At 41.0% G+C, this 144,179-nt stretch overlaps 1 protein-coding gene across 1 annotated transcript; it reads left to right on the top strand.

Moving 5' to 3' along the window:
* Window positions 1–28,960: 28,960 nt before the first annotated feature.
* Window positions 28,961–102,282, top strand: valopa (vertebrate ancient long opsin a). The gene is made up of 5 exons (XM_062058782.1): window positions 28,961–29,513; window positions 42,279–42,489; window positions 64,122–64,239; window positions 87,807–88,040; window positions 95,334–102,282. The coding sequence occupies exons 1-5, from the start codon at window positions 29,150–29,152 to the stop codon at window positions 95,562–95,564; spliced, it is 1,158 nt and encodes a 385-aa protein (XP_061914766.1). The 5' UTR covers window positions 28,961–29,149; the 3' UTR covers window positions 95,565–102,282.
* The last annotated feature ends 41,897 nt before the right edge of the window (window positions 102,283–144,179 follow it).

Here is a 144,179-nt window from a genome sequence, read left to right as displayed (position 1 = left end):
GTTCTCCCCGTGACTGCGTGGGTTCCCTCCGGGTACTCCGGCTTCCTCCCACCTCCAAAGACATGCACCTGGGGATAAGTTGATTGGCAACACTAAAAAATTGGCCCTAGTGTGTGAATGTGAGTGTGAATGTTGTCTGTCTATCTGTGTTGGCCCTGCGATGAGGTGGCGACTTGTCCAGGGTGTACCCCGCCTTCCGCCCGATTGTAGCTGAGATAGGCTCCAGCGCCCCCCGCGACCCCGAAGGGAATAAGCGGTAGAAAATGGATGGATGAAAAACGTAATGTAAAACATTTGTATGCACGTACAACACATAAGACCTTCAGTATATCAGTATGTGGAATTAAATTATGGAATGGATTAAGCAAAGTAATCAAACAATGTACTAATATGATCCACTTCAAGAAACTCTTCAAACTTAAAGTGTTTACAAAGTACAAAGAAGAAGAACCATGACAAACATTCTCAATTTATTTCATCCATCCATTCATTCATTCTTAAAGTAATCTTACTTATCTCATCATATGAAATATGACTTACTTCACCAATTATTATTATTAAATTCTTACTATTATTTATTGATTTATTTTTATTGTGATTACTTATGGAGTTTATTGTGAATAAATTGTGAACAGGAAGTGAACAAAAAGTTTTAGCAACTGTTATGTAAAGAAAAGGGGTAGGATTAAATAAGCTCTGCTTCTTCCTACTCCTTTTCGAACATGTTGAAAAGAGAGACTGGAAATTGTGATGTTTTATGTTATATGCTTGCATGTTCGAAATAAACTCAAACTCAAACTCAAACTCAAACTCAAACTCAAATATACTGTAAATTACCCCAAAAACACCATACCGTTGTGAGACATGTTTTAAATGTTTATTTAAATGTGCTTTATTAAATTTAAAATACAGTGGGATTTCTAAGGTTGACCAACATATTTTTAAGGACACTGATTGACAAACCAAATTTATTAACATTTAAAGACATTTTACATAGAAAATAATGTAAATAAAAATAGTGCATAAGCACTGACTGATCAATGTTTGGTTAAAGTTTACAACAATTTTTGCAATATCTCTTCTTTTCCTTTGCTTTGTGAATGACTGTTGACCAGTCCAGTATGTTCTGTCCTGTGACACTGAAAAGGATGAACAATAGTTGCCTACCATTGTACAAAACAAGAAAAACAGTGCCCTCTGCTGAAACTGGCTTGCTCCCATCCATCCATCCATTTACTACCGCTTTTCCCTTACAGGGTCTTGGGGGTGCTGGAGCCTATCCCAGCTGCACACGGGCCGAAGGTCGCCACATCATCGCAGGGCCAACACAGATAGACAGACAAGATTCACACTCACACACTAGAGCCAATTTAGTGTTGCCAATCAACCCATCCCCAGGTGCATGTCTTTGGAGGTGGGAGGAAGCCAGAGTACCAGGAGGGAACCCACACAGTCACGGGGAGAACATGCAAACTCCACACAGAAAGATCCCAAGCCCAGGATCGGACCCAGGAACTTCGTATTGTGAGGCACATGTACTATCCCCTGTTCCACCGTCCTGCACTGGCTTGCTCCCAATTCCCTTAAAAGAAATTCAGGAAATGATTTTGAAACCCCTGTTAATGGCAAAAAAAACAACTTAATAATAAATGCACCAATAAATGTGTTTTGCCACTGAATGACAAGCCAGGTCCGCGTGCTCCTCAAGGCCCGCGACACCGCTTTCAGGTCAGGTGACAGTGCTCATACAGTGCTGCGCGTGCTGACCTGAAGAGAGGACTCAAGGAAGCCAAGATGGACTACAAAGAGAGGATCAAAGACCATCTCTCAAGCAACAACCCACTGCAGATGTGGCAGGGCATACAGCACATCACCAACTACAAAGACTGTGACGCAACAACTGGGGACTGGGATGTATCGCTGGCAGAGGAGCTGAACTGCTTCTTTGCTCGCTTTGAGACGTCACAAACAGTCACAACCACACCTCCCCCAGCCCTCCCAACCCCCCCAGGCCCCAGCACTCCCACACTCACTCTTGAGGAGCACGAGGTCAGGCGGGTGCTCAAGGGAGTGAACCCCAGGAAGGCGGCTGGTCCAGACGGTGTACCCGGGAAGGTGCTCAAAGCATGTGCTGACCAGCTCTCCTACATTATCACCGTCCTCTTCTACCTCTCCTTGGTACAGGCACTCATCCCACCCTGCCTTAAATCCGCCACAATTATCCCGGTACCCAAGAAAGCTGCCACAAACAACCTCAACGACTATCGCCCAGTAGCACTCACACCTGTCATCATGAAGTGCTTCGAGAGGCTAGTCCTACACCACATCCAAGCCTGCCTCCCCCCACCCTAGACCCACAGAAGTTTGCCTACCGGGGGAACAGATCCACAGACGACGCCATAACCATGGCTCTCCACTCTGCACTGAGCCACCTGGAACACCGGGGGAGCTATGTCAGGATGCTTTTCATCGACTACAGCTCCGCTTTCAACACCATCATTCCAGAAATCCTGGTCACCAAACTGCTGGACTTAGGCCTCCCCACACCCACCTGTCTTTGGATTAAGGACTTCCTGACCAACCGACCTCAGACAGCGAAACTCGGCCCCCATCTCTCCTCCTCCCGCACACTCAGCATCGGCTCTCCACAGGGCTGTGTGCTGAGCCCTTTGCTGTATTCCCTCTAAACCCATGACTGTAGTCCAGCCCACCCGGAGAACACCATCATCAAATTAGCAGATGACACAACGGTGGTGGGTCCCATTACAGGGGGGATGAGTCTGCATACAGAGATGAGGTCCTGAAGCTTTCAGCGTGGTGTTCAGTGATCAATCTGGCACTGAACACCACAAAAACCAAGGCACTCATCTTTGACTTCAGGAAAAACACTGCAGACCCCTCCCCCCTCTACATCAATGGCGAGGAGGTGGAGAAAGTCAGCTCCTTCAAGTTCCTCGGCACCCTCATATCTACTGACCTCTCCTGGACCCAAAATACAACTGCGGTCATCCGGAAGGCCCAGCGGAGACTCCACTTCCTGAGGGTGCTGGGGAAAAACAGATTGGAGAGGCAGCTGACGTACTGCATAACAGTGTGGTACGCCAGCTCCACTGAAGCAGACAAACAGGCGATTCAGAGGGTCATAAAGTCTGCACAAAAAATCATCGGCTGCCCCCTCCCCTCCCTGAAGGATTTACACAACTCCCGCTGCCTCAACAGTAGGCTGACCATACGTCCTCTTTTCCCCGGACATGTCCTCTTTTGCGGGTGTGTCCGGGGTGTCCGGGCGGGGTTTTTAAATGCCTCAAATGTCTGGCATTTTGATTTAGGATTGCGTGTATTTTCAATGTACGTTTTGGGCAGGGATCGGCAACCCCTAACAACTAAATTAAGGGCGTGCCGTGATGGCGCTGCATATATTATCCTCTATTACTTGCACAAACAGCGTGCCAGCCCGGCCTCATGTTGTATGAAGCTTTAACTTGCACACGTGGGAGACAGCAAGGCATACTTACTCAACAGCCACACAGCTTACACTGACGGTGGTCGTATATAACAACTTTAACACTGTTACGTTACAAATATGCGCCACACTGTGAACCCACACCAAAAAAGAATGACAAATACATTTCTGGAGAACCTCCGCACCGTAACAACATAAACACAACACAACAAATACCCAAAATCCCATGCAGCCCTAACTCTCTAACCTCAACCGACGCACGGAGGGAGGGGGTGGGGGGGTGATGTGTGGGGGGGTTTGGTGCTAGCGGGGCGTGTAGACTGGGAGAGTTAGGGCTGCATGGGATTCTGGTTATTTGTTGTTTTGTGTTTATATTGTGTTACGTGCGGATGTTCTCCAGAAATGTATTTGTCATTCTTTTTTGGTGTGGGTTCACAGTGTGGCGCATATTTGTAACGTAACAGTGTTAAAGTTGTTATTTACGGTCACCGTCAGTGTAAGCTGTGTGGCTGCTGATCAAGTAAGCTTTGCTGTCATATTCGATGGCAAGCAGAAGATTCATTCAACATGTGTCCGGGCAGGTAAGCTGTTTAATCAGACTGTAGAGGGCACTAAAGGCAGTGCCATCACGCCCAAATTTCGGGTGTGTCTCCTGGGAAAAGTGGGAGGATTGGCAACTATGACACTGATGAACGCTGTACATGTAAATCTCGTGGGCCGCACTAACTAAAGCTGTCATATTGAAGTGCGGGCTAGGGATGGGCGATACCACACATTTAGGATTCGATACGATACCGATACTTTTTCTTGCATTTTCATCGATACCGATACCAATAATTTCTTATTGGCAATTTTTTGTCAGTCAAAAATATTATTACTATTGTTATTATTTAAGACAAATCACAAGACAAATACAGACCATTTATACCACATTTATTATGGTCAATATATAATAGAAGTAAAATTAAAATAAATAACATAAATATGAAAAATGAATTAAATATTATATATAATAATAACTATATATTATATATAATAATAATTAAATATTAGGGCTTTCCAATTAACAGTCAAATCCGAATTGCAAGAAGCTGCAGTTATTTTTTTAAAGTTTTTGATATAATTAGCAATTAATGAAATATGAAATAGATAATGTTTTCGAAATGTAAGAAATCATGTTACAGATTAAAACCAAAATCACATTCAATCATATATTCAAGATTTTCTTCGAAAAAAATAAAACTGTAATGCAAAGATGAAGAATCTCCAAATTGTATCTCTTTCTTATCTTGTTTTAAATACTCAAGCAATTTTCAACTAACAGTAAATTCCCCTGTGTGGAAATTATTTGAATTTAGGATAATCATTTAAACAAAAATATTCAGTAAACATTACTAAAAAAAAAAAAAACAATGCCTGTTTTAAGTCAACAATTGGACAACACTGGATATGCCTGGCTGCATCGCTGTCGGCTGGCTGTGTGTGTGTTGCACGTTGACGACGCTCATTCGCTGTCTCCTGTCACGTGACTGGGCCAGCTCTATACTCTGCCAGGTACAGGGGTGTCTATGGCGTCACATTAGTACCAAAAATCCAAGCGCGTAAAAACTGTTATCGCGCGCTGATTCTCCACTTTGTGCGCGCGCGCGACACCCTTTTGCGCGCGCGTGGTGCCTTTGCGCGCGCGCGCTGTCTCGGTCTGTGCGCTGTCATATTTCATTTTGGTGCTTTGGGGGCGGGCATGCTTAGACCGCCCCTTCTTTCTGATTGGCTTTGAGCAATCAGAAGTATAGCAGGGCGGGTCATCGTCAATATGTCAATTAAAATACACATCAGGTAAAAGTCCAAAAATAATATGAAATAAGATAAGATATAATTAAACGTAAAAATAAACTACAATATGAAAAACTATAAAATAAAATAAAATACAATAAAAACTGAAATATAAATATAATAAGACCATATAAAAATAGGCTAAGATATGATAAAACATAAAAATAAGCTAAGATATGATAAAACATAAAAATAACTAATACTAATAGAATAATCCTGCACATTGGGCCTAATATTTGTGTAGTAAAGTGGTTTTTGAATTCGAGCAATGTAATCTGAAAGATGTTTAAAATATCAACAATTAATGTTAATATTTTTGAAACAATATACTTCTCATAACATGAGTATCTGTGTGCATGAGAGAGTGTAAAGAAAAGCATTGCTATAGTTTCACTTCATCTGCCTTTTTTTACAACCTACTTGAAGTTGTATTTTTCTTTTTTTTCTTCTTTTTTTTTTTCAAAGCCAATCAGAAAGAAGGGGCGGTCTAAGCATGCCCGCCCCCAAAGTACCAAAATGAAACATGACAGCGCACAGACCGAGACAGCGCGCACGCACAAAGGCACCGCGCGCACGCAAGAAGGCGCCGCGCGCACGCAAGAAGGCGCCGCGCGCGCGCACAAAGGCACCACGCGCGCGCAAAAGGGTGTCGCGCGCACGCACGAAGTGGAGAATCACCGCGCGATAACAGTTTTTACGCGCTTGGATTTTTGGTACTAATGTGACGCCATAGGTGTCCCAGCACATAGTAAGTTAAGTAAGTCATCAAAAACATCTGAAAGTGATGCTTGCACCCCCCACACGCCGTTTTTTGGTTTATATCGATACTTTTTTCAGAAAAGTGATGCCAAATGAGTAGCGTGGGAGTATCGATATATCGATACCACAGGATCGATACGCACATCCCTAGTGCGGGCCGGGGCGCGTGTCTGAGACCCCTGGTTTAAACATAGCACAAAGCAATAAAAAGCTTTGTGTACAGTGTTATTTCATTTTAAGTTTCAAAAGAGTTTTGAGGCTCCCATTGTTTTCTTTCATTTGTGAAACTCGTCAAAATGGCTCTTTGAGTGATAAAGGTTTCCGACTCTAGGGTTAAGTTAAGAAGGGGTTAAACAAAACAAGCTGTGAAGGTGCGCACGCAGAAACATTCGTGAGGGAGGGGCAGAGACACAGAGCGAGAGAGCTAGTGCGTGGAAACAGACATAAAAACAAGAAATGCCGAAAAGTAAATGCAACTTCACGGATGATTTGCGGAAAAAGTATTTGTGTTTTGGTCCTGGCCGTGACACATGGGAAGCAAAATGCACTGTGTGCAAAGCAGGAACGTGTATATCTGTGGCAAATAAAGATCTACAAGCCCATATTGACACTACAAAGCACAAAACAGCTGTGCAGGGCGAGAGCTCGTTTATGACAACCTTTTTCCAAAACACAACATAGAATGTGAGATATAACAGGATAATGCATACATTTGTCATTTGTTTTCAAAACGCTTACAAAAAAGTGGTACCCCAAAAATTTACTGTGGGACCCCATTTGTATGATTTGATGGGGTCCCTGCGACCCCATTTTGAAAATTCCTAGTGCCAACACTACTGTCAAAATAGGAGAAAAAATGCTTTATTTAAATAAATATATTACTTATGAAGCAAGTTCGAGTATCATTGGCAAATTTTCACCTAGTCCCGGCCTTGGCGTGCTGCCCGCCTTGGCACGCATATATGTGTCCTCTTTTTGGGATTTCAGAATATGGTCAGCCTACTCAACAGAGCATAAAGCATCACCAAGGACAGCACACACCCTGGCTTCCAGCTGTTCGACCTGCTACCATCGGGCAGGCGCTACAGGTGCATCAGAGCCAGAACAAACAGGCTCAGAGACAGCTTCTTTCCCAGAGCTGTCACCATCCTGAAGTCTGTATAGCTCGGTTGGTAGAGTGGCCGTGCCAGCAACTTGAGGGTTCCAGGTTCGATCCCCGCTTCCGCCATCCTAGTCACTGCCGTTGTGTCCTTGGGCAAGACACTTTACCCACCTGCTCCCAGTGCCACCCACACTGGTTTAAATGTAACTTAGATATTGGGTTTCACTATGTAAAGCGCTTTGAGTCACTAGAGAAAAGCGCTATATAAATATAATTCACTTCACTTCACTTCACTAACTTAAAACAATAATTCACCCCTATACAATATCCTACCCTAATACCCTACTGTGCAATATTACCCTTCGAGTGCAATAGATCCAACACTGATTATTATTTTTTTTCTTGTTCTGTATAATGTACAGTATTTTGTATTTCTATAGTGTTATGTATATTGTACAGGATTGCTTATTATTTTTATTGGATAGTAGTCTGTTTATTTAAATTGTTAGTTGTTTGTTTTCTTTATTACCTCTTGTGTAATTTATTTTTACCCCATATTTGTTCCCACTACCGCACCTTAAGTTGGAGTCCTTAATCTCGTTATATGCAAATATAATGACAATAAAGTCCATTCTATTCAATTCTATTGCCACAGCAAGGGGACTTCTTTATGTGTAGAAGTGCATGTTCTTCTAGGTGTTATTAGGACTGTGAGTGGTTTTGTGTTTGTGTCCAATCAACCAGCTAGCATCCCTCTCCTTTTTTTGGTGTCCAATTTAATACAACACAAGTTGTAATGTACTCTATACACAACAAATTGGCAACGGGAGTAAAAAGGGGTCATATCATGGGTTTTTTTCTACATTAAAAACACTTCCTTGTGGTCTACATAACATATAATGATGGTTCTTTGCATAACATTTTGCATACATATTGTTTTACAGACCTATTTTCAAGCCATTTTTTGCTCTCTTTTTAAAAAGAACGGCAGAAATATTTGGTAGTTCTTTAGCTTTCTTGCTTTTATTGTGCACAATAGACATTGTGAGGAGGTTCCCCCCCCCTGACCCCATGCATACTTGCCAACCTTGAGACCTCCGAATTTGGGAGATTGGGGGGTAGGCGGGGGTTTATTGGGCCGGGGGCGGGGTTAAGGGGGAAGAGTATATTTATAGCTAGAATTCACTGAAATTAAACGATATCTTATATATATATATATATATATATATATATATATATATATATATATATATATATATATATATATATATATATATACTGTCATATTAAAGTGCGGGCCGGGGCGCGTGTCTGAGACCATATATATATATATATATATATATATATATATATATATATATATATATATATATATATATGTGTGTGTGTGTGTGTGTGTGTGTGTATATATATATATATATATATATATATATATATATATATATATATATATATATATATATATATGTGTGTGTGTGTGTGTGTGTGTGTGTGTGTGTGTGTGTGTGTGTGTATATATATATATATATATATATATATATATATATATATATATATATATATATATATATATATATATATATATGTGTGTGTGTGTGTGTGTGTGTGTGTATATATATATATATATATATATATATATATATATATAGTACAGTAAACAGTAATGAAAACACAGTTGTTCTACTAACTGTACTGTACTTGCTGCTTACTTTAAAAAAAAATAACACTTACCTTTCACTATTTGAGTAGCTTTTGTTCTGCCATTTGAGTACTGGCGAGCAATCTCTGAATCCGGGAACATATCCTTCACGGATTTGTTGAAAACATCCGCAAATGAGAACGGGATGTTGCTTGCAAGGTGGCCCATAATAATGCGTTGCCGCCGACTTGTGCTTCTCTGACCGTTCATGAGGGCCTATATCCATTCGGCCACCGTGTTATGGGTCATAGATAAACTTATGGATAACGGAGACATATATAATAGTCTCCTTTTCAGGTGAGAGGACGCTAAACGCAGCGCCTTTAAGGCACGCCCCCAATATTGTTTGTCCGGCTGGAATATGCCGTAGTTTTGAAGCAATACATGATGGGAATCCGGATGTTGTGTGTCAGTGTATTTACGTGCCGGCTGGAATAAACACACGCTGAGAAATAGTTCCGTGTCTGCCTACTTTATGGGTTATAGATAAACCTATGGATAACGGAGTCATATATAATAGTCTCATTTTCAGGTGAGAGAAGTCGCTAAAGGCAGTGCCTTTAAGGCTTGCCCCTAATATAGTTGTCCGGCTGGAAATCGGGAGATTTTCGGGAGAATGGTTGTCCCTGGAGATTTTCGGGAGAGGCACTGAAATTCGGGAGTCTCCCGGAAAATTCGGGAGGGTTGGTAAGGATGACCCCATGTCTCAACAACCACCCCCTATTACCTCGCACGAAAACACACTTTAAAAATAAAACATGATTTCACTCAACAGAACAGCAACAATGCAAAAATATTAGCCATTTTTAAATTAATTGTGTTAATGAATACATCTACATTGCGACGGGCGCATGCCTGTCTGTACGACTGAAACGGAAGCCAGTAAACTTTAAGTACACCGCTGGCGATGCGGGAGACTGCCTGTGTTTTAGCTGAATGGTAGTACACTTGTCTCTCACACAGGTGATGTGGGTTCGATAGAGTACTCAATCACTCGACGAAGCTGAGCTGTTTGTGACTGACAACTATAAACACCAATCAATGTATTTTGTCGTCAATTGGCTGAGGCCCCTGGGCTTTAGCCCAGGTAAGCCGCTGCATTAAGGCAGTCTTGGTGATCGCCAGCAGACATCTGTTTTGAGTGAATTTCACCACAACACAACATCCCAGTTGATATAGCAAGCTCAGCGGCTTATCGTGGTTGGTTGCCGGCACTAAGGAAGAAGGCCATGCAGGTGGACGGGAGGGAGGATCGAAGCCCAGAATAAGTACACATTGGAACTATAGGCTGGCTTAGGTTAAACTTCTGTGCAGTCTGTAACTCGTATATTCTATATCATGTAAATAACTCCGCTGCATTGCTGCTTTGATTTGTACACAATGGAGGCTCAAGGCTATAAACTAAGCTAAGAGCTACAAGCGACATCGCGAACGAAAAAACGGGTTATATTACTTATTCGTCCATTGCCAAACACAGTGGGCACCAATCCAATTAAAAGTTAATTTTGGGGAAATTATTCTTTATTTTGCCGGTGGATGGTGATGCATCAGAAGGCTAAGCTAGCTCCACAACAACTCGAGCTAATATTGCTAACATATCATTCACAGATTTCTAACGCACTGTAATTAGTTACCGTTTAATTGTCTTCTCCACTGCCATAAATAGTAGTCAGCAAGCCCGCCATTAAAAGCAGTTTATTGAAAATCCATCTTCAAACTGACATAAGTTTCTCAAGCAGGACTCTTAGAAATACTTTGCACACATAAAGAGAGACTTCTTCCAAGTTGAAGGTGCATTGCCACATCTCAAAAAAGGTAAAATTACGCCACTTTTTTACATCAGATGAGGCTGAAAGTTTGTGTAGTGACTTGTGCTGCTTAAAGCAACCAACAACAGATAACTTTCTAAATTTGTGTTGTACGATGGGCATTGTCGTTTGGACTACAAATGCTCGAACATTACATAAAATGGCGGTCTCACGCAAAGACCTTTCAATAAGTCTTTACCATATATAGAGATATCCACTGACAAATTCCAAAATAAACCGTTTGGAGGAAGTAGAAAGGAAGGCTATATATTATTTTTAATATCTCTGCAATGCCTCTACGGTTTGATTTCAAATTTTCAGGACTTATGCAAAGACTCAATCAAGCAAACACAGCGGGAGCAGCAGCAGCAACAACCATAAAGCCATACAATTGTCAAGTGGAATGATATATTGGCGTGAGTAATGAACAAGTTATGTGTTCAAAAGAGAGCGAGAGGAAGAAAACAAAAGTTTTGTCCCGAGAGAAGCCAGCAAGTAAGACATTCAGGCAAATTGTGGACATTTTGCAACAGCATTTGAATCCAAGACCCCAGATCGTTGCTGAGAGGTTAAAAATCCATCTATCCATCCATCCATTTTCTACTGCTTATCCACAAAAGAAATCCTTGTAAAAGTGAAAGCATTGCTGAGTATTGGGCTGAATTGCACAAATTATTAGAGTGCCGTCAATTTGAAGCTAGTCTATCAGATGCCTTAAGGGACAAATTGGTGTGAGGCCTGCACAGTGAGACAGACCATACAGAAGAGACTCTTATGTGAAAAACACCTAACATACTGTATAAACCAGCTCTCAATATTGCCGTTTAAAAAAAAAACAGCGTCACATGATGCCGCAGAGATTCAACAAAAACATTGGAATATTCCATCCATTCATCCATCTTCTTCCGCTTATCCGAGGTCGGGTCGCGGGGGCAGCAGCTTAAGCAGGGAAGCCCAGACTTCCCTCTCCCCAGCCACTTCGTCCAGCTCCTCCCGGGGGATCCCGAGGCGTTCCCAGGCCAGCCGGGAGACATAGTCTTCCCAACGTGTCCTGGGTCTTCCCCGTGGCCTCCTACCGGTCGGACGTGCCCTAAACACCTCCCTAGGGAGGCGTTCGGGTGGCATCCTGACCAGATGCCCGAACCACTTCATCTGGCTCCTCTCGATGTTGGACAACATTGGAACATTCTACAAACAAAATGGCACTGAACAGGAAGGCAAGACATGTTACTGTTGTGGAAACATGTCACATGACTCTGCTGAATGTTGGTTTAAAGACAAAGAATGCCATAACTGCAGCAAACAGGGACACATAGGAAGATTGCGCAAAGCTGGTAAACAGCAGAAAATGGACAGAACTGAGAAAATGACAAAACGGAAAAATTAGAAAGCGTCCAAAGGAAAATATCATTGTTTTACCTTTTCGTGATCACTTGTTGAAAATGGTAAAGTTGTGGCAAATGCAAGAAACACAGCGTTGTTTCTTTGAGGTCTTTATTGTAAGACTGCCAACATAAGAATACACAATAAAACACAATATGCACTTTTATAGTGTGCCCAAGAAGGTACATAAAACCACACCCATTCTGCTGAGTGTGAGCATGGTCCTAGTGCCCGCCACACAGCCCCCCCCCGAACACCCAGACAGCAAGTTATGGGGAAAAAGAAAACCTGTCAGGGGGCCTCACTCGCCTGCCGTAACGGCTACAATGTCCATCCCGCGAAGCAGGTGTGCCTTGTGGAGCAGAACAAACATCAGGGTCCGGGAGAGGTGAAAGACATTCAACCCGAACAGATTTTGGGGGGCGACCTCGGCGGGGGACTTGGCCCGGCAGTATCTCTTTACCTGCAACACAATGCGCCGGTTTAAGTCTGTCCAGAGAAACGCATTCCCTGCGCCCGCCCATATCCAGCACAAAGTTTTTAGGACCGCGTTCCAGCACCCTAAATGGGCCATCGTAAGGCGGTTGGAGGGGCGAACGGTGGGCGTCGTGACGTACGAAGACAAAACGGGCAGATTTAAGCTCCGATGGCACAAACGACTAAGGGAAACAGTGGTGAATCGGGCCGGGAGCCAAGGACCCCCTCAACAAAAAGGGAAACGGTCGCGGGGTACAACCCTCAGGTAAAAATTCCCCCGGAACGCGTAGTGGCTGACCGAACACCAATTCAGCGGGGGCCGCTGCAAGATCCTCTTTAGGGGCTGAGCGCAACCCGAGCATAACCCAAGGTAAACGGTCAATCCAATTGCTATCAACGAGCGCCGCACGCAATGCCGCCTTAAGCGACCGGTGAAAACGTTCACATAAGCCGTTAGCTTGGGGATGGTAGGCTGTAGTACGGTGCACCTGAACACCCAAGGACTGGGCCAACGCTGACCAAAGCTCCGACACAAACTGGGATCCCCTGTCCGAGGTGATATCAGACGGCGTGCCAAAACGCGCAACCCAGGCTGACAGAAACGCGCGAGCAACGTCTACCGAGGCAGTGGAGGAAAGAGGAACTGCTTCCGGCCATCTGGTGGTACGATCTACCATCGTTAGCAAATGTGTATAACCCTACGACGGAGGGAGGGGGCCAACTAAGTCTACATGCACGTGGTCAAACCGCCTGACCGGAATCGGAAATGGTTCGAGGGCCGCCTTTGTGTGCCGGTGGACCTTGGCGTGCTGACATGCCACGCATGCGGCTGCCCACTGCCTAACATCCTTCCTAAGGCCAGGCCAAACAAACTTGGCACCAACCAATTTGACGGAAGCCCGAACGCCAGGGTGCGACAGGGAGTGTATTGCGTCAAAAACCCGGCGGCGCCAGTCTACCGGGACAACCGGCCGAGGGCGGCCAGTGGAAACATCGCAGAGGAGGGCGGGACCGCCATCCTGAACTACCACCTCCTCGAGCACTAGCGCTGTACCGTCAGTTTTGAGTGCACGGATGTCGGGGTCGTCGGGCTGGTCAGCGGCCATTTCCGAAAAATCTAAACCGAGCTGCACGGGACACACGAGTACGCGTGAGAGACAGTCAGCCACAGGGTTGGCCTTACCGGCCACATGCTGAATGTCCGTAGTGAACTCTGAGATGGCCGACAAGTGACGCTGCTGACGGGCTGACCAAGGCTCTGTGACCTTTGACATGGCAAACGTCAGGGGTTTGTGGTCAACAAAAGCCGTGAAGGACCGACCTTCCAACAGAAAACGAAAATGGCGTGTTGCAAGATACAGTGCCAACAACTCTCGGTCAAATACACTGTACTTATGCTCGTTATCTCGCAGTTTACGACTGAAGAACGCAAGGGGCTGCCATACATTCGCCACCCGCTGCTCCACCACAGCGCCCACGGCGACATCAGACGCATCCGTTGTCAAAGCCACGGGCGCCGCGGAAACAGGGTGGGCGAGGAGAGCAGCCTTTGCGAGCGCGGATTTAGCCCTATGAAAAGCTTGGACTCGCTGAGGAGACCATTCGAGGGAATCGCTTGCCTTTTTGTTCCGTAGGGCACCATAAAGAGGCTGCAGGAGGTGGGCAGCGCGAGGAAGGAACCGATTATAAAAATGAATCATGCCCAAAAATTCCTGCAGAGCTTTGACAGTGGAGGGGCGAGGAAAATCTGCCACCACTTGCACTTTTGAAGGCAAAGGGATCGCACCCAGCGACGAAATACGGTGACCTAAAAAATCAATCTCTGACAGCCCAAACTGACATTTAGAAGGATTGACGATCAGGCCGTGCTCGTCAAGACGTGTGAACACCTGTGTTAGGTGTGACTGGTGCTCCTCGGCTGAAGGACTCGTCACCAAAATGTCGTCCAGATAAACAAACACAAAATTGAGGCCGCGCAAAACTGAGTCCATTAATCTCTGAAAGGGTTGTGCTGCCCCCTTCAGGCCAAAAGGTATACGCAGGAACTCAAAAGGCCCAAACGGGGTTATTACTGCGGTCTTGGGCACGTCCTCGGCACGCACCGGCACCTGGTGATAACCACGAACTAAGTCTACCTTCGAGAAAGTGGCGGCGCCAGCCAGGCGCACCGAAAAGTCCTGGATGTGCGGAATAGGGTAGCGATCGTGCGTTGTGATGTTGTTAAGGCGGCGAAAATCCCAACAAGGCCGCCAGGAATCGTCTGACTTGGGCACCATGTGCAAGGGCGAGGCCCACGGGCTATTAGAACGCCTAACGATGCCTAAACGCTCCATAGTAGCAAACTCCTCTTTAGCAATGGTCGATTTAGCCGCGCCAAGACGGCGCGCGCGCGCAAAAACTGGCGGGCCCACCGTGGGAATGAAATGTTCGACACCGTGCTTAGTGTCCGCGGTGGAAAAAGCGGGAGTGATTAATGACGAAAAATCCGCCAGCAAACGCTGAAAAACGTCACCAGATACCAAATAATTAGCGTGTGTTAACGGTCCAAGTCCCCCCGACTTACATGTAAAAGTTGAAAAAGACACAGCATCAATCAATCGGCGGTTAGCAACATCAACAAGCAGTCCATTAGCACACAGAAAATCCGCGCCAATAATGGGAACCGTGATGGCGGCGATGATAAAGTCCCACTGGAATTTGCGTCCATGAAAGCACACAGTCACCAACCTGGAGCCGAAAGTGTCGATCGACGAGCCGTTGGCGGCATTCAGCAGCGGCCCGCAGCCACCTGTCGCCCTGTCCGCGTCCGTGGCAGGTAACAGGCTGACTTGCGAACCGGAGTCCACCAGGAAACGTCTCCTTGACGACGAGTCAGCGATGAAGAGCAGCTCGCTTGCTTCGCCGGCGCCCACAGCTGCTACTGAACGCTGGCGTTGGAGTTTCCCGGGGCCGTGAAGGAGCATGGAGGGACACACCGTCGAGCTTTGGCGCCAAAACGTTGATGGAAGAAGCACTGGCTCGCTTCGCGCCTTTTCCGGGTAGCGACTCCCGCCACTCCCGCGTTCTCCATCGTCTGCAGGGGGGGCGCTTCTACGCTCTGCACGGCAAACCGTCTGGAAGCCAGAAGCACCCGGTCAGCTTCTTCAGCCAAGCCCCGGTAGTCGCCGGAGGCCAGAGAAGCGGAGTTAGCCAACACCGCACGGGCCGCAGGTGGTAGCTGCCGCAAGAAAAGATGCGGGGAAATGAACCCGCCCTCCTCGGAGCCCAGCAGCGACAGCATACTGTCCATTAGATCCAAGGCGGTGCTATCGCCCAAACCGGGCAGGGAAAGAAGTCTATCTGCCCTCTCAGCGTCAGTTAGAGTAAATCTCCGAAGCAGAAGATTCTTGAGTGCAGCGTACTTGCCGCACTGTGGAGGCGTTCGCAACAGCTGCATGGCGCGGCAAGTGGTCGCCTGGTCGAGGGCTGTTACGACCAAGTAATACCGGGAGTCGTCGCCGGCGATTCCTCGCAGGTGGAAAAGTGCCTCGATGTGCTGGAACCATGATGCCGGGTCGCTCTGCCAGAACTCCGGAAGCTTTTTCCCCGCGGGGGATGCAGGTTGCTGGAGTTGGGGCGACATGGCCGATGAAGACACAGCTTCCTCTTCTGCGTGAAACATTGTCGGGGTCACCAATGTGGCAAATGCAAGAAACACAGCGTTGTTTCTTTGAGGTCTTTATTGTAAGACTGCCAACATAAGAATACACAATAAAACACAATATGCACTTTTATAGTGTGCCCAAGAAGGTACATAAAACCACACCCATTCTGCTGAGTGTGAGCATGGTCCTAGTGCCCGCCATACAGTATACATTCTAATGTATTTATTTTGTTCAGAGTTTAGGTAGAATTTTGGATTTGGATTTTGCTGCATAGATTTTCCGTGTGCTGAGGACACGGTAGCAGTGTGCAATTGCGCACCTTAGAGGGAACATTGGTGTGTACCAAATAATTTTTTTTTAAAAGGGGCCGAGAGGGTTATTGAAATCATTAAGATTAAAATATTGAATGACTCATGGCTTTTTTTTTTTTTGATTCATTCGTATGATTATATATTAATTCAGTGTATGCAGAATCATTTTGTCATAGAGGCTACTGGGGGTTGTGTGTGGGCCCTAGCAGCATGTGGGCTCTTAGAATTGTCATCACTTTTCCCCGCTATATGACGACTCTGAATGGCAGACTTCATGTGAGTCATCAATGACTACTTTGGGACAAACAATAATCCAGTACCTTATATTGTTTAGCCAGAATATATGAAGGATGTGCTACAAGTTTTAAAAGCTACATAATAAACAGATTTAGCAAGTGGCACTTTTACAAATTCGAGCCGTCAACTCTATCATACTTTTTACCGACCTGTGGTGTGTAGCTTCTTTTTTGTGAATTGCGCCTGCGAATTCCGTGATTTCTGGCCGAAGGAAATCCGACAAGCCAGGCCGCTCCATGCCTCGTGCGTCTCCGGATCCAGATACCAGGGAGGAGTTGGTCATCGACTCACACCTTTGTAAGTGAATAAGTCAGAAGATGGACGAAATATGAGCCGACATCCTCGACGATCTTAAAGGGGGAACTGTACTTTTTTATTTTATTTTGCCTACCATTCACAATCATTATGAGAGACAAGAAGACAAAAAGTTTTTCTTGTTTTTGCTTTCTAACATATACAAATTGGCTCATTCTAGGCGCCTAGCGATGCAGCTAATGGGAGCAATCAATTCTACCTTTTAATCACATTAAAAATGCGTTCAAAAACCGTCAACAATACTTTATTTACGTTCCGTAACCTGTGTAATAACCTAGCTGTAGCGACATTGGTAAAACAAAAACCAAGGAACTCTTTTTCTAGCGTACTAACACATTGACATGCTATTAGCCGTAAAAGCTAACTAAGGCAAGAGATAAACTAGCTTGTACAACAACACGGAGCACGTTTGGGTTTGTAATGCACAATACTGCGATATGACACCAATCTGTACTGACTGAAAAACATGAACAATCTTATTAGAGTATCTGTAAAGTATTAGCCCACATATTATATTTTGTACAGCTAGCCAGACAGCGTATATACTGTAGTTGTACTAACACGCATTGCATGCTGCGTGTATCATGATCGATATTAAAGTGACTCACTCGATGGACAGTTGTTCATCTGGTCCAGTTGGCCGGGGACATTTCCTGTTGATTTTGGGTAAGCAATCTATTTATGTCAAAATAGCTTGTCTCCAAGTTCCATATTTATAGCATAAACATTGCTTTCATCCACCTCTCCCGGCTTCTGCCTGCTCCAACGTCTCACCCTTCCTTCATGCTGGCTTCTATAAGCAGCAGTATTTTTAGCTTCAAAAGTATAACTTGGTTATAAATCGTCATTTGTCAAACAATAGTCATCTTCGTTGTCTGTTACCAACTCTGCCATGATTAGAAACACACTTGTGTTTGATTCCGGAAGTAGGAACACACATGTTGCTAGAAGTCAGTCGACGTGCACTGTTATGGAAACCAAAATCAATGCGCGGAAAAATTCAGTCCCGTAAATGATTAAAATGATCAAAATACGGTAAGTATTGAACATATTACATATTGTTATGAACATGTGTGTTACTACATTATGTATATATATATATATATATATATATATATATATATATATATATATATATATATATATATATATATATATATATATATATATATATATATATATATATATATATATATATATATATATATATATATAAATGCATACACTATATTGCCAAAAGTATTTGGCCACCTGCCTTTACTCACATGTAAACTTGAAGTGCCATCCCATGGAATTGTCCAAAATGTTTTGGTATCCTGGAGCATTCAAAGTTCCTTTCACTGGAACTAAGGGGCCAAGCCCAACTCCTGAAAAACCAACCCCACACAATAATTCCTCCTCCACCAAATTTCACACACGGCACAATGCAGTCCGAAATGTAGCGTTCTTCTGGCAACTTCCAAACCTAGACTGGTCCATCAGATTGCCAGATGAAAATGCGTGATTCATCACTCCAGAGAAGGCGTCGCCACTGCTCTAGAGTCAAGTGGCGATGTGCTTTACACCACTGCATCCCACAGTTAGATACAGCTACTCGGCCATGAAAACCCATTCCATGAAGCTCTCTGCGTACTGTATGTGGGCTAATTGGAAGGTCACTTGAATTTTGGAGCACAGTATCAACTGACTGTGAAGAAAGTCTTTGCACTATGCGCTTCAGCATCCGCTGACCCCTCTCTGTCAGTTTACGTGGCCTACCACTTGGTGGCTGACTTGCTGTTGTTCCCAAACTCTTCACTTTTCTTATAATAAAGTTGACTTTAGAATATTTAGGAGCAAGGAAATTTCAAGATATGGATTTGTTGCACAGGTGGCATCATATGACAGCTCCACGCTGGAATTCACTGAGAGCAGCCCATTCTTTCACAAATGTTTGTAGAAACAGTCTCCATGCCTGAGTGCTTGATTTTATACCATACTTGCCAACCTTGAGACCTCCGATACCGGGAGGTGGGGGGCGGGGGGGCGTGGTCGGGGGTGGGGTGGGGGCGGGCGGTGCTTTGTGGTTGGGGACGGGAGGCGTGGTTAAGGGCGTGGTTAAGAGGGGAGTATATTTACAGCTAGAATTCACCAACTCAAGTATTTCATATATATATATATATATATATATATATATATATATATATATATATATATATATATATATATATATATATATATATATATATATACATATATATATATAATGTATAAGATACTTGACTTTCAGTGAATTCTAGCTATATATATATATATATATATATATATATAAATATTTATTTTATTATATATATAATACATTTTGCGAAGTGGCCCATAATACTGGGCTGTGAACGGTGCTGCGCTGCCGCCGCCATGTGCTTCGCTCTCCGTTCATGAATGAGTATATCATTTCGGCCACCGTGTTCAATGGAGAAGTCTGTTCTACAAAATGTACAGGCAACATACCCCTTCCCCTTCGCATTTTGTTATGTTACAGCCTTATTCCAAAATGGAATAAATCCATTTTTGTCGTCAAAATTCTTTACACAATACCCCATAATGACATTTTTTTTTCCATTTAGCAAATGAATTAAAAAAAACAAACAAACAAAAAAAAACATGTACATGTATGTGAGTATTCACAGCCTCTGCTTAATACTTTGTTGATGCACCTTTAGCAGCAATTACAGCCTCAAGTATTTTTAAATACAATGCCACAAGCTTGGCACACCTATGTTTGGGCAGTTTCGCCCATTCCTCTCTGCAGCACTTCTCATGCTCCATCAGCTTGGATGGGAAGCATTAGTTTTCATCCAGTATGTCTGCCTTGTTTTTAATGAATATTTAAGCCTACCACGCTACTGTATTTTAATGTTGGTCATTATGGTGGTACATGGAGAGGCAAGTGTTTCCTGAAGTGGTACTTGATGGAAAAAGTTCGAGAACCTCTGGCCTATTCTATTTGTATTATGATGTACATACTATTGTTCTTATAGTACTCATTAGGCGATGTCTGGGACCTCAAATACGAAATGTTGTGCCTTCTCATGTGGGGTGTTATGACAATAAAGTCAATAAGAAACTTTCTATATTGACTAACTCTTTGGGCCCTGCGATGTGGTGGTGTCTTCTCCAGGGTGTACCCCACCTTCCGCCCGAATGCAGCTGAGATAGGCTCCAGCACCCCCCGCGACCCCAAAAGGGACAAGCGGTAGAAAATGGATGGATGGATGGACTACATCTTTGGACTACAACTGAATAAAAATGACGGACTTGTGCAATTTTGTACATTTATGGTGATATCCGCTGACGTAACTAAGGCAAAATAAGTGTCAAATTCCAAACGGCTCATTTAGCGCATGTTTGAAAGAAAGCAAGATTGTTTCATAAATCTCTCTCGCCATGCCTCCATGGTTCGATTTCAAATTTTTGGGACTTATGGAGATTCCAAGTACACAAACAAAAGTACCAACAGAAACGTTAGTTTGATGAAACATTCAAAACACTTTTCAGCAGTCACACGGCCGCATAGCTCTCATTCTCACATAGAGATTGTGGACAAAGACGGAAGACACAAAGAAGCAGGTGTCACAACAATTAATGCAGTAGTGGGGACTCAATGATACAAAAGTCCCACATATTATCATAACACAACAAACATCAGTTATCTGTAGGTAAAATACTTATTTTGTGTATTTATAACAATAATATAATAGCAATACATATAATATATTTACAAGACATAATTGACCTTCGTACAGTTGCACACGCACACGCACACACTCACACACACACTGTAAAAACTAAGCCACACACTTTAACTTTCATCACCTCATTATTCGGGTACGTTTATTTATTGATTATTAATTTACTTATATTAGGTTCATAGTAATGAACATATGCAACACATATATCTGTGATTACAATAATTATTTGTATATATATATATATATATATATATATATATATATATATATATATATATATATATATATATATATATATATATATATATATATATATATCAGTGACGTGCAGTCACTAGAGGCAGGTGAGGCATCATGGAAAGAAAAAAAATGTAAAAAGAAAAAAAAATAATTAAATTGTTATATGTATCCAGTGATTATACTATAAAGTTATTTTCCATTTAACTTCACCAGTTTTAGATTATTTTTATTCAAAATCGCTGAATTTTCACATTTGCCATTCAAATACTGAGAAGAGACGGTGCGGTGATCAGCGGCCAGTTGAGGCACGTCACGGCGTTGTGCCTCAACATGGATTGCGGACTCGGCTAACTGCTGGCTTGCTGTGCAGTGAGACCGTATTGCTATATGAATTATATTATACATTTCCATAGTTTAGTTAGCTGAGGTATATAATGTACAGTGTATTTTGTCAACAACTGTATGTGTGTAACGTATTTCTTGTGCTGAGCGATCATAAAACTGCTGCGAAGACACACTGGCTGAGGCTCGCCTCGCAGTAATCGGTGCACCCCCGCCGTAGAAAACGGGGGAGGGGTCGGGGGGTTGGGGGGGGGGGGGGGGGTTGGGGGTGCATGTTATATCAACTAAAGCCCACACTTAAACTTTCCACGTGCAAGATTGAATCTATTGTAACCTATTTTTATGGGCTTTCCTCTTTCTGATGTTAATTCCTGTTACACGCTGTTATACAGTATATGCCTTGCGCTCTTATTTTGAAGGCGCTAAGAGCGGAAGTTATGACACGTTGGAGTGGAGCGGAGGTTTTTGAAAGAAGGTAAATAAAGTGGTCCTCGTGTAAACTGGAGCCTCTGTGTTTATTATTTTGTAATTTCATACAGTATATGCGACATTTATAAACCCTCGGTTACACTATTTAAAAAAGTTATTTAATAAGAAACCAAAAAGTGCAAAACCAATAATGTTCATGTTGGAGGAGTTGTGAATGACCGCAGGGCCACAACATTAGGTACACCTGCAGACTGCTGCACGGATTTCATATTTCATTCATTCACAACTCCTCCAACACGAACATTATTGTTTTTGCACTTTTTGGCTTCTTATTAAATAACTTTTTTAATAATAATAATAATACCTGGGATTTATATAGCGCTTTTCTAAGTACCCAAAGTCGCATGACATGTTAAAAACCCATCATTCATTCACACCTGGTGGTGGTAAGCTACTTTCGTAGCCACAGCTGCCCTGGGGTAGACTGACGGTCTACCCCACGGTTTAAATAGATTCAATCTTGCACGTGGAAAGTTTAAGTGTGGGCTTTAGTTGATATAACCCTCCCGTCAGGGGGTGCATTCTACGACGGGAGTGCATTAATCCAGCACAACAGCGGGGCATGGACTTCATTTATAAGTAAAGGTAAGACCATAATATCGTTTTTTTTAAATTAATCATGCTTTTTTGTGTGCTACAGTTTGTATGTGTAAAGTTAAAGTTAAGTTAAAGTACCAATGATTGTCACATACACACTGGGTGTGGTGAAATGTTTCCTCTGCATTTGACCCATCCCCTTGTTCACCCCCTGGGAGGTGAGGGGAGCAGTGGGAAGCAGTGGGCAACAGCGGCGCCGCGCCCGGGAATCATTTTTGGTGATTTAACCCCCAATTCTAACCCTTGATGCTGAGTGCCAAGCAGGGAAGAATGCTGGTATGAACTTTTAAACATAATCCGTTAACTGCTGCCAATCAAATGGTGAATAAGATACTCTTTAGGGTTCATATGTTTGTAAATCTGACTGTGATGAAGTCAGTGCCTCACCAGCCATGAACCTCACCGCACGTCACTGATAAACCTGTATATATATGTATATGATATGATGACAATAGAGTAATACTAACAGAGTAGTACACTGTAACAACACAGGCACACAGGTACAAATAAACACAGAACATTAACATTGATTCTCAAACTGCGGTACGCGTATCACTAGTGGTACGCCAGCTAATTATGTATCATATGTGCAATTACTTTTATTTGATCTAATATTACAGTGCAGTGTTTTATTTTCCTATATTTAAACAGGGTTACTGTTCAAACTATGTGTAATGTTACAGTGGCCACCATAATAAATATAATTGTTAAATAAAACCTGTAACGGCGTGGTCGCATGGTTATGCGCGGGTCGTTATCCCAAGATGCAGTAGGAAACTCCCGAGGCAATGTGCAGGTGAGACAATGATTTATTTGCATAAATCATGCAGGAAATGCCGAAAAATAAAACAGGCGTGCGATAGCACGGGAGGCAAAGCTAAGGTAGATGCTAGCGCGGAATCAAGAATAAAAAATATGGCCGTCGTTAACTGTTGCGTAGTGCAAACAAGGAAGCCAGACAGATTGTGGCGAGAAACGGGAATAAGTAGCTCTCTGATTAGTGCCCAGGAGCAGGTGGGCGTTCCGAACACTAATCAGAGGCAGGTGAAACTAATCTACAGTCATGGCAACTGAAACACAAACCCAGGGGTGCTGAAAACAGAACTGAAGTAGTCAAAACAACAGAACAAAACATGATTTGGGCAAGGGATCATAACAAAACCTCTGCCTTGTTTTTAATTGATTGATTGATTGATTGATATTGATTGATATATTTTTATTTCAAATATGCATAAAAACAAGAGCAAGCCTGATCCAATACAGTGCTATAGCCTTAACAGCCATTATAACGAAATGAAAAACAATGGAGAATAAAAAACAAAAACAAATGAGCATTGGACTTTCTTTTTCTTTTCTTTTTTTTTTTCCCTCTTTTTTTTTTTTTTACATATTTGAAAAGGAGTGAGAAGAAGTTTACACTTATTTAATCCCACCCCTTTTCTTTAAATCATAAATTACTCTGAGCTAGAACTACCTGTTCACAATGTACAAACTCAAAGAACTTATATATACTGTACATACATCATATATATATACATACATATGCACACTACACACATACATAGCCACATCATTACCACTAGTGATCATGGAAATGGTATGATGCCACCACAACAACACCACTGCCTCAATGGGCCGCCCCACACTCTTCTGTAACACAAACAACCCAATATCAAAGCCCTTCTTCATCTCTGTACCTCTGGAATACCATGTACTTATACTTCTTTTTAAACTGGTTTATGTTTGGACATTGCTTTAACTCATCCTTCAAACCATTCCATAATTTCACTCCACAAATTGAAATACAAAAACTTTTAATGGTCGTTCTATAACTAAGCATTTTGAAATTTAAATTCCCCCTTAAATTATAACCGCCCTCTCGTGTGCTGAACAATTTTTGAATGCTTCCTGGGAGTTTATTTATTTTGGCTTTATACATTATTTGTGCAGTTTGATACAAAATAATATCATTAAATTTCAATATTTTTGACTGTAAGAATAGTGAGTGAGTATGGTCCAGATATCCAACCTTGTTGATGATCCGTACAGCTCTTTTCTGAAGTATAGTTATTGAATTTAATGAGCTTTTATAATTATTCCCCCAGACTTCCACACAGTAGGTTAAATATGGTAAAACTAATGAACAGTAAAGAATGTGGAGTGATTTGTGATCCAGAACCTGCTTTGCTTTATTTATTACTGAGATGCTTCTTGACAGCTTAGATTGTACATGTTTTATATGTGATTTCCAGTTCATTTGATCGTCAATTGTAATTCCAAGGAATTTTATTTCAAAAACCCTTTCAATATCCACTCCATCTATTTGTATCTGCACCCTTGTTTCACGTGTCCTCTTTCCAAACAGTATTAACTTAGTCTTAGTCAGGTTTAATGACAATTTATTATAGTCAAACCAAGTTTTTAGTTTACTCATTTCTTCCATAATGACTTCCTGCAACTGATTTAAGTCATCCCCTGAACAAAAAATATCAGTGTCATCAGCAAATAACACTAATTTCAATAATGTAGACACTTTACATATATCATTGATATACAGGATGAACAGTTTTGGCCCCAACACTGACCCCTGGGGGACACCACAAGCAATATCCAAACATGATGAACAGCAATCCCCCAACTTCACAAACTGTTGTCTCTTATTTAAGTAGCTTTTAAGCCAATCCAATACAACTCCCCTGATTCCATACTTTTCCATTTTATTGATTAATATATCATGGTTAATTGTGTCAAATGCTTTTTTTAGATCAATAAATATTCCCATTGCATATTGTTTCTTTTCTATGGCATTTGTGATTTCCTCTATTGTTTCAACTATTGCCATTGATGTAGATCTGTTTGATCTAAACCCATATTGACAGTCAGAGAGTAATTTATGCTTTTCTATAAATGTATCTAACCTGTTATTGAATAGTTTTTCTAATATTTTAGAGAATTGTGGAAGTAAAGAGACGGGTCTATAGTTTGTGAAGTGGTGTTTGCTCCCAGTTTTAAACAGAGGTATAAGTTTAGCTATTTTCATTTCATTTGGAAATGCGCCGGTTTGAAATGACAAATTACAGATATATGTTAATGGTTTTGATATCCCTGTAATGACCTTTTTCACCAATGCCATACTAATGTCATTGGAGTCAGTGGACATTTTGTTCTTACATTTGTTTACAATATCCAACACTTCTTCTTCACCCACTGCATTTAAAAACATAGAATTGGGATTTCTCTCCAACAATCCCTCCATATTTTTACCAGTTGTCTGTGGATCTGGGATTTTTTCTGCAAGTTCAGGTCCAATACTTACAAAGAATTTATTGAAGGCATTAGCCACATCTTCAATATTATCATTTTCTTTACCATCATTTGTGAAATACGTTGGATAGTTATTTGAAGAGGTACTGTTTCTTATAATACTGTTTAATAAATTCCATATTCCTTTGATATTGTTTTTATTATCATCTAGTAATTTCTTATAATAATCTCTCTTATTTGACCTTATAATATGAGTTAATTTGTTTTTATATTTTTTATATTTATTTTCTGCTTCTTTTGTTTTCAATCTTATAAATTCCCTGTAAAGAGTGTTTTTCTTTTTGCAAGCATTTTGCAATCCCTTTGTGATCCAAGGACAATTGGTATATTTTCTTCTACTGGTGCATTCTTTTATTGGGCAATTTTTATCATATAATGACCTAAATATTCTCAAGAATATATTGTAAGCACTATTAACATCACCATTTTCATAAATTACATCCCAATTCTGCTCCAGTAAATCATGTTTAAATGAACTAATGGATTCCTCTGATCTCGTTCTTCTGTATTGGGTTGGCTTTTCTAGTTTTTTTGTCCTGTAGTTTCCATTAAATATCAGAAAAACTGGGAGGTGGTCAGTGATATCTTTGATCAATAGCCCACTTACGGTCTTATTCTCAATATCATTAGTGAATATGTTGTCGATTAGAGTGGCAGAGTGAGACGTAATTCGACTGGGTCTGGTGATTTTGGGATATAGACTCATACTGTACATTGTGTCAATGAAATTATCTATATATTTAGTTTTACTGGGATTTAACATGTCAATATTAAAGTCTCCACAAATGAAGACAGCTTTACTAACGTTACTCTCCTTTGAAAACAGGCATTCCATCCAATCTGTAAAACGTTCTAAGCTTGTACCTGGCGATCTGTATACACAACTAATAATGACATTTCTACTTTTTTCCATACAAATTTCAATTGTTAGACATTCAAGTAGGTTATCAACCACAGTTGTCATATCATCCAGACGTTTGAATCTCAAGGTGTTATCCACATAGATTGCCACCCCTCCACCCCCCTTGTTTTGTCTATTCATATTAATAAAATCATAACCATCCAGTTCAAAATCTGTCACTTTTTCACTGTTAATCCAAGTTTCAGATACTGCAATTATGTTAAATGGTTGTGAAAAGGTGTGTAAATAGTCCTCGATGTCCTTGAAATTCCTGTTTAGGCTTCTACTATTGAAATGGATAATGGACACTTTGCCTTTAGTAATAATATTCTGGTTGTACTGTTCATTGGTGTAGTAGCAGCAGTTCTCATTGATATTGAGGAGGAAATTATTGTCCGGGTCTATATCATGTTCCAAGTCTTGTAGGTGGTGCTCAGTGTATTGAGATGCTTTCAACTGTACATTGTCATATTCACTTACCAACTGAATTATGTGGCTAGTGTCATCTTGCGTATTGTCAATGTGTGTCATGATTGTGTTTAATCGCTTTTACCTTACATTCCAGTTCATACGTCATATTCGTTCAGATCTTCGATGTTTCTAATCAGCAGCACTTTGGCGCTCTCCGGAGTGCCGTTGAGTTTGATGAATACTTTACAGTTCGCAGTCCAAGTTTGTAGAATTTTCTTCTCTCTCCTCATTTGGCGTGCTTTTCGGGCTATATCAGCATTTCGTTTGGTCAAATGGTCGTTCATGTATACGTTTGTTCCTTTTAGCTTCCTTCCCTGTTTTAGCAACGCGATCTTGTGCTTTCTATTGACAAATCTCAGAACTACGCTCGGCTTGTCGTTTGTTCCTCTCCTGGGCAAGAGGTGACATGCTTCGATGCTGTTACAGTCCAGTTGTATATCCTTGGACTGCATGAAGACCGCCACCTGTCGCTCCATCGAAATAACATCCAACTCCGCCGGCTCCCCTCCATTCGCTGGGGCTACTGCTCGTGCGTAAGACCGGGGTTTGATGCTAAGTCCGGTGATGATCACATCATTGATCCGTGTGTACTGCTCTATATCAGCAACTCTGTTCTCCAGAATTGCGATTTTCTTGTCTTTCTCCAAATTGTCAGCCCTCATCTGATCCAGCTGCACAACAAGGGACATGATGGTTTTCTGCTGCTCCTTGATCATAGCAACTTCCTCGATCAGAGTGTCGATTGACTTTTTAAGTTCGCTATAATCAGCCTTGGGCGCCATCTCGTCTTTGTAACAGCGCACCGGCTATTCACTCCAGACATTCACTTGTTAAATTAATTGCAAACTTTCTCCTTACATTATTAAACTTAAATGTTTGGAGTAAAATTCGCGAGCGCCGGTTCAGCTACCGATTTTTTAATGAATACTTTGGCCTACCATGCTACTGTATTTTAATGTTGGTCATAATGGTGGTACTTGGAGAGCCAAGTTTTTTTCTGAGCTGGAACTTGGTGAAAAAATGTTTGAGAACCACTGCATTAATACATTAAAAGAGACAGGCACGTCCAACCGGTAGGAGGCCACGGGGATGACCCAGGACACGTTCGATAGACTATGTCTCCCGGCTGGCCTGGGAACGCCTCAGGATCCCCTGGGAGGAGGTGGACGAAGTGGCTGGGGAGAGGAAAGTCTGGGCTTCCCTGCTTAGGCCCCCGCGACCCGACCTCGGATAAGCGGAAGAAGATGGATGGATGGAGACAGGCTAAATTATTCTATATCAAAATCTGTTTTTAAGGTTGCATATGTGCAAAATAGCCTTATAATTGGGGAATTGGGGAATTAAATGCGCAGAATTGTTGGAGTTGGGGGTTAAATCACCAAAACTGATTCCTGGGTGTGGCCACCGCTGCTGCTCACTGCTCCCCTCACCTACCAGGGGGTGAGGGGGATGGGTCAAATGCAGAGGATAATGTCACCACACCTAGTGTGTGCGACAATCATTGGTACTTTAACTTTTTAACTTTAGGCAGCGTTGTTGCAATATATAATGACTTTGACAGAGAGTTAAAGGTGCTTGGGTTGATGCCAGTAAGACGTTTTGAGCATTAAAGTGCGAAGTTGCCAGCATGACATCTTGGAGAGGCACGGAGGAGGATGGAGGATGGCGCAGGGGTCCAATGTGCTGTCCGGGAGGTTGGCAGAGCAGCAGCCTATAAAAGAGCAACAACTTGCCACCGGCCGCTCAGTCATGCTCTCGCAACCTGCAGGACGCGTGTGGGGCTTGCGCGCACTCCGCCACTGATCCTCTCCTCACTTTTTCCCCTGTTTCGCTGAAATGCACATTTCCCGCGTGGATCTCTGCGTGTGAACTTTATTACAAGACGGTCGGATGCAGTGAGCGCGTTTGACGCAAAGTTGACCCACCAAAGTGCGGGATTCGGTGCGCAGCATTGGGGTCATGGACTATGGAGGCTCTAAGTCTGACCGCCAACGCCGTGTCCTACACTGCGGTGGCCGAGCTGAGCCCGACTGACGACCCGTTCACCGGACCCATCCAGAACATCGCGCCATGGAACTTCACCATCTTGGCCGTGCTCATGTTTGTGGTCAGCTCGCTGTCGCTGAGCGAGAACTTCCTGGTCATGTTTGTCACGTACAAGTTTAAACAACTCAGACAGCCGCTCAACTACGTCATCGTCAACTTGGCCATCGCCGACTTCCTGGTTTCCCTCACCGGTGGACTCATAAGTTTCCTGACGAACGCCAGAGGTTATTTCTTCCTGGGCCGCTGGGCATGTGTGGCGGAAGGCTTTGCGGTCACTTTTTTCGGTAGGTGCTTGTCATTTCTGTCACTTTTGTCGTCTGTCTGCGTGTGTGTGAGCTTTCAGCTGCAGGTGTCAGTGTTGGAACGTTGTTTGAAACACTTGAATAATAGCGTATTATACGGCTCGTCTTCATCAATGCTGAGTTCACCGTCAATAGTATTTTTTACTTCAAATATTTCTTATTAAGAAAGACAGCATACACTATGGCATTAAGCCAGATTGTATTTAGCACATATGATTGCCAAATCCTATAAAGATGAACAAAGGAACACCTTGCTGTTGTCCTCATCCATACCTTCATCTGTGGCATTGGATTCAAAAAGTTAACCGTGAGCGTAAACGAGGGACTTTCTCAGCTAAACGTTTGCTCTAAGTTTGTCCAAATTTGGCTGTGATACTCCGAATGGAATGATTCTCTCGTAAAATAGTTGTTCATGTTCAATTTTAGACATAGACTTAGACAAACTTTAATGATCCACAAGGGAAATTGTTCCACACAGTAGCTCAGTTACAAAGGATTGAAAGTGCAAGGATGGAAAGGATAATGCAGGTATAAAGTAGACACAAAATGTACCGTAGTAGCAATAAGAAATATAACATATACATAATATTTACATAGTATATATACAGTATATGATATACACTGATATATTATATTATTATAATTATATTATATTTTTATATAATATAAAGAATATATAACAATGACCATGTACAATATTACAGTATATTCAATTTGATTTCCTTTATTTAACTAGGTAAAGACTCATTGAGATTAAAATCTCTTTTTCATGAGCGACCTGACAAACAGGGTGGCACAAACAAAGTTACAATAATAATTACAACAAGACAATACAACAGCAGTCATAGATCAAAAGGTCAAAAATAAATTTAAATGATGAACTAATAATTCAATTTAAAAGCAAGTACATTCCCCAAGAGAACTGGTTTCTCGATCTTTTAAAATGGACTTAAACTCTCCCAAAGGGATCAATTCTGGTAGCCTCAGATCTTTCTGGATGTCATTCCATGACCAGGGAGCAGCATAATTGAATGCTTTTTTTCCCCCCAAGTTCTGTGTTGGCTCTAGGAACCAACATGTGGATGACATCCTGTGAGTGTAGGCTATAATGACTGGAGTCTCTACACACAAAGGAACACAGATAGGTGGGGACAAGTCCAAGAAGACATTTATATATAAAAACTATCCATCGTGAGAAAGTCTTCGGGCAGTTAAAGACGGACAGTTTGCCTTTGCATGCACAGTGCAGTGGTGGACACGATTTCCACAACCAGTAATAAAACTGAAGGCACAGTGATATACAGTGTCTAGTTTTTTCAAGTAAGTGCCAGGTGCATTCACAAAATGCAAGTCTCCATAATCAAGTAAAGGAATAAAGGTGGATGAGATCAGATGTTTCTTAACTTTTAGGGAAAAACAAGACTTATTTCTAAGAAACCCAATTTTTATTTATGTAACAGCTGCAGTATAAAATGGAGAGTAGATCCAGCAGAAAATAGACATTATAAACAAAGAGAGGTAGCTAACATAGAAGCGGTCAGGTAATAGACAGATATCATCTATTGCTGTATGGGTAGTGATTAGGGATGTCCGATAATGGCTTTTTGCCGATATCCGATATTCCGATATTGTCCAACTCTTTAATTACCGATACCGATATCAACCGATACCGATATCAACCGATATATGCAGTCGTGGAATTAACACATTATTATGCCTAATTTGGACAACCAGGTATGGTGAAGATAAGGTACTTTTTAAAAAAATTAGTAAAATAAGATAAATAAATTAAAAACATTTACTTGAATAAAAAAGAAAGTACAACAATATAAAAACAGTTACATAGAAACTAGTAATGAATGAAAATTAGTAAAATTAACTGTTAAAGGTTAGTACTATTAGTGGACCAGCAGCACGCACAATCATGTGTGCTTACCGACTGTATCCCTTGCAGACTGTATTGATATATATTGATATATAATGTAGGAATCAGAATATTAATAACAGAAAGAAACAACCCTTTTGTGTGAATGAGTGTAAATGGGGGAGGGAGGTTTTTTGGGTTGGTGCACTAATTGTAAGTGTATCTTGTGTTTTTTATGTTGATTTAATTAAAAAACAAACAAAAAAAACCGATACCTATAATAAAAAAAACGATACCGATAATTTCCGATATTACATTTTAACGCATATATCGTCCGATAATATCGGCCTGCCGATATTATCGGACATCTCTAGTAGTGATTATACAGCTGGATGGAGTGCGGAATGAAGGAATTTTAATACGTCATTTAAAATTATTTTATATATCAACGATACACAGTAAAATAGAATATAAACCCTTTGTTGTCATTGTCATAGGAACAACGGAATTAAGTACTAATATTTTTAGCCCAGTTAAGTTGCACCAGGACGAAAACGTCTTTATGGCGTTAATAGTGTATACATCCTTTTTTTACTTTTTTGCATATACTTCAGTCCTAAACAAATGTAGCAAAATGTCATGTTTTTTTATGTTAACCATTTGTATGCCTATTTGACCTATTGTCAGTTTTTTATTTTCAAATAAAAAACATAAAATTAGCTATCACAGTGGTCTGCAACCCATGGCTCTGGAGCCCTATGTGGCTCTTCTGCCTCCTTGTTGTGGCTCCCTCAAATTTTCTTTAACCACGGAGTGAGAACATTTTTCATTTTTAAAGAAAATTTGTGTAATTTCCGACTGTCTATGAGGCAGTGAATGTGCACAAGTTGAGTTCTGAGGCTAAAGTAAAAAAGACTGAAAGCCAGTGTTTTCAGTTCAGCTTCTTGAGTGTAAAAGCCCTTGGAGAAAAAAGGAAAAAAGAGATTAATTTCACATGGACAGATTGCGTTTCCTGTAAAATAATTAAAAAACAATATGAAAACTTTCAGATGTTTATAAGTTGTTACGTTTTGCGGCTCAATACTATTTTTCTTTCGTTAACACAAATAACTGCTTTGCTGTGGGCTTTTGTAATCCATCCATCCATCCATTTTCTATTATGTATGCCACAGATGATTAGGTCAAATAATAGAATAAAATGAATGACTGCTTTCCGTTACAGCAAGACAATCACAAGATAATTTAGCTTAATGTTTATAGCGATATACTGTATTACCCTTCCTGATGTTTCCTGGTCGGGGATTGAATCCACACTGGCTTCCACAAACAGACAAAGCATGTTTCATTGCACCACCAGGGATTAATAAGAAATACATTAATTCTGCTATGATATTCTTAAATTTGTGACAGGGCATATTTGAAATGACTGGGAATAAGTTTTAACATAAAACACCTTGTCATTAAGTAATTGACACTTTTTAGAAAATATTTTTGATTCTCACAGCAATATGGCCAAAATGTGTCACTTTTAAACTCAATACGGTACACATATTTGTGTTTCTAAATACAGGATCATTCTGTTTTTTTAATGGACGGATGTTAACCCTATAAAATACACCTCACGCCAAAACCCAATACCATCCAATCCAAGAGTAATATGAAAAGATTTGCCTCTGGCACATTGTTTTGATATTTCTATTAAATATGGATTGGTTTTAGAACATGCAATTTCATTTTGGCATACATTGAATCATGATGACATTGACAGCTATTCTTTTTCAACTTCAAATTAAAAAGTTTGGTGACCTCTCTGCACTGCAGTTGTAGACTGCAGTGCAGAGAGTAATGTACGATAATTATGTATCGTACATTATGATACATAAACGTAGGCTGTAAAAACATATAAACATATAAAAACATGGGAACATCTCATTAAAAGTAAACATGTTTATCTACTTTAATGCAGGGGTGTGCCAACTTTTTGCACCCCTGGTCATATACAGAAAAACTGAAGAATGATGTCTTATTTTACTTATCGTATTTTCCGGACCGTAGGGCGCACCGGATTATACGGCACACTGCCGATGAGCGGATCTATTTTCATACAAAAGGCACACCGGATTATAAGGCGCATTAAAGGGGTCATATTATAAAACATTTTTTAATTTAAAACACTTCCTTGTGGTCTACATCTATGGTCAAAATGTTGCATAGATGATATTTTACAGACCATCTTCAAGTCGCTGTCTGACGGTCGCTTCAGGATGCGCCGTTTTGTGGGCGGTCTCATTTACGTGGCTCACCATGACAGCGTCTTCTCCTCGTCATATTTGTTATACCTGTGTAGTGTGCAAGGACTTTAGTCGAAGAAGTGTCAACAGATGGAACTGTTTTGATGAGCAGCATCTCCTCATCTGTGGCTCACTAGTGCAACAACAATGTGTCCCGTGAAAAAACGTCCGACTGGAACTCTCTAATAGCTAAAGTTCTGTGGGTGAATTATGTAAACCCACTACACTGGTAGTTTTTAGCGCTTTCATAGCGAGTTTACTGACACATACGAGTTAGAACTTTATGCTACTTCGTATTATAAATGGCAACAGCGGAGGATGTATGCTTCATAACAAGAAGATAGAGGAAAAGAAGAAGCTTATCGACTACGTCGTTGGCACAGACTACAATGGCGGTCGCGCGCAAATTTTCAGGACTTATGCAGATCTCAAATACACATCAGCAGGTACAAGAAGGTAAGAAAAGTTGGTTTTGCATAATATTGTAAAACATAACACCAGATAATATGTCTGCTAATAGGAGCCATTTTGCTGTCCTAATACTTGTATGTTGAATTACAGCACGTCTGACTACGGTAGCCGGAATGCGCCTACTCCATCAAGGACTGTGCGCCTTCATAGCTTACCAAAGTCGTACTAAAACATTTTCACAGATTTTTGAACGCCGTGTGTAATGTTTTATATTCTCAATGGGACATTTATAGTTTTGGTGTTCTTTACTGGCGTCATAATGCATCTACACATATCCCCTATGTGTGACTACCATCTACTGGTAACACTTATCATTACACTTTTTACCAAATATAATAGCTTTGAGGTAGGTAAGCACCACCAGAATTATTTTCGTGCGGAAAAAATCCATCAAGGAATTGCTCTTGACAAAGTAGTCTGTCCATGCATCATTCCACAAGCGTGATTGGCCAAACAAGGAATTCCATGCGTTGCTGACCCAGTTTGTCTTTTATGGAGAACGAGTGCAAAATACGCCACAATTTGGACAAAGAAAGTTGTGAATGCCAGCACTTTGAGAAGCTGAGAACAAATATTGAAAGCGTCTTCAATAAAAGGTAAAAGTGAGACGTTAAATGTGAATTTAATAATGTATTTTTATTTATTTATTTTATAATTTTATGTATTTTACATTGTTTTCTGCATATAATTATTTTCTATATAATGTGTTTTGTTTTTTTAATATTTTGAGAGGTCTGGTTAATTGAATGTATTTCTTATGAGAAAAACTGTATACATTTTTGTACGATTTGGTTTTTTTCTGACCCTTTGGAACGGATTAATAACGAAAATTGAGGGACACCCCTGTCTTAAAGGTATCATTTTAATTTAACTATTGTGATCGGGGCGGGATTATGCAGGTGTCGCGCCTTCAAATCCACATTGGAGTCAAATTTGAATGATATCCCAATGTTTTTATAGATGTTTGGAATGATGATACAAATCATTCGGTGCCAGCATTTAAAGGCCTACTGAAATGAAATTTTTTTATTTAAACGGGGATAGCAGATCCATTCTATGTGTCATACTTGATCATTTCGCGATATTGCCATATTGTTGCTGAAAGGATTTAGTAGAGAATATCGACGATAAAGTTGCAACTTTTGGTCACTGATAAAAAAAACCCTTGCCTGTACCGGAAGTAGCGTGACGTCAACAGTTGAAAGGCTCCTCACATTTTCCTATTGTTTTCAATGCAGCTAGAGCGATTCGGACCGAGAAAGCAACGATTACCCCATTAATTTGAGCGAGGATGAAAGATTCGTGGATGAGGAACGTTAGAGTGAAGGACTAGAATGCAGTGCAAGACATATCTTTTTTCGCTCTGACCGTAACTTAGGTACAAGCTGGCTCATTGGATTCCACACTCTCTCCTTGTATTTTAAACCACCTCGGATACTATATCCTCTTGAAAATGAGAGTCGAGAACACGAAATGGACATTCACAGTGACTTTTATCTCCACGACAATACATCGGCGAAGCTCTTTAGCTACTGAGCTAACGGGATAGCATCAGGCTCAAATGCAGATAGAAACAAAATAAATAAATCCCTGACTGAAAGGATAGACAGAAGATCAACAATACTATTAAACCATGGACATGTAAATACACGGTTAATGCTTTCCAGCCTGGCGAAGTTTAACAATGCTGTTGCTAACGACGCCATTGAAGCTAACTTAGCAACTGGACCTCACAGAGCTATGCTAAAAACATTAGCTATCCACCTACGCCAGCCAGCCCTCATCTGCTCATCAACACCCGTGCTCACCTGCGTTCCAGCGATCGACGGTGCGACGAAGGACTTCACCCGATCACAGATGCGGTCACAGATGCGGTCACAGATGCGGTCACAGATGCGGTCGGCGAGACGGAGGAAGTTAAGGTGAGTTCGGCGGCTAGCGCGTCTGCTATCCATCTCTGTCCTCCTGGTTATGTTGCTGTAGTCCGCCGCTAATACACCGATCCCACCTACAACTTTCTTCTTTGCAGTCTCCATTGTTCATTAAACAAATTGCTAAAGATTCACCAACACAGATGTCCAGAATACTGTGACATTTTGAGATGAAAACAGAGTTTTTTGTATAGGATTCAATGTGTCCGCATACTTCCCGTTTCAACGATTGACGTCACGCGCATACGTCATCATACAAAGACGTTTTCAACCGGAAGTTTAGCGGGAAATTTAAAATTGCACTTTATAAGTTAACCCGGCCGTATTGGCATGTGTTGCAATGTTAAAATTTCATCATTGATATATAAACTATCAGGCTGCGTGGTCGGTAGTAGTGGGTTTGTCGTAGAATTTCTGACCTTTTGACCTATATTTCTTGTCTATTAAGAATGTCTGCTCATTTTCAATTCTCTTCTATTTTGTGCCATTGAATGGACCAGTTGTGGGACAAAGGTGAATATGGAGTTATGCCAACCTGTCTACAGAATGTTTAGATTTTCCAAATATGACTAAGAGATACAAGGTTGGTTGTTGGAACAGACAAACCAAAACAAAAACAATCATGACGCACGAGATAAAAACAGTGACGCACGAGATAAAAAACAGTGACGCACAAGAGACATATAAAAAATGGCAGAAGACCGGAACTCAAATGAGATTTTGGCTTGTGTGTGTCTTGTTTGCTCTGGAGTACATGTGGTCTGTCTGCACAGCCAACTCAATTCAACCTGCACTTCTGATAATGGGTAAATAAATTTGTTGTACTAAACTACTTTTGTTGCCTGCTTAAGCTTCGGACAATCCACTACAGGTTTCAGTAGGCCTTTAATGCTATAAATATTAATAACTACAATGGCACACTTATGAGCAAAGTAATAACACCTTCTGCATATGATGAGATTAAATGTTTCACTTCAATAGTCTTAGTGTACAGTATACTATGTTATTTTGTGTGTCGACACTACTTGTTAAAATGCAAATTAATTTTTTTACCACAAGCCCATGATGTAATTTTAAATGAATGATCCTTATGCTCCCTTGTGATATGATTACAATTGAATACTGGATCTGCGACAAAGTCTTACCGTCAAACCCCTAAACAATTAATATCTTTCTCTCAGCAAATGTGAGCAGTCTCTCACTGCAGGTGCATGACTAATAATAATAATAAGTGGGTTAGCAGTGTTGTGAACACCAATAACATTTAACTAAGTCAGTTCGCCAAGGTCCCGAGACAGTTTGAGTGTTGATTTAGGCAAATGCTTCTAATTGGATTGGGTAATATCCCATCTTAACATGAATGGCTGAGTTTACAAATGAGTATGACACGGGACGTACTCATTACAGGACTTGTGATTGTTATTGTAGGTGTAAAAACACACAAATGCATCGCTACAGTAGTTTTAAGTTAATTTCATTATTACCAGCTAAAATCCTCCATATGTGTAAATGTCAAATTACATTTTGCTCACTTGCATATGTATAAACCCCAATGCTTTTGCCCCTAATGATGTTCAGAACTCCTCAAAGTACCGTATTAATTAATTTCAGTAAAAGATAAATAATCAGAATAGTTTACATGGATAAATTGTTTTTATGTTAAATTATCACCACCCAGTAGGGGTGGCATTGTGGTGATATATGACTGTTGAAACAAATAACTTCTGTAATGGTGACATAAAACACATTCTGTTGCAAGGATGACCGAAGAAACCATCTTGCATAATACATTATCCTCGTGGGAACTTCATGTAATATGTAATCAATGGTCGGCTGGAGAAAAAATCTCGTCTTGTACATGGAGCGCCTCTTCACTTCAGGGCGGGGTTTTAGTGGCCGACAGCTATGTCACTGATTCCAGTGATCTGTGTGGGTGTGTTTTAGTAAATTGGAAACTGATTAAGATGAGCAAGCTGTAGGTTCCTCCAATTTTGCTCAGGATGTCCATATTAAATAAATTAATATAATAAATGGAAACAGAATATTGTGCATTTGTGTATCAACACTCCCATCTTACAGTATTAAAACATGTGACACAAAAAGTGTCAGTTTCATTAGTGAATCTTTGTATCCGCTCATGTTTTCATGTATGAAACATAATTGAACATCCTGATTTCCACTACTCCCTTTATCCTCCACACTAAGCTGAGACATTGAGGGCCCGTGGCTGTGCGGACAAAGGTAATTACCCGCTTGGTGAGAGTGAGTTATTACCATAATTAAAGGCAGCTTTTTTTTAACCCATCAGGAGGTAGCCTAATTCAACGACCAGGTATCATTTAACTATTTCTAGCATCACTGCTGCTACTAATGCCTTTTTATGTTACAGAATATGGATCTGTTTTCAATCAAAAGAACATAGCTGCACTATAGGACTGGACAATTGTTAGAATTTTTAACTCGATCTCATTTTTGGCTTCTCATGATCATAAAAATATTATAATCGGAAAAAGTGGTTAATGAGCTGTACAACATACATGCAAATTCCTGAGCTTGTAAAAGTTAAACGGATGAGTGAGCGTATTAGTGAAAATAAGACCACATCTACTAGAAGTTTGGAATCTTAACATGGTTGCTACATTTTATTTGACAGAGAGCTAATATGCCTACTTAATAATCGCGTAACTCAACAAAAAAAGTGAAGTCATATAATTTCCGCGTTAAAATAACCGCAGACAGAATCACAGAATTTGCCAATAAAACGGAATCCGCTGTTAAATAGAAGAATATCACAGACAATTTACATACAAGTGAGGGTAATACTGTCATTGTGAGGAGAAGGAACATTAGTTTGGAGAGATAATGTGTCCAGGCCCCCTCATTTATCTCCGAAACACGCAACCTCTGCGTCCTGAACTAAACAATGTCAAGCCCGGCATTTGAAACACAGACTAAACTATGAAGCTAAAGCTAACAAGAACAATCCATACACCCATAACACATCTCCTCTACTTGTGTGGTTGTGAACGACATCAACGATGTAAGATCAATGTACAAATAGGCCAGGAGTCGTAACTTGAAAGGATCTCTTTTTTTTTTCTTCCAAACCGCCGCAAGTCATCTTCACACTTCAAACTCGGAACAACAGCACACTTCCCCCCTTCACAATAACAGCACTGTGCGCAACATCCGGTCTGACAGCGCTAACAAAATAAAGGTTTCAAGAAAGTACTTTGTACTCAATGCACTCAATGTACTCAAATACTGGTCAAAATTGCACCAATGAATGTGAGGATTTTTTTTTGCATTTACTTACTTACTTAATCCTCTTCTTCCCGGATGGGAAATGAGGCTTCGACGACTCGGCCGGGTTAACTTACGCCATTCATCTCGCTGCTGTGCTAGTCTCTGTGCCTCGCCCCATGTAAGCTTCATCTCTTAACATATATTCGTGACACAAAAGCACCCACTCTTTGATGGTAAAGTATACCGTATTTTTCGGACTATAAGTCGCTCCGGAGTATACGTCGCACCAACCGAAAATGCACAATAAAGAAGGAAAAAAACATATATACATCGCACTGGAGTATAAGTCGCATTTTTGGGGGAAATTTATTTGATAAAATCCAACAGGGCAGCACTGTGGGAGAGGGGTTAGTGCGTCTGCCTCACAATACGAAGGTCCTGAGTAGTCCTGGGTTCAATCCCGGGCTCGGGATCTTTCTTTGTGGAGTTTGCATGTTCTCCCCTTGACTGCGTGGGTTCCCTCCGGGTACTCCGGCTTCCTCCCACCTCCAAAGACATGCACTTGGGGATAGGTTGATTGGCAACACTAAAATTGGCCCTAGTGTGTGAATGTGAGTGTGAATGTTGTCTGTCTATCTGTGTTGACCCTGCGATGAGATGGCGACTTGTCCAGGGTGTACCCCGCCTTCCGCCCGATTGTAGCTGAGATAGGCTCCAGCGCCCCCGTGACCCCGAAGGGAATAAGCGGTAGAAAATGGATGGATGGAAAATCCAACACCAAGAATAGACATTTGAAAAGCAATTTAAAATAAATAAAGAATAGTGAACAACAGGCTGAATAAGTGTACGCCATATGACACATAAATAACCAACTGAGAACGTGCCTGGTATGTTAACGCAACACATCATGGCAAGAGTCATTCAAATAACTATAACATATAGAACATGCTATACATTTACTCACTCCCGATTGCTAAATCCGATGAAATCTTCCTCCAAGGTGTTGCCTCTGGTATGTCCTTTCTTTCTGCTGCTCGATCGCCGTTCTCTGCTGCATATTTCACTACGTCCAGCTTGTAATCTGCAGTATATGATTTCCTTTTCTGTGCCATTTTTGTTCAGTCCTTCTCAGTTTTTATAAGTTACCGCCAAATGTTGATGTGATCCATTTTAATAGCTACGGCAGTAGCATATAGCATATAGCAGTTAGCATCTCATGACCCACAATGCACTTCTGCCATGACCCTCCCCTGCCGAATTCTTATTGGTTGACGTGTGTGTGACGATTGCTGCCATTTGCTTCGTCTCTTACGCGAATTAGATAAATAATATTATTTGATATTTTACGGTAATGTGTTAATAATTTCACACATAAGTCGCTCCGGAGTATATGTCGCACCCACGGCCAAACTATGAAAAAAACTGCGATTTATAATCCAAAATATACGGTAAGTGTAAAAGCTAAAAAATGGAATTCAATAAATGTTTTGCAGAAAAAACACATTTTATTGTTTTCTCTTTTAGCTATTGTTATTGTGAAAATACTGTAAAGTAGTGGTTCTCAAACTTCCTCCATAGAATAGACAAACAGCTCTGATTATTTTTTTTATTATTTAAAAGAAATATGTTTTTGTTTAATATAATTCTACCCAAACATTTAATAAAGTCAAGTACTAATAAGGCAACAAGAGAAGTCTCCACAAGAGAAGTATCCAACACTTCTCTTTTCTAAAGTAAATCTCTACAGCAGATATGGGCATCTACATCAACTATATGATTTGCCTAAGTGGCTGGACAGGACAAATGTCAAAAAAAAATTAAGTTAGATTTTTTTTAATTGATTAAAAATTGTTACAAATAAGAATCAAAAATCAATACTAATTATCATTCTGTCGTCTTTTTTTTGTATTTATATATCCCACAGTTTTCATCGGATTGGAACCGTTCCAGTATCAAAACCTTTAGCTCGGTCGAGATACCTTTGCTTCCATTTTTAAATCTTCTTAAATAACCCAGATTACCATGAATTCCAGGTTTTCCAGGACAAATTTCCCTTTGGAAATTAATGCGCTAAATTTCAAACTTGCACAATTTCCACAAATTTTCATCGGATTGGCACCGCTGCACCATCCACACATTCCACTCACCCTAGACATTGATTTCCCGGTTTCAAAAATTACCGGTTTTCCAGGAATTACCAGGAACTTTTCCCCATTGAAAATAAAAAGGCAACATACAAACCTATCCATATCCCACATTTCTCATTCGATTCAATCCGTTCCACCATCCACACACTCCACTCATTCCGGTTCTGAAAATTTTCGGATTACTCGTAATTACCAGGAATTTTTGATGAATGAATGGGCAATATACAAACATCTAAATATCCCACATTTCTCAACGTATTGCAACGATTCCGAAGTCAAAATGCTCTTTGCACGTGTTAGTCAACTGTTAGCATGCTTTTAATGTATTGCTGTTACTGTTATTAATTGTTTACTTGTTGTTGTTTATTCCTTACTAATTCATATCCGGTTGTTCTTTTAAATAATATTTGAAGTTACGTTTTGGTGGTATAGTAAATCGTTATTTCAATATCAATCAAAATAATTGTGAATTATTACTTTTGCAATATTCATCCAACCCTACTGCACTACAGGAGAAGAAGTTGTACGCCATCCTGATGAAGTTCCAAAGGCTAATGTTTTTAACAGTAATGCCAATTTCAGTTGAAGGAGGGAAGTCATTTCAAAGAGATCAGCAGATGCAAAATCACAGCCATCACACCCTCTAATTATATAACATTTGGGAAAATGGCTATGTAATTTCATTACTGTGTTAGATACCACATGATAAACAATGTGCAGTCACTATCACAGATCTTGATGATGAACTTTTATCTGGGTCTGCTTATGTTTTCCTCATCGTTTGCTGTTTACGTCAGGAATCGTGGCCCTATGGTCTCTGGCCATTCTATCTTTCGAACGATTCTTTGTGATCTGCCGACCTCTGGGCAACATCCGACTGCAAGCCAAACACGCCATAATGGGTCTACTCTTCGTCTGGACCTTTTCCTTCATTTGGACCTTCCCTCCGGTGCTGGGCTGGAACAGATACACTATCAGCAAGATTGGAACAACCTGTGAGCCTGACTGGTGAGAAACTCCCAAGCTTTCATCTATTGGTGACCTTTGACCTTTAAAATAATGAGAAATGAGATATGTGGTCATTAATAAAACAGTAAACAATAAGACAAAAACAGGCATTAGCCATTCCATGAATTACTGTTCCATTGTATTTGGGGTTAAGAGAGGTAATGTTCTGCTAATAAGGGATGGCACGTTGTCTAGTGGAAGTAATAAAGTGTTTGTGTTCTAAAAAAGGCAAATAACTACATCATTACTAAAGTAATGCATCTAATACTGCTTTCCCCGACTCACTTATTTCACACACTACTTAGTCACCAGCGACCTGGGCCGATAACAAATTTTGCTGAAGGATATAGTCTACCACACATTATTGCCAATAAGCAATATTGTTTTGTATTATTTTGAGACCAAATTAAGCACACATCTAATCATAATATATTATAATTACATATAAATAAAGCTTTCAAACACAATAAACTTATTTCTCATTAATATTTTTACCATTGTAATGTTAAAGGTCATGGACTTTTAATTGACCTTAATAATAAAACAAACAATTAAGAAAATAAAATGAACTTTCAATCTCTGTTAGAAAAAATTTCACTTCAATAAATATTGAACATCTTGACGTGCAGTTTTTCCCCCATTCGAAAAACTATCGGTTGGTTTGTTTTGTTGTATTTTTTAACAGACTTGCAAAAGTATTAAAGGCCTACTGAAACCCACTACTACCGACCACGCAGTCTGATAGTTTATGTATCAATGATGAAATCTTAACATTGCAACACATGCCAATACGGCCGGGTTAACTTATAAAGTGCAATTTTAAATTTCCCGGGAAATATCAGGCTGAAACGTCTCGGTATGATGACGTATGCGCGTGACGTAGTCAGTTAAACGGAAGTATTGGTACCCCGTAGAATCCTATACAAAAAGCTCTGTTTTCATTTCATAATTCCACAGTATTCTGGACATCTGTGTTGGTGAATCTTTTGCAATGTGTTTAATGAACAATGAAGGCTGCAAAGAAGAAAGTTGTAGGTGGGATCGGTGTATTAGCGGCGGACTACAGCAACACAACCGGAGGACTTTGTTGGAGAGCAGACGCGTTAGCCGGCGACCTCACCTTGACTTCCTACGTCTCCGGGCCGCCAACCGCATCTGTGATCGGGTGAGGTCCTTCGTCGCACCGTCGATCGCTGGAGCGCAGGTGAGCACGGTGTTGATGAGCAGATGAGGGCTGGCTGGCGTAGGTGGAGAGCTAATGTTTTTAGCATAGCTCTGTGAGGTCCGGTTGCTAAGTTAGCTTCAATTGGGTCGTTAGCACAGCATTGTTAACCTTCGCCAGCCTGGAAAGCATTAACCGTGTATTTACATGTCCACGGTTTAATAGTATTGTTGATTTTCTATCTATCCTTCCAGTCAGGGGTTTATTTATTTTGTTTCTATATGCAGTTAAAGCCCGATGCTATCACGTTAGCTCGTAGCTAAAGTGTTTCACCGATGTATTGTCGTGGAGATAAAAGTCACTGTGAATGTCCATTTCGCGTTCTCGACTCTCATTTTCAAGAGGATATAGTATCCGAGGTGGTTTAAAATACATATCCGTGATCCACAATAGAAAAAGGAGAGAGTGTGGAATCCAATGAGCCAGCTTGTACCTAAGTTACGGTCAGAGCGAAAAAAGATATGTCTTTAACTGCACTCTAACGTTCCTCATCCACGAATCTTTCATCCTCGCTCAAATTAATGGGGAAATCGTCGCTTTCTCGGTCCGAATCGCTCTCACTTCTGGCCGCCATCACTGTAAACAATAGGGAACTTTGCGGAAATGTTCAGCTGACTACGTCACGCTCCTTCCGGTAGGGGCAAGGCTTTTTTTTGTCAGATACCAAAGGTTGCGCTCTTTATCGTCGTTGTTCTATACTAAATCCTTTCAGCAAAAATATGGCAATATCGCGAAATGATCAGGTATGACACATAGAATAGATCTGCTATCCCCGTTTAAATAAAACAAATTCATTTCAGTAGGCCTTTAAGTTCCTTTTCATTTATTGTTCAATTATTGATTCATCGGACTCCTACTAATACTAACAATTTGCCAAACAATAAGATGAGATTTAAAGTACTTCAACTGTCCTTAAAACAACAATCAGTCAGCCAGTTGTTTTTGTGTCCGGTCAACACAAAACTGTATTACAGAGTGAGGAGACCAATTACTGATACCTAGATTTTTCTGTCTTCAGAACACACATTAGTTTTTCTTTGACTGTTTATAACAGTGCCAGAAGCCACAACATTGAACAGCCTCTCCTTGAATTTTTGCAAAAGACAGTTTTCAAAAATTCAAGGTGGCAAGTGCAGGAGTTCTGTTCCTACCACTATAATGTAAGTTAAGTTTTGGGTTAAATTGGACCTGAATTACACCTAAAAAAACATCAAAGTCACTCTGATTGTACATACTGTATAATATACATTAATAAAGAGATTCAATCCAATAATTATATAGAAATTGGTTGTGGGCAGTACGGTGGAACAGGGGTTAGTGCGTGTGCCTCATGATAAGAAGGTCCTGGGTTCGATCTTTCTGTGTGGAGTTTGCATGTTCTTGCCAACTCACTTACTCATGTCACTTACCTCACATACTGCCATCGTTAAAGGAACACACAAACACATTCACTACTCTCACAACAGCTGCTTTAAAACACGGCATGCCCAGGGCTCGAATTTAACAACGGCAAACGCCGCGACCGCCCTTGTCTCTTGCTGTAATGCCCTAAAAAATGTACCTGCATCGGCGGCAAGAACATGCGGTTACCGTCCTTGAGTTTTCACTTGTTAAGGGACTAGGGATGTAATGGTTAACAGTATAAGGGGAATTTGCGATAAAATTCTGTCTATTTTTTTAATTACCGAAAAAACGTCATTTATTAATGCATTTTAGGCAACATGAAGTCAGGCGCATGCGCACTAGTGTCGTTTGACGGAAAAGCTACACAGACTTTGCTCCGGAGATTTCCCCTAAAACAAACAGAGCCAAGCGCTTGGTTTAACGTCATTTTCCCTCGCTTCTCGGCGTGCGTTGAAGAGTGCACTGCTGTTAGATGGCGACAGGTGTGGACAATATTGGAGACAGACGCACTTGTCCCCAAACTAAAAGTATACAACGAAGGATAAAACTATTTGATGTTGCTTTTATTTTCTCAATATAGCGTCCATCAGCTGCTGTGACTGAGAGTTACTGATGTGCGGAAACATGCAGCAGGCAATATGTTGTGAACGTTGTCACAACTTGTTTAATAAAGTCTTTAGTTCGTTTACTGGAATGCTCATTCCTCCTATATTTAACTGCAAACTGTATCGGTGTTCAAATAACATCAATACTGGCGAAAATGTTTTGTCATCTCATCGAACTGAACGATGTTGTGAAGATTGTGTATTCGGTGTGCGAGGTATCACTCCTCTTTATTTTTGTTGGCCAAATTGTTCTACTGAACCACTGAGAGGTGTTGGAGAACAACAAAGCGTGTTTATTAGACTTCATATTCATTAGCCAAACTGTGTTGTGTTTTATTTCGATATCAAAAAGTAAACTCCATGTTTTTTACATTACTTGTGTTTTTTTCATGTCACAAAGGTGTTACTTAAAAAACCATTCATGTGACACAGCATTTTGTTAATGTTTTATTGTGTATAGTTAATTCCTATATTACATATTTCTGCTCAAACTCTTAATGGATCTGTCCCGATACAGCATCTGCATGTACATATAAATGTTCATAACATAAAAAAATGAATAATAAAAACAATTGCCTCCCTCTATTAAAATGTAAAAATACAGATAAAGGCATCATGTGATGATAAAATGCTGACAAGTTGATATTATTAATGAATACAAAAAACTAATATTTGTCTTTAGATATATGGATAATGTTTATCTATAGCCTTTTTATTATACATGACAAATTACATGATGGTATTATGTTCACACCCCAACACTGTTTTACCTAATAATCAGTAATCATGATTTCAATATTGATAACAATAATCTTAATTATTACTTTGGCCATAATTGGCAGCCCTAAATCTCATACATGAACACAATTTTTATCTATATGGACAAAAAGTGCAGTTCCGTCTTATGTTCATCAGGTGCCATCTTTAAAAAAAAAAAAAAACATATATATATATATATATATATATATATATATATATATATATATATATATATATATATATATATATATATATATATACTCTGGAGCCCCTGTCTCGAAAGATAATAATGTTTGCCTTGGTTGAGCCTTCATTTAAGGCAACACTTGCCTTGACCTTAAAAAGTAAAAACTCGAGTCTTGCACGCCAAATGGTAAATGGTAAATGGGTCGTACTTGTATAGCGCTTTTCTACCTTCTTTTAAGGAACTCAAAGCGCTTTGACACTATTTTCCACATTCACCCATTCACACACCCACACACATTCACACACTGATGGCGGGAGCTGCCATGCACGGCGCTAACTAGGCCCATCAGGAGCAAGGGTGAAGTGTCTTGCTCAAGGACACAACGGATGTGATTAGGATGGTAGAAGGTGGGGATTGAACCAGTAACCCTCAGATTGCTGGCACGGCCACTCTCCCAAATTCGCCACGCCGCCCAAATGTGGTGATTAGTATTACCACCTTTGCTTTAAACATTTAAATAATAAGCATTCAGGGCTGCACAAGGATTTATAAAGACTGACAGGTAATAATGTAGTTATTACATCCGTGCTGCTGTTCGGCTTCAGTGCAGACCGTAGTCGAGGAGCACAGGGCAGACGTTTCCTCCAGGGTCGATGTTTTCGTCGGGGGTAACACCCTTCACTTTACTCGGCAATGGGTCTGCTAAGCTACGCTTTCCGGTCAGAATTCGAGGCCGCTGATTTGTGACATTCTGGTTGCTTTAGTATTAGTTTTGCAGGACACAACTGGACCCGTTCATCTCTCTACTGCGCAATGCACACGCTACCTCTCTGTCTCTTTGCGCGCCCACTCTCTCACTGACATCACTCAGCCAACACGTTGACATTCTCACAAACACACATGCTACTCTCATAAGTTAACCAGCTCCCCTGTTGTGCACATGTAGATACGTAGACGCACACACAGCTGTTTGGCTTGATGCCAAATATTAGCCGAGTTAAAACCGCCCATCTAACGTCAACTAATGCCTGCTACACACCGATGTCCGATCGCTTAAGAAGAAAATAGATGGGCAAAGTTTGTTTTGGTACAGGGAATCAAACGTGATGGCGTTCATAGAAACATGGCTCCGTAAATATATTTTTACCCCATGGAGACATTGTAATAATTGTAGGATCATTATCTGATGGCAGACTGAGTTTCAGCCACATCTAGCTCCAAAACCTGCATCAGCCTGGTGACATCAGCTACAGAAGACAGGAGGTAATTTCCGTATACTCTCATACTGCATTGAAAGGGCCTGATCTACTAAAGGTTTGCGTGTACTAAAACATGTGCAAACCTGATAGCACACGCAAAGCTGATCTACTAAACTTGTGCAGAGTGGATTGTGCCTGTTAAGTGAGCAAAATAAGGAGTGCAATCCATTTAGCGTCTCTGTTTTCATGACTATCCAGAATATATGCTTATCAGAATTCCCACAATACTGGGAGGAGAAGATTCAAATGTATTATACAGCACGTGCAGTGTGATTTATCAACACTGATTACCGTTTTTAGAGAACTATCTTGCGTTTATATCGCCACGTCTGAAAAGTACATGTTGACTGACACACATGGCTGTGAGGAGGTGGACAGAGAATCATCCGTCCTTCGCGTGTGTGTCAACTTATTTGGATTGTCAGAAAAAGAAAGTATATCATCTATTCAGGAATTTCCTTTTATCATTTTAAAGCTGCATGCTGGGTGACTTAGTGGCTGACTAAAACAAATGCAATAATGCGTTTAAGTGTCTGTTAGTGTTTTATTATAAATGTCATTGTTTTTTTAAATTTCAAAAATATATTATTATTATATATCTTCTATATTAAAATACGTCTTTCATTATGCATTTTCTTGCCATTCCAGACGCACAAATGCCCTTCGCATAGGCGCCGATCCCGTGGGTGCATAGGGGCCCGAGCACTCACGGACAATGCCGAGTACCCATGTGGGATTGATGGCAAATTCTTTCTCACCACCAAGCAAAAACCGCGCGCATGCTCAGAAAAGTAGCGTCAGATTTACCGCCCCTCCGAGCACCCACTGGCAGAAATGTAGATCGGCACCTATGGCCCTGCGGTGATGTGATTCACAGCCTCGCGACCAAAATGCACCATCAGCGTGCTAAAAAGGTTTCTGTTGTCTAGATTGCAATTCAGAAAAGGTGTTACAGATGATAGATGTATGCTGGGTTTCCTTTTATAGTTTTATAGCTGCATGTAGATTGACTTAAAGGGGAACTACACATTTTTGGGAATTTTGCCTATTTTTCGCAATCATTATGAAAGACATGTTTTAATGCATTATAAATATTAAATACATTCGATTAAAAGTCTGCTTGCAATGGAGCCTATTTCTGCATATAGAGCCCCTGAAAAAACATCCAAACACCTCCATTAGAGTTGTATATACTGTACATGCTATAAACATGTATGCAATGTAGTAACAGGCACATTTATAATAACATTTAATATTTACTTATGTTGATATTTTCAAGCACACTGTTAAATGAATACATTTTAAAAAACGCATCACAACGTTTGCTTTTTATTTTCACTGCAGACTTAATGACAGCCAACAAACATAATAAAAACATCACTTACTGTGCAAGGTCTACTGTCATTAGGATGCCGACTGCTAAGATGTTCATATACTGTATTCCCAATTAGATAAAAAATGTCTCATAATCCTCGGGAAGAAACGGGGTGGGGGCTGGGGGAACGCATATTGTGTCGTTCTCGCCAGTTCCAGGTCCTAAATGGTGGTCAAAGTGTCCCAACTTGTCGTATTACATTCTCAGCCATCTCCTTTCCAGGTGAGAGGCATGATTTATGATCTAGAAGAAACTTACATTGAGCAGGGATCCAAGGAAACAGCAGACCACTCGATGATGTAAACATAGGGACAAACGGAAGTGATGAAATGGCCGCTATAAATACCGTAATTTCCGGACTATAAGCCGCTACTTTTTCCCCTCGTTCTGGTCCCTGCGGCTTATACAACGGTGCGGCTTATTTACGGCCTGTTCTTCTCCGACACAGACGAAGAGGATTTCGGTGGTTTTAGTACGCAGGAGGAAGACGATGACACAATGATTAAAGACTGACTTTTCATATACCGGTAGGCTGGTTATTTTGATAACGTACAGGCGAGCACTTTTTATTACTTTGCACCGTTGTATTATTTGTACTCTGCACGAATGCTGTTCGCCATGTCAAAGATGTGAAAGTTTGATTGAATGATTGAAAGATTTATTGTTAATAAATGGGACGCTTTGCATTCCCAAACAGTCATCTCTGTCCCGACAATCCCCTCCGTGGTAGCAGGAACCCCTATATACTACGGTAATTACACATCAAAACCCTGCGGCTTATAGTCAGGTGTGGCTTATATATGGAGCAATCTGTATTTACCCCTAAATTTAGCTGGTGCGGCTTATAGTCAGGTGCGGCTTATAGTCCGGAAATTACGGTCGTTTGTCTGTGTTAGCCCTTACAATAACAATATCACTAATACTTGGTTAATATTCAAGTCATGAAATGTAAATTGAGTATTATATTGCAGTATTGTATTGCAGTCGCTCTCTTTTCCACCATTAACAAACTCCTGAACTACAGCAATAACACCTTGACCTCATTCATTGTCGACAAATGCAACTCCAACCTATCGTTCTTCCAATCAAAAATGTACTTCATCTACAGCTCCTTATTTGCACTGCCTCCTTCCAAGGTATCCTCTTCTCTCTCCATATTTGCACCCATGTCCAAAACCAAAATCATCCCTTTCATAAAATCCTCCACTTCCACATAGACCCCACCCAATCTTCCCTCGTTAAACACTGCCTCCCCACCATCTCACCAATTATCACTAGAATGGTAAACTTCTCTCTTCACTCCTCTTCTGTCCCTCCTCGTCTTTCAGACTGGCTTCCATTAACCCCATCCTCAAGAAACCTGGACTTAAGCCAGATGATCTCAATAATTTTTAACAGAATCTCTCTTTCCTTTCTAAGATTCGTAAACGTGCTGTTGCCACACAAATCAAGACCCATCTCACCAACAAATAACTCTACAAACAATTTCAAAATGGATAACGTACTCACTATCGATACTGCCCTATTCAAGGTCCTAAATGAGCGCATTCGCTCTTCTGACACAGGCCTACACTCAGACAATGAGCTCATATGGCTGATATTTTATCTTACAGACTGGAAAAAGTTGTTTTTTATATTAATAATAACTTCTCTTCCTCTACTTCCCCTGTGCCAAGACGTTCCTCAAGGTTATGTGCTTGGTCCTTCCCTCCTCTGCCTCCTTCCCCTTATTTAATTATCCATCACCACAATCTCCAATGATGATGTCCAACTTTACATATCCACAAAATCTATCAACCCTCAGACCCATTGTACCCTCTCAAACTGTCTTTCTAATATCAACTTATATTGGCAAACACATGTCTTCAAACTTAACTGTACCCAATCCAACATCGTCACAACTCCCTCACCTCAACAGCCAACTACTTCCACCTCTGCTTTGATAACTCACCCTCACTCCAAAACAGTAAACTCACCTTCTCCCATTACATTCAAGCAGTCACTAGAACAGCTTTTCACCACCTCAAAAACATTGCCCTCTTCACCTGGACCTGTTACCGAGACCACATCACCTCTGTTCTTCAGAACCTGTACTGGCTCCCTATCTACTTCGAAATCATTTTAAAATCTTCTTACTTAGTGCTTTAAGGGTTAAAGAACTGTGCAACCAATTCCCCTCTTACCTTGCTCCACCGCTAATCACCTTTCTGTACCCTACAGTCCTCAGATACAAACCTCCTGTCTGTCCCAAGGAACAAGCAACGGATATTCTGTGTCCTTATGGAGTTTCATTTGTGTCTTTAATACTAAAGCATTTTTGGACACTGAATTTGTGTAACTGAATGTTTTGCGTTAGCATTTTGTGAACTAAATTTGTTTGCATTAATTATACTGTAAATTTTATTGATAAAAAATTGTGTGCAAAATGCATGTGTTTTATATATAGTGTATAAAAAATCTGTGTTTAAAAATTTAGTGCAGCAAAAATTAGTGTATACAGGTCTTTAAAAGACGCATGTTATGCAGCACTACACATTACAGGCCATTTAATCTGCTGTAAGTGCTTGGATCCATTTTTATGAACACTTTTAACAGTGGAGGTTTCTGTGTATTAGTGAAAAAAGTCCACGATTCCGCAAAAAAGGATAAAAGCTGATCACACGATGGTATAAACACACAATAATGACTGATACTAAAACGTTGTAACAGACCATCTCAAAAATGGAATTACATTTTAGTTTTTTAATGACTAAGACACTCAAAATGTACATGAAAATACAACATTATATATGAACAATAAAACACTGAATATAGAAAATTTATGAAGGTTGATCCTTTACTTACCAGACCATCCACCTCCTTGATCGACATATTTTATAGTTGAGCAAGAGCAACAACGATTCAACAAACACGGCAAAACATTAAAAAATCCACTTGTTCGATATATCAGTTTTCTGCAGTTTTCTTTGTTGTAGAAATCTGCCTCCATTTGAGACTCGCGCTTCGGGCTTGTTGCTGTGTAAACAAGCCCCGCCCACTCTTTCCCACTCTGTCCGTGCCTGGTCGGCATTAGCAGAGCTTCCTATGGTAACTGTAGTAAAGTCACTCAAAAGTGCAGATTGTAACCATTGGAATCGCTTTAACGTTTTAAAATATCCAGCGGGCCGTATTGAAATGTTTATTACGTTGTATTATGCCCAAGTAGCCCAATAACTGCCTTTTTTATGCTTTCTCAGGGCATTCAATCGTTGCAACTGGACTGTTTGGTTCGTCTTAGAAGATGTTTTGCCTCTCATCCAAGTAGGCTTCATCAGTTCATGCCCAGAGACTTAGATTGGTCAGATGTAGTTTAGAAGCTGGTTTCAAAACTCCAAATATTTACACTCGTTATTAAGTTGGTAGAGTGGCTGTGCCAGCAATCGGAGGGTTGCTGTTACTGGGGTTCAATCCCCACCTTCTACCATCCTAGTCACGTCCGTTGTGTCCTTGGGCAAGACACTTCACCCTTGCTCCTGATGGCTGCTGGTTAGCGCCTTGCATGGCAGCTCCCGCCATCAGTGTGTGAATGTGTGTGTGAATGGGTGAATGTGGAAATACTGTCAAAGCGCTTTTAGTACCTTGAAGGTAGAAAAGCGCTACACAAGTATAACCCATTTATCATTTATACAACAATTGGGCTGGTAGTGGGTGATCCACAGCGATCGTTTTGCCACACAATAAATACCTCAATGCTGACGAGAGGAAATTACACTTCTACGACTGTTGTTGGCATTGACAGTAGGATTGCTCGTTTGCATCTCCATCCATCCATTTTCTACCGCTTATTCCCTTCGGGGTTGCGGGGGCGCTGGAGCCTATCTCCGCTACAATCGGGCGGAAGGCGGGGTACACCCTGGACAAGTCGCCACCTCATCGCAGGGCCAACACAGATAGACAGACAACATTCACACTCACATTCACACACTAGGGCCAATTTATCTCAACAGTTGTTTTTCTCACTACGATAGGGAGAACAGACCCTTGCCCAGACACACCCTCCTGGTGTTGGAGTATAAATATTTGGGGTTGTGGCACCAGCCGCTAGACTAGATATGACCAATCTACGTCAAAGACTAGATCTGACCAATCTAAGTCTATGGGCATGAACTGATTAATCCTACTTGGATGAGAGGCAGAACGTCTTCTAAGACAAACCAAACAGTTCAGTTGCGATCGATTGAATGCCCTGAGAATACAATGACCGAGATGAATGAGAACATTCATAGACTTTATGTATGCTATTTTGCAAGACCTGTGTCATGTGACTTCACTCTTGACACCTCACACCTCACCGCTGTTCTGTGGAGAGCATCCTCACATACTGCATCTGCGTATGGTTCTGCAGCTGCACAGCAGCAGAGAGGAAAGCTCTCCAGAGGGTCGTCAACTCGGCCCAAAAAATCATCGGGTGCCCCCTCCCCTCCCTGGAAGAACTGTATAACTCCCGCTGCTTGAAGAAGGCAGCCAACATACTCAAGGACCCATCCCACCCCGGCAACAGCCACTTCGATCGGCTGCCTTCCGGCAGACGTTTCAGAACCATGCGAACCCGCACAAATAGACTCAGGAACAGTTTCTACCCCCGGGCCATAACTGCACTAAACGCAGCTAAATCGTAAAAAAAAACAAAAAACAAAAACTCCCTCACGTGCAACATGAGGAAGCCACCAGTCAATCACGATCCGGGACTGTGCAATCAGCGATTACATGCCAACTGGACAATATTTATCATATTTATTCACACAATTAATCCACAATAAAAAGCCTGCACAGCATAGGAGGTAGGAAATGCTGACTCCCACCCCCTTAGCACACTGGGATTCAGCATTACTCCTCTCTAGTCACTTTATACTTTTTACTGTCTCGTTTTCTTTTACATTGCCTCCTATAGTGGTCTTAGGCCACATTGTATATTGCATATTGTGTATATTGTGTTGTTTTTGTATATTGTGTGGTTTCTTCTTTTTAAAAAAAATGCAAAGCACCTCAGGGAAGCAATCTAAATTTCGTTGGACCTGTACCTGTACATGCACAATGACAATAAAGATCATTCATTCATTCATTCATTAGCTGGTTCTGAGACAGAATCGATTGATCATCAGACATATCGTCTTAATTTACCTGAAGTGAGTCTTGCTTTTTGAAGCAGCACTGAATTTTTCAGCACTGATTATTTTTGCTCTGCATTGTAATACACTGAATTTTTTTATACACTGCATTTTTAAACACTGAATTTTTGTTCTTGTAAAGCGTCCATGTATTTAAAAAAAATAAAAATTAATTAAACTAATTATTCTAATTAATATATATATTTATTAGGGGTAGCACTTACTGTAATTACTGGAACCTTGTTTTTCGGTTGAAGAAATGACAAATGTACATTATTGTCACAGACAATTGTAGAATGCCCTGTTTGAATTTAGTCTCTTATATCCCACAAAAACTGTAATGAAAGCTACTTAATACTGAAAAGCTAAAACAAGGTGATTCACCCCACTTTTGACCAAACAAAATAAAAGATACGGATCATTTGCCAGGCTTCAGGCTTCATTGCTTGTTCATCTGCATGAATGTGTCTCAAGGTAAAAGTCCAGAAGAAGTCAGCAAGGACCCTAGCCCAGAGGTGTCCAAATTTTTTCCACTGAGGGCCGCACACAGAAAAATTAAAGCATGCGGGGGCCATTTTGATATTTTTAATTTTCAAACCATAACAAAATATATGGATTTTGTTTGTTTTTTTACCTTTAGGGCTCCCAGGGACCATAAAGGGTCTAAGTCATTAAAATGTTAAAATCTAATCAAATTATTTTTTATCTATTTATATAACGCTTACAGTAAATCTGTACAGTATATCAACTTCAGGTTGATATAAAATTTAAAAAAACAAAAAGGTTTTATGCCTTTTCTGTCAAAAAACAACTTTGTTTTTTATAATAAAACTGAAATATGCAGTATTTCCCCCACTGCCCAAAACATTCAGAAAGCAATGTTTGATGTGAAGTAATTAGAGCCTTAAAAATATCAATAATGCAGGACACCATTGATTTTAATTCATTATTATTTTTGAGTAATCACAGTGAAAAGATAAATACAATCCCATTAAATATATTTGGGATCCAAAAGGTGCCCCACTCAGAAAGTGATACATTTTTATTAGTTTTTTTTTTAACTTTCAACACTTAAGTTACGAGCTCAACTTCAGATATATCTGTCGATTTTACGTTTGAACTATTATTTAGTTTGTTTTATGCTCTTTTGTCAAATAAAATGTTGATGTTTTTGTATGGCAACCACACAATATATGCAATATTTCCCACATAAAACATTTTAAAGTGAAACATTTGAAATAATTGGATCCTTGAATAGGTCAATAATTCATTATAACATTGATTTTTTTTTTTTGGAGCAATGGCTAAAAAAGAAAAAGAAAGATAGACAAAAGAAAAAAAAAGCCTGCATGGTAGCTTTGTGTCAACATTGCAACTTTTCTAGTTAGATTTCAACTTATTCCACTTTTTTAAATGTTTTTTTAATTTTTGCATTTGCATTTCCAGAATGTGTGGCGGGCCGGTAAACAATTAGCTGCGGGCCGCAAATGGCCCCTGGGCCGCACTTTGGACACCCCTGCTTTAGCCTAAAGGGTGCCATATGGGTAATGTTATTTATAGCTGCTTGAATTAGATCATGCAGATAGGGGGTGGGTGTTGAAACTTAAGCAAACCAAAGAACAAATTCTTCAAACATAACATTTACAAAATCCTCTCATAAATACACTCAGGAGATAGACAATGTGATCCATATCAGACTGAGTTCTGTCAGAAAACATTGATTTAACAGCAGGAGTGTATACTAGAGAACTACCTGAATATCAGAATACTCACTGGGATACAAGCCGCACCCACTGAATTTTAAAATAAAAAAATATTTGGCAGATAAATATGTTGTGAAATTAGTTATTTACACAGAAATATTTTGTAAATATGTATTTACATATTTGAACTCTTTCCAAGCGGTGTCTGTAACACGGCAGTAAAACTGATCAAACACAACAGAAGTCATTGTCATGGACCCAATACTTGCGGAAGCTAGCTTTCCAATCAGCTAAACAGACTCAAAAACTTGTGTAACTTGTGTTAGCATATTATCTAATGCTATCGACGCAAGCTTAATTACATTATGATAGCATGTACAAATATGCATGAAAACACTCCTACAGACATCACACGTGGTATGGTTTAGTAAGTAAGAATTTTTTTAGTTCAACTGTGAAACTTACAAACGTAGCTTGGAGTGATAAGTTAAAGGCCTACTGAAACCCACTACTACCGACCACGCAGTCTGATAGTTTATACATCAATAATGAAATCTTAACATTGCAACACATGCCAATATGGCCGGGTTAACTTATAAAATGCAATTTTAAATTTCCTGCTAAACTTCCGGTTGAAAACATCTATGTATGATGACGTATGCATGTGACGTCAATCGTTGAAACGGAAGTATTCAGACACCATTGAATCCAATACAAAAAGCTCTGTTTTCATCTCAAAATTCCACAGTATTCTGGACATCTGTGTTGGTGAATCTTTTGCAATTTGTTTAACGAACAATGAAGACTGCAAAGAAGAAAGTTGTAGGTGGGATCGGTGTATTAGCAGCTGGCTGCAGCAACACAAGCAGAAGGACTTTGACTTGGATAGCAGATGCGCTATCCGACGCTAGCCGCCGACCGCACGGATGATCGGGTGATGTCCTTCGTCGCTCCGTCGATCGCTGGAACGCAGGTGAGCACGGGTGTTGATGAGCAGGTGAGGGCTGGCTGGCGTAGGTGGATAGCCAATGTTTTTATCATAGCTCTGTGAGGTCCCGTTGCTAAGTTAGCTTCAATGGCGTCGTTAGCAACAGCATTGTTAATCTTCGCCAGGCTGGAAAGCATTAACTGTGTAGTTACATGTCCAGAGTTTGGTAGTATTATTGATCTTCTGTCTATCCTTCCAGTCAGGGACTTATTTGTTTTGTTTCTATATGCAGTAAAGCCCGATGCTATCACGTTAGCTCAGTAGCTAAAGTGCTTCACCGATGTATTGTCGTGGAGATAAAAGTCACTGTGAATGTCTATTTCGCGTTCTCGACTCTCATTTTCAAGAGGATATAGTATCCGAGGTGGTTTAAAATACAAATCCGTGATCCACAATAGAAAAAGGAGAGAGTGTGGAATCCAATGAGCCCTTGTACCTAAGTTACGGTCAGAGCGAAAAAAGATACGTCTTGCACTGCACTCTAAGCCTTCACTCTAACGCTCCTCATCCACGAATCTTTCATCCTCGCTCAAATTAATGGGGTAATCGTTGCTTTCTCGGTCAGAATCGCTCTTGCTGCATTGAAAACAACGGGGAAATGTGAGGAGCCTTTCAACCTGTGACGTCACGCTACTTCCGTTACAGGCAAGGCTTTTTTATCAGCGACCAAAAGTTGCAACTTCATCGTCGATGTTCTCTACTAAATCCTTTCAGCAAAAATATGGCAATATCGCGAAATGATCAAGTATGACACATAGAATGGATCTTCTATCCCCGTTTAAATAAAACATGTCATTTCAGTAGGCCTTTAAGAATCCTTACAACGATTTTGCCTCCAGGTTAAGACATTAAAACAGGAAGTACATTTTCAATCCGCAATACCTGCAGTGAGCAAACTTGTCCAAAAGATGGCACCTTAGCACAAACAATAACACACCAAGTCAGTTCTCTGTTTGGGTTTATTCGCAAACTATCGAACACAAAACTTTATGGGCATTGGCGAAAAAAATCAATAAATCAGCCGCACCGTTTTTCAAGCCCCAGGGTTCAATGTAGGGTTGTACGGTATACCGGTACTAATAGGTACCGCGGTACTAATGAATTAAAAACGGTACTATATTGCTTCTAAAAAATACCGGTACCATTTTATTTTTTTGTTAACGGCCATAACGGCGCCCCATCGTCACGTTGTGACATTGCTGGTTTTACGAGCAGAGGAGCACGTTGGGCAACACACACGCACAGAGTACTTACAAGCAGATGCAGTGTGTAAACAGAAAAGGACAATAGACGCAATTTGGCTTAAAAAAATACTGATCAAGATGAAGCTATAACATTAAAGCACCGCTCAGAAAGAAGTGCTTTAAAACATGGCTAGTTAGATAACTGATCATGTCCATCTGCAGTTGGCAGTCTTTTAGCTACTTCTAAATCACTAATCTTTGCCTCCATGACGACAAAGTGAGTTTCTTACAAGTATCATCCCTGCAGGACGCGGAACAGCTAAACATGCTTCACAACACACCGTAGGAGGACACTATAGCTAACCGCTAACCTAACAGAAAGCTAGCACTCCTGAATGTAAACAAAAGGGTGGGTCTACACAGATATTGATTGTGACGATACCAAGACAAGAGCCATATCTAGTCAATACTACAATGATTATCATCTTCCCTCATCTCTGTCCTTCCGCTGTCAGTGTCAGACTCTGAGTCCACGCGCACACGACCCCCACCCAACACCCCCTCAGTAAATCAGTGTCAACAAAAAAGTTGACATACAGACATACTTATTAAATATAAAGGAGCCATATGTAAAAATATGGCCAGAAATGGTACTGCAATCAAGGTCAAAATTCTGTAGTGCCCTCCCCCTCTCCCTGACTGAGTTGCCAGATACGCAGCCGAATTCAACTCGATCGACTGGGTTACTCCAAGGAACTTCAAACTTCCACTGCCTTATACTAGGGGTTGATGCGCTGGGACCATGATTGCTGAATAGACAAGCGTTTTGTCAATAACATCTCTAAACAACACATTTTACACAGAAGTTAGGCTATTTTCAGGAAAAAATATGTCATGCCTGCGTACAATATCACAACAAATGACAATCATATGGTTATTGTCAGTTCTATCAGAAAACAAAGACTAAAACGAACCACAACCAACGCTAGCAATGGTTAAACTGGTGAAAATAAGTAGAGCATGCTTAGCAGCCTAATAAACGCCTAAAACTAAAGAGGAGACATTTTACCAAGGTATGCCTATAGTTTACTGTTTCAAACGTTTCAGATTGCCATATAACTTGGTACATGTAATCCACAATATGCAAACACGAATGAGGAATTATTTTATCATGTGATTTGGCTGTCTCCATACATTTCACATTGTCATGACAGCCATGCTAATGTTGGAACCCATTTCCTCAGCGTATCAGCATATTGAGAACGAAATAGGCACTGACACTACCCATATCCACATAGGTTTTTTTGTCTAAAATATATTTTGCCCTGTCAGTTCGATTGCACATCGAACGGGCATATATTTCCCCCGTTATGTCGATGTGTCATCGACCGGGCTAGCATGCTAAGCATTCGTTGCACAAACGTAGCTTTGTTAGACAAGATCAAAGACTGCATTGGACAATATAGTTTACATATAAAATGTCCATTTCCATTTATTACAAGTAATAAGAAACGTAAATGCCTTACTTACCTATCAAGGAGGAAATTAGCAAGTTTGGCGTCAGATGAAAAAATCTTCTCTTCCTTTAATCGTCTCCATCTTTCAAAGGCATCCCCGATACAAATCCTTGTTTTGTTCCTGGCTTTGTCATGAATAAGTTGAGAATCGTAATCAGGCATTTTTGTTGGGAACATGCATGGCTGCGGTAGATGTGACCTCAAGATGCACGAACCAGGAGAGTGATGATCAGGTAAGAGGATTTTAGTATATTTAAACAGAGAAAAGCAGTCGTGCATGTAAACGGTCCAAAACATAAATCAATCCTCGAGCGCTGAGGAGCAGGCGAGGCAGGCATAAATAGCAGCCTGCTGATTAGCACCAGGTGTGGCCAGGCTGCCAATCGGCAGGTGAGGGGAAACAGCGCTCAGGGAGAAAAGCAGGAAGGGGAACCAAAATAAGAGCGTCGACAGAAAACACACACCAAACTAGGAACTCTCCAACCCCCCCGGTGGTGAGGCCCGCCGGAGACAAGGACGATGACTTTGTCATGGGACTGCCTGCCGGAGACGAGGTAGATGGCGGCGCCGTGGGAGAGCCCGCCATAGAGGTTGATGTTGTCGTGAAAAGAGACGACGACGACGGGGATGACAGCAGCATATGCTTCCCAGCACCGCTGCCGGTAGTAGCCCCCTCTTTACGAGGGGACACATCCGGCGCCGAGTCCCAACAGGAGGCCAAGAAGGACATGGCGGTGGGCTCCAACGGACTTCGCCGGACTGGCAAAAAGAGCGTGAGCCGAGGGGCACTGGAGGTCGACGTGGTGCAGGAACCGGTGGTCAACGTGGTGCAGGAACCGGCAGTCGACGCAGTGTAGGAACCAGCAATCGAAGCGGTGCTGGGACCGGTGTTGGACATGGTGCCGGCACAGGGGATAGCCGGGGAGCCGGGACAGGAGGTCACACAGCAGGAGACGGAGAAGATGGCGCCGGTGGCCGAGCCGGGTGGAGAGCTGGAACCGGTGGCCGAGTTGGAGGGAGAAGGTCTGAGCCTGCTGTGGGCTGGGACCGCTCAAACCTGGCTTTCAAGTCCTTCAGGAATAGTGCTGTCCAAAACGTCAGCTCCACATCGCCGACAGGGGTTTTCGCGAGGTCACAGTCTGGCTCAAGGATTATGTTGAGAACCCGCATTGCTGCGGTAGATGTGACCCCAAGATGCAGGAACCCGGAGAGTGAGGATCAGGTAAGAGCATTTTAATATATTTTAACAGAGAGAAGCAGTCATGCATGTAAACGGTCCAAAACATAAATCAGTCCTCGAGCGCTGAGGAGCAGGTGAGGCAGGCATAAATAGCAGCCTGCTGATTAGCACCAGGTGTGGCCAGGCTGCCAATCAGCAGGTGAGGGGAAACAGTGCTCGGGGAGAAAAGCGTTTGGGTGATATGGCACAAAAAAACAATAATAACACGATTAATATTTTCATAAGATCCGATCTCGATGTATTTTTCTTTAAAGGTGGAATGTCCCGTGCGGGATTATACCAAGTACCGATGCATCGCTACTGTTTACTACTGCAGTATCTTGTAACAGATATTTCCACTATGTTAGATCAAGGTAATATAGGCGAACAGTTTACAACGGTCATTTTGATCATAACGTAAATTGTGTTTACAAGAAGGGCAACGATACAGGTAACCCACGCCAAGGGTCGTACCTCGGTTTTTGGGCCACGGTTTCGCTTCTTTTTCGGTGTGTTTTGTGGTGGTAATGAGAACAACTTTTTTTCCTCCCAATGTTTATTTGTATTTTTGCTTGTCATCACAAACTTAATCCTGCAGTGAACAAAGTATCAGCAGTGCACTAAATACTGTAAGTAAGACTTATTTTAAGTTAGCATTTACTGTACAAAACACCACTTTCAAATGGTAAATTATTTGTATTTTTTGATTACTTATATACATCAGTGCTTCTCAACAGTAGTTTGGAATACGTCAATCATTGACCCAGATTGTGGAGGGTTTTTTTTTTTAAACTTAAATACTGTATTTTATATTTGTTGAAAATTCAAAATACACACAGACACAAATAGGTTCACACACGCACACGTACACAAACACACACCTACACAAAGACACACAGGACCACTGTCAATAAAGGTGGATTGTTCCGTTGGGTTAAATTTTAGTAAAGTCAGGCACCAAAATTAAAAAGCAAAACATGCCCATACAATCTGGCTGGCAGGTAATTCCCTCAAAATTAAATGATCAAATAAACAACTTAAATTACAGAATACATTTTGTCAAAATAGGGCAGCACGGTGGAGAGGGGTTAGTGCGTCTGCCTCACAATAAGAAGGTCCTGGGTTCGATCCTGCGCTCAGGATCTTTCTGTGTGGAGTTTGCATGTTCTCCCCGTGACTGCATGGGTTCCATCCGGGTACTCCGGCTTCCTCCCACCTCCAAAGACATGCACCTGGGGATAGGTTGATTGGTAACACTAAATTGACCCTAGTGTGTGAACGTGAGTGTGAATGTTGTCTGTCTATCTGTGTTGGCCCTGCGATGAGGTGGCGACTTGTCCAGGGTGTATCCCGCCTACCGCCCGAATGCAGCTGAGATATGCTCCAGCGACCCCCCCACGACCCCGAAAGGGACAAGCGGTAGAAAATGGATGGATGGATGGATTTTGTCAAAATACTGTATTATAAGCTTTAAAAGCTTTGTGTTACAGGTGATTAAATTAGTGTAATAACCATACGTGCCAACCCTCCCGGATTTTCCGGGAGACTCCCGGAATTCAGCGCCTCTCCCGAAAACCTCCCGGAGGAAATTTTCTCCCAAAAATCTCCCGGGATTCAGCCGGAGCTGGAGGCCACACCACCTCCAGCTCCATGCGGACCTGAGTGGGGACAGCGGTGACAGTCTGTTTTCACGTCCGCTTTCCCACGATATAAACAGCGTGCCTGCCCAATCACATTATAACTGTAGAATGATCGAGGGGGAGTTCTTGGTTTCTTATGTGGCTTTATTGTTAGGCAGTTTTATTAAGGTCCTCCCAGCGCGGCAACAACACACAACAACAGCAGTCACGTTTTCGTCTACCGTAAAGCAGTTCGTCTGCCGTAAACAGCAATGTTAAACAGGACAATACTGCCATCTACTGGATAGCCTCCGGAACACTGAAATTCAAGTATTTATTTTGTTTATATGTATAATAAAATAAATGTATATATATATATATATATATATATATATATATATATATATATATATATATATATATATATATATATATATATATATATATATATATATAGCTAGAATTCACTGAAAGTCAAGTATTTCATATATATATATATATATATATATATATATATATATATATATATATGAAACACTCGAGTTGGTGAATTCTAGCTGTAAATATACTCCTCCCCTCTTAACCACGCCCCACCCCACCCCCCACACCCCACCTCCCGGAATCGGAGGTCTCAAGGTTGGCAAGTATGGTAATAACAAATAATGTAATAATAATAACGTAGATAATGTAGAGATGAATACTTTACGGTATTAATGATAAGCCATGGAAATACCACCCGACGGTTAGTATTATCATTTTTTTTTTAAATGATCGTAATACCATAACCACACTTCGATAAACTCACATACCTGTGATACTGCTTATTTATTAGAGAAGAGGGTCTCTAAAAAGGGTCTCTTGACTCTGGATCCTCCTTGGCACCATAGCCAACCATCAGTCCAGCTAACCAATTTGTAAAAGTGCATCGAAATGCCAAATGGGCAGTTCCTGTCACACACTTGAAATGTTAGGAAATTTGTACACATATAGAAGGCTCCGTACTGTTAGAATATTATAGAAAATGGAAACTTAAATTTACACATTGCCTTTGACTTCAAACGATTTGGACTTGGGGAAACACACACACGACATCTCAGGCCTACCAAACTATCTGCTGTTTTGAGAATTTTGATCCTTGTTTTGGTACTTGTTCCAACTTGCCTCCAGCTACTTCTAATCACATGTAAATTGATTGACAAATGGTTTTGCAATACTGAGACCAACACTGTTACACTTACCTATGACTAGTTTTAAATAAATCTTCCACTTTCAACTTTTGACTGTTCAAAAAAACACAGTTAGAGTTGAACAGTACCAAAAAATTGAAATACTAATCCTTGTACCATTACAATACACCCTTAATACAGTATATACAACATATTATGGTTTAGTTCAAAGTCTGCCAAGTCCTTGTGTTCAATTTTAATAAATATGTTTCCACCAGGTATTCAACCAACTCCGCTGGCCATAGCTACATCATCACTTTCTTCACTACCTGTTTTATTCTGCCTCTTGGATTGATCTTCTTCTGCTATGGGAAGGTCCTGCAAAAGCTCCGAAAGGTCAGTGCGGACTCTCGCATGACACTTATATAATAAAAACATTTAGGGACAAGCGGTAGAAAATGGATGGATGGATGGATTTTTGTTATCATACAGGGAAGCCCCACCTCCGCCCCTCAATATTTATATTATTAATTTGTAAATAATCTTTTTTCCAATAATGACACTACATTAAAGGACCCTCAAGATGACTGACATTTCAATACTAGTTCTCTTTATGTAATTTATAATGCTAAAAAAAAGAATCTGCCAGTCATTTGCCATAATATCAATTAGTTTTAGGGTAATCAGTAGATAACTAGTAAAACTTGTACTTGGAAGGCCCTTTTTCCCTCTACTCGGATCCAATTTCCAAAAGACAGGGTCACTAAAGACATGTAAAACTAATATTTTGATAATTAACCATATTTTTCGGAACATATTATAAGGAACATTGTCAATTAACTCATTTATCTGGGTCTATTTTTATATACAAGGTGTACCGGAATTTTAAGGCGCATTAAAGGGGTCATATGATTTTTTTCTCAACATTTAAAACACCTACTTGTGGTCTACATAAAATGTAATGGTGGTTCTTTAGTCAGAATATTGCATAGATTATGTTTTACTCACCGTTTTCAAGCCACTTTCTGACTGTCTCTCCCGTTTTGTGGGCGGTCTTATTTTGTGGCTCCACTTTGACTTCTCCCTCTCATCTTTGTGTTGTACTTTTTAGTGCTTCCATAGCGAGTCTACAGGCAGATTAAGTTCTATGCTACTTTGATATTAAAAATGGCAACAGTGGATAAGGAATGCCCCACAACAAGAGGATAGACTATGGCGCGGACTACAATGGTGAACGAGCGCACTTTTTCGGGACGTATGCAGATCCCAAATACACAACATCAGGTACCAATGGATAAGAAAAATTTGTTTTGCATAAAAGGGCAAAACAAAACGCTAGATAATATTTCTGCTAATAAGTGCCATTTCGGCATCCCGTACACACACACCATAATAATACCCCTATGTTGAAGCACAGTACGTCTTACTACGGTAGCTGCAATGCTCCGACAATCCATCAAGCGGTACAGCTCCGTAGCTTATCAAAGTCATACTAAAACATTTTGACAGCTTTTTGAGCGCAGCGTGTTATATTCTATATTCTCAATGATACATCAACGATTTGGATTTGCTTGTTTATGGTACTTGCTGGTGTCATTTATTGGACATGCGACAACCTGCAGTCCATGCGTTTGTCTTATGTGTGACTGCCATCTACTGGTCACACTTATCATTCGACCATGTACAACATAAAATAGGTTTGCGATCAGTAAGCACAACCAGAATTATGACCTACTGTAAATTCCGGAATATAAGCCGCAACTTTTTCCCTACACTTTGAACTCTGCAGCTTATAAAGCGGTGAGGCTAATTTAAGAATTTTTCATCACTGATTACCATAATGCAAAAACTTTTCATTAAACACATGCAAAGACAGTGAAATGGTGTTGTTGTTTGTACTATGGTGCCATATTTTAGACTAGTTGGCTCACTGCAGGTGCTGCTAGGTGAATGTGATTTTCTGCTGTTTAAAGCTTCGAGCTGGAAGTAGAAGTGCCGTTCCGTCTTCTAATCGTCCATAGCATTTCTACTTGTATGGATTCTTCATTCGTTAATCCAAGCAACGTTTGTAAATTTTATAGCATAACTAAAACAATTCTTACTTACTTAACTGTCCCATGTATGATGTTTTCGTGCATATTTGTACGTGCTGTCGTAATGTAATGTAGCTAGCGTTGTTAACACCAACACATATGCTAACACTCGTGTCTGTGTCCGTGTTAGTATTATTACCTTACAAGGGCATTCTGTTCGTGATGTTCCAGTTTCACAAATTCCTCAGTAAATTCACCAAGACATCACCGTGGAGTTATTGAGTCTCTTTAACTGTTTGGAGAGCTAGCTTCCGCAGCAAGTGGGTCCATGAAGATGATGTCTGTTTTGTATGATCAGCCGTTTTATTACCATGTTACAGACACTGTTTGGAAACAATTAAGGTATATAAATAAACATGTACACAATCTTTCATTGTAAATAAGTCCTTTCGCAATCTATATATTTGCGGTTTAAAGTCTGGTACTGCTAATATATGGCTACTTTAGTGGGTGTGGCTTATAAAGCGGTGCGCTTTTTAGTCTGGAAAATACGGTACATTAGGTGCACCGGATAATAATGCACTCTGTCGATTTTTGAAAAAAAATAAGGATTTTAAGTGCGCCTTATAGTCCGAAAAATGTGGTAATTGCATGTTTTTGTCGCCCTGGTTGTCACTATGTTTTCTTCAAAATTGATATGGTTAAAGCTACGAGCAAAAAAGGAAAGCCTTTTACGTACTTCCCTGCTCTTCCGTCTTGTGTTTTCTCATGCTCTTCCAGCATTTCCTCAAGCATCTTGAAGTAAACATCAATAGAAAAGGACACAAAATAGAATACTTGCCACTTACCTTCTTTTTCTCTTGTTTTTGAGCGCCTGGTTTGCTCTTTTTTGTATTTTTCCACAGGCTCTAACTCAGTCTATTTTGATTTACGATATCACAATTTGCTTTGGTATTTTAATTTGTTGTCCATTCAAATTCCGACCAAACTTCAAGAAGTCAGAATCATTAAAATAATTGCTTCAAATTACACTTTGTCTCTTGCTTCGTCCGTCTCATTCTGCACAAGTCAATTTGACTGAAGAAGTTCGTACTGTCTTCATATTCCCATCATTTGGAAATGTATGCAGGTTGACCCCCTGACAATGCATCTTGCAGACATACCTGATAATTACTTTAAATATTGTGATTCGGGATGAAGATTGCACCAAAACACACCCAATGTAACATGATATTTCCTCTAATCGGCTTTAGGTGCTGCTGGCAGACTGATGCAGGCCTGCTCACATTTGAGCTAAAGTAGGCATTCCAAAATATTGTTGAAAGTCCACATGTACAGTCTAATAAGATCAAATGCAAGAGCTGGATCCAAACTTTTTAACTTTTATTTAACCTTATTTGACACACCACATTTTAAAGACAAACAGAGTTGTACCTCGGTTTTCGCATAGTATATTATATGAACAAAGTCAACAAATGATGACATTATAGAGGGCTGAAGAGGCTTGGGGATAATGACTTCAGATAGGGGAGTTTAAAGCAGACGGACACAGGCATGTTTTGTAGTAGACACTAGGGTTCTCCAGATACCAATAATTTGGTACCGGTACCAAAATGTATATCAATACTTTTCGATACTTTTCAAAATAAAGGAAACTACAAAAAATGTCAATATTGCCTTCATTTTAACAGAAAATCTTACAATACAATAAACATGTTTCCTATTGCACTCAAATAACAATTTTAGAAGGTTAAAATATAAATTAAAAGGTATTAAACACATTGGGCTTTTCTTGTTGCAATCAAAGAACAATTTACAATTTTTGTTTTTACATATAGTCTTCCATAATCAAGGATTAGGTTAGAATACAATAAAAAGCTTTATTTACATTATATTAAATGCTTCAAGATTTACAACTGATCTGTGCTTTAAGTAAAATACAGTTATTAGTAATTACTAAAAACAAAACTATGGATACATGTACCCAAATAAGCCATGTAGCAAGTAAAACACACTTTTGTTTGAAGATAAAACACAAATTGCAGCAATTTGTTACAAAATATAGTCATTTCACTTGTATTAGTTGACTGCTAATTGGGCAGTTTTAACTCTGCTAATATTTGGCATCAATCCAAGCAGCTGTGTGCACGTCTATGTATCTACATGTTATGTATCTACATGTTATGTATCTACATGTGCACAACAGAGGAGCTGGTTAACTTATGAGAGTAGCGTACTGTATGTATGTTTGTGAGAATGGCAACATGTTGTCTGAGTGACATCAGTGAGTGAGTGGGCGAGCAAAGAGAATGAGCGGTAGCGCTGCACTGCGCTGTCGAGTGATAAAAGGGTCTGGTTGTGTCCTGCAAAAATAACAATAAAGCAACCAGATTATCACAAATCGGCGGCCTCGTCATTTTAATCTGAAAGTGGGGCTTAACAGACCCATTGCTGGGTAAATTGAAGTGTGTTACCCAACGAAAACTTGAAACGCTGAAGGGAACGTCTGCCCTGTGCTCCTCTACTTTGGTCTGCACCGCAGCCGAACAGCAGTACAGGTGTAAGAACAACATCATTACCTGTCACTCTTTATAACTCCTTGTGCAGATCTGAATGCCTATTATTAAAATGTTTACCGAAGTTTGAAGCAAAGGTGGTAATGCTAATCGCCACATTTGGCGAGGCGTGTTTTAAAGCAACACTTGAATCGCTGCGCTTCCTTGTTTAAAGCGTCACCTTTACTGTTAGTTTTTAAGCCCAAATACCTCCATATTGCGCTTCACACACATTCTTTATTAACCAGTAGAATTTTCGTTTTTTGCCATTCCTCCTCTCCAAGATGTTATTGCTTGTATGCACTTTGTGTGTGAGTTTTGACACACTCAACATCATGCGCCTCGGCTCTGTAGTCACCGCCACACAGCGGCACTTAGATGAAAGAACAGTACCGGTACTTTTCAAAGGCAGTATAGTACCGATTTCAATGAATTAGTATCGCAATACTTTATTAGTACCGGTATACCGAACAACTCTAGTAGACACATTACAAACACAGTTGGACCCACACATTGTATTAATAGCACAAGTCACCAACGCATTTTATTCTCTGGGATCTTTCGATTCTGCGGAACGATACAAACAAGTTTGTTTGGTGCATTTTTTGGCTGTACAATAACCAAGTTGGTATATGGAAACTGGGGAAAACCTTTGACGAAAACTGAATCCTACAAAAAGCTGGCTTATAAAAACTGAGGTAACAATGTATATAAAGAATATATACTAGAGTATATACACATTACAGTCTTTGAAATTTAAGGAACCACGCTGTAAATTTAAACGGTACATATTTCCCGGCAGGTAAAATTTCCTCTTATACAAGTTTAATCATACAGTATGACTTTACATGTGTATACAGCAGCTCTTAATTGCAACTGAATCCTACAGTAAGATATCATTCTGTTGGGAGTTTGTGTCTCTAAATAATGCATGGTCTATAAATAGTGGTGGGAGTCAACTCCTGTAATTCACACTTGCACGGGTAGGCACTGGAGTTACAAAGATTTGCTGCAGTTGGGCATTTGTGTTGTTTGAGTTTGGCTCTTGTCTTACGTGCATTGTGTTGATACGATTACATGTCTTGCATCGCACCTTTAGTAACAAGTGCATTGATAATTGTCTAACTTATACAACTTGTTATATTGTTGGATATTCCTGTTAAACAATGCATAAAATCATAAGGTTTATGCATTTAAGCGTGAACTTGCACACAATTTTGGATGCCTCTGCCCGCAGAGTTTTGCAGTGTGGCTACGACTTGTGAAATCACAGCAAGGTAGACTTACTTACTTGGACACTTACTAAAGTTTTTAGCCAGAGGAGGAGGAGTTATGAATGAGGCCAGCTGAGTTTGAGGTAACAAAAGAAAAGGTCGGATAAAGTACAGTAATATTTTAATATATTTGTGTCATCAGTATATAAACGCAGACGATAGACATTCAATGACCTAAATACTGCTAGTATTGTCTTTTTTTATGCAGATCTGTATTGATCAAAGAATGTGCAAGTGTACCTAATGTTCTGACTGGTGAATATATAAAATGTTTAATTTGTGTTTTTTCCGACCATTTCTGGGAAAATATAGTGGTGATGTTCGTTTTCAAGATATACAGTATATTTAACCCTTGTGTGGTGTTCGGGTCTGTGGGACCGTTTTCGATTTTTATTAAAAGAAAAATGATACAATTAATTAATTTTTCAAACTGAGACTCACTGGCTTTGGCTCATTTTCTGTGAAGAACATATATCAGAATACATATTTAATGAACACACACCATACACCCCCTCTACACTGGACCCGGGGCTAATAGAAGTGTGGAAATTGATGTTCTGTGTACCACACACACACACACATGCACATGCACACACACACACACACACACACACACACACACACACACACACACACACACACACACACACACACACACACACACACACACAGCTGGCCTAGACAGGAGGAGGACAGAGTGTAGGTACACAGAACATCAGAGGGTCAAATGTGCGACAAAATGAGAGCAGACAGTGTTGACAAACAATGTTGCAACCTTGTGTGGGAACCACAGGTGCAGAAACACAAAAGAAGAATCCCTGTGGGATGCAGAAACTGGCAGAGAAATTTCCATGCAACATTCGTGTTGTTGTTACTCAGCCAGTGTTTGTGGGTCTTAGACTTAGACTTACTTTTTATTGTCGTTCAAACTTGAACTTTACAGTACAGATAGGAACAAAATTTCGTTGCATTAGCTGGTTGGCAGTGCAGAATAAAAAAGCAATAAGGTGCAGATATAAATAAATAAATTACTGTAAAGATAAATATATTGCACTTTTGCATATGCATCCACGTTTATGGATGTATGTTATATTGTCTTTATATTCCAGCGAGTTCATCCATTTTTGGGGGGAATTGAGGGGATTATTATGATGCGTTCAAGAGTCTTACGGCCTGAGGGAAGAAGCTGTTACAGAACCTGGAGGTTCTGCTACGGAGGCTGCGGACCTCTTTCTAGAGTCCAGCAGTGAAAACAGTCCTTGGTGGGGGTGAGAGGAGTCTCTGCAGATTTTCTGAGCCCTGGTCAGGCAGCGGCTTTTTGCGATCTCCTGGATAGGAGGAAGAGGAGTCCTGATGATATTTTCCTACCACTCCTGGAGAGACTTCCAGTCTGAGGCATTGCAGGCTCCAGTCCAGACAGAGATGCTGTTGGTCAGCAGGCTCTCTATAGTGCCTCTGTAGAATGTGCTGAGAATGGGGGGAGGGAGATGTGCTCTTTTCATCCCACGCAAAAAGTGCATGCGCTGCTGAGCTCTTTTTACAAGAGCTCCGGTGTGTAGGGACCAGGTCATATTGTCAGTTATCGGCACCCCCAGGAACTTGGTGCTGCTTACCATCTCCACCGCTGTGCCGTTGATGAAGAGTGGAGCGTGGCTGGACTGGTGCTTCCTGAAGTCGGCGATGATCTCCTTGGTCTTGTCGACGTTCAGGACCAGGTTGTTGGTTCTGCACCAGTCAACCAGATGTTTCACTTTCTCCCTGTAGTCCATGTTGTTGTTGTCACGGATGAGGCCCACTACTGTCGTGTACTTCACAATGTGGTTAGTAGTGGACCTGGCGCAGCAGTCATGAGTCATCAACGTGAACAGCAGCGGACTCAGGACGCAGCCCTGGGGGGAGCCGGTGCTCAGGGAGATGGCACTGGAGGTGTTGTTGCCCACTCACACAGATTGGGGTCTGTCTGTGAGGAAGTCAAGCAGCCAGTTGCAAAGGGGGGTACTGAATCCAAGGGGGGACAGTTTGCTCACCAAGTGCTGTGGGAGCATGGTGTTGAATGCAGAGTTGATGTCCAGGAACAACATCCGCACGTGTGTGTCCATTCCTTCCAGATGTGCTAAGCTCAGGTGGAGTGCAGAGGAGATGGCGTCCTCCGTGGAGCGGTTAGGGCCATAAGCAAACTGGTATGGGTCGAATGTGGGGGGAAGTGTGGAGACAATGTATTCCTTTACCAGCCTCTCGAAGCACTTCATTACAGATGTTTTTTGGGATGAGTCAGTATTTTAACATAAAAGTGTTTGATTGTGAGGCATTAAAAGCCACAAAATGCAACTGGTCCATCAGACCCACAAACACTGGCTGAGTAACAACAATATGAACACCACACAAGGGTTAAGCGTGTATTTTCAAAAGATGAATTATGACGCCTCCATAAACGAACTTGCAGACGAGTCAAAAAATAATTAAAAAAAATGTGATCGTGAAGCAAAGTTAACCCAATACATATTATCTAGACCACAAGTTAGTGTTTTAAATGTAGATTAAAATCATCATAGGTTGCATCTAAGGTAGACATATGACCAAGTGGTCCTATCTGTCGGCTGCTACGTGTAAGAACATCAAATCTTATTAACAGCCAGGAAAGCCTGTTGTGATACAATTCAAATTCCTTTCAACAACCTCTAAGCTGGTTAGCCATTGATTAGTGTGTCTGTCTACTCTGCTGACCCCTCTTTGACATTGTTGCATTTGGTTGCATTGAGGTGATGTGTTTTTTGAATTATTAAATCGAGTGCCTGAAAAGACTTTATTTTTTAGCATAATCAGTACTATCACTATAGGGTTGGGCATCGAGCATCAGGCATCAATGCGAACCAGGTTTTGCTTTCTGATTTTCCCGAAAACTTCCACATTTTTAAACTTTAATTCCCATTTTTGAGACTCAGTCCACCGACCGGAAGCACTGACTACAATAACAGTTACAGTATCTACTATCTCCATCAACAGTGTGGGACGCGGCCCCACACTGTTGTCTATAATTCTATAATTCTCATAGCATTATCACTGGAGGACAGGCTATACACGTTACACACAGAGAAAGAGCAAGCAGGAGCGGGCAAGGTAATCGCTAAGATAGCTGCTAAACTAGCTTGAAACAACAAAATAAATAAGTGCTTAGGGAAGTTTAGGGAGTGTATCTCGAAGCAAGTTAAAGCAGAAACTAAGCAGCTATTACCGGGAAATTAACAAGTAGATTAATAATAGTCTAGAGCATGGGTGTCAACCAAAATTGGCCCGCCGTGTAATTTCATTTGGCTCTTGAGGCAAATTAACACTGAAGCTGGCCCGCCGATTACCGTATTTTCCGCACCATAAGCCGCACCTAAAAACCACACATTTTCTCAAAAGCTGACAGTGCGGCTAATAACCCGGTGCGCCTTATTTATGGATTAATATAAATATTTATTTTCATAAAGTTTAGGTCTCGCAACTACGGTAAACAGCCGCCATCTTTTTTCCCCGTAGAAGAGGAAGCGCTTCTTCTTCTACGGTAAGCAACCGCCCCCATAGAAGAGGAAGCGCTTCTTCTTCTACTGTAAGCAACCGCCAAGGTGAGCACCTGCCCCCGTAGAAGAAGAAGCGCGCGGATATTACCTTTAATTTCATTTGTGTGTTTCTGTAAAGACCACAAAATGGCTCCTATAAAGAGACACAAGTACAAGGTTCCACTGACTTTTGATATTCCTGTGAACCGCACTGTGGATACAACGGGAGCACGTACGGTGAATATTCGCACCACAGGGAATGAGAAGTCGTCCTTCACTGTGGTTCTAGCTTGCCATGCTAACGGCCAGAATTTTCCACCCATGGTGATATTCAAAAGGAAGACCTTGCCAAAAGAGAACTTTCCAGCCGGCGTCATCATAAAAGCTAACTCGAAGGGATGGATGGATGAAGAAAAGATGAGCGAGTGGTTGATAGACGTTTACGCGAAGAGACCGGGTGACTTTTTTTCACGCAGCGCCGTTCCTGTTGATCTACCACTGCATGCGCGTCCACATCACAGATGGTGTCAAAAAACAAGTGAAGCACACCGAAGAAGAAGAATTTGAGGGATTTGTGGATGAGTAATAACTTCAGAAATTGAGCTTTAAATGTTTATTTTGTGTGTCGTGTGACATTAACGTCCGAGCAACGTTGAGTTAGTGATGTTGCTATTATATTACATTACATTTTGGGAGTGAACAGAGTTGTTAGAACGCTGGTTTGTAATATATTATTAAAGTTTGACTGACCTATCTGACTGTTTTTTTGACATTCCCTTTAGCGCAGCGTAGGTGCGACTAATAACACGGGGCGGCTAATAGGTAAACAAAGTTTTGAAATATGCCATTCATTGAATGTGCGGCTTATAACACGGGGCAGCTTATGGTGCGGAAAATACGGTATATACAGCGGCGGTGCCGCGCTAACACCGCATTTTAATTCTCATACTTGCCAACCCTCCCGGGAGACTCCCAAATTTCAGTGCCCCTCCCGAAAATCTGCCCCGAGCTGTCGTCACTTCCGCTTTTCATCCAGTCCAACGACGTGCTGGCCCAGTCACATAATATGTGCGGCTTCTGCACACACGGACACAAGTGAATGCAATGCATACTTGATCAACAGTCATACAGGTCACACTGAGGGTGGCCGTATAAACAACTTTAACACTGTTACAAATATACGCCACACTGTGAATCCACACCAAACAAGAATGACAAACACATTACGGGAGAACATCCGCACCGTAACACAACATAAACCCAACAGAACAAATACCCAGAACCCTTTGCAGCACTAACTCTTCCGGGACGCTACAGGGTGTGTGCGTGTGTGGTGGGGGGATGGGTGTATTTTGTAGCGTCCCGGAAGATTTAGTGCTGCAAAGGGTTCTGGGTATTTGTTCTGTTGTGTTTATGTTATGTTACGGTGCGGATGTTCTCCCGAAATGTGATTGTCCTTCTTGTTTGGTGTTGGTTCACAGTGTGGCGTATATTTGTAACCGTGTTAAAGTTGTTTATACGGCCACCCCCATTGTAATCTGTATGGCTGTGTGCGTACAGAAGCCGCACATATCTTGTGACTGGGCCGGCCCGTTATTAGAATGGATGAAAAACGGACGTGACGACAGCTCGTAGAGGACGTTAAAAACAGTGCCTTTAAGGGTGGAATACGAGATATAACGACTGATGAACACCTTCGTTCGATAATGAAGGTTGCCTCGGCTCAAAGCCTGAGCCCCGACATTAATGAACTAGCATCCAAGAAAAGATGCCAGGTATCTGGATTGGGTACATCAGATTAGATCAGTGTGTTGCAAACTGAGCAGTTTAAAGTCCTGAATGGTTGGTTTATTCATTGTTATTTTATGTTCAAATTTATTAGCCTGTGGAAAAAGTTCATGTTGATATTTACCTCAGAAGGCTACAAATAGAAAAGAGGCATTACATTTCTATTTAAATTGTATTTGATATGCCATTTATATTTTTGAATTATTATTATTATTGTTTGAAACTCGATTTTGCATGTCACTTTAAAGTTATATAAGCCTTGCTTGTTCAATATTCAATGCAAAACGTGTTTGGGTCCCTATTAAAAGGTTAATTTGTTGAACGTTGGCCCGCGGCTTTGTTCAATTTAAAATTTTGGCCCACTCTGTATTTGAGTTTGACACCCCTGGTCTAGAGCATGAGTGTCCAAACGTTTTGACTTGGGCCGCTTTGGGCTAAAATCATTTGGCAGTTTATACAGTTCTGAAGTTAGTGTACTGATATGTATATACTAAATATATGTATAATGTAATTAAATAAGCATCTAAATAAATGTGATATCACTACACTAACTTAAGTTGTTTTTATTATTCTTTATTCCAACTCTGTGTACTGTGATTTGTGATCAAGTTTACACAGCCGTTTTCACGTGTCGCAATGCTTTAAGTCTACATATTACTTTCATGCCAAATTGAAGAAGGGAAGTTTGCCAAACATGGTACAAATACAGTACAAACTGTTGTAAAGCCATTTTTTCCAGAACAATCCAATAATAAAATAAATATATGAATGCACCTACACGCTCTCACACACACATAGACACACATACACAAAAACATACATAATAGAAATATTTTTATGTCACACCGCATAGATTGTTACGTAACAATAATTAATAATTTCTATGAAAATAAAGAATTTAAGATTTTATATATTGGAAAAATTATCGGAGACAATTCAATTTGCGTTGTTTAAAGCAAGCTATAACAGACTGAACAAAACACTACAACTCATTCAACTTTAACAACAACCCCACATCAGACTCTAATCACAATGCAATATGAACTATAAATGATTAACATTATACATCAAGAGTTTTTGAAAGTTTGACCCCTACCTTGTTTACTTCCGTGACAACCCCCTTAAAGTTTTGCAATCAAAGTGTGGAGACAGTGTTTTGCATATTACTCATCCATTATATGGGTATAATTTTATATTATTAATGGTGATTGGACATGTTTTATATTGTCCACAAAGTTCAGTGAGCAGAAGGTGTGTTATGTGTGACCGTATGTTGACTTTCTCCGTTGGTTAGAGTTCATTTATACCGTGAGTCGGAAAAGTTATTTGAATTGGGTCATATAAATTGATGCTGTGCTCTAAGCACCTACAAATAAAACAAATGGTTATTAGCCATTGATCCTGATTACGGACGCAAGAGCGCAGCAAAATTCCAGCAATTTGATTCCCAAAGTATTAAAATTAGGCTGAGTCTCGCTGCAGGCCAATCAGAGACAGTTTGTGGTTTTTGCATTTAGATTTCTGTAAAATTGTGTTTAATATATGGCGATATTACAGCTTAGCAACACAAATGAGTATTTCACAATTAGAGTAAAAATAACACGTACCTGTGATAACAAGATTTATTTTCTGTAACAAAATACGAACAAGAGGATCCTTCGATGCAACTTAAGACATTCAGTACACCTATCAGCGAGGTGCGCAGAGTGGGGGGCAAGATTTACAATTTGAATTCTGCCTGGTGACACAAAATTCAAGTATGCCAGCTTTATTACATGTGATCGATATCAGCTGATTTTACTCATGAACAGTGTTGGGACTAACGCGTTACTCGTTACTGTAACACCGTTATTTCCGGTGGTAGCTAGTAGTCTAACGCGTTATTTTTTATATTCAGTAACTCAGTTACCGTCACTACATGATGCGTTACTGCGTTATTTTACGGTATTTTTTATATAGTATCGGCTAGAAACTGAGAAGATCTGAGTGTGTTTTATTGGAGAGCTGCGGTGTCGTCCTTCTGAATCTTCCTGTCTCATAAGAGGCGTGCTGTGTGTGTGTGGGGAGGGGGGTGGCGCGTGGCGTGTCTGTGTTTACTAACAACAAGACATCATGGCAGAGCTGGAGTCGAGTTTCTTAACATGGAGATATTCTCCATACTTTTCTTTTGTCGAGCACAAAGAAAAGAACATTTTAGTTAAATGTAAGTTGTGTCTTGGATCAAAGATCCTGTCTACTGCCCAAAACAGCAATTAAAATCTGCTGAAACAGCTACAAAAGCAACATGTTTCGACGAAGCTAGTAAAGAGAGAGACAGACTCCGATGCCACTTCACCTCCACCTCAGCAACAGCGGCTGGATTTGAACGGAGGGACTGCTAGCCAGGACAACATTGATAGAGCCATTGCAGTGTATGTGCTAGAAGACATGCAGGCTATTTCTACAGTGGTGTCACCCGCTTTCAGGCAGCTAATAAGCATGATAGCGAGCGTCAAACAGCAAATGGCACGGAGAAAATGTTCCAAGTACCTGGACACAGTGGACAGTGAGTACATAAACATGGAAAGCAAGCTAAAGAAGACACTCCAAACTCTGCCTCTGCTCATCATTCAGCACTTAAGGTACACACACTCTGTCAATTGTCGTATATACTCTTTCATTCTAGACTTCTAGAGTGTTTGATTATCACATCACTCTAAATGTATAGACTATAAAGTTCACAAACATCAGAATCAGAATCAGAATAGTTTTATTGCCATTGTTTGAGAACGGGTTCACAAACTAGGAATGTTTCTTGGTGCAAACGTGCGACATAAAACACATATAACACATATTTGGTATAGAAAGAGCTGTGACTGAGCTATCAGATAGACTTAGAAGGGATTCAAGGAATTCAAGGAGCTACTGTTAGGAGTTATTGTTCATTTGCCTGATGGCTGAGGGGAAAAAACTGTTCAGGTGGCGGGAGGTGTGGGTCTGGATGGAGCGTAGTCTCCTGCCTGAGGGGAGAATAGTGTGTGTCCAGGGTGAGAAGAGTCAGCTGTGATCCGACCCACACGCCTCCTGGTCCTGGAGGAGAACAAGTCCTGGAGGGATGGGAGCTTGCAGCCAATCACCTTCTCAGCAGCACGTACGATGCGCTGCAGTCTATTCTTATCCTGGACTGTGGCGCCGGGGAACCACACTGTGATGGAGGAGGTCAGGATGGACTCTATGATGGCTGAGTAAAACTGCACCAGCATCTCTGTCGGCACCTTAAGTTTCCTCAGCTGCCGCAGGAAGTACATCCTCTGCTGGGCCTTCTTGATGAGGGAGCTGATGGTCAGCTCCCACTTGAGGTCCTGGGTGATGGTGGTACCCAAGAAACGGAAGGAGTCCACAATGGGGACGGGGGGGGGAGAGTCAATCAGGGTGAGGGGTGATGGTGGGGCTGGGACTTTCCTGAAGTCCATGATCATCTCCACTGTTTTCTGGGCGTTCAGCTCCAGGTTGTTGAGGCTGCACCAGCACGTCAGCCGGTCCACCTCTCTCCTGTAGGCGGACTCATCGCCATTCGAGATGAGCCCGATGAGGGTGGTGTCATCCGCAAACCTGAGCAGTTTTACGGATTGGTGACTGGAGGTGCAGCAGTTTGTATACAGGGAGAAGAGCCAGGGGGAGAGAGTACACAGCCCTGAGGAGTACCAGTGTTTGTGGTTCGGCTGTCCGAGACAATCTTCCCCAGCCGTACGTGCTGTCTTTGGTCTGTCAGGAAGTCATTAATCCAACTGCAGAGGGAGTCGGGCACGCTGAGCTGGTAGAGCTTGTCTCGTAGCAGTCCAGGAAGGATGGTGTTGAAGGCAGAGCTGAAGTCCACAAACAGGATCCTAGCGTAGGTTCCTGGGGAGTCCAGATGCTCCAGGATGAAGTGGAGGGCCAGGTTCACTGCATCATCCACAGACCTGTTGGCTCTGTAGGCGAACTGCAGTGGGTCCAGGAGGGGGGCGGTGATGTCCTTGAGGTGGGGCAGGACCAAGCGCTCAAAGGACTTCATGACCACAGACGTCAGCGCGACCGGCCTGTAGTCATTTAGTCCTGTGATCCGTGCTTTCTTGGGGACAGGGACAATGGTAGAGGTCTTAAAGCAGGACGGCACGCGGCATAGCTCCAGAGAGGTGTTAAAAATGTCAGTGAAGACAGGAGCCAGCTGGTCCGCACAGTGTCTGAGAGTGGAGGGGGAGACACCATCCGGCCCGGGGGCCTTCCGCGTATTCAGCTTCAAGAACTGCCGGCGTACATCCTCTTCTTTGATGGAGAGGGTCTTTACAGTCTTATGATGTTTTTGGAGTCCTGTGATGTCATTGGAGTCCTTTGAGTCCTTTAACTCCTTTAATGATGTGCTGGCGTTGGTGGGGAGGGTGATGGTGGGGGGAGCATGGCTTTGATGAGCTGAAGGCCGTTCATGACGACAGTAATGTGTGTTGAGGCCCTGAGCGAGAGTCCGGTCATTCAGGAGCGAGAGTCCGGTCATTCAGGGCCTGGGGGGTTTTGGGCTTATAGTTCATAAGGGCCCTTAGACCTCTCCAAACTGCCGCAGAATCATTGGAGCGGAACTGTTCCTGGAGACGGTTAGAGTACACAGATTTAGCTTTCTCCACTTCCCTGGTGAAGTGGTACTTCGCTTCTCTGTATGTACTTCGGTCCCCGCTTCTCCACGCAGCCTCCTTCTTCTTGTGCAGCTGTCGGAGCTTGGGTGTGAACCAGGGCTTGTCGTTGTTATAACAAACCCTGGTGCGCGTTGGAATGATGCGCGCCTCATTGAACTGTATGTATGAGGTCACAGTGTCCGTATACTCGTCCAGATTGTTCGTGGCCGCTCCAATTGCCTCCCAGTCTGTCGTTTCCCAGCAAGCACGCAACTCGTCCACAGACTCGGCGGTGAAACACTTAATGTTCCTCATAACAGGTTTAGCCAGTTTCAGTCTCTGTCTGTATGAAGGGATTAAGTGCACCATCACGTGATCTGATAGTCCAAGAGCAGCGCGCGGGACTGCATGAAAAGCTTTGCTCAGTTTAGTGTAGCAGTGATCCAGCGTGTTCTCCTCTCTGGTCGGGCATTTAATAAACTGTCTATACTTTGGTAATTCCTGGCTCAAATTTCCCTTGTTAAAGTCACCAAGCACGATAACAAGAGAGTCAGGAAAAGACCGTTCCACATGTAAGATCTGTCCTGCGAGCGTGCGCTGAGCGTCACGCACGTCCGCGCCAGGCGGGATGTAAACAGCCACGAGAATGAATGAAACAATCTCACGCGGTGAGTAAAAGGGCTTACAGTGGATGAAGAAATATTCCAGAGAAGAAGAACAGTGTCTAAAAATCGCTGTCACGTCTGTGCACCAGCTATTGTTGATAAAGAAGCATAGTCCCCCGCCTCTTTTTTTGCCAGAGAGCGCCGCGTCTCGGTCCGCGCGGAGGAGATGAAAGCCCTGCAGTTGAAGCGCGCTGTCCGGGACACTTGCGCTCAGCCAAGTCTCCGTGAAGCACAACACACAAGATGAGGAGAAGTCCTTGTTCCTTCTCATCAGCAACGCTAGCTCGTCCATCTTGTTGGCAAGTGAGCGGACGTTGGAGAGGAAGATGCCTGGTAGAGGCGTGCGTAATCCCCGTCCGCGAAGACGGACAAGTGCGCCCGCTCGCTTCCCTCTTCGATGCGGTTTCCCTCTTTTGAGCACAGAATGGACCAAATCCGCAGCTTACGCTAAGATGACCGGTAACAAGTCCATAGGGATGGTGGATCTGATTATTCACGGGTGTAAGAGCACCCGGAAACACAATTTATGTACAAAAACAAACAAAACAGAGCGCACGAAAGCACCGAGGCAGCCTTCATCGGCGCCATGATGATGACAGGGATCCTAGTGGGCCAGGCCAATCTTTCCTTATCTCTAAACTAAAACTGGGGAAATGCAAACTGTTTTGGGCTTCAGTACAGTGTTGATCTCCTGAAGACATAATTTTATTTCACAATTCTTGGAGAGAAAAAAACGCCTGGTTAGGCGTGTGTATAGCAGGATGTGTGCTGTATATAGTGACATGACATATAATCATGTCATGTGTGCCTTCCTTGGGTGAAGCCAGGTTTACAGCTATGTTGTGACATGTTGTTATTATGCGGTTTGTTACTTATGTATGTTTTGTTGCAGCTATTTAAAATAGTTTTGTCTATTTGTTCTGGCCCCAAATAAATTGGCCCTTTGAAACATATCTTTGTCTTTGTGTGTTGTATGTAGACCACATTGCTTAGCAGAGTTCAGTGATGCAAATTAATGTCAAGTTGATCAACAGATTGTATTATTCTCTGTTACGTAGTACTGGGGAAGGAGACGGCACGACAACAGGAAATCAAGCTCAATAGGGTTTATCGTGTGCTTGATGAGTGAATGGGGTGTGTATGCTACTATGTGTTTGCATGAGAAACTATGTGTGTGAATTTCACCATATAGATACCGTAAGGTTTGTTGAGGTGCGTGTTGAATGCAAAACGTCCAAATCCAAAGGGAATGATCCAAGAGGGGGGTCCAAGGTCCAAGCGGGGTCGTGGCAGGAGAGCGAAATCCGGAAGTCCAAAACGAGTCAAGGACCCGGGAGAATAAGCAGTGTCCAGGAGGGAAATATGGCAGTGGAGGTATACAGCGAGGCTGGGACACGGGAACTGTGGGGAAGAACGAAAGACAACACTGGGATCAGGAAATGAGGCACAAGGAAAAAAGGCAAACGAGCGAAAGCTGGAGGGAAGTCAGATACGTAAGGCTTACTGCGAGCAGAGCGACGTTCCGACGATGATGAGTCAGTATACTGTCGTCCCTCATCAAATCCAGGTGCTTTGGGTGTAGATTTCCGCCGGCTGCGGCGTAGTGTGGGCGTGGTCCGCGTGATGAGCGCGGGGGCGTGTCTGGTGCTCTCAGCGGAGCTTCTGAGCGCTGCTGCAGAAGGGGGAAGCACGGAACGCTTGTGCGCCGTAACAGTGCCCCCTCCCTTATGCGAGGCCCCCGACGAGCGCCGAAGAGCTCCAGGGTTGGCCTGATAGAATTCTTTAAGAAGTTCGGGGTCAGCAAGGTATGAAGCAGGAACCCAAGACCTGTCCTCAGGTCCATAACCCTCCCAATCTACCAAATAAAAACCAATCCCCTCCCCTGTCGACGGACCCCGAGGATCTCTTTGACTGTCCAAACAGGATCACCAGTGTCCAAAATTCTAGGAGGGGGAGGGATGGGGTTGGGGGGAAAGAGTGGGGAACTCGCAACCGGTTTTATCTGGGAAACATGGACTACAGGGTGTCTTTTAACTGAAGATGGCAAAGCTAACCTGACTGCAACAGGGTTGATGATCTTCTCTATAGTGAAAGGGCCTACAAAACGTGGTGCGAGTTTACGGGAAGGTACCTGAAGGTGAAGGTCTTTGGAACGTAGCAGTACTTGTTGGCCAGGAGAGTAAATGGGGGCCGGAATGCGTCGCCGGTTGGCACTGTTGCACATTCTCTCCGAAGATTTCAGTAGCGAAGCACGGGCTGCCTTCCATACCTGATGGCATTTCTTGATATGTTTGCGAGATGAAGACACAGATGCTTCCATCTCCTGTTGGGGAAACATAGGGGGTTGGTAACCAAGGGAGCACTCAAATGGTGATAATCCCGTAGCTGAACTCTTCATGGAGTTATAAGCAAATTCGACCCATGGTAGAAACTTGCTCCAGGAGGATGGTTGTCGGGCGGAAATGCAGCGCATCATGGTCTCCACACTCTGGTTAGCTCTTTCAGCCTGACCATTACTCTGTGGATGATAACCAGAAGTGAGACTGACCGTGGCCCCAATTCCCTTGCAGAAGGCCTGCCACACTCTGGATGTGAACTGGGGACCACGGTCCGAGACAATGCCCATCGGGATGCCATGTTGTTTAACAATATGAGTGGTAAGCAGGTCAGCAGTTTCAGAGGAAGATGGGAGTTTAGGAAGGGGAACACAATGTGCGGCTTTAGAAAATCGGTCAATGAAGGCGAGTATGGTGGTATTACCTTGGGATAGGGGAAAACCAGTAATGAAATCCATAGAAATGTGAGACCATAGGCGACTGGGGACGGGGAGAGGACACAGCAGTCCTGCCGGCGGTCTGTGGGATGGTTTATTACGTGCACAAGTACTGCATGCGGCGATAAACTCACGGGTATCCTTTGCCATGGATGGCCACCAAAACCGCCGGCGGATGAAGGAAAGAGTGCGTTGAAATCCCGGATGACATGAGAAGACACTGGAATGCCCCCACTCCAAAACTTGAGGACGAAGTTCCCGATGAACAAATAATTTGTTGGGAGGTCCGCCACCTGGTCACGGTCTCTCTTTCAAGGAGTCTTTGACAAGACCCTCCACTTTCCAAATGACCATGCCGATAATCCTGGAGGGTGGAAGGATGGTTTCTTCTGGGGTGTTGTCTGTGATTTCTTCCGAGAACTGGCGAGAGAGTGCGTCAGCTTTGGTATTACAGGATCCTGGTCTGAAAGAGAGAACATAATTGAAGCGACCAAAAAATTGAGACCACCGGGCCTGCCAATCATTTAGTCTCTTGGCTGATCGGACATGAAGAAGGTTTCGGTGATCAGTGAGAACTTGAAATTGATGTTTAGCACCTTCCAACCAATGTCTCCACTCCTTTAATGCCTCGTAGACCGCAAGTAACTCCCGGTTACCAGCATCATAATTACGCTCAGCAGGGGATAAACGTCTAGAAAAAAATGCACAAGGGTGGATCTTACTGTCCAGTTTAGAGCGTTGCGAAATAACTGCCCCAACTCCTGACTCAGATGCATCAACCTCAACAATGAAGGGGCAGTCTTGAACCGGATACACAAGTATGGGTGCAGAGACGAAGCTCCTCTTCAGGCACCAGAATGCCATACCCGCTTCACGGTTCCACTGAAAAGGTCTGTTGGTTGATGTAAGTGCATGAAGGGGTGCGGCCAACTTACTGAAATCCTTGATAAATCGTCTGTAAAATCCAGTGAATCCCAGAAAACGACGTAATTCGGTACGAGTAGAGGGTTGAGGCCATTCCACCACCGCCGTCACTTTTTTTGGGTCAGCCTTGATGTGTCCCTTTTCAATGACAAAGCCGAGAAAATCAACTGACGAGGAATGAAACTCACATTTTTCAGCCTTGACAAATAGGCGGTTCTCCTGTAATCGTTGAAGGACGAGACGGACGTGGTGCTGGTGTTCCTGAGGGTTCTTGGAAAAAATTAGTATGTCATCCAGGTAGACCACGACAAATCGATCAATCATATCTCTAAGAATGTCATTGACAAGGGCCTGAAAAACAGCGGGAGCATTGGTCAGTCCAAAAGGCATAACCTTATATTCAAAATGACCCAGGTGAGTATTAAATGCTGTCTTCCACTCATTTCCCTCCCTGATGCGGACCAGATGATACGCATTGCGAAGATCTAACTTGGAAAAGATGGTGGCAGGGGTGAGAGGTTCAAAGGATGAATTAAGCAGGGGTAGAGGATACTTGTTCTTAATGGTGATACCGTTAAGTTGACGGTAGTCGATGCAAGGACGAAGTGACCCATCCTTCTTGCTCACAAAGAAAAATCCAGCAGCGACAGGTGACTTAGATGGTCTGATGATTCCAGAAGCAAGGGACTCAGAGATGTAATCCTTCATAGCTTGTTTTTCAGGGAGGGACAAGTTATACAAACGACTGCTAGGGAGGGCTGCATTAGGGATGAGGTCGATAGTGCAGTCGTAAGGTCTGTGAGGTGGAAGAGACAAGGCTTGTTCTTTACTGAATACAGTGGCTAAATCGTGGTAAACTTTGGGGACTCGGGAGAGGTCCACCGGTAGTGACGCTGGTCTAGGGCTTTCGGAATGAACTACTGCAGATTTGAGACAATGAGCATGGCAGTGATTACTCCAAGCCAGAATCTTGCCAGTAGACCAGGAGATGTGAGGATCATGTTGAACTAGCCAAGATCGGCCTAGGACGAGGGGGGCTACTGGAGCGTCCAAAACCCAGAAGCTGATGGTCTCTATGTGGTTGCCAGAAAGAGTAAGGGACAAGGGTATTTAATAGGGCCCAAAGGGTGACCATCAAGAGCCTGGGCAGAGACAAAAATTTCTAAAGGTACTAATGGAATAAACTTTTCTTTGGCGTACCTTAAGTCCATGAAACTTTCATCGGCTCCGGAGTCCAGGTATGCGTCCATAAATACCGTCGTAGCTTCCCAGGTCAAGCTTGCGGGGAACAAAATACTGGGGTTCCTCCTCGAGGAAGTCGTGGGAATTGTAGTTTGGCTCACCAGGATCCCCTTGACTGGTGAGGCCGATCCTTTTGGCCGAAGAGGGCAGTCACGTATCATATGATCTGCCCGACCACAGTAAAGACAGAGTCGGACTTGGAACCTCTGTTCTCGTTCCTCAAAGGATAGTTGAGACCTGCCAATCTGCATGGGTTCTTGAGATGAGGTAAGAACCGGTCTTATGGGGACAGGACTTCGGGTGAAGGAACGGTTAGTAGACCCATAGGCTCTAGCAGAAGCAGTGTTGCCAAAACTGCTCTCCCTCTCTGCCTCACGTTTCATAAGTCTTTGGTCGAATAGAAGGGCTAACTCAATGAGATCCTGACAGTTAGCAGGTCTGTCTCGCAACAAACCGTCCTTAATAGACTCATTAAGTCCTCTATGATAAGCGCTTTGCAGTGCCTTGTCGTCCCATGCACTCTCTGCCGCCAGGGTTCTAAACTCCAAGGTATAAGTTGCCACCGATCGGGGGCCCTGTCGCATGGAATGTAGTCTGGGAGCGGCGTCTCCGCCATTAGCAGGATGGTCGAATACTGCCAAAAATTCGTTGCGAAAAGCCGCAAAATTGGTGTTTATTCCTAAATTTGTACTGAGAGCAGACGTGGCCCACTTCAGCGCTGGTCCCGATAGTAGGGAAAATACAAAGGCAATCTCGGCCCCGTCATTAGCATAACGTGAAGGTTGGTGTAGAAAAATGAACTCTCATTGAACCAAGAAGCCGCGACAGTCTTCAAAATTACCCTCAACATTTCTTGGGCTAGCTATCTTAGGTTCCCGGAGGGGTGTAGCTCCCCCGGTGGCAAGTGTATTGGGTGGGCTAATGACAGGTGTGGGGGGTGTCACCTGACCAGTGCTGAGGTTGTCGATCTTGGACAACAGGCTGGCGAAAGAAACGTCCAATTTGTCCTCCAGGGTGGAAACACGGATCTGGTGTTGTTGGATGGCAGACTGGAGTGAGGACAAGTCTGCACTGGGGGAAGTCCTAGCCAGAGGTCCTTGCGAAGACTTAGGACTGCCGTCTGGTTCCATTGTGGTCGGAACGTACTGTTACGTAGTACTGGGGAAGGAGACGGCACGACAACAGGAAATCAAGCTCAATAGGGTTTATTGTGTGCTTGATGAGTGAATGGGGTGTGTATGCTACTATGTGTTTGCATGAGAAACTATGTGTGTGAATTTCACCATATAGATACCGTAAGGTTTGTTGAGGTGCATGTTGAATGCAAAACGTCCAAATCCAAAGGGAATGATCCAAGAGGGGGGTCCAAGGTCCAAGCGGGGTCGTGGCAGGAGAGCGAAATCCGGAAGTCCAAAACGAGTCAAGGATCGGGGAGAGCAAGCAGTGTCCAGGAGGGAAATATGGCAGTGGAGGTATACAGCGAGGCTGGGACACGGGAACTGTGGGGAAGAACGAAAAACAACACTGGGATCAGGAAATGAGGCACAAGGAAAAAAGGCAAACGAGCGAGAGCTGGAGGGAAGTCAGATACGTAAGGCTTACTGCGAGCAGAGCGACGTTCCGACAATGATGAGTCAGCGTCGAAGGTTCTTATACTGTCGTCCCTCATCAAATCCAGGTGCGTTGGGTGGAGATTGGCTGCGGCGTAGTGTGGGCGCGGTCCGCGTGATGAGCGCGGGGGCGTGTCTGGTGCTCTCAGCGGAGCTTCTGAGCGCTGCTGCAGAAGAGGGAAGCACGGAACGCTTGTGCGCCGTAACATTCTCCAGTGCAATAACAGTACTGAAATGAAGGCTAAAAGGGCATTAATGGGAGCCTTAACATTTTTTTTTCAAAAGAAGTAACTAAATAGTTACTTTTCACAGTAACGCATTACTTTTTGGTGTAAGTAACTGAGTTAGTAACTGAGTTACTGTTGAAATAAAGTAACTAGTTAATGGTTTTCAGTAACTAACCCAACATTGCTCATGAATGAGCGGAATCGGCAGCATAAAAAAATGAACAGTTCACAATGAACAGGATACATGTTTATTTTTTTATAAGTTTTTCAAAAATACAGCAAAACTTTTGTGAAAATATACTCCTGTGAAAAGAAACATCATAACATTCAAGTTCGCAGGATTGATATGTACATACTGGTTGAAAAAAAACCCTGTGAGAAATATTTTTTTAGATTTTAAATTTTTGACACTGCCTCTTAAAAGAATTGTAATCAAGAATCGTTTGGAACGGGAATTGAAACGGGGAACTGGAATAAGAACCGGAATCGTCCAAATTCAAGCGATGCCCAACCCTAGCTATCACAGAACTGACACATCCCGAAAGTGTGTCACGCTTGCATCTGGAGTTAAAGACCAGAAATACAAATTTCTACAACACACATTTTCACCAAGTTAAACTTGAAACTTGAACTATGTACCCTTATAATAAAATAATCTATACCTCACATTCTATAAAAATCAGCAACCTTTTTCGTTTCTTCCAGGTGTCCCATGGCCGTCTGGCCACTGCCAGGAAGCCTGAGCGTCAAGTGACCCGTATGGTAGTAGTGATGATTATTGCATTCATGGTGGCATGGACACCATATGCAGTCTTCGCCATATTGGTCACAGCTCATCCCACCATTGAGTTGGATGCCAGGTTGGCTTCCATCCCGGCATTCTTCTCCAAGACCGCTGCGGTATACAACCCAATCATCTACGTGTTCATGAACAAACAGGTAACATTCCTATAATTCAGGTTAAACATACAGTATGACTGTACATGTGTTTACAGCAGGTCTTAATTGCAACTGAATCCTACAGTAAGATCTCATTCTGTTGGGAGTTTGTGTCTCTAAATAATAAATGAATTGTGCAATTCAGTTGGTACAATTGTCCAGAAGAGGCTCTGCTGAAAAACACATAACCCACCTATTTCATGCTTGTAAGCCAGTCATTGGTGCGTACAAATTGTGCTGTCTTGAGATTTTAGTGCGAGAGAGAATATATTGTTGATCATTGTTGCTTTGCATTTATAGAATGTACTGTACTATATAAATTATGGAGAATGAACATTTTTAAGATAAAAAGTAGATTTTTAGGGCTAATGGAACAAAAGAAAATAATAATTCTATTGATGATATTGATAAATTATAATACAGTGGTACATCAACTTAAAGGGGAACCAAACTTTTTTCTGGAATTTTGGAATCATTCTCAATTCCTATGGGAGACAAGAACACATATGCCTTTCTCTTTTCTATGCATTCTATATCGTAAATAAACACGAGCAAGAGGTGGCTAACAATGAAGGTAATGGGGATTCAATATATTCCACTTATAAAGTCCTCTAAAAAACCTCCAAGAATGTTTTATATACATGTTGTAAGTATAAAATAGTATATACTGTAGTATATAATAGTATAGTAATATAGTAACAGGCACATTCATTATACCATGTAATAATTACTGTATTTTGGTAATTTAAGCATTGGTGGAACTTATTTTTGGGTGCATTAATTTCACAGATGTATCGCATCAGGTGTGATGCATAAATGGAGTATTGTTGGCGGTTTTTGGATGTCTTTTTAGATCGCTTTAGGGCAAAATAGATGACTCCCATTAGCTACATTGTTGGCCTTTCGAGTATTAGCCCTATTTTTCAATTTAGAAATAAAAATAGAAACATTTGTTCATTGGTGTGATTAAAAAAATTGATTTGCATCTGAATTGCGATTCTTATTATTCTGATTCTAAATCGGTTTTTGAAATTTAAAAAAAGATGGTTTTAAGCCATTTTCATGCTTACTCGTGACTGTATACATATTACAACAGCACGCAAAAGGAGGTTTTGTAACCTGCAACCTGTTTTGAAAAGGTTTTATTATAATTCAATACCAAATAATGCTTTGCCAGAATATGTTTGAATGGAGAAAGGTGTTGAATTGAGATTCTGAGTCAAATCGTCGCTCCAAACATCGGAATCTGATTCAATCGTGAGGTGCCCAAATAGCCTCACCTCTAATGTTCATATCTGTGAACGATAGGCAAAATTCCAGTGCAGTTCCCCTTTAAGAGTGCCCCAAGGTAAAAGTGTTTTGCTTTAATTTGCAATCAAAATTTTTAGTTATAAGCATCCCCAGTATTAGTTGGTGTAGCAAATGTCACAATGAACCCGTAAAAGCCATCCAAAGCATCTGGTCTTACTCTTTAGCATTATATTATAACTAGATATGGACATAACTTTGTTTTTCAACCATGGGAAGGAAGAATGTGAGTGGAAAGGACAGTGCTGAGAAGAAGAATTGAATTATATTCACTGAATTACAAAAATAAATACCGTATTTTTCGGACTATAAGTTGCTCCGGAGTATACGTCGCACCGGCCAAAATTGCATAATAAAGAAGGAAAAAAACATATATACGTCGCACTGGAGTATAAGTCACATTTTTGGGGGAAATTTATTTGATAAAATCCAACACCAAGAATAGACATTTGAAAGGCAATTTAAAAATAAATAAAGAATAGTGAACAACAGGCTGAATAAGTGTACGCCATATGACGCACAAATAACCAACTGAGAACGTGCCTGGTATGTTAACGCAACACATCATGGCAAGAGTCATTCAAATAACTATAACATATAGAACATGCTATACGATTACCAAACAATCTGTCACTCCCGATCGCTAAATCCGATGAAATCTTCCTCCTCGGTGTCGCCTCTGGTATGTCTTTTCTTTCTGCTGCTCGATCGTTCTCTGCTGCATATTTCACTACGTCCAGCTTCTAATCTGCAGTATATGATTTTCTTTTCGGTGCCATTTTAGTTTAGCCCTTCTCAGTTTTTAGAAGTTACCGCCAATGTTGATGTGAGCCATTTAATAGCTACGGCAGTAGCATATAACATATAGCAGTTAGCATCCCATGACCCACAATGCACTTCTGCCCTGACCCTCCCCTGCCGAATACTTATTGGTTGACGTGTGAGTGACGATTGCTGACGTGTGTGTAACGATTGCTGCCATTTGCTTCGTCTCTTACGCAAATTAGATTAATAATATTTGATATTTTACGGTAATGTGTTAATAATTTCACACATAAGTCGCTCCGGACTATATGTCGCACCCATGATCAAACTATGAAAAAAACTGTGATTTATAATCCGAAAAATACGGTAATCAAAAGCATGACTGAGCGTGTTACCAGCTTGGTGAAGCAATTTGAGCATATCAGTACAAGCCGGCACCATATTGATGCAAAGTGAGTATAACACCAGTCAAGAATGTTAAAGTAATATCTAAACGGCGGACATTTATCCATGCAAAAAAAGTAAAGCTGCTGATGGTAAATTCGACCGAGAAGCTACTGGAATGAGATACAATTATACAAAATTACATTTTATTGTATTGTTTTTATACAATGATTCGTATCTTAAAGTTATTATTTATTTGTAAAAGGCATGTTACATGTTCAATTTGTGCTGTTTTTGGGGGAAGCACTAATACAATTGATTTCAATTAATTTCAATAGGAGATGTTGATAAGATACAAGTGATTTGACTTAAAGCTCGGTCACAGAACCAATTAATTAAGTTTGTAAGTACTACTGTATAAATAATATACATATATGCCTTTATTTACAACACATTGCCCTTATTCATCGCCATTTTGCACAAATAACATTTCAAGAAATTCAAATTTTTCTCATTATTTGGTTGATTTTAAAGTGAAGACATTCCAAAATGTATTGGTTTAAGTGTAGCAACAGAACATGTTTAAGTTATCGCTGATATAATTTTGTCTAATTGCAGATGCAAGTGTGACCTATAACACACACATGAGCCAAAAATGACTTCTTCATTTTGTCTCTCGTGTAGAAGAGTGTTGATTTAAAACATTAAATATGCACACATGAACCTCTAATAATAAGTATATTGACAAACAAAGGAATCTGAATGCATTACAATACACTATATGGAACCCAGTTACTGTGTGTTTCTAAAGGATAATTCAACATTGTTTATATTGTTGTTTTTTTACAGAATATGTGATGCTGTAATTGAATTTAGAATATGCAGTTTATGGTGCCAGACACTCTTTTGCTTGTATTTCTGTTCCAAGGCAGCAATTGTTGATAGAGTAATCAGAACTTCTTAGGGGCTTGGTTCCACCAAGAATCTTTCCAAATATTATGTATCCATAAACCATATAAATGTAAAATGTGCATGTATTGCATTGTCAAGTGAGTGTGTATTTACGTGAAGAAGGCATCAGATCAGACCCTCCTGGAGGGAAGTGCACACGGTCTGCATGCCTATGTGCGTGTCCTACTTTTGGGGACTTTAAATGGGTCAACAAGAAGAGTGGATTTAAATAAGGATATTGAATCAGAATTCCTACTGCTTAAGCTAAGCTGCCATTACTTGAAGTCAAGTGACTTATATTATGACGTTATACGACTTATCATTTTTTGGGTAGTGAGAGAGCAAGAGTGTAATCTATCTGACTTTTGGGAAAAGAAGGGGTACAATTGCAGGGCACATGTGGACAAACTATCATTAAGAAATTAGTAAGTTGGTGTCCAAATAACCCAACATGCATGTTTTGGGAACTGGGGACGAGAAAACCCATGCAAGCATAGGGAGGACATGCAAATCCACCAGTGTTGAATCTGTTTGTTCATCAAAATTCACTCAGAGCTGCCATATTTTCATCAGTGTTATTTTTCTGAATTCCTAGCAGTAGCTTTCATTACATCTGGCACCAGCATGAGCTTGAGACACAGTAGACCTCATTCGAAGATTAAGGTTGTTGTGAAAACACAAAAAATAATATAGTTTGGGGATCATTCCTCCAGTGTTGGCATTTTTTTTATCTTACCTGACCATACTATACCATACCGTACCATACCAATAGCCAACCAGTGTTGGTAGCCTTAGTGAATACACCTTACCAATATAGCAAGTATATAACACACTCATTATTTGCTTTTGAGCATGGAGCTTACATAAACACATTTGTGTAAATATAAAAGCCAATTGTAGTCTAGTGATTCACAAAGCTGACTTTCATGCAGTCCTAGTACCAATCGGCCGGTGATTCACTGGTGACCAGTCCAGAGTATAATCAGCATATTTTGTGACCTTTGTGCAGTAAAGATTATGTACACGTGGATGTAAAATACATTTTTTGACCTTTGTGCAGTAAAGATTATGTACACGTGGATGTAAAAGAAGACAAGTATTTAATTAGGGATGTATTTTTTTTATTGAAGCATTCTCTCTGGCCATTTGCATTTGTGAATATATTTTGCATCGATAATAGATACGTTTAGAATATATTTCACATCATAATCAGTGTCTATTTCATATCCCAAAAAAAACAAATGTTGTGTACTTCCTTGAGCTGTTGCTATATTATTGAAGTGATTCAATTTCAAAATCGGCCTACTATCACCTCAAAAATGTAAAAAGACTTAGAGGGCTCATGTCAGCTCAAGACTTTGAAAAACTTGTACATGCCTTTATTACCAGTAGGCTAGACTATTGTAATGGTCTCCTTGCAGGTCTTCCCAAAAAAACTGTCAAGCAGCTACAGCTTGTTCAGAACGCTGCTGCTAGAGTTCTAACAAAGACCAAAAAATGTGAGCACATTACATCAATTCTTAAATCCTTACATTGGCTCCCTGTACATCAGAGAATTGATTTCAAAATCCTCCTGCTCACATATAAATCACTACATGGTCTAGGGCCGAAGTATATCACTGATATGCTCCCACTATATAAGCCCTCTAGATCACTAAGATCTTCTGAGACCAATCTGTTAGCGGTTACCAGAGTAAACTCAAATCAAGGGAGAGCATCATTCAGTCACTATGCAACAAATAGCTGGAATAAACTTCCTGAAGATGTCAGACTCTCCCCAACTCTGACTACTTTTAAAACTAGACTGAAGACTTTTATGTTCACCTTAGCTTTCAGCTAAATCTTTTAATCTTTTAACTTTTAACGTCTGCACTGTTTTAATTTTTATTGTCTGCATTTTAATTTTCTTTTATTTTCTTTCATCTCACTTTGTTGTCTGTGAAGCACTTTGAGTCTGCCTTGTGTATGAACAGCGCTATACAAATAAAGTTGCCTTGCCTTGCCTTGTTGGCTGCAGAGGGCAGCGGCAGGCTTGCCGAAGTGTTAGACTTACTTTGGGAGCGAAGAACAACCGAGGAAGGCTTTGAGGAACTGTTCTCGTGAGTGTGTGTCGAGATCCTGCCTCTTAGCTATATAGTGCTAGTTTTGTAAAACACTTAAAAGGCATTCTGCCTCTTTTATATCGCCGTCGCCATTACAGTAAAATCATGAATTTATTAAGATTAAATATAGGGATAGGAATTGATAAGATTTTTCCGGTTCCGATTCCACTTTCAATTCTGCTTAAAGATTTGTTTCTTTAACGGTCCTCCTATCGATTCTTTTTCGGAAAAAAAACAAAAGGGTAGATTAGCATCAATTGTGTTTAGTTTAGAGCTAAAATTACTTTACAAAGCCAACTGTGAGGTCTTAAGAGGCCAGCCTGAAACGTTGGTGTAAAGGGCAGATGCAGAAGCAGACTTTTACAACAAAGTTCTGCAGAAAAAGTGACATTAATAAATCAAATTGTAGATGTTTTTTTTTACCCTTTGCGTTCTTATTTTTCCGTGTTTGTTGCATTTTCGTTGCGTTTTGCTTGATTGTAAAATATGTCGATCGAGGAGGTGGTCTGAAAAGTAAAAGAACAGCGATGTTTATATGTACTTAATATTCAGTGTTTTATCATTCATAGTTAATATTGTAAAACCCACATTCGTTCTCTTCATCTACTTTCTGGATGTGTCATTTAGTAAAAAAAGTTCAATTCCATTCCGTTTAATGAGGTTGTCTGTCATTAGGTTTTTAGCATTCTATTGGACATGCAACTGATATTAATAAGTAGAAAATGCTATTTTTGCAGAAATTGCATGTGATGCTGAAACGCAGAAGACGGACGGAAATGCTAACAGTTATCACAATACCAACATACTGTCAAGTAAGAAAATATATGACTCTTTTCTGTGAGTTTCATCAAAATGAGCTAAAAAAAAAAAGTTAGTATGCGTAAAGTACCAAAATATAACCTTTAGGTGTGTATCTGTGAAATAAGTTTAAGAGTGTAAAAAGTTATGTTTCAAGTACCTAACTATGACTCTAAGGTTTATACCGGCAAAATTATCGAAAATAGCTAGCATTTTTGTCGGTAAAAGCATGAGAGATTATCATCATACCTCAATATATCTGGTATGTACAAAAGTAAATGCTGCCTCTTTAGTAGGTCAATATTTCAAATAAGAGAATGTTCATAATTGACTTATTCTGGATAAAAACGTTTAAATAAATAAGTACATACAAGTAAACAACAAAGTGAGGATGTCGGTGTGTTAAATGTATATATACAGTACATTACCTAGGAACAGGAAGTCGGTGTGAGCTATACGGGAGGACGACTGTTGTGCCGTATGAGGAATAAATATATATATATATATATATATATATATATATATATATATATATATATATATATATATATATATATATATATTGATATATTGATATATTGGTTCACGCTGCTGTTCCTGTTTCGTCTACAGAAGAAAGAAACATATGTAATGATTAGACAGTTTACGTGCGCATTTGAAAACTGCCCAGAGACAAATCTGATTTGAAAAAAATTAGCTGAATGGCCAAAATGTGCAGGGAAGTTGCGGGCATTGGCCAAGTTGGGAGGCCATGCATAATTTGTGGGGTTTGGTTGGATTTGCGTGAATCCCGCAAATTCTTGGAGGTACTGAATGGTAATATTCAAGTGAAGTGCTTAATTAAAAATGTGGCTGGAAAATAACTTAAGTAGCACAAATTCCACATAAAGGGCACAGGCTTAGTCACTCTGAATGTTGAACTAAAAACGTATACTGACCAAAACAAGTTTTGAGACTACTTTTAATGTTCTTGATTTCTATCTAGTTCAGGAAGTGCTTCATTCAGCTCTTCACCGGTTCGCTGAACATGGCAGACATGAACCAGACGTCAGGGCGACCTGGAACAACTGCAGAGAGTCAAACGGGAGAAATGGCTACCATTGCGGCCCGCTTCCCTGTGGGCGGCTCAGCATCGCCAAGGTCTGAAGAGTCTCCGACTGACTGCACCTCCATTATCCAGCTGCCCATCCCAGAGAACAAAGTGTGTCCCATGTAACAGCGGACGTACACACAGCAGGTCTATGCCGACATTTTTTATTTAGCACTGATTTGTTTTAATTGTTGGAGAGGATAAAATGACTAAATTTTTTTGCATGGAGCTCTTACTTTTGTATTTCATTTGCAGTTGTTGAGGAAAGAAAAGTTCAGAAATGGAATGAAGCTCTTTGTTCAGTCACATTGCAGTAGTCTGCTCAATATTTTATTTGGATGAGCCCAAAAGATAAAAGTGTGCATTTAGAAATGCTCATTAGACTCTTTGTAAGCAAGCTTGCCTTACACTTGTTTGTATTGCTGGTGAATATCTGTGGTGTACTTTCAAGCATTTATGTGTAGGGCACATTGACCAGCCTTGCACCTTGATCCCTTGTCTATACATCCTCACTGATTTAGAGTTGAGTAGCGCTAGCCAGCAAGCTAAGAGCATCTGTTAACGCGTTGGGGAGTGAGGTTTACATAACGTACTATCGCACAACCACGCTACCTGGCATCTATTACACTTGCACACCTAGTGTGGCACAAAATACAACAGGCACTTTATTAGACCTGATAGCATCAACCTACATATAAAGACTTTTCCCAAATCCCGGCTAGCCTGTACTTTTCAAATACCACATTGCAGCCTTTCATCTCCTTCGATGCCTTCGTATTTGGAGCCCTGAGAGGAAGCCTGCAGAGAATGCATTGTTTTTCTATGCTGTTTCAGTGCTTTACTTTGGCATTCTTCATTCATCTCCACCCGTCAAAGAGTCAAAGCCCCTTTTCTGAATTTGGATACTTTTATTTGAGTTCATGCTGTGTAGACTATCGAAGGGCACTGCTTTCATCCTTACTGGTGATGGTCAATGGCAGTTGTCCCAATTGCCTCGACTGCTGGGTGATGTATTCAGGCAGTGAAAACTTGAGATCAACAAACATAATGATGCACACAATAAACACCCTTCTACACTATATGGACAATACATTGAGACATCTGTTGAGTGATTAGTCTATTATGAAGAATTCAGGATCAGTATCTCTAAATTAGAATTTTCTTTAGAAGGTTTAGTTCTTGCAGACCTGTCAACATGTACACATTTTGACTCTTCACTGCTCTCCAAGTGATTATGTTTTGACAGCTTCTCATTTGAGCTGAGTCTATGAATCTTAGATCATAATCCTGCATCGAGCCACCAGCGTACGCTATGACATGCACCTTCATACAAATGTAACCTCACGATGCAGACCATACAGGCTGTGATTGTTTGGCTTTCTTACATTAATTCCTGGGTGAATACGACACCTCTGAGAGCACCTTTTCCTACGATTTCTGCAATAAAAGTGACTGTGAATAGCACATCGATTAGTTCCAGCTGACACTCCCCCTTTACTATTTTTCGCTTGCGACAAAGCTAAAAATCTAAGTAGTAGATGAGCTTTGTGGTTGCTCACAAATTTAATGTCACGTCACGTCACGCGTTCAACCCCAATAAAGAGCCATAAAAGCAACGGTGCAGCCTGCTGCACATTGTAGAGTTAAGTTTCTACCGATTCACGTAAAATCCTACGGTGCCAATTTAAGGTACCTGGTTATTGCGTGAAGTTACACTCGGTTGCCGACTCAGCACTTGGCGATCGCTTGACTCAAAAAACGCTCCGATCTAAGTAAAGTAAGGCTCCACTGTTCCACAAATTTGCTATCTTGATGCTAACATTGGCTTTGCTATTGACATGCTACTGATTAGTATTCCCGATTTTACACGGTAATTTCAACACCTCCTAATTTGTTAGTAAAAACTACAACTAGGACTACATTTCATCATCGGCGGTCACTCGAACGAGAATGACGATCCTCCTGGTAGGGGTGTATCCCTTTATGGAGGATGCCTGTATGTGACTTTGTTTTACGTGGGGAGACTGGTGCACAGACAGTCACCACACGATCCTTGACAGAATCGGGTCAGGGTCCAGTGGCATGGAGTCCAAGATGACTGGGGACCCTTTTCTGCTGCAGCCTTCTTCCGCCTGCTCCGCCGTTGAGGTCTTCACCATATCCCTGGGTAGGGGGCAGTCAGGTACTAGGCCTTTGCCAAGGGCCATCTGGGGTAACAGTAGTAAAGGAGTTAACCTCCTAGTGCCCCAAGACCCCATAGAGGAGCCTCCACTGTCGGATGCACTTTAACGTCATGCCCAGGACATCAGACTGCATTTACACTGTAGGTCAAAGTGGCACAAATCAGATTTTTTTTTTATCAGATTTTTTCCAGCCGACTGTTTACTGCAAGTAAAATGTGATTTTGATGAGACTCCAGTGCAAACGTGCATGTGGCCCCAATGGCCTCACTTGCATGCGCACTTTGATAAAGTGAAAACAAAGGAAGTTGACCAGGAGGAAGTTGCTACGACGACAACATAAAATTAAAGTCGCCAAAATGTGGCGACCCTTTTTTTCATGTGTTTTTTTTTTTACGTGAAAATAAAAATTTAAGTAATTAAAATATATGGATGGATGTATATAGTGTAATATATTTGGGAGGGTTCTAACCAGACATCAGCGTGGATCTACGTTAGCTTTATGTTTCAACTCACATGTAAACAAATGCACCATAGGGTCAATTCCGGTCCTTCAACAATCGCTACTTCTTCAGAATCAAAAAATACATTTATATATTACATGCAGCCTATTATTTGTGCACTATTGACTAGTGATGCAGCGAAAATGTGGTCGTCTTTAACAGACTTTGTTCACCGAAACAGGATGTTGTGATGAAGTATTGACTTCCGCTGGCGGTTTCGTTCTTGTAATTGCACACGAATGACGTCGCTCGCCCAAAGTTGACGAAAAAGTAACATACGGGACGCATTCAGGTCGTATTGCGTTTAGACTGAAGTCACATTTGAAAAGATCAGATTTAAATCGGATTTGGACTACCTGCTGATGTGTTCTGAATCTGATGTGAAACGATCAGATCTGAAGCACTTTGGAGTGTTTAAATGGCAAAAAAAATCTGATCTGTGTCACTTAAGGGCCAAAAAATCAGATTTGGTGTGCAGTGTAAACGGGGCCTAAGATGGATGTTACAATCAAACAGCTGCTGCATAATAAGTACAGTACTTACAGTGTTAACACTTTTTAGTGCACAACAAGACTATACAGCACAGACTGAAGTAGCTAGCCAACACACCATAACCTATACACTACTCCCATCCAACGTCTTTGACTTGCAACTGAAATTGAGACTCAGAAATATATCAAATATAACAACTGGACAGCAATTATCGTAATTAGCTCATTTTTAAATGTTGAAATAAAATATGAAATTTTACTATCAAAAACAATTATTATTTATTACCACACAAAAATGTACCGCAAATTGGTATCGTTGACTACCGGTATCGTTTGAGTGGTTTAGTCTTTTTTTGAGGAGAAAAAAGTCGCAAATTAGATCTTGTTTTGTTCTCTTTAATGAAAGACTGAATTCCTTTTTATGTTTATTTAATTAACTTTGAAAGACTCACCTTAACGTGTCACTGCAATGTTGCTGGCACCTCGTGACCAGTCAGTATACATTACTACGTATCGTCACAATCTATTTAGTTCTCTCTTAAAAAACAAAAAAACACTGCGCCATAGATTTGACTGTTTGTTGCATATGGGCAAAATCTAACCAATCAGATTTGACTATAAAAATCCCAAAAACAAACATGGAAAAATTAGAGCAAAAAGGCACAATGTAAAAGAGGGAAGGCTAAAACGTTGATACTAATGACAGAAAGCTTTGTTTTTAAATATAGTGTATATCAAGTGAGGTTGGCAGGTCTGCACTTGTTAACACAAGTGACTTCTGACCAAATAAACCGCTGTTGTATCTGGAAAGAGGAGATCTACAATCTTTTTTTTTTTAAATATTTACTGTCCCTGCCAGAGTACCAATCATTTGTCCATATAATGTATTCATGCACACAGTTCTTTCTTGTGAGAAACAAAAGAGAATGCTTCAAAACAATATACGAGCACAATAGAGGCCTGGATGGCAGAAATTTACAAATGCAATGATATAATAATATAATAATAATCACGAGCACAAGTAAACAGCAATACTGAAGGTCAGATATCCTCACACAGGTCAACACTTCAGCAGACAGAGCGATGTAGCAAATAAGTGTTGTTTTTTTTTTTATGTTTTTGTTTTTAAAGAAATTGCCTTTGTGGTGCATGTTTGTTAACTACGTCCAACCTAGGATTGTTGAGTGTATTTTGCAAGTACTGTAAGTGTCTGTGTTTGTACCGTACTGACTTTGTGTTTCTAACTTTTGTAACCAGTCATGTAGGAAGTCTGTGTCCATGCATCTGTGACAAATGTGTCGCTTTGTCATGCTTAGTACAACACACCGTCATAAATACATTGTAACTTACCGGAATTATTCTCTAACATACTGTACTGTGAGTGATCATAGTTGTTGTGCTTATCATTTTGTTTATTCCACTTTCAATTACTTAGCTCTGTATTCATTTAGCACATCATGTAAGGACAATAACAATAGGAAGAACATATTCCCATCAAAGATCATTTGTCTGCCAAAACACATCAGTGTATGTTTTTCTAAGTACAGTATGTAATCAAGATGTCTGTTACAAGTGTCGTGCAAGTAGAACAAGAGCATGGTTGGGACAAAGTATTCAGCTAAGTGTGTAACATACATTCTGCATACTTTTAAGTATTTAAAGTGTTGTGCCATGTTTAATAACATCTGTAAAATTGTAGTAACACATAACATGTCCCCTTTAAAACATTATTCCCTTGAAGTGTTGAGTGACCCAGAGTGTTTTTTTTTATGGGAAAAGTTTGAACATAAATGGTAACTCAACCTACACATGTGCTACTGTACCTACTGTACACACACTCACTTAGCTATACTGATCATTTGTTCTCTGCAGAGTGGTGCACTTCAGCTCACAGTCCCTGTCATCTCAGACAATCGCTTCAAATAAACATATAAGCAAATGTGCCTCACTAAGTAAAATAAGTATTTTTGGCCTTATTTTTATTCGCTTTAGATTTGTGCAGTGAAGCGTCCATTTTCTCACTTATTCTGTTCACAGGGTCTGGATGGAGCCTATCTCAACCCATTTAGGATGAAAGTCAGTCTACATCAGGGGTCGGGAACCTTTTGGCTGAGAGAGCTGAAAGCCAAATATTTTAAAATGTATTTCCGTGAGAGCCATATAATATTTTTTAACACTAAATACAACTAAATGCGTGCATTTTTTGGAAAGACCAACATTTTTAGAGTATAATAAGTCTCTTGTTCTTTTTAATAACGTTGTTTTTCTGAAGCTAACAATGATAATAAAAAAAAACTTCTTACCATTAATGCGACTTCTTGAACAGGTGCGGTAGAAAATGGATGGATGGATTAAAATGCATGAGAATGTTTTATATTTCTCCGACGGCCATCTCCGGGACAACCCAGCATCCTGCAGTAATAAGTAACAAAGAAGTGAATATGATTGCTGGAATGTTTTGGCTTCAAATCAAATGAGCAAGATGAGCCCGTCAACACGGATGAATGAGACAGTATGCCAAATTTGTTAAAACAAACAAAACAACACTACACACAGTTGTTCCGACTCGGGGGAAAAAAAACTGTACTTTAAGATGTTCAATATTTATTTAAGTGCAATTTTTGCTAAGAGAATTAGTCCATGTTATTTTTATTGTTTGTTCACTTATTTAAGATAAATAATAAAATACTGAGAAGTAAACAATTATTGCATTTGAAAGTGTTACTTGCAATATTACAGCATTATCATTTTTACATATAATGATTACACTACTGCCTAATTAGGGCTCAAAATAATGCTGACAATAATAGTGAATATTGTCTAGCAAAATGTGTTATCGGCCCAGGCCTCGAGCCACATTAGCAGCTTAAGAGGGAGATTTAGCGGCCCTACAGCAGACAAAAGTGCAGTTGTGTTATGTTATGTTATGTTACATAATATTATATTTAAGTGTATGAGGCATAAATAGAGTTTAAATCTGGATTGTGCATCCATGCATTTAACTCATTAGCTTTCTTCGATGCAAGCAAACGATGGAATTTGAAAAACGAGGGGTTGGTCTTTTTTATTGCAAATATTGAGCCAAGAATGTCAACATCAAGCGAGCAGGAGAGTTTGGAGGGGGAGGAGTGAGCCATATAATAATAATAATAGTAATGATAAAAATAATAATAATACAATTAATTTATGAGCGCCTTTCAAAAAACCCAAGGACACTTTACAATTTATGGATGAAATAATTAAAAGATAATGATAAAATAACAAAGGATAAAATCAACATGTAACAAACAAATAAAGGCCATTGTAGAGACAGTTACACTGGAGTGAGTATGCAATTTTGAACAGGTGGGTTTCGAGTCACAAATAGACATTTTAATGGGCATCTGAATTACTCGCTGTTTTTCTGCTTTTCGTGGGTGGTCTCGGATCATAACCAAACAGCAGGGATCTACTGTACACCACTTAAATGGGAACAAACTTTAGGCTGCTATACCAAAAGCTATGGCCAAAAGGTTGCACATAAACTCCACACTTCCGACACAACTCCCTTTCTGTCCGCTTGTTTGTTGTGCTGCACTAGTTCATGTAATGTCAGGTCGTGTTCTGGCGAGTCCTTTTTCTGTACTTCTGTGGCTTAGGTTAAGTGTATGTTGGTTGTACTATGTCTGTATTAAAGTCTATTTTTCAAAAACCAACATGTATTGTTCTGTCCTGTTGGTTCGCAGTAGGTGTTTTGAAAAAGTGCACTTGTCCTTCCATCAGATTACCTTCCTGATTTTTTCTTCTAGGTTTGTATTAGTCGTCTTTGTGTGTTTAAAAAGTACACACAGGCTGCAGGTTGCAGGGGGAAACGTGGCCTGGATTTTGTGTGATTTTGGTGTTCTACACAAAAAACGGAAGGGTTTGAATAACACTGGGAAAACTGTTGTAAATTATGTTTTTGTTTAAAAAATATATATATATATATATATATATATATATATATATATATATATATATATATATATATATATATATATATATATATATATATATATATATATATATATATATATATATATATATATATATAATATATGCCTTATTCCTAATCTTATGTTATTATTAATTATAATAGTATTATTATACAAAGAATAATAAATATTACAAAATTGTTCTGTAGAAATAAACAAAATACAACGAAAATTATCCATCCATCCATCCATCCATCTTCAACCGCTTATCCGGAATCGGGTCGCGGGGACAGCAGCTCCAGCAAAGACCCCCAGACTTCCCTCTCCAGAGCAACATTTGCGACTTCCTCCTGGGGAATCCCGAAGCGTTCCCAGGCCAGAGAGGAGATGTAATCCCCCCATCTGGTCCTTGGCCTGCCGCGGGGCCTCCTCCCAGTGGGACGTGCAACGAGGACCTCCCTAGGGAGACGCTCGTGAGGCATCCGCACGAGATGCCCGAACCACCTAAGCTGGCTCCTTTCCAAGCGAAGGAGCAGCGGCTCTACTCCGAGTCTCTCTCGGGTGACTGCACTTCTCACCCTATCTCTAAGGGAGATGCCAGCCACCCTTCTGAGGAAACTCATTTCGGCCGCTTGTATCCGCGATCTTATTCTTTCGGGCATTACCCACACTTCATGACCATAGGTGAGAGTAGGAATGTAGATAGCTCGGTAGACCGAGAGCTTTGCCTTCTGGCTCAGCTCCCGTTTCGTCACAACAGTGCGGCAGAGAGACTGCAATACTGCCCCAGCTGCTCCGATTCTCCGGCTGATTTCCTTCTCCATCTTTCCCTCACTCGTGAACAAGACCCCGAGATACTTAAACTCCTCCACCTGGGACAGAGTCCCGTCCCCTACCCGGACTGTACAAACCATCGGTTTCCTGCTGAGAACCATGGCCTCAGATTTGGAGATGCTGATCCTCATTCCAGCCGCTGAACACTCGGCTGCGAACCGATCCAGTGAGAGCTGAAGGTCACGAACCGAAGGTGCCATCAGGACCACATCATCTGCAAACAGCAGTGACGCAACCTTTAGCCCCCCGAGACGTATACCCTCTCCGCCATGGCCACGACTCCGCCTAGAAATCCTGTCCATGAAAATCACAAACAGGATAGGTGACAGAGCGCAGCCCTGGCGGAGACCAACCCCCACTGGAAACGGATCCGACTTACATCCAAGCACCCGGACACAACTCTCGCTTTGGTTGTACAGAGATTGGATGGCCCTCAACAGGGTTCCCCTCACTCCGTACTCCCTCAGCACCTCCCACAAGATCTCCCGAGGGACGCGGTCATACGCCTTCTCCAAATCCACAAAACACATGTAGACTGGATAGGCATACTCCCAGGCCCTCTCCAGGATTCCCGCAAGCGTAAAGAGTTGGTCAGTTGTTCCACGACCAGGACGGAATCCACATTGCTCCTCTTGAATCTGAGGTTCGACTATCGGCCGGACCCTCCTTTCCAGTACCTTGGCGTAAACTTTCCCAGGGAGGCTGAGTAGTGTGATACCCCTGTAATTAGCACACACCCTCTGGTCCCCCTTTTTGAAAAGGGGAACCACCACCCCAGTCTGCCACTCCCTCGGCACTGTCCCAGACTTCCACGCAATGTTGAAAAGGCGTATCAACCAAGACAGCCCATCAACACCCAGAGCCTTCAGCATTTCTGGACGGATCTCGTCAACCCCCGGAGCTTTGCCACTGTGGAGTTGTCTAACTACCTCAGTGACTTCACTCCGAGAGATCGACGTCGATCCCCCATCATCCTCAGGCCCTGCTCCTATCAGGGAGGGTGTGTCTGATGTATTTGGGTTCAGGAGTTCCTCAAAGTGCTCTTTCCAACGCCCCACGACTTCCTCACTTGAAGTCAGCAAAGTCCCATCCTTGCCGTACACAGCTTGGATGGTTCCCTGCTTCCCCCTCCTGAGGTGCCGTATGGTCTTCCAGAACAGCTTTGGTGCCGCCCGATAGTCCTTCTCCATGGATTCCCCGAACTGCTCCCACACCCTCTGCTTAGCCTCGTCCACAGCCACGGCCGCTGCCCTTCGGGCCCGTCGGTACCTTGCAACTGCCTCCGGAGTCCCCTGGGATAACATACCCCGGTAGGACTCCTTCTTCAGTCGGACGGCTTCCCTGACCACCACTGTCCACCAGGGTGTTCGAGGGTTACCGCCCCTTGAGGCACCTAAGACCTTCTGGCCACAGCTCGCATCTGCAGCTTTAGCAATAGAGGCTTTGAACATTGCCCATTCCTGTTCAATGTCCCCAACCTCCACAGGGATGGCAGAGAAGTCCCGCCGGAGGTGGGAGTTGAAGTCCTTCCGGACAGAGGACTCCTCCAAACGTTCCCAGTTCACCCGCACTACACGCTTGGGTTTGCCAGGTCTGTCCAGAGGTTTCCCCCGCCATCTAACCCAACTCACCACCAGATGGTGATCAGTTGACAGTTCAGCCCCTCTCTTCACCCGAGTGTCCAAAACATACGGCCTCAGATCAGCTGATACGATTACAAAATCGATCATTGATCTTTGGCCTAGGGTGCTCTGGTACCAGGTACACCTATGAGCATCCTTATGCTTGAACATGGTGTTTGTTATCGCAAGTCCGTGACTAGCACAGAAGTCCAATAACAATCCACCACTCAGGTTCAGATCAGGGAGACCGTTCCTCCCAATCACGCCAGTCCAAGTATCACTGTCATTGCCCACGTGCGCGTTGAAGTCCCCCAGCAAGACTATGGAATCCCCTGCCGGCGCCCCATACAGGACCCCATGCAAGGTATCCAAGAAGGCTGAATACTCTGAACTCCTGTTTGGTGCGTATGCACAAACAACAGTCAGAGTTTTCCCCCCTCCAACCCTAAGGCGAAGGGAGGCGACCCTCTTGTCCACTGGGGTGAACTCCAACGTACAGGCACTCAGCCGGGGACTCGTGAGTATCCCCACACCCGCCTGTGCCCTCACACCCTGAGCAACTCCAGAAGTGAACAAGGTCCATCCCTTGTCCAGGAGTGTGGTTTCAGAGCCCTTGCTATGCGTAGAGGTAAGCCCCACCAGATCCAACCGGTAGCGCTCCACCTCTCGCACCAGCTCAGGCTCCTTCCCCACCAGCGTAGAGACGTTCCACGTCCCGAAAGTCAGCCTCTGCTGCCCCGAATTGGTCCGTCCGGAGCCTCCACTTTCACCGCCATCCACTTGGCAGCGCACCCGACCCCACTGGTTCCGACCGCGGGTGGTGGGCCCACGTGGCAGAGAAGATGGTGTGTCCACGTAGCTTCTTCGGGCTGTGCCCGGCCGGGCTCCGTGGCAAGCCCGGCCACCAGGCGCTCGCTGACGAGCCCTACCTCCGGGCCTAGCTCCGGAGGAGGGCCCCGGGCTTCCTCCGGGCCGGGTAACGCATCCTCTTTTAGTGTAGTTCATGGGGGGTATCGTAACCCTGATGGGGGGGGCATTCGGGTGCTACACCTTGCCCAAGGGTGACCCGGAACTATGTAAGGCAGGGGCGTTCAACTCCCTGAGGCTTAATACAAGCCCACATACCGAAAATTATCCATTAACCTGTGTAGATAATGCATATGTTTAAGAGCTATTTCTTATTTCATAATCATGTTTGAATCAGCTCATTTCTTTCCTTAATTTTACTCTGTATACTAGTTTCTCTTTGTCTTCAGATTGCCTGGTTAGATAGGGTCGTAAACCATCAGGAATGTGAACACAACCCCCAAGTCTCTCTTCTTATCAGTGTTGGGGGGAGGGGAAAGGCGGGCTTTCTTTGTGTGAAAAGAGTTGCTTTTGGCCTGTGGAATGCCAGATCAACTTGGGCTGCGCATTTGTATGTGTTGTTCGAGGCTGGTCTCATTATTGCCAAAGCTTTGACAATAAAATTACAAAATACCTATTCTGTGCTTGGTGGTACCGTTTGAGTTCAGTTGATATGTCATTAAGGAACTTGGGACTGACCAGCGTTTTACATCCCACTTGGAGGAACATCTGGTCAAACGCAACAATTTGGGGGCTTCGTCCGAGATGACACGCTGACAATTGGACCTTCTCTTGCAATCTTCTGGACAGACTCACATGGCCAAAACATAATTCAAGGTAAGCAGAACCTTTCTTTTTAGATAAAATCTGCATTAGGAGTCTGCCCAGAAGTCTGTAAGTTAAACACTGCTTTGTACCGCAGACACAGAATGGTGATTTTGATAGATTGATTGCATTTTTGCCGAGCCTGCCATTGCATTAAAATTGTAAATAGGTGGTCAACTCACGCCATTGTGTCTCGATTACCGTGACGGGCAGTTTCATTGACGAGTGAACTAATAGTTGGGTGTGGCTCACCCTGGGTAGTTGGTCGCCGCCTAAAAGAGTAACGGGTTAAAGGCCCTCGTATGATATGGAGGTTAGAGGCCTGCATATTGCACGATAAATTGCACGGGTTAGAGTTAGAGGCTCTAGCTGCGTATTGTACGAAAAATTACGGGGTTAAAGGCCGCCGTATGGTTTGTGGGTTAAAGGCCTTCAGGGGTTCGAGGCCCTTCTGAAAAAAATAGACACAATGGCCACTGAGTGTGACAGACAGGAATGTGATGGCGGTCGGGGAGGAATGTGATGAATCATTACTGTGTAATGATCAATTGAATGGACGGTTGTCGACAATAAAATTAGCAAGTAGAGTTTAAAAAGAAAAAAAGAGAACGTTCCTTGAAAGGGTTAAGAGGGAGTTTACAATACTCGAAAAGTTGTGAACTCAAACGTCTGGTAAAATAAAAAATAAAATAAAAAAGTAACTGGAAGTTTTATGGTAAAGTGAAACGCAGAGAGAGTGCTTACGTGTGCGTGGGTGTGTGTGCGTAGGGCTGTAGGCACTTGCTTGTGTGTGCGTGAGTGCTTACACGTGCATGTGTGTGTGTGTGCGCTGGTGAAAATGGTCAAGAGAAAAAAAGAGCAGGGTTGGTGCTCGAGAATTTAAGAGTTTAGCGTATGATAAAAGTAAACGGGGATTACGTGGAAAAACGAAATGCAGCAAAAGAACCGATGATTAATGAGACAAATAGGACAGACTAGACTGATTGGTGTTTTGCCTGCCGCGCATGCGCAAGACAATTCAAACGACCCGCCCAGACTTTGACTAGGCCACCGCCCCCTACTCCAGTGAGAAGGAGAGAGAGAGAAAAAGAGAGCAGGTGAAGGAAGATTGAGGGAGAAGAGGATGGTTTGAGAAAATATGGGAAAAGGATGTTTATAACCTTACGTTATGTCAATGGTTTCTAGGAGAACAGAAAATAGAAACATTGTGTGAAGTGTAAGGAAGAGATGGATACAGGATGTTGTTTGTAAAGGAAAACGAAAGTGAAGAAAAGATGAGAAAGTGACAAATGAAGGTATTCGTAAATGGTATGCTGTTGATTGTGGTTAGCTGCAAGTTTGTTTATTTGTTTGTTTGTTTAGTTGTTTGAGTGAAATGGGAAGAAATCAATAGGAGACTTTAGAAGCATTTTGTATCGTTGTGTTTCCACACAAGATGGCAAAAATACAGAACAACAAGTAGAATTAATGGCTGAATCTTCGACCTCACCGATAACACCATACGTTACAAACATAGCTACTGCTATGCGCAGTCTCTTTCCTCAAGATGAGGATGATAAGGCTAATGACAGAGCAGCAAGGAAGCAACTCCTTAATTTACAGATCGCTGAAAATAAAAGGTTAAAAGAACCAAAAGGTCAAAGATCAGCTAGGATATATTCAGCAGTGGGTGACCTTGCTTTTGAGTTCCAACAGGTGGAGGAAAGAATCCTCAACAGACGTGCGACCAGACGGTTGGACTCGGGTGGTGGACAACACGGTGCTTCAAAGCCAGTCCGGGGTGGAAACTGTTTCGGCTGTGACTAGCCTGGTCACTGGAGTCGTGAACATTTTCGAACAGGAAAGGTTCCGTAGTGCCAACAAACGAACACAAAAGCGTGGCAAAGGACGCCCACCGCAGGAGCCCCAGCAGGAGATACAGACTGGCCCCCTGCTGGACATGAGTGTCAACGACAATGTTATCAGTTCGTGATTGACACTGGCGCCACCCATTCGATTCTGAATGCAGAGGTACCAAAGAAACTGTGTGCTTCCTCTTTAAAGGTCGAAGGCTTCGCTGGGGTCACAAGGTTACCTGTGACCAAACCACTTCCGGTTCAGATTGCTGGACCTCCTTTACAGACTGTACCCTGACATTCAAATCGCACAGAAGGAACATTCCTGGTGTTACCTGACGGCTTAACCACCAAGCTGCGACACCACTACCAAGGCTCCTACCACAGCCTGAAACAACAGGAATGGCTGACATCCAACTGCTCTAACAGTGAAAACCCTGACTGGCTGAGATGCTTCCGTGTGTTCTGCCACCCGACTCGCCATATGTTATGATCACCAGTTAGACACTCATACCAGGAGACCTTTGACTCCTTTGTATATTTATATATGTTGGAACTCAAGGTGTGGTTGCTCATGTTGACCTATCTTTGAAACAACTAGCATGGTATAAGATGGACACAATAGTGTCCCACATTGTTCACTTGCTCTCTGTCTCGCCTACAAAACCAAAGAACTTAGGTGCAATGATAAGACACGGCGTAGCTGCCAAACATTACACCGACACCCAAATACCACATTTTCAATTGTTTAGGTTTAGCACATAGTTGTGTTGAACACATAACTATGGGCTGCACTTTAGACACCTGTAGGCTACGAGGAGCTAGCAGCTACACAACAGCTGAGCTAAAACGACACATTACACATTTAAGCATATCAAATAATTATAGTTGCTCATTACATACACATAGTTGTCAAGACAGAAGTCTGATAGAAAGTATTCAGTAACAAACGTGTCTGCATCATTCAACTTTCTACAACATGAGCTTGACTTAATGAATTATTGGGGCCACCAGGTGTGGTAAAATTTTAAAATACTATTGCTAAAGCATTCGCCACAAGGGTAGTATTTTTCTAGTATTGGTGACAATATAAATATAAGCATATTTGTTACTTTCACCATATTGAATAAGTTAAATATAAGCATATTTAGTGGAGTTTGAGTTATTTGTGATATTGCTAAGGGGTCCCCTACCCTAACAACACCCCCCAGTGGACCACAGAGGCTAAAGAGACAATCATTGACCTCAAACATGACTTGTCCTCCGCTACTTGACTATTAGCTGACCTTTTTCTTAGATGTTTCTGAAAGTGATAGTATGACTAACGCAGTCCTTTTTTAGAAACAGAAGGGGGTGAGTGAGGGTGGATACAGACTCCTTGGAACAAAATCGACAATAATCCGACTCTGACACATTCCATAGTTTTAACGTTTTTCCCGTGGGTAAGAAGTTATAACTAATTTTAATTTGAAAATAACGATTTTACACATCGATAGTAGTTAAGTAGATCAAATTTAGAATAGGGAGGAGGTGAGGGTGAATCATGTATAGTCTTTGATTTCACTGATATGATCAATACGGTACAAGGGAAAGGTACGTACTGACTTGTGTTGACAATCACAGTGGTTGGCCGGAAGCAACAACAGCCTCAAAAGAGGATGCAACATCAGTAATTAAATGACTTGTGAATGACCTAGTACCCCGACATGGTTTCCCCAAAAAGATTAGGTCAGACAACGGCACCCATTTCAAAAATACTCACCTAGCCTTGGTCGAAAAGGCTCTCGGACTAGAACACAGGTTTGGTTCGGTGTACCATCCTCAGTCCCAAGGTAAGGTCGAGAGAATGAACCAAAACATCAAGACAAAATTGGCAAAAATCTGTGCACAGACCAAATTGAAGTGGGTTGACGCGTTACCATTGGCTTTAATGACCATCCGAATGTCCATGAACAAAACTGGTTTTTCACCCTATGAACTGCATTCAGGTCAGCCCTTCCCAGGACCAGCTGCCTCCCTGGAAGGAAGAATCAGCGTAAAACCAAAATGGTACTTTGAACAAATTCAGAATTTGTGTAATAATTTCTCTGCACAGATTCGTGGACAACAATCCACTCCTCCAGGGACCCTCCCTCCCGTAGAGTGGGTCAAGCTCAAAGTCATCAAACGCAAGTGGACGGAGCCCAGGTGGACTGGTCCCTTCAAGGTCGTGGAACGGACGTCTCACGCCCTTCGACTAGCTGGTAAAGGGGACACCTGGTACCACCTCTCCCTCTGCACTCCTGCTGAAGAACCTGATAGATCACCAGCGGATGTCATTGCTGACATAGCCACATCATCTGCCCCACTCGACCCCCTAGCAGCGCCTTTTGAGCCTGAGGCAGCTGAAGAAGAACGGGAGCAGAAAACGACTCATTTTTAGTGGGTGTGTTAACGAAGTAACACACATAAGGGGTGATCGTGCTAGTAACCTCTCCCCCTCTAGGTCATAGAAGAGCGAGGCTTTAATTACACACACATAATCCTACAGCCCAGAAGACGACGCTGAGAGAGAGATTTTCTACCTATATTACTCTTTTTAACTTCTATATTGTATATCCTTATTTGAGACCAGCCTTTATACTCGAAGTTATCCAATTTCTCTTGCTTGTTTTCAGCATAACTATCTGTGTCGTTATATTAAGTGAAAAGTTTGATGTTTATCCCCGTTTCGTTACCTGAATTACTCTGATTTTGATAGTCGAAAAACAAGGATGTTACGCCCAGAAGTATTTCCTGACGGATTGGTGTTTAGGCTTGTTCTACTGTTCTTGTGCCCCAGTCCTTCCTTCCCGACGACAGTGACTGACAAGTGTCTTAGAACATACGGCGGACTTGAAATAGACTGGGTTAGGGGGGACAGCAAGACTTATTTTTTTGACCTGTGCAGTGTGATTAAATGCGGGGGGAAAAATAGTTTGTACCGTAGTAGTAACCTCTATCTTTGTGACGACATAAAACTGAATCATTGGTGTCGGAAGCAGACAACATACTCTAGTGGGTGGTGCCCCTCATGGACGAGTGTAACCCACTACACAGGGCCCTCTTTTTACCATTACCGCCTACCTCTACTATTACAAGTTATTCAGAGAGGGATGACCTTTCAGAGGAATTTTGATCGTTCCCAGAATCCCCTTGCACTTACAATTATCGGAATGGGTGTTGTGCCAAGTCCCTTTTATGTTGTTTTGGGGGTTGAACAGGCTGGTACGGACCCTAAAGGGATTATTAAAACTAATATCCTTGAGAGGGCATTAACTACCTTTGCCCCCTCTGTAGCACCTAAAGTGCCACTCCACCTCGGTGACGTTACAAAAGCTCTCACATCTGTGTATACTAATGACATCACCACTGAAGACCTGGTAGCTTTGACCTTAGGAGCAGGTGCAGGCAACCTATGGCTCAGGTGGATGACTAGCATGGCTAAGAGCCAAAACCTGGGTGACTGTGTTGCTTGTTCCGCTGGACGTCCTTTTCCCCACACTTACCCCGCCCCTTTTAAGTTGACTGACATAAATGGCTCAAACTGTCTTATTTCCTTGTTCTCTGAACCCACGCCACCAGGGTGCGATTTGTTGGCTAGTGTGTACCCTCCTGTTGACAATTCCACCCGACTTCTTCCATTTGTGGCCCAAAAGCTGAATTACACGTGTTTTCAATTCAAAGGACCCTCTTCGTCCCCCAACAAATTGGGTGATATTAACCCTTCCTGGTGCACCACACTGATAGATGGCTCAAGGATAGGCCCTTGGGCACGAGCTGACTTATTCTGGTATTGTGGGGAGCACAGATTGTACATTAGAATCCCAAAGTCATCCGTAGGGCTTTGTGCTATGGTTAGACTGGTGACCCCACTCACCCTAGTGGGTACCAAATTAACTCCCCTTGTAACTCCTGTCTCAGCGGCCTCTCTAACTTCTCGCCGACGCCGCCATGTTTTATCTCGAAGGAGTGTAAAGGGCTCCTTTGATCTGATGAGAAACCCTGATGGTGTTTACTTTGATGCAATTGGACAACCAAGAGGGGTCCCCTCACAACACAAATTGTGGTGTGAATCCTGTGCAGGTTTCGAGAACCTTCCTATCATTGGTGCTATTTTCCCTGTGACTGCTACTAAAAATGTTGAACGCATTAACTATGTTTTTTATAATCTGTTGAGACTGACCAACCTGACTCGTGACGCCGTTGAGGGACTTGCTGAACAACTTGCCCCGACCTCTCTCATGGCCATCCAGAACCGCATAGCCCTTGACCGCATCCTAGCCAAGGAAGAAGGCGTGTGTGCAATGTTTGGTGACCAATGCTGTACCTTCATTCCTAACAACACTGCACCAGATGGCTCAGTTCAGAGGGCCTTAGAGGGCCTCCAGGCCCTGTCTAAGGAACTTACTGAAGTTTCAGGGGTCTCTGACCCCTTTAAAGATTGGCTCCAAAGCACATTTGGCAGGTGGACTGACCTAATTAAGTCTGTCCTGGTCTCCATTGGAGTTTTCTTGGCCATTATAGCCTCTTGCGGTTGCTTTATCGCCCCTTGTGCTAAGTCTCTATGCACCCGCATCATTGTTAGAGCTGTAGAAGGTCAACCCCACCCTGTTTCTGGGCTCGTTATGTCTTTGAAGGGGGTCAAGCAAAATGGAGACTTTCGAGAATTGTTGATTTCCTTCCCTGACCATGACGACATTGACGTGGACTCCCTCCATCTGTCATCCATGTAAATATGCTGTTGTTTTATTGCTAGCTTGCTCAAAGAAAAAAAAACTACAGCACCTACTTTAATGTGGGGCGTGCTTTAGAGGTGTTGCTCTCGTAGGAGAGATCTTTTGGATAAGATCTGAAGGGGGATTGTAGATAATGCATATGTTTAAGAGCTATTTCTTATTTCATAATCATGTTTGAATCAGCTCATTTCTTTCCTTAATTTTACTCTGTATACTAGTTTCTCTTTGTCTTCAGATTGCCTGGTTAGATAGGGTCGTAAACCATCAGGAATGTGAACACAACCCCCAAGTCTCTCTTCTTATCAGTGTTGGGGGGAGGGGAAAGGCGGGCTTTCTTTGTGTGAAAAGAGTTGCTTTTGGCCTGTGGAATGCCAGATCAACTTGGGCTGCGCATTTGTATGTGTTGTTCGAGGCTGGTCTCATTATTGCCAAAGCTTTGACAATAAAATTACAAAATACCTATTCTGTGCTTGGTGGTACCGTTTGAGTTCAGTTGATATGTCATTAAGGAACTTGGGACTGACCAGCGTTTTACATCCCACTTGGAGGAACATCTGGTCAAACGCAACACCTGTTAAACATTTTTGTAATAGAAATTTAAAATATTCGTATAAAAAAATATGAACTGATTTAAAAACTCAGAAGTCAAACATCAGGCAGTGACAAATACAAGCAATTCAAGTCCAATGAAGTTTGGTTTTCAGAAGTGGGGGATACACAACTGTTTTTTGGTACGGGGGCGTGGATTGAAGGGATTAAGTAAAGGGTGTCCAAATTGTGGCCCACGGGCTATTTGTGGCCCGCAGCTTGTGTTTTGTTAGTCCACAACATTTAGTCAAAATAAGATTAAACCAAAACTTGTAAATAAAAATGACATACTGTAACGACGAAACGCTGAAATGTTAATATTAATAACTAATAATGATCAAATTGTGGTAATCTGATTTATCCTTGCTTATTTCTGTTGTTGTCTGCACACCATGTTCACTCTCTCTCTCGTCCACAGTATTGAGTGCAGCTGGCGAAAGGCAGCAGCACACACCTGAGATTGATTAGGGGTAACCTATTTAACCTGGTTACTGACGGCAGGTGGGCGCCGGAACTTTGTCTACTGTTTGCTTCAGACGCAGTTGTACTTAGACTCGCCAGCGGACTCACTAGTTCGTCTTGTGCTTCATTCTCAGGTTTGCTTGTATTTTTTCCTAGCCTTGTCCAGCGACTTTATTTTGTACTTTGTTTTTTTCAGTAATACTTCTTTCATGAAGTATATCTCCTAGCCTTGTCTAGCGCTTTTGGTTTTTTGTAGGTAGTTATATTGGTAGTTTTTACTTGGTGTGTTTTTGTTAGTTTACCACCATCGCCTTTGTTTTTGCTATTGTGTGCTCCTCTTGAATAAAGAGAAAGACTATTGACAGCACGCAAAACGTCTCTGCATCCTTGGGATCCACCACTCCAGATCGTTACACAAATTCTGTATATGCTTTCAGTATTTTATTTTTTTCAGAAAGTATAAAAAAGTGTACTGTTTTGGACATCTTTGGATTAGATGCTTGATTTTGAGTACTATAAATACATAGTAAACAAATTCTTCAGTATTTTCTGAACTGTATATTCAGATTTTTTATTTTATTTTATACAAAATTAACTGAATAAAATAAATCACTTTGCTTTGGTTTTTCAAGATTGTATGATGATTTAGTTCAATGTTCCCCTTGTTTGTCCTGGCAGGGGGATGGAACACAAACAGCCACTAAGATTTATGTCAACAACATAACCACCTTTGAATGGAGCACAAGGCTCCCTTTTGTCTTTAACTTGTACCATCTCGTCTCTCTGCCTGCATCAAACTGTCCTTTGGCGCATCTGACTGCTGATTGGTCAGCTGCTGCTTGCTGTCAATCAATGCTACATTAGCAATAAACATCAGTGCCACAGAGCCAATCAATGAGCTTGTGGGCAGGAAGTCTGAGCAGGTGTTTTTCCGCTTGCTGCTAGTGTTTGACTCATCTCCATTGAATAGCATAATTATTTTTAGACGTAAAAAGTGCAAAAGACCAAAACTGCCTTTTGAAAGAAAAGTGCAGGGGATATATATCTCCCCTATCCCCTTCCACAAATGTATTGCTTGGAACTGCACATTGTGCAATAATCAACAATCAATATTAATCATTATAGTGCAGAAAATAAATAATGTTGCTTTTTCAGGAAGGATATGCCATCTTTCTGGACACCTCTCAGACATGATCAAGGTAACCCTGCCCTAAATGCAAAACATGTGGATCTGTGAGGGGCCCCCCTTTGCATGAAGAAACACATGTGAAACTTAAAATATTGGACCAAACTTCCAGTTTGAGGGGCGAATGGAGTAGACGTGGCCTGAGTTTCGCTCCAGTAGCATTTTACATTTTAACCCTTTTTTATCCCTGTATCCTTATTTTAAAGGCAAAGTTGGTGGACGGTATTATTCTTATATTTTGCAAGTTGATCATGCATACTCCCGGACTCCCGGTATTCAGCGCCTCTCCCGATAACCTCCCGGCAGAAATTTTCTCCCGACAAACTCCCGGAATTCAATGCGGACATGAGTGGGGACAGCCTGTTCTCACGTCCGCTTTCCCACAATATAAACAGCTTGCCTGCCCAATGACGTCATAACATCTACGGCTTTTAGAGAGTAGAGTGCACAACTGCGCACACAACAAGGAGACGAAGCAGAAGAACGAGGAAGTTACAGACATGGCGACGCCGTCGACGAGCAAGATGAAGAAATACGCTTGCAAGTTCCAAAATGAATGGAAACAAGAATTTCAGTTCATCCAGGACAGTTCGAAGGGGAAGGGGTATGTTGCCTGTACATTTTGTAGAACAGACTTCTCCATTGAACACGGTGGCCGAAATGATATACTCATTCATGAACGGAGACCAAAGCTTCTGGCTGCAAAGCATTGTACTTTCAAGTACAACAATGAGTAGATGAGTGTTGTGTGTGTATAAGTGTAAATAAATTAACACTAAAATTCAAGTATTTCTTTTATTTATATATATAATAAAATAAATATATATAAATACATATATATATATATATATATATATATATATATATATATATATATATATATATATATATATATATATATATATATATATATATATATATATATATATATAAATATATACGTATCCGCCCCACCCCCGACCACGCCCCCCACCTCCCGGTATCGGAGGTCTCAAGGTTGGCAAGTATGATTATGGCATGGAAGCCTATCAGACATGGCAGAAAATACCCTAATGCCAAAGTCGAGTCCTGAGGTCATGTCCACACGAACACAAGCAGGGAGGTAATGGGTCCCATTTTTATAGTCTTTGGTATGAACTCACGACCTACCGATCTCTAACCACAAGGCCACTAAGCAGGTAAAATTATGTTTTGCACATGTTCTTCTTCAAACTTTGTTTATTCTGATGGATTACTGTTCCCTTATTTTCCTGTTTATAATTGATCAGGGCTTTAGTATAAGTGAAGGGATACAAGACCCTAGATAGTGTGAGATAACCAAGAAGTTTTGAACTTTGATGCACAAGAAAGTTTGTATTCAGGCAACTCAAGGTTTGGTCATTATTTTTGTTGTAGTGTAATGGTCAGCATGTTTGTCTGTTTTTGTGTGTTGGTTTTTTTTTTTCATGCTCTCGCTCATAATCTTATCTCTTTGTCTCAGGTAGAGGAAATCCACATGGCTTCACCATGGTACCATTCTTTAAGTGTCCGCCACCATGTCTTAGTCTGATAAAGAGCGTCTGATCTCCTGGAATACAAAAGGCATGAGAAACCCATCAAAATCTGTAAAGTAATGGCACATCTACAGCATCCCAAGGGTGATATTATATTTTTACAGAAAACGCATCTCAAATCTCCTGAAACCTCTCGCAATAAAAGAGTGGATGAACCAACTGTTTCAATCGGGGCCTGACTCTCCAGAGATCGTGGTATCCCTCGACACAGAGAAAGTGTTTGACAGAATGGAATGAGGCTACCTTTCTTTCATTTTAGAAAAATGTGGCTTCCACCCAAAGTTCATAACCTGGCTTTGTCTACTGTATGCATACCCAACTGCAATTGTACGTACCCATTGTAATGATAATCAAGACCTTTTTCCCTTCAGCACAGCACACGTCAGAGCTGTCCGCTTTCACACTTATTATTTAATTTGGCCATTGAGCCTCTGGCCATTTGGATCCGTGGCAACACCAAATTTGAAAGCATTGTTCGGCATGGCCAAGTTCATAAACTTTCATTCTATGCGGATGACTTTTTATTATACATTTCTAACCCGCTGACCTCCCTTCCCACTATACTTGATATACTCGATTGTTTTGGCCTGCTGTCGGACTGTAAATTAAATCTTCAAAGGAGTGAAGTATTTGTTGTTCACAGTTTGGCAAAAGCTTTCCCACTGACTGCTTTTCTTTTTAAGGAGCCCTCTGAAAGATTCATATACTTGGGAATATTTGTCACAAACTCTTACACAAATTAATTTAGCAAACCATTTCAGCCACTGTATTCGGCAGAAATAACAATACTCTGAGCTTGGAAGGGATTGAAAACGCGACAGTCATATAAAGTTGCTTTGTGTGAAAATGTTTCTGCGTGTTGGTAGTATTTCCTTTCTTTGATGAAATATCAACTTTGCAAGTTGCCCTGTTGTCATCCATTCTGAGAGTTTGGAGTGTGCATGATGCACTGTGACATATTTCACACCCACAAGAAATGATTAGGAATGGTTTTCCCAATTTTGCAAAAAATTTCCAGAATAAAAAAACACTCTGTACTGGTTCTAGTCGCAAATGGAAAAAGTGGTAAAAGTCGCAAATGAGAGCTTTGTATTTGTGGGGGATCGCCACAGCTGTTTAACAATGTAATGTTTAACAAATATGATTTGACTATGAAAATCGTTAGTCAAAGAATAGGAGGCCCTATGGTTATAGGCGCTCATGGGTGGAAGTAAAGCAGCTTGTAAATTCATTGGCCTGTCTTGGTGCTTTCAAGGTCTTCCTGTACTCCCAACACTGAACAGATCGATGTTTGCAACGTACCTTGTTTCTTTGATGGATGTTTGTCGGCACGAACGTTGTAAAGCTAGCGGCTCAGATCACAAACTGTATTAACTGATGCTCTGTCACATGTAGAAAGCAGGAGTTGTAAATATTGAATGTACAGCAGAAACCGATTGCATGGCTCCAATGATGGCATCTTTAGAGGTTGTCATCACTGCCGTGCTGCACAACTTGACATGTGTTGACATAATGTTCAGTCTTTAGGAACTAATATCAGAACACTGTAATGTCAGTACTACGTGAGCAGTAAGTGTAATTGTTTAATCTTGAGTCCTACATTGGACTGACTGAACCAACCTAGAGTATGATAGTTTTGTTACAGTTTGGTGGACCTTGTTCAGGCCAGGCTTGTCACCCACTAAAAGCAGTCATCAGAAATAAAAAACATTTAAATAACATTTTAAAAAATAAATAAATGAATAAAGTTTAAAAAAAATAAAATAATAAATATAAAAATATATATATACATATATATATATATACATATATATATATATATATATATATATATATATATATATATATATATATATATATATATATATATATATATATATATATATATATACCGTATTTCCTTGAATTGGCGCAGGGAATATAGTATTCGCACGTCTAGAATTACTGCCGGGTCAAACTCGTTTCTCAAAATAATTAACGCATGCTTGGCCTTATCGCCGGTTCATTATTGACGCCGGATCAAATTCGTTTCGCAAAATATTAATTTTATTATCGCATGTCTATAATTTTCACCGGGTCAAACTCGTTTCGCAAAATATTTAGCATATGGCTAGAACTTCCACCGGGTCAAATTCGTTACGTCACGAGTGACGCTTTATCTGTCCTCATTTTCAAAATGGAGGAAGCTACTTTCAGTAGTTTGCAATCGCACAAAGGAAAAAAGATAAAGAGCTATTCAGTAGGATTTAAGGTCCAAGCTATTGAATACCGGTACAGTATGCTAAAAAGAACAGTAAGCAGCTATGTTTTATTAATATACCGTAGCTGCGTGTGTCAAATACTGTATGAGTCATGAAATGACTCCCGCCTCCTGGTGGTAGAGGGCGCTGCCGCGCTAGTGATCCTTCTTGCGACTTCCGGTACTGCAGAAGAAGTGAACACACGCAGCAAGACATTTTTTTTTTTTCCTCTGCCTGAACTTTTAACAAGGAGGATTACATACCGGTATCTAAAATAAAACAGTTTTCTAAACTGGACTTTCAATCGAAGCAGGAGGTAATAATTAAAGGAATATCTCCATCGAGACAGAGAGACTTTTAAAACGGAAGAAAGAAAATAAGGAAGACTTCTATAAACAAGTTATCGATGCTTTTGGTCAGAAGGAGCTGCAAATGGACTCCATTTATAAGTACAGGTAAGACCATAATAACGTTTTTTTTAATTAAATGTGCTTTTCATGATGGTATGCTTACATCACACTCAAAGCGCACGCCTAAATTTACCGCATTCGTTTTGGTAAACGCCGGAGTGAAAAGAGGTTTTAAAATAATTACCGCATGCACGGCCATCCCGCCGGTTTCCGGTAAACGTCACTATATATATATATATATATATATATATATATATATATATATATATATATATATATATATATATATATATATATATATATATATATATATATGTATATATATATGTATATATATATATATATAAAGACTATAAAAATGGGACCCATAACCTCCCTGCTTGGCACTCAGCAACAAAGGGTTGGAGTTGGGGGTTAAATCACCAAAATGATTCCCGGGTGCGGCGCCGCTGCTGCCCACTGCTCCCCAAGGGGATGGGACAAATGCAGAGGACACATTTCACCACATCTAGTGTGTGTGTGACAATCATTGGTACTTTAATCTTTAATATATATATAGTATATATATAGTATATATATATATATATATATATAAATAAACTGAGAATTTGTCAAGAAATAAAAACAATTATAATAATTAGACAACATTAAGACGGTCAGGTTGACAGTAGCCTCACACAGCAGTCCCAGCTGCAGTCAAAGCAGAGGAGACCCACAATCCTCCATGTCTGGACTATAAAATGATCCTTTGTTTTTATTGGATCTTTTGCCAGATTAAAAAATGTATTATTGTGGTAACAGTGTAAATAAATATTTCTTAATAAAATAATCATGTTTATTGTCTTAATGTTTAGTTTACACATGTCGGTATTTAAGCCGCACCCACCAAATTAATATATATATATATATATATTTTTACATATATTAGCTGGACTATAATCCGCAGATATATACAATTACGAAATATTTTGTAAATGTTTATTTGAATACCCAATTGTTTCCAAACAGTGCCTGTCACACGGCAGTAAAATAGCTGATCAAACAAAACAGATGTCATCATCAATGGACCCACTATCTGCGGAAGCTAGCTGTCCAATCAGCTAAACAAACTCAGTAAGTCCACAGTGACGTCTTGGTGAATTGTTTAAACTGAAACAAACAAAAAATGCCATTGTAAGTTAATAATACTAACACAGACACTTGTAAATATGTTAGCATATTCGCTAATGCTAACGACGCTAACTTGATTACATTACGATAGCATGTGCAAAATATGTATAAACACTCCTACAGACATCACACATGAGGCGGTTTAGTAAGTATGAATTGCTTTAGTTATATTGTAAAACTTACATTTCTTGGAATGATAAATGCATAATATTTTCAAGCAGAAATCTTATGGGTGGTATTACTTCTTGTTCAAGGCATGAAACAGGAAGTGCATTGTCAACCTGCAGCACAAGCAGTGAGTGAACTTGTCTAAAAGATGGCACCATAGCACAAATATTAACACATATTTTCAGTGTCTTTGTGGGTGTAATATGAAAACAATTTTTTGAATGCAAAACATTATGGCCGTTAGTGTGGGACTATAATATATTAAGACATTGTCCCTTTCGTGGTCACAGGGGGGCGCTGGAGCCTATCTCAGCTTTATTCGGGCGGTATGCGGGGTACACCCTGGTCGCCAACTCATCGCAGGGCCAACACAGAATAGTTACCACCAATTGTGTTTTTATACTTAAGATCACTTCTTATCAGTAGAAATATAGTTGATGTCGAGTTTGCTGTAATATAATGTAATGAAGGTTTTCACCAGTAGAGGGCACCCTGTATTTCCTGCATCAGTAGTTGAAGCTCACCGGAAGAAGAAGTCTGTTTTAAAATACAAGACCTCGACTATCATAATGTCGAGTGACCTCTGTGCTCTTCGCTCCTCTCTTAAACCCGAGAGAGAGCCATTGCAGACGGCTTTGTGGCCAAAAATAGCTTGACTTATGTCTTATCATACATCTAATCAATATGTGACTCTAATAGTTATTTTTTTGAATTTTAACTATTTGTACATTTTAAATCACATAATTTGTTCTTTTGTACAACGCTTTGTACATTTTTATTTCATGGAAAATGTTAACTTTCATATGTGTTTTAATCACTGTTAATATGATCTTGTGTTTCTGTTTGCTCTGTTGGTCTGTTTAGGACAATCAAGGAGGAAATTAACTATCAAGACAATTCAAAGGACAACACAACAAATACCAATGGATATAGTAACGTCACTATACTGGCTAATCACCTGAAAGCATTTTTTTTATCTGTGTAAAATAATGAACAAACTGCTGAAAATCTGTTGTGACTCATTGTATTTAATGTATTTTATTTGAATCTATTGCAAAATGGGAAATTATATTACAATCTAAATAAATAGATAGAACTGATACATGTGGAATGACAATATTTTTGTGTCTGTCACTCAGTTGTCTATCTGCACCTCAGGGAGAAACAGCACTCCTTTGAGATAAAAAATGTACAGATTCTGTACAGGGAGGACGGTTGGTACGAAAGAGGAGTGAGGGAAGCCATCTATTTCAAGGTTAAAAAAACATTCCTGAACAGAGGAGGGGGTCTGCAACACCACCTATCTCCCACATACATACATACATACATACATACAGTACATACACATACAGGCTTTATTGCAGATTCCAACGTCCAATTAGACAATCACATACAGTACATAAAACAAACACAATCCAGTATAAAAGGCATTATCACATAATAAAATCACAGTCCTTTCAACCATTTCTATAAGACTGCAATTTAGCCTCCAACAAATAACAGGAGTTAAAAACATTCCGGAATACCATTTGTGCAATTTGTTTACAACTGAATGGAATGCTAACATGGGGGACTGTGACTATTTTGGACTGGTAGTAGTTGATTCACAGCGATCATTCTGCCACACAATACCTCAAAGCTAACGAGGGGAAATTTCACTTCAACGACTGTCGATGGCTTTGACAGTTAGGACTGCTTGTTTGCATCAAAACAGTTGTTTTTCTCACTACCATAGGGCGAAACCATCCTTGCCCAGGCACACCGTCCTGGTTTTTGGAGTATAAATATTTTCCGCTAGACTAGATCTGACCAACCTAAGTCTGAGCACGAACTAATGAAGCCTACTTGGATGAGAGGCGAAACGTCTTCTACGACAAACCAAACAGTCCAGTTGCGATCGATTGAATGCCCTGAGATGACAATGACCAGGATGAATGAGAACATTCATAGACAAATAAACAGTATATTTAAAAGCACTATTAAAACAGTAGTTTGAAGTCATTAAGGTATTTGTTCATAAAGTACAATGTATAATTTGATTTGGTAAATTTGTAAAGATGATGGATGTGGAGAAAAACTGTATAACTATAGCAAAAGTCATTTTGTAATTGCAAAAGTAATTGTTTCAGTCCCGTTGTAATACTGTAAAAGAAGAATAAGTCAGGTTGTGACGATGAAGTTTACAAGCCACACACTAAATCTGCTACTGTTAATCTTTATTTTCAGGTTCTGCAGTTTTTGCAAAAATAAATATGTTTCATGGGAAATGAGTTGGCCCATCGTTCTCTGCAGTGCAACATAACCGAAGAATAATCCATAAATTAACCCCACCGTCCAATTATCAGATTTAGAGTTAGAAACCCCCCCCAGAAATGTCACTTTATTTTTGAGAGACAAGCAAATGGCACCAATTGGGTAGATTGGCTCTTTTGTCACCATGTTTGATTGCCAGTGTGCCTGACACTTACGTGTATCATAACTCTACTCACCAGTAGAAAAAATGACTTCTAGTTCAAGCCTCTGTGACTATCCATCAGTCATTTTCATTCCCCCCACAAGTCATATCAGTTGTGAGGTTATGGTGATGGCACAGCCCGCCCCCGCCTTCCATTACCCTGCAGCTCTGGGTTGGCTGTCAGTGAAAGATCTGCAGTATGTTTGTGGAGAGGCAAACATCTGCTAGGAGGCCGCGAGAACAGCATCATACCTCCATGAGTTGTGTGATAATGATTATCATGAACTACTGTATGTTTTTTAGTGAGTCTTGAAACTTTGACTTTTTGTGACCCATCCATCCATCCATTTTCTACCGCTTGTCCCTTTACATAATGAGCCCTCATTAGTCATTGAAGGGAATGTGTGCAACGGTTAAGTGGATGCCTGGAGGGCACTAACTTTTCAAATGTGCTGCACGCATTATTTCCTGCTCTCTTCCTGCGTCGAGCATGTAAACTACGCCCCATGTCTCACACACACACACGCACACAACACACACACACGTGTATTAGTTGTGTTTGTTGTTAGCTAATAATAGTGATTTTAGCAAAGTTTAGCTACTAATAGGCCTTAGCCGATAACAAATTTTGCTGTATTTCTGATTCTGATTCTGTAGGAAATATTGTTCCAGAAATTATTGCTGACAATATTATTTTCAGCATTACTTTGAGACCAAATTAAAACCTTTGGCACACAAGTGTCACACTTAAGGCTCTGTAAAAAGGACGATAGTGAATTATATTTATAGAGTGAAGTGAATTATATTTATATAGCACTTTTCTCTAGTGACTGAAAGCGCTTTTACATAGTGAAACCCAATATCTAAGTTACATTTACACCAGTGTGTGTGGCACTGGGAGCAGGTGGGTAAAGTGTCTTGACCAAGGACACAACGGCAGTGACTAGGATGGCGGAAGCGGGGATCGAACCTGGAACCCTCAAGTTGCCAGCAATACCGCCCCAATAGACATTATGTAACAATTCCGATGCTTTCTACAGCATATTCAATTGAAAACTGTAAATTGAAAAAAACTCTACCACGGTTTTTACTATAAAATGTTGCAGACTGCGCTGCCTTTTTTTTTACTGTAAAATCATTCGGTTGTTGTTACTGTAAATGGAAAAATGGTACCACAGTTATTTTACGGTAACAAACTGGCAACTGAGTTGCCAGAATTAAAAAATAACAGTGGTACTGTTTTTCTATTTAAAGTAATATGTTGGACAAACTACCTTAAATTTTACAGTAAGATTCTGGCAACTAAGCTGCCAGTATTTTACCGTACAATAACTGTGGTACCGTTTTAAAATGGTAAATAAACAGTGACTACTGTTTTCCATCTACTGTAATATATTTTTTTTTCGAATCTGTAGATTTTGCATTTAAAAAATGGCAACCAGAATTTTAATGTGAAATATACAGATTTGTTTTTACAATGTATGTAAAAAACATATTTGATAATAAAATGCATACACTGTAAAAAAAAAAAAAAGTTCAGAAAATGCACATTTTCAAGGCAACATGATGCAACCAGATTTTTGCGTTTTCTCAACTTTTGACTACTATTGTTGACTTAACTAAGATTTACAAGTTGAGATAAGAGTTATGTCAACTCGGATCTTCTTGTTCACCTAATTATGATATTTTTGTGGGACCAACAATACAATTCATGCTTCAATTCCATGTATTTTTACCTTCAGCAAACTCATATATTTTTGTTGAACTTTGACTACTGTTGTTGACTTAACTAAGATTTCCAAGTTTAGACAAGAGTTATGCCAACTCGATCTTGTTCACCTAATTATGATATTTACGTCGGACCAACAATAAAGTTCATGCTTCAATTCCATGTATTTTTACCTTCAATTAACTCAGAAATTCTTGTTACTTCAGTTAGAAAACTTCCTTTACAAGTCAAGTAACATTTATGTTGCTGTAAATGTTTTTAAGAAATGATAAATGGGTTATACTTGTATAGCGCTTTTCTACCTTCAAGGTACTCAAAGCGCTTTGACAGTATTTCCACATTCACCCATTCCCACACACATTCACACACTGATGGAGGGAGCTGCCATGCAAGGCGCTACCAGCACCCATCAGGAGCAAGGGTGAAGTGTCTTGTCCAAGGACACAACGGACGTGACTAGGATGGTAGAAGGTGGGGATTGAACCCCAGTAACCAGCAACCCTCCGATTGCTGGCACGGCCACTCTACCAACTTCGCCACGCCGAATGAATGCTGAATGAATGAATAAATAAAATAAAGAGCACACATCAAAATATATCTAAAACCTTGTTTATTTCTCATTCAGAAACATGTTTAACATAAGGGTTACATTGGGTGTGTCAGAGACCTTGACACTTTCCCAGGTATTTTCTTTAAAGTGAATAAAACACTTACCTACCAGTAAAATTGGATCCCTGTAACACTGCAGTTAAAAGCTAAGAAATAAATGTTTTTACAGCAGCCAGACAATATAATTGTGTAATGATTTGATGATAGAATTATCATCATAGATAGAGAAAATGTGTTTTGTAGATTAGAACAGTTGACAAACTTGATCAGTTGACAGTGAATATGCACCTCTTGTAAACCTCACTTAAATGTAAAGAAAAATATATATCTACATTTAAGTGAGATTCACAAAATACCATTATGCTACATAACCCGCCAGAACTCGGTACTGCCTTTGCATACCTCTTTGGCCTACTGTATGCCATGAACATTGATTATCCAAAGGAGATGAAGTACACATATGAAGCCATTCAGATTATCTTTTTCAAGCTTGGCTCTGTGCTCAAGTCTCCTCTGCCTCTGAAATAGATTAACGATTCTTTATTTTCTTTTTTTTTAAAGAATCTCTATTTCAGAGGCAGAGGAGGCTTGAGCACAGAGCTAAGCTTGAAAAAGATAATCTGAATGGCTTCATATGTGTACTTCATCTCCTTTGGATAATCAATGTTCATGGCATACAGTAGGCCAAAGAGGTATGCAAAGGCAGTACCGAGTTCTGGCGGGTTATGTAGCATGATGGTATTTTGTGAATCTCACTTAAATGTAGATATATATTTTTCTTTACATTTAAGTGAGGTTTACAAGAGGTGCATATTCACTGTCAACTGATCAAGTTTGTCAACTGTTCTAATTTACAAAACAAATTTTCTCTATCTATGATGATAATTCTATCATCAAATCATTACACAATTATATTGTCTGGCAACTGTAAAAACATTTATTTCTTAGCTTTTAACTTCAGTGTTACAGGGATCCAATTTTACTGTTAGGGAAGTGTTTTATTCACTTTAAAGAAAATACCTGGGAAAGTGTCAATGTCTCTGACACATACAGTAGGCCAAAGAGGTATGCAAAGGAGGTACCGAGGTCTGGCAGGTCATGTAGCACGATGGAACCTTCCAACACAACAGCCCAGTCCCGTACGTTGGGTGATACAGCTGGATCATCTTCTTCAAGGATTGTAAGGATGCCAACAGACACGCCTCTGAGCACTCTTTCTTCAGGGTCAGTTTTCTGAGGAATAGTAACAGATGCATGATTGAGTGGTAGGTCGAACAAAAGGATCTAGTTAGGGCCCGACTGGTTTGGACCTTCTGGGAACGATTACAATTTTACAATGTTCAAAAAAATGGAAAAAAACCTTAAATTACTTTCAAATTAATTGAAGGCAGAACATTAACCATTAAATATGTTTAAAACATTGGGGCAGGAACTTTTCTTTATGGTTATATGCATTGGCTAAAGAATATGACATTTGGGCATTAAAAAACATCTCTGGGCACAAAATGAAATCTACACAAAGTGTATTATGCATAGAATCTTTGTCATCAGCTATGAGATCCTACTCAAAATGTTAAAATAGTAATAGTTTTTTAGCTTGTTGCCCCACTCTCCGGTTCAAGACAAGGCAACAGAAATCATTCATTTTAACTGTTCGTGCATTTTTGAAGGAATAGGCGAAGGTTGTTCATCGCAAGTAAGCTTAGCTCAAAAACTAGCAGTCAATTGGAAGTGTTAGCTTGCCGCCGCCGACTGTGAGCCAGGGTGAATTTAGTTTATATTCAACAGACATTCATCAGCAACGTCGTCTTCTCTTCTGCAACTTAAAACTAACACCATGTAGTCGGAATAAATAAATGATAAATGGGTTATACTTGTATAGCGCTTTTCTACCTTCAAGGTACTCAAAGCGCTTTGACAGTATTTCCACATTCACCCATACATTCACACACTGATGGCGGGAGCTGCCATGCAAGGCGCTAACCAGCAGCCATCAGGGGCAAGGGTGAAGTGTCTTGCTCAAGGACACAACAGACGTGACTAGGATGGTAGAAGGTGGGGATTGAACCCCAGTAACCAGCAACCCTCCGATTGCTGGCACGGCCACTCTACCAACTTCGCCACGCCGCCCCAAATAGAGTTGTAAAGTTTATCTTCTGACTGTTGGCGAAGGCAGGCTACCAATAGACTACCAGTATTTGAGCTAATCTAACAAGCGATGAGGAACCATTGCCTGATTCTTTTTCAAAAATACATGCACAGTTAAAGGAATGGTTTCTATCGACGAATCTTAAACCAGAGAGCAGGGCAACAAGCTAAAATATGAAAATGTTGAACTATTCCATTAAAGCTACATTAGGCCAAATTACTTATAATTTTCAAGTAAATTTCCTATTGTTATTATTACTTACCAAATGCTCCAGGAAAAACTTAGTTGTGTCGCCCCGGACAAAAACGGGGAGGCATCTCAGTGCTGTCATCTTTCGGTGAGACACAATGTCTGATGTCTATAGAGTATACAGTGGAAAACATAAGCATATACATTAGTGAAGCACCATAGTGGATTCATACAAATGGCAAAATCAAAAGTTGTTTTTAGTAATGACCAGTAGACCGCAAGTCTGACCAGTAGCATGCTCAAGAAAAGGGAAAAAAAACACTTCAAGCCTTCGGACTAGTGCATTTTCTACTTTTGCAAATTAAAAACTGTTATAATTATCAAATGGCACATACTAAGAACATATAGCAATGACTGATAAGATCCCTTTTACTGACACATGTCCATCACTTACCTGTTCATCAAGCTTATCCAGGAAGTCTTCTATTTGCTGACCAAAAGCTCCCTTTCTAGCCCGGTACAGTCTGAGCAGGCGAGGCACATCATTCTCAAGGGACTCATTGAAAGTCTTCAGGAGGTCTTTGCTGGTGATGCGATGAAATTCTTCAGATATCTGAAAAACACTATCAGCGGAAAAATGGCATTTAACTTTAATCACAATGTGAGCTTTTGACTTCAAATTTCAGGGCTGATGGTATAGTGGGGTGCTTTATGTTGGAGGAGCATGTAGTGGAGTGGTAGGGCAGGTATAGTGGAGTGTGTCAATGTAATACACTCCTACACCTATTAAATACAGTGCAATGAACATATAAGTACGACATTTAATAAATAAATGACAGCCATACCTCTTCACAGGACAACAGTGCAGGCCATCGCTGCTGGACTTCGGATACCATAGGCTGCCCCTCTACTACCTCTCTCCACCTAAGGGAAAATTCTTTAAAATTACACAAGTCACATTGAAATGTTGAGTTTTCCTCTAATCTTACAGTTGTGTGTGATCTTGAGAAGTGTGACCGTAATACACCAGGTGTTTTAAATACACACACACAGTCTGTGTGAATACAGGGCCAGTTTGCACCTGTACCGAGACGAAGTCGAAAGTGCTTCAGGAGAGCCTCTTGATTGGAGCTTTCAAATTTGCAATATTTGCACTGCATTCAATCCTCCCCTGAAACACAAGAGACATAAAATGGAAATATTTAGTTTCACTAAAAGCATTTAGCTGCAGACAATAATCAATTTTTTTTCCCCACCACCCCTATCTTAAACAGATACTTCATACACCTTATATTACACATAATAGTATAGGCTACACCACACAGACATGCTATTCTTACCATACTCAGTATTATATCAGTTACTTTGTCTACATATTCATAGTAAATACTCAAATACATGTTAACTTTACTCAACAGGTCCTACAGGTAAGTATTAGCAAGTAATATTAGCTATGGAAATAATGTGTTTAGTGTAGTGTCACCCCCTTGAACATAAGTGCAGGTATGCATAAACATGAATTACATAAAACGTGAAAAGGACAGTTCAGTAATAGACCATTACTCCAGACTGAATAATTGTATTAACGTGTCTTAATACTCTATTTTTCTCAGTTTATCTGCTTTTCCAGCAGGGCACGCACAGCGCACAGACTTGTGGAAGTGAATTACAGTGAGACGTTTGAGACGGGAGAACAAAAATAAATAGGCGGTCAATAGTAGGACAACTCGTCGGCTAATAAAAATTGCTTTTTCATGGTCGACTATCTTGAAAATATAGTGAAATAAACGGCGGCGGTGTTAATTGATACGCCTACATTACGCTCACGTCTGTCTCTCTCGCCCGCCGTGTGAATTCCCAGCGACTAATCACGGCAGCACTAGTACCCACAACACATTTGAACGAGGGGGGGGGGGGGGGATATCCCCGGCCTACGGCTAGAGCAGGGGTCCCCAAACTTTTTGACTCGGGGGCCGCATTGGGTTAAAAAAATTTGGCCCGGGGCCAGGCTGTATATATATATACATTGTCTTTATATTCCAGCGAGTTAATCCGTTTTGTCATTTAACATGAATTAACATTGATGTTCATCAACATTTAACATTGTCACATTATTGATGGGAAAATGTATTTTTAGACAATATGATTTGCCTGAGCGGCTAGGAGACACCGAGAGTAACAAGCGGTAGAAAATGGATTAGAAAAAAATAAATAATAATAATTTAAAATAAAATTTAAAAAAATTGTTTTTAACTTGGGACTTCCCGTGGGCCGGATTTTGGATGCTGGGGGGCCGGATCCGGCCCGCGGGCCGTAGTTTGGGGACCCCTGGGCTAGAGCATTCTGGCGGGGTAATAATTAGCTTAGCTCTTCCGTCAATACACACTGCTCATTCAGTATCCGAAAATATTTACCCGGTTCATCATTCACACAGTTTGTTATCACCACAATGTCTTAACCTTACATAGCTATAAACATGTATTACCCTCGTTTCGACCCACGCAGAAAGTGACCAGCTTTACATTTAGCAGTCATTGCTATCTGCGACCGCCATCTTGGGCATTGACGACACACGCTTAACCACGGTCATGACTTAATGTCAGTGGCAAACTAAAACTTGAATAAAAACATAACTGATGTATATTACACGGGTGTCTCTCTCTGGTCAACAAAAGCACCTTGAGGATTCTGGCGGGAACTCTCGTTCAACCCTTTTTCGATTACGCATGCACCTCCTGGTACCCTAGCACCTCCAAAACCCTCAAATCTAAACTCCAAACATCTCAGAACAAGCTAGTCAGGTTACTTCTAGACCTCCACCCCAGATCCCACCTCACTCCTACCCACTTCTCTAAAGTGGGCTGGCTCAAGGTGGAGGACAGAGTTAAACAACTTGCACTGAGCCTAGTCTATAAAATCCGCTACACCTCCCTGATACCGAAGTACATGTCAAACTACTTCCTTAACGTAAATGACCGCCATAACCACAACACCAGGGGGTGCTCCACTAACCACGTTAAACCCAGATTCCGAACTAACAAAGGTCTTAACTCATTCTCTTTCTATGCCACATCAATGTGGAATGCGCTCCCAACAGGTATAAAAGAAAGGGCATCTCTATCCTCCTTCAAAACCGCTATAAAAGTTCACCTCCAGGCAGCTACAACCCTAAACTAACACCCTCCCCGGATTGCTAATAATCAAATGTAAACAATCAAATGCAGATTATTTTTCTTATGCCTTCTGATCTCTCTCTCTCTCTCTCTCTCTCTCTCTCTATGTCCACTACTTGATGTCCATATCCCCACCCCCCCCACCCCACCCCCCCTCCACAATCCTGATTGTAAATAATGTAAATAATTCAATGTGATTATCTTGTGTGATGACTGTATTATGATGATAGTATATATGATAGTATATATCTGTATCATGAATCAATTTAAGTGGACCCCGACTTAAACAAGTTGAAAAACTTATTCGGGTGTTACCATTTAGTGGTCAATTGTACGGAATATGTACTTCACTGTGCAACCTACTAATAAAAGTCTCAATCAATCAATCAATCAATCGATTATAACCAGGGTACCTGTTGTTCACAGTCTCTGCTCCGGTGGCGAGCCTTACCGTCAAACACTCACTCCCTGAGCTAAGCTTCTTGTATGACTAACAGGCCCGACCAAACCCTTCGCACCCCCCCCTCCCCCCGCCCCCCCAACCCTGTCTTTTTTACGTGCACGAGTGGAACCTTTTCTCTGCTAAATACATTATGCCATAATTACACGAAATCACCATTGTCCTACTAAATGCCCTTAGTGCTAGACCATTTATTCCCGTTCATGAAACATATTATTTTGGGGCCATCAGTAGTCTAGCTAGCAAAGCATTTTTTCCATCTTTCAATTTAAATAGTACAGTGCACTTTGCCATTAACATCCCTTGTCTAGAAAACAAAAGAAAAGAAAAACACTTACCTTTTTAGCTAAATAAATACTCGACAAATCGTCAAAACTTGATCCTTATCCAGCTCTGCATGGCCACAAGGTTGATATTGACACCCACTCACTCCTGCCCCTAAAACAGAATCTACGGGGTTTCCAACAAAAATACATTTGCCTAACTGCAACTCAAAAATCCTTGTTGTAGTGATTTGAAAATACCTTTTGATGCAACGATAGAGAGAAGTTTGCTGGCCAGACACTGTTTTGGTAGTTAAACATAGTGAAACCTTATTTCTGAGTCTGACTAACTTGAAAACTTTAATTAGTCCAACAATTGCAAATCGTATTTTTTACAGTGTATAGGAAAATTCGTAAATTATTCACTGTTAAAAGCGGCCCTCTGATGGCAGCCATAATTGCAATGTGGCCCTCAATGAAAACGAGTTTGAAAATGAAATCAAAGAAGTACCAAAACAGAAAACAAGCCGAGAAACAACGTGCTGATCGCACTAAGGCTACCACTTAGCATAGGCTAGGAGACAAGCAATACTCAAGTAACCGGTTGCGTGTAGCAAACAATGAAGCCAGACTGAGCATAGCGAGAAAGGTGAATAAATAGCTCTCTGATTAGTGGTCGACAACAGGTGAGCGTTCCGACCACTAACCAGAGGCAGGTGAACCCAATTAATTCCCATGGAAACTAAAACAAACCCAGAGGTGCACAAACAGGAACTAAGGGAGTCCAAAACTAACAGAAAATAAAAAAAACATGATCCACGGATCATGACAATATCTGTATGTGGAATTAAATTATGGAATGGATTAACCAACAAAATCAAACAAAACACCAATATGATTGAATTAAGTGTTCACAAAGTACACAGAACAATAATTATGATGAACATCTTGAACCATTTTTTTTCTTTTGAGATAAAGATTATTTATGTATTTAATATTTGTTTACTTAGAGTTAGAGTTAGAGTTAGAGTTAGAGTTTGAGTTTATTTCGAACATGCAAGCATACAACAGGATACATCACAATTTCCAGTTTCTCTTTTCAACATGTTCGAAAAGGAGTAGGAAGATATATTGTATGGTATATTATTTAATTATTTACTGTTCTGTTACAGAGAACAAGGAAATGGGATACAATTGCTATGGTATGAAAAGGGGTAGGACCAAATAAGCTCAGCTTCTTCCATTTCCTTTTCGGACGTGCTGTAATGAAACAACTGGAAATATAAATAAATGATAATAAATGGGTTATACTTGTATAGCGCTTTTCTACCTTCAAGGTACTCAAAGCGCTTTGACAGTATTTCCACATTCACCCATTCACACACACATTCACACACTGATGGCGGGAGCTGCCATGCAAGGCGCTAACCAGCAGCCATCAGGAGCAAGGGTGAAGTGTCTTGCCCAAGGACACAACGGACATGACTAGGATGGTAGAAGGTGGGGATTGAACCCCAGTAACCAACAACCCTCCGATTGCTGGTTCGCCAACTTCGCCACGCCGCCCCTATATGTGATGCACTACATTGTATGCATGTTCGAAATAAACTGAAACTGAAACGGAAAAATATTAAGGTTATTATTATGTTACATGATAATAATGCAAGTAACTAGAGCTGCAGCTATCGAATATTTTAGTAATCGAGTATTCTATCGACTATCTCGATCGATTAATAGAGTAATTGAATAAATCATACTTTTGCTTAATTAAGGTTTAAATATACATGTTAAGATGTGCCCTCAATTATTGCCTTTAGCCTAATTGTCTTTTATTTCCTGAATGCCTGTTTTTATTATTGAAGGCTGACACGCACAGCTAAAATGTGTCCGTGGTTTATTGTGCCAATTTGTGTGTGCTAATAAAAATAGGTGCGCTCACAGCCTTATGTGCTGTGTGGTGTGACCGCATAAACAAAGTTGTTGTCTCTCGTGCAGTTTTGAGGATTATTATACGGTGCCGTTTAAACGTTGGTTTCACTAGGCGAATCCGCTGAGCCGTTTTCAACCTGGCAACAATACATAAACAATATAAAAAGACAAACCATTTAATAATGACAACAACAGTTTTACATTTTAAGAATGCAATACAGTTCACTGCATTCATTGCATGCAAAATAGTAATCAATGTTCATTTTGCCACCACATGTTTGAGATTAAAACATATATATAAAATTAGTTCAAAATTAATATTCCATGAGAAAGTTAAAATAAAAATATATTCTTAGTATCAAAAATAAAACAATAAGAACAGTTTATATTATATCAAACATAAAAAGTGGACTAGGTAGTGCCTTTAATACTGCATTTGAAATGTGCAACTTCATATTCAGAACCAATATGGCTGATAGGAACTTGGCACAAAGTGCTACCACAGTGAACAAGGACTTGGAACTCTTACATTCTACAGAGACTATAGTGAGTGCAAGTGCAAGCTATCCAAGAAGCATGTGGTTGCATGACTTAAATATCCGGAATAACTTTGCACGACTACTTTCGCATGGTTACTAATGAAAGGCTAATTGAACACGACAGTTCGGATAGCGTTGTTAGTTTTCAACACCTTTTGGCAGCATTTGATGACTTCGCGGGAGTGAAAGAACACATCCTGGATATCATAATGAATAACACTTATTTTACTAACACAACTTTTGCGTTTACATTTGATAATAGATGACTTACTTGCCTCTGGACGTCCCTCAAATCGGATGCTTTCTCGACAGGTGCTACAGCATCGAACTTGTGCTATTGTGGTATGCAAGCTCCACTTTGCAATGTTTGCATGCGACTGCGTTTTCCTTCGATTTTATTGTGAAGTGTTCCCACACCTTAGACAACTTTTGTCGCTTCTTAATTCCCTCGTTTTGCTATGGCTCTTGTCCACTGCTTTCTGCGGCGTCTGCCATTGCGAGTTATGTCGGCGAAAATGTTTTCTAAACTCAAGCGTATTTAAAGGAGCGGTGTTGTGCAGTGCAGGGGGCGTACGATCTTTGACTTAAACACGCTGTGCACTACCTTAACGGTCCGTGCGAAACGTGAGCTTTGACTACTTTTTATTAAACGAGGCAAAATGCCGTAAAAAAAAATTATCGACGCCTTGACGCAGCGAAATTTCCTCAAATATATTTTGTAATCGAATTACTCGAGGAATCGTTTCAGCTCTACAAGTAACCCTTTTGAACGCAATATACTTTTATTTGTCATTCGTATTTTTTTCTTATCTTAAAGGGACCTATTATGAAAAAAATGTATATATATTTTTTTTACCTATTGGTACCTGTTGTTGTGTATTTGGGATCTGTAGAAATCTCGAACATTTGGAGGCATGACGAATATATTTAAAAAATCAATCTTGCATTCTTTCGTACGTCATCCAACCAAACAAGTTGTTTGGAATTTGACCCATTTGTGACGTGTTTCCAATTGGCGACGTCAGCGGATATCTTCATACATGGTAAAGTTTTACCTGAAGAGCTTTGCACGAGTCCTCAATTGTAGTCTGACCATTTGGTCAATAAGTTCCTTCTTTTTCTCCATCCTCTTGTTGTGGGGCAGACTGGCTCGTACATGCACATGCTGGCTCTGCTGTTGCCATTTCTAATACAAAGTAGCGTATAGTTCTAACTTATACCTGTCAGTAGACTCCATAGGGAAGTGCTAAGGCATGTAAATAAGACCACCCACAAAATGGCTTGAAGATGGTCTGTAAAACATAATCTATGCAAGATTTTGACTAAAGAACCACCATTAAATTATACAGACTACAAGAAGTGTTTTAAATGTAGAAAAAAACATAGTATGACCACTTTAAATAAGTAAAAAACATAAAAATAAAATTGACTCTCAATCTTTTTAAGCAACATTTGCGCTTGGAGTTCAGTTTTTTTCCCCATTTGGAAAAACTGGGTTGGGTGGTTTGTTTTGTTGGTGTTTTCAGTTGTCATCACTTTCCAACAAATATGGCATACTGGCTCATCTTGCTTATGCGGTTTGAAGCTCAAATAATCTCACACAGGACATTTGCTTTGCAGTCATCTTTTTTCCTCTTAAATTTTGATCCGCTTCAGTGCTTCTCACTCGTGACTAATGATGCACTGTCTGCGCAACTTGTTTAAGTAACCTAGCGGTTACACAGATTGTGGATTGTTGAGGTGGGCGGGGTTGAGGGGGGGGGCGGGGTTTGGTGGTAGCGGGGGTGTATAATGTAGCGTCCCGGAAGAGTTAGTGCTGCAAGGGGTTCTGGGTATTTGTTGTGTTGTGTTTATGTTGTGTTACGGTGCGGATGTTCTCCCGAAATGTGTTTGTCATTGTTGTTTGGTGTGGGTTCACAGTGTGGCGCATATTAGTAACAGTGTTAAAGTTGTTTATACGGCCAACCTCAGTGTGACCTGCATGGCTGTTGATCAAGTATGCGTTGCATTCACTTATGTGTGTGTAAAAGCCACATATATTATTGAGACTGGGCCGGCATTCTGTATGGAGGAAAAGCGGACGTGACGACAGGTTGTAGAGAACGCTAAAGGCAGTGCCTTTAAGGCACGGCCCCAATATTGTTGTCCGGTTGGAAATCGCGAGAAATTCGGGAGAATGGTTGCCCCAGGAGATTTTTGGGAGGGGCACTGAAATTCGGGAGTCTCCCGGGAAAATCGTGAGAGTTGGCAAGTAACAGTCAGGTTATTGTGATCTGACTGTTAAAGTTAGGGAGTTTTGTCATTTCAAACTGTGGATGCACCACAGGGCTAGTGACAAAGTGCACGCATGTCTGCAGGGCAGCTGAAAATGAGGGCAGTTCAGCTAGTTGTTATTTTGACATTGTTAATAAATAAAAAGTTGATCCGTCAACCCCTTGTTATGTTTGTTTGATATACACTACTGTAGTGCTTTATATTGTATTTAAAGTATACAAACCATTACTCAGGAATGTGATTTGAACTTAACGTAAAATACTAAAAATAAGCTGGGGCCCGCGGCCCAAAGTACAGCCCTTGGTTTATTCACACATTACTTTGGCATTTTTGCTTAGACAGTTCTGACATGAGCCTTCCTGGCAAATTTCTGAGCAGCTTGCGTTTTACTTTTTGTTTCTGCTTTAGTGGATTCTGCCTTGGATTTTATAGTCAATTTCTGTCTCTTGGACTCCTTCTCCACTTCTAACTGCTCCATTATGAAAAAATCCTAAAGAGTACAAACAATGTTTATTCTATTAGCTAACTTCCTTTATCTGAATAGCCATTTGGGATTTATAGCATGCAATAACAAATATCTTGCAGTCATGTTAATGTTTCAAAATTATTCAACTATTCAATGTCAAAATAAAGACAGTAGAAATAATGAACACAATGTCAGCTACTGTCTTGTTCTAAAACACCAATGAAAATGAAATGTAGCATTTAGACAGGCTATACTGTAGCAAAAGTCATCACGTTTGTCACAATCACGTGTGTTCTTAAATGTGTATTCCACGTCTTCCATGTCGAGAGCAATTTTGATTTGGGCCTACATAGTAAACAACTGAATGTTTTGTTTTATTTGTCCAAATGCGGCCAAGTGGATGTCGTCTACATCGCTAAAAGAAACATCTTAGGAAGAGAATCCCTCTTCCATCTTCCACTAGTTTTTAATAGATATATAAATCGCCCGCTTGAATATTCCTTCTTCTCTTCTCCGACTCTCTCTTCGTCATTTGGGATGTGCGTGTCTGTTGTGATTTCCCTTCCTGGTTCGACGACCCACCCTATCTTGTCTCTGATTGGCCTGTCCGTAATGTTTTGCCCTAATCTTAACCAATCATGGCTCATCATAGTAAACCAGTGTTTTTCAACAACTGTGCCGCGGCACACTAGTGTGCCGTGAGATATTGTCTGGTGTGCCGTGGGAAATTATGCAAATTCACCTAATTGGTCCCAAAAATATTTTTTGCAAATCAATAATTATAATCTGCAAATACTGTGCCGTTCCTTAGTGTCCGTGCTGTGTAGAACTCGGCTGCAGAACTGTGATACCAATATGCAGACCACAGCGTGCAGGTAAAAAGGTATGTAACGTTTAAACCAAAAATTAACAAAGTGTTGTGTATCAGAGAAGGGAAGGAGGCGACAACCAGGGCAGGACTGAGGTTTACAAGGTTTATTTGAAACCTTTGATGAATACGTGGCGTGTGTATGCTACTCAAAGTGAGTGAGTGTTGACTATATGTAAAATTAATAATGTAAATGTTACCAAGGGTTGTTGTCTGTAAATGTTGGTTGTATCTTTCGTTGTTATCCAAGGGGAAAGGCGAAGAGGCAGTTCGTGGACAGGCAAGTGGTCGTGGGCAAGAGCAGGGCAGCGTGGTCTAGGTCCGAGCAGGGAGGTCGTGGATCGAGGAGGGCAGTTAGAAATCCGGATGGGTGTCGAGTGACAAGGCACGATCACGGAGGTCAGGAGAGTCACTGTGGAAATACAAAAGGGCATGAACCAGGGGGAAAACACGGAGAGAGAGCAAAACAAGGACGAGGAAATCACTGGGAAAGGAATGCCAGACGTGATGCTTACTGGAAGGTTAGCGACGTTCTGGCAAAGGTTCCTTGGGTCCGCTGGTCTTTATGCCGCTCCCCCTCGTCAGGTCCAGGTGCTCTGATGACTGATTGCTTGCAGGCTTGTTGCTGTGTGGGCGTGTTGTGCTCAGCGCGAGCAGAGGCGTGTCTGAGTGTGCTGCCAGCAGAGGGGTTAACAGAAGTGCCTGCAGCTCCAGCTGCAGAGGAAACGTGGGTTCGACTCCGCGTCATGACACAAAGGGGAAAGGAAAATGCAATGAAGCGTGGGGATGGCTATGTAAAACGACAGTAAAACTGAACTGGCTACAAAGTAAACAGAAACAGAATGCTGGACGACAGCAAAAACTTGCAGCGTGTGGAGCAGAGACGGCGTCCACAAAGTACATCCGTACATGACATGGCAAGCAACAATGTCCACACAAAGAAGAATAGCAAAAACTTAAATAGCCTTGCTTGCTAACACAAAGCAGGTGCGGGGAATAGTGCTCAGAGGAAGACATGAAACTGCTACAGGAAAACACCAAAATAACAGCACAAGACAAGAACTAAAGCACTACACACAGGAAAACACTCAAACTCAAAATAAGGCACAAGGACCTGGTGGAGTTTAATTTTTTAACGTTTTCTGCTGGTGGTGTCCCTCCGTATTTTTAAATGAAAAAAATGTGCCTTGACTCAAAAAAGGCTGAAAAACACTGTAGTAAACCAACCAACCATGGATTTTCTTATACATAAACCAACCAATCATCATTGATGTTTCCCATATATTTTGTCCCCTGCCTGGGGAGTTACTTCACTACATTTTTAATGGAAAACCATAGTTTTTACCACTGCAGCCGTAAACCGGAATGGATTATCAATAAACGTACTCATTACGGGAAAACCGTAGTTGTTGGCAGGTATTGCACCGAGACGGATCAAGATTTTAACACACAATGTAGGTCGGAAAAAATGAAGAAAAACGATTTTTACAGAAATAAAAAGACGGATTTCCGACGATAGACGGAAAAATCACATGCCTGATTACTGAAATATGGACTTTTGTTGAACCTGGAACCCATTTTTCATATTAACATTGTTTTTTTATGGCGGAATTTGCTACTGTATACAAACATTTTCATTTACAAACCCTAATTAATTTCGTAAATCGAGGTTCCACTGTATAGGTATTTGATATGTCACGTACATGCTACTGTGAAATGAGAATGCTGACAATGAAGATGCCATTCTACAGAGTATCCACTGGGAGCTATATCCACTTCTGATGACCAGAAGGTTACCATGACTGATTGTACCAACACTGAGGAGAAGTGACGCTGACAAGCCGTAAAGTCAAGTCTTGTCTGGGCTGATACTCTTACAATGCCGAGTCTAATTGCTGGTGTATAAATATTCCACAACATCAGTCATTTTCTCTGTAAGACAAAAATACTTTCTATATCTCCTACACGTTTAAACCCATCATTAATTGATAAGATGTCATCATTTTGTCAGCCATTTGGGTATAAATATTCTATTCCAGGAAAAAGGAAAAGGCAGAAGATGAAACTGACCTGGTTGGAAAGCCAGTGTGTTGTTGATTCATTTGGGTTATTCAGTTGACCCCTAAAAATAACTTCACATGTCAGTGAGGGATTTTGACAGAAATGTTTGATGAAGTTGAATAAATTCTAAATTAGGTTATGAAATAATAGCTCCTGAAATATAACATGCATATTCATTCTTCCTTCCAGGAGAAGAGCAAAGCTTTGGCACAGAATTAAAAAGGCTTTGCCCAGTCCCGGTGTGATGGGCGGGCCTGCCCACAAAGTATGCCCGTGACCGCCGTGGGCTGGAAACTGTTAATTTTATTTGGGTTGTTGGGTTTTTTTTCGGAGAAGGTAAAAATTAGATGGTAACAAATCAAAACAAAGGCATGTTGACTAAGACCATAACACAATTAACTGACATGTTAAAATATAAATACAAGGTGAAAATGTTGACAGAAATAAAATCCAATCATACCAAATGTTGTATTGGCAATCGCAGCAGCGGGCCATGCGTTTCCCACCTAGGCCTTCAGTGATCTCCGACTTCAATGATTACCTTTCCATCCATCCATTTTCTACCGCTTGTCCCTTTCATGGTCAGTACCATAATTGATTTCGCCACATGATCATTGCTGGAGAAATACTATACAGGAACACATTTACACCCTACTGTCCATTGAATCACATCAACAGTATACAAAACGGGTTATTTTGTGGCGCATTTTAAAAATCTATTAAAACGCATCAGCAATTAAAACATATATTGAAAATTTCTCTGCTTATGCAACTTCCGGTCAATAAAGTTTGATTCAAAGTACACACTACTCAAAGATATATTAACTGCCCTGACCACATGATGGCGACACATACACATGTAACAATGTTAATTAAATGACAAGCATGACACACTTTAACAACAAGAGTTTACAACTTTTAGTGGTAACAGAACAGCTACTGTCAACAACTTGCAATCTGATTGGCTATCACAACTGTCTATCAACTCTATGTGTTCTCAAATTCATCCACTAACGGTCCTGGTGAGTATCCAATCACAGGACGCGTAAATGTCACTTTCAACGTGAGGCCATCTGGAAGGCCTTACTGACAACAACTCGGGATCTGATTGGCTATCGCAACTGTCTATCAACTGTATGTGCCCGTTCACTTACAGTGCACGGATGCCCACATTGTTGATTCTGATGGCAAATTCTGTACAGCATGGCAACATAAGCTAGCTGCATTCTGATTGGAAACTAATACTAAAAACCACAGCACTGGAACAAGCATAATACGACATGAAGAGATAATGAATAATTTTAGATATTTTGGGAAAGTAAATAAAAAATAAGCTTATCTTTCATTATGATCATGATTTCTGGTTGTGTTAGGCCAGCAGAGAAGGCTTTGCTGGTCCTGACGGCACACCACTGGTCAATCGGTGGGACAAGTTGGTAATGTGTCCAATCATAGCTCTTTAACGGCGTACACTGAAAGAGGGATGGGGGTTACTTATGAATAAGAGCCAATCAGACCTTTTCTTGTGAAATGAGGAAGTCACCGCCAAAACCAAAATGTGTGGATTTAAGATGTTCATGTTGTAACATGTTGAAATATCTGTACAACTGGGAGAAAGTGAAGAGGACACATTTAATTTTTACTGCCATTGTGCCATTGTGCAGGCGAGTCATTGACCGTGAAATCAACACAACTGTAAGTTAAATCTATTATATGATGATTCCGGTGTTGTGCCAAAAACTGATTCCCTACCAAAAATCGATTGTTGCTGCCGCGCTGCGGGAGCGCGTATCACTTTCAGGCTCCGTCTGTCCACAATTTATTACTACATGTAAATCAAACACTTATATTTGTGGTTATTGTAAGGATATGTTTTAGAAATTATTCAAGCCTTCATTGTGTCCGATAAATGGAAGAGCTGGCCATTTTTATAGTATTAATGAGATTGTAAAAGACTCATCTAACTGATGTTGATGTGCTAAAACCTATTTCTTGTTTAAAAGCTACATATTGAATGTTATTTGTGCATAATAGATATTCATAAAATGTTTGGATGTATTTATTTAAAAGTTACATGTATGATAATAAAGAACATACTGTAATGCCATTTCAAAAGCTGAAATAAACCCCAAATGATAACTTAGTGATTCGAAAAAATTATTTTATATTGACACATCTACTCTATGAATCGTGGAGCCATCTGTCGTAACATATGCACAGAAGAGATGTGATTAATATGACTAATACATACTCAAAATATTTCTTTAAAACCCTAATACACTGATTCAATAAATACATCCAAACACTTTATTATGTGCATAAACAAAGAGCAATTAATATTGTATGTAGCTTTTAAACAAGAGAGAGGTGTAAGCACATCAACATCATATAGATAACATGTCTTTACAATCTCATTATTACCATAGAAATGGCCAACTCATTCAATGGGTTTCTCATTGTGCCCATTCGGTTGAGTTTTTTCTTGCCCTGATGTGGGATCTGAGCCGAGGATGTCGTTTTGGCTTGTGCAGCCCTTTGAGACATGTGTGATTAAGGGCTATATAAGTAAACTTTGATTGATTGATTGAAGTATTTAATGGACTCCAACGACTGCATTATATTGAAATTTGAGTGTAATAATAAAGTACCCTAGAAATACTAGGGTACTTTATTATACTAGGCTAGTATATAAGATGGAAAAAAAAACACATCTTGGAGATCCGTCCCTTAAATAAACTGTAATTGACCCCAAAAAGGGACAAGCTGTAGAAAATGGATGGATGGGATGATTCATTATTCCCAACCAAGTATTAAAAAAGCCTTTACACCAGACAAGACCTACAAAACTATCAGTGATTTTCATGAGAAAAATTGGCAAAAAAACAAATTGTGACTGGTAAAGAGTTACTCTCCAGCTACTTCAAATGTCTTTAATAGCAAGATATTAAGTTTTAAGAAAATTCTGGAGCGATTTGAGTTGGGCGGGCTCGTCTTACCAGAGATGACCACAATAATTTGTCTAAATTGCTTGAATCAGTCGCTCCGGGATTTCATGACGTAACGATTGCTGCAATTTCACAATTTCAAAAAACACTTAGCATGCTAACACCTACACTACACTAACACCATGCTAGCAAGATGTACCAAGAAACACTATCCATGATCTTTAGTTTAAAGGCCTACTGAAACCCACTACTACCGACCACGAAGTCTGATAGTTTATATATCAATGATGAAATCTTAATATTGCAACACATGCCAATACAGCCGGGTTAACTTATAAAGTGCAATTTTAAATTTCTCGCTAAACTTCCGGTTGAAAACGTCTGTGTATGATGATGTATGCGCGTGACGTCAATGGTTGAAACGGAAATATTCGTACCCATTGGATCCAATACAAAAAGCTCTGTTTTCATCTAAAAATTCCACAGTATTCTGGACATCTGTGTTGGTGAATCTTTTGCGATTTGTTTAATGAACAATGAAGACTGCAAATAAGAAAGTTGTAGGTGGGATCGGTGTATTAGCGACGGACTACAGCAACACAACCAGGAGGACTTTGAGATGGATAGCAGACTCGCTAGCCGCCGACTTCACCTTGACTTCCTCCGTCTACGGGCCGCCGACCGCATCTATGATCGTCGCCCCGTCGATCACTGGAACGCAGGTGAGCACGGGTGTTGATGAGCAGATGAGGGCTGGCGTAGGTGGAGAGCTAATGTTTTTAGCATAGCTCTGTGAGGTCCCGTTGCTAAGTTAGCTTCAATGGCAACAGCATTGTTAAGCTTCGCCAGCCTGGAAAGCATTAACTGTGTATTTACATGTCCATGGTTTAATAGTATTGTTGATTTTCTGTCTATCCTTCCAGTCAGGGGTTTATTTCTTTTGTTTCTATCTGCAGTTAAGCCCGATGTGCTATCACGTTAGCTCCGTAGCTAAAGAGCTTCGCCGATG

This window comes from Entelurus aequoreus, linkage group LG09, assembly GCF_033978785.1.
Source record: "Entelurus aequoreus isolate RoL-2023_Sb linkage group LG09, RoL_Eaeq_v1.1, whole genome shotgun sequence".
NCBI classification, from domain to species: domain Eukaryota; kingdom Metazoa; phylum Chordata; class Actinopteri; order Syngnathiformes; family Syngnathidae; genus Entelurus; species Entelurus aequoreus.
This window is presented reverse-complemented; position numbering and strand designations above follow the sequence as displayed.

Excerpts from the sequence above, each read along its gene's own strand:
- valopa (XM_062058782.1), top strand. The coding sequence starts at position 29,150 with ATGGAGGCTCTAAGTCTGACCGCCAACGCCGTGTCCTACACTGCGGTG. Across the intron at positions 64,240-87,806 it reads TCCTGCAAAAGCTCCGAAAG|GTGTCCCATGGCCGTCTGGC; the intron begins GTCAGTGCGGAC and ends CGTTTCTTCCAG. Across the intron at positions 88,041-95,333 it reads ACGTGTTCATGAACAAACAG|TTCAGGAAGTGCTTCATTCA; the intron begins GTAACATTCCTA and ends ATTTCTATCTAG.